This window comes from Scyliorhinus canicula, chromosome 2 (assembly GCF_902713615.1).
Source record: "Scyliorhinus canicula chromosome 2, sScyCan1.1, whole genome shotgun sequence".
NCBI lineage: Eukaryota > Metazoa > Chordata > Chondrichthyes > Carcharhiniformes > Scyliorhinidae > Scyliorhinus > Scyliorhinus canicula.
This window is the reverse complement of record NC_052147.1, coordinates 284,033,012-284,177,190: the sequence shown is the minus strand read 5'-3', so window position 1 is coordinate 284,177,190 and position 144,179 is coordinate 284,033,012. Positions and strand designations below refer to the sequence as shown.

At 50.3% G+C, this 144,179-nt stretch overlaps 2 protein-coding genes across 2 annotated transcripts; one reads left to right on the top strand and one right to left on the bottom strand.

Annotated features, from left to right (window-relative positions):
* The first annotated feature begins 27,258 nt into the window (after window positions 1–27,258).
* Window positions 27,259–89,158, top strand: ercc3 (excision repair cross-complementation group 3). The gene is made up of 15 exons (XM_038790187.1): window positions 27,259–27,292; window positions 28,918–29,126; window positions 42,959–43,195; window positions 44,932–44,981; window positions 51,505–51,646; window positions 52,958–53,125; window positions 58,199–58,403; window positions 60,235–60,549; window positions 61,487–61,671; window positions 68,963–69,165; window positions 70,233–70,329; window positions 70,530–70,647; window positions 84,698–84,816; window positions 87,159–87,311; window positions 88,837–89,158. Exons 1-15 carry the CDS (start codon window positions 27,274–27,276, stop codon window positions 88,960–88,962), a joined length of 2,346 nt encoding a protein of 781 aa, XP_038646115.1. The 5' UTR covers window positions 27,259–27,273; the 3' UTR covers window positions 88,963–89,158.
* Window positions 89,159–104,844: 15,686 nt separating this feature from the next.
* Window positions 104,845–143,268, bottom strand: pecr (peroxisomal trans-2-enoyl-CoA reductase). The gene is made up of 8 exons (XM_038790186.1): window positions 143,131–143,268; window positions 138,965–139,098; window positions 135,393–135,558; window positions 129,472–129,553; window positions 119,145–119,241; window positions 117,930–118,040; window positions 116,585–116,696; window positions 104,845–105,087 (listed from the first exon to the last, which is right to left on the bottom strand). The coding sequence occupies exons 1-8, from the start codon at window positions 143,240–143,242 to the stop codon at window positions 104,999–105,001; spliced, it is 903 nt and encodes a 300-aa protein (XP_038646114.1). The 5' UTR covers window positions 143,243–143,268; the 3' UTR covers window positions 104,845–104,998.
* Window positions 143,269–144,179: the final 911 nt, after the last annotated feature.

Below are 144,179 nucleotides of genomic sequence, written 5' to 3'. Positions count from 1 at the left end.
GAGTGAAGAGGTAGGTTACACAAACACGGTATATGTAGACAAAGCCAATGAATCATAGAATTTACAGTGCAGAAGGAGGCCATTCAGCCCATAGAGTCTGCACCGGCCCTTGGAAAGAGCATCCTACCCAACCCCCACACCTCCAGCCTATCCCACTTTATCTCCGTAACCCAGTAACACCACCAAATCTTTTTGGACACTAAGGGCAATTTAGAACAGCCAATCCACCTAACCTGCACATCTTTGGACTGTGGGAGGAAACCGGAGCACCCGGAGGAAACCCACGCAGACACGGGGAGAATGTGCAGACTCCGCACAGGCAGTGACCCAGCCCAGAATCGAACCTGGGACCCTGGAGCTGTGAAGCAACTGTGCTAACCACTATGATGCTGTGCTGCCCAAACCAAGATGATACTTTGAATGCGAGTTTTTGCAGGTAATATAGTTGTATGGAACCTTGGTAAGGCCGCACGTGGAATGTTGCACACAATCCTGGTCGCCACACTACCAGAAGGATGTGGAAGCTTTGGAGAGGGTGCAGAGGAGGTTTACCAGGATGTTGCCTGGCCTGGAGGGTGTTAGCTATTTGGAGAGGCTGAATAGACTCGGACTGTTTCATTAGAACAACAGTGGTTGAGGGGTGAGAGGTCTGCATGGATAGAGTGAGGGGCGTGGATAGAGTGGATGGGCAGGAACTCTCCCATGGGTGAGGGGTCAGTCAGCAGGGGGCATAGGTTTAAGATCTGTGGGGCAAAGCTTAGGGGAGATGTGCGAGGCAGGTATTTTACACAAAGGATGGTGAGTGCCAGGAACGCGTTGCCAGGGGAGGAAACCCACGCAGACACGGGGAGAACGTGCAGACTCCGCACAGACAGTGACCCAAGCCGGGAATCGAACCTGGGACCCTGGAGCTGTGAAGCGATTGTGCTATCCACAATGCTACCATGCTGCCCCACCCTCTTATGGGAATTGAACCGTGCTGCTGGCCTGCCTTGGTCTGCTTTCAAAGCCAGCAATTTAGCCCTGTGCTAAACAGCCCCTGTTAGTGCAACTTGCACTGAATGCGCACCCCCCCCCCCCCCCCCCCCCGCCCAAACTGACGGTGACTAAGTAGGCAATGAATGGCTGCCATCTCCGGCACAACCCCTCCACCATCCCCCTCACGGTGTATTTGACTTCCGCCAGGTACAAGAATTCCAGTCGGGCACCAACCATACTGGGGTGCTGGATTGAGTCGGCAGCGTCCACCGCAGCAGAACTCACTTCCGGGCAATCAACGAGGGCCAGGGTCCCAGGTTCGATTCCCGGCTTGGGTCACTGTCTGTGCGGAGTCTGCACGTTCTCCCCGTGTCTGCGTGGGTTTCCTCCGGGCGCTCCGGTTTCCTCCCACGTCCCGAAAGACGTGCTGTTAGGTGAATTGGACATTCTGAATTCTCCCTCTGTGTACCCAAACAGGCGCCGGAGTGTGGCGACTAGGGGCTTTTCACAGTAACTTCATTGCAGTGTTAATGTAAGCCCACTGGTGACAATAAAAATTATTACTATTAAAAGCTTCTTTAGGCGTGTGAAAATAAAAAGATGAGTAAGGACAAATGTGGGGTCATTCTGGGCGGACACAGGAGAATTTGTCCTGGAGGACAGGGAAATGGAGAAACAAACAATTACTTTGTGTCTGTCTTCACAGCGGAAGACACGGAAAATCTTACAGAAATACGAGGAAACCAAGAGGCTGTGAAAATGAGGAACTGAAACAAATTAGTATTAATAAAGAGGAAGTGCTCAAAATATTAATTGGACCTGTGGCCGATGAATCTCGTGGAGCAGATAATCTACATTCCAGAGTGCTGAAGAAGGTGGCTCTGGACATAATGTATATATTGGTACCCTCCAATATTCCGCAGATTCTGCAAAGGTTCCTGCAGACTGGAGAGCAGCAAATATAGATACATATATACATAGAAGATCGGAGCAGGAGGAGGCCTTTTGGCCTTTCGAGCCTGCTCCACCATTTATCATAATCATGGCTGATCGTCCAACTCAATAGCCTAATCCTGCTTTCTCCCCATAGCCTTTGATCCCATTCTCTGAGTGTTATATCCAGCCGCCTCTTAAATACATTCCAAGTTTTAGCATCAACTACTTCCTGTGGTAATGAATTCGACAGGCTCACCACTCTTTGTGTGAAGAAATGTCTCCTTATCTCTGTCGGAAATGGTTTACCCTGAATCTTCAGCCTGTGACCCCTGGTTCTGGACACACCGACCATTGGGAACACCTTCCCTTCATCTACCCTGTCTAGTCCTGTTAGAATTTTATAAGTCTCTGAGATTCCCCATCATTCTTCTGAACTCCAGCGAGAACAATCCCAACCGAGTCAATCACTCCGCATATGACAGTCCCGCCATCCCTAGAATCAGTCTGGTAAACCTTCGCTGCACTCCCTCGAGAGCAAGAACATCCTTCCTCAGAGAAGGAGACCAAAACTGCACACAGTACTCCAGGTGTGGCCTCACCAAGGCCCTGTACAATTGCAGCAACACATCCCTGCTTCTATACTCGAAACCTCTCGCAATGAAGGCCAACATACCATCAGCCTTCTTACCGCCTGCTGCACCTGCACGCTTACCTTCAGCGAATGGGGCACAAGGACACCAGGGTCCTGCTGCACACTCCCCTCTCCCAATTTACAATCATTCAGGTAGTAAACTGCCTTCCTGTTTTTGCTTTCAAAATTAATAACCTCACACTTATCCAAATTATACTGCATCTGCCATTGGCTTGCCCACTCGCACAACCTGTCCAGATCTTGCTGTAGGATCCCTGCACCCTCGTCACAATTCACCCTCCCACCTAATTTGGTATCATCTGCAAACTTTGAGATGTGACATTTTTTCCCCTCATCCAAATCAATAATATATATTGTGAATAGCTGGGGTCCCAGCACCGATCCCTGTGGTACCCCACTGGTTACTGCCTGCCAATTTGAAAAGGACCCATTAATCCCTACTCTCTGTTTCCTCTCTGCCAACCAGTTTTCTATCCACCTCAATACATTTACCCCAATCGCATGCGCTTTAATTTTGTACAATAATATCTTACGCGGGACTTTGTCAAACGCCTTCTGAAAGTCTAAATATACCACATCGACTGCCCCCCCCCCCCCCCCCCCCCCCCCCTTGTCAACTGTACTGGTTACATCTTCAAAGATTTCCAACAGATTTGTCTAGCATGATTTTTCCTTCATAAATCCATGCTGACTCTGACTGATCCTACCACTGCTTTCTAAATGTTCCATTATACAGTCCTTGATAATGGATTCAAGCATTTTACCCACTACTGATGGAACATAAAAAAATACAGCACAGAACAGGCCCTTCAGCCCATGATGTTGTGCCGAACTTTTGTCCTAGTTTAAGAACAAATTAATCTACACCCCATCATTCTACCGTAATCCATGTACCTATCCAATAGCCGCTTGAAGGTCCCTAACGTTTCTGACTCAACTACTTCCACAGGCAGTGCATTCCATGCCCCCACTACTCTGGGTAAAGAACCTATCTCTGACATCCCCCCTATATCTTCCGCCATTCACCTTAAATTTATGTTCCCTTGTTATGGTTTGTTCCACCCAGGGGAAAAAGTCTCTGACTGCCTACTCTATCTATTCCCCTAATCATCTTATAAACCTCTATCAAGTTGCCCCTCATCCTTCTCCGTTCTAATGAGAAAAGGCCTAGCACCCTCAATCTTTCCTCGTAAGACCTACTCTCCATTCCAGGCAACATCCTGGTAAATCTCCTTTGCACCTTTTCCAAAGCTTCCACATCCTTCCTAAAATGAGGCGACCAGACTGCACACACTACTCCAAATGTGGCCTTACCAAGGTTTTGTACAGCTGCATCATCACCTCACGGCTCTTAAATTCAATCCCTCTGTTAATGAACGCTAGCACACCATAGGCCTTCTGCACAACTCTATCCACTTGAGTGGCAACTTTCAAAAATCTATGAACATAGACCCCAAGATCTCTCTGCTCCTCTACATTGCCAAGAACCCTACCGTTAACCCTGTATTCCACATTCATATTTGTCCTTCCAAAATGGACAACCTCACACTTGTCAGGGTTAAACTCCATCTGCCACTTCTAAGCCCAGCTCTGCATTCTATCTATGTCTCTTTGCAGCCGACCACAGCCCTCCTCACTATCCACAACTCCACCAATCTTCATATCATCTGCAAATTTACTGACCCACCCTTCAACTCCCTCATCCAAGTCATTAATGAAAATCACAAACAGCAGAGGACCCAGAACTGATCCCTGCGGTACGCCACTGATAACTGGGCTCCAGGCTGAATATTTGCCATCCACCACCACTCTCTGACTTCTATTGGTTAGCCAGTTCGTTACCCAACTGACCAAATTTCCCACTGTCCCATGCCTCCTTACTTTCTGCATAAGCCTACATTGGGAACCTTATCAAATGCCTTACTAAAATCCATGTAAACTACATCCACTGCTTTACCTTCATCCATGTGCTTGGTTACCTCCTCAAAGAATTCAATAAGACTTGTGAGGCAAGATTTACCCCTCACAAATCCGTGCTGACTATCCCTAATCAAGCTGTGTCTTTCCAGATGCTCAGAAATCCTATCCCTCAGGACCCCTTCCATTACTTTGCCTACAACCGAAGTAAGACTAACTGGCCTGTAATTCCCAGGGTTATCCCTATTCCCTTTTTTGAACAGGGGCACGACATTCGCCACTCTCCAATCCCCTGGTACCACAGCAAGGACGAACAGATCATTGCCAACGGCTCTGCAATTTAATCTCTTGCTTCCCATAGAATCCTTGGATATATCCCGTCAGGCCCGGGGGACTTGTCTATCCTCAAGTTTTTCAAAATGCCCAACACATCTTCCTTCCTAAGAAGTATCTCCTCGAGCTTATCAGTCTGTTTCACACTGTCCTCTCCAACAATATGGCCCCTCTCATTCATAAATACTGAAGAACAGAACTCGTTCAAGACCTCTCCTATCTCTTCAGACTCAATACACATTCTCCCGCTACTGTCCTTGATCGGACCTACCCTCGCTCTAGTCATTCTCATATTTCTCACATATGTGTAAAAGGCCTTGGGGTTTTCCTTGATCCTACCCGCCAAAGATTTTTCATGCCCTCTCTTAGCTCTCCTAATCCCTTTCTTCAGTTCCCTCCTGGCTATCTTGTATCCCTCCAGCGCCCTGTCTGAACCTTGTTTCCTCAGCCTTAAATAAGTCTCCTTCTTCCTCTTAACAAGACATTCAACCTCTCTTGTCAACCATGGTTCCCTCACTTGACCATCTCTTCCCTGCCTGACAGGGACATACATATCAAGGACACGTAGTATCTGTTCCTTGAACAAGTTCCACATTTCAAGTGTGTCCTTCCCTGACAGCCTATGTTCCCAACTTATGCACTTCAGTTCTTGTCTGACAGCATCGTATTTACCCTTCCCCCAATTGTAAACCTTGCCCTGTTGCACGCACCTATCCCTCTCCATAACTAAAGTGAAAGTCACAGAATTGTGGTCACTATCTCCAAAATGCTCCCCCACTAACAAATCTATTAGTTGCCCTGGTTCATTACCAAGTACCAAATCCAATATGGCCTCCCCTCTGGTCGGACAATCTACATACTGTGTTAGAAAAGCTTCCTGGACACACTGCACAAACACTACCCCATCCAAACTATTTGATCTAAAGAGTTTCGACTCAATGTTTGGGAAGTTGAAGTCACCCACTACTAGTCACTACTACCCTGTGACTTCTGCACCTTTCCAAAATCTGTTTCCCAATCTGTTCCTCCACATCTCTGCTGCTATTGGAGGCTTGTAGAAAACTCCCAACAAGGTGACTGCTCCTTTCCTATTTCTGACTTCAACCCATACTATCTCAGTCGGCAGATCCCCCTCGAACTGCCTTTCTGCAGCTGTTATACTATCTCTAATTAACAATGCCCCCCCCCCCCCCCCCACCCACCTCTTTTACCATCCTCCCAAATCTTGTTGAAACATCTATAACCAGGAACCTCCAACAACCATTTCTGCCCCTCTTCTATCCAAGTTTCCGTGATGGCCACCACATCGTAGTCCCAAGTACCGATCCATGACTTAATTTCACCCACCTTATTCCTGATGCTTCTTGCATTAAAGTATACACACTTCAACCCATCTCCTTGCCTGCAACTACTCTCTGTCAGTGTTACCTTCCCCACTGCCTCACTACGTGCTTTGGCGTCCTGAATATCGGCTTCCTTAGTTGCTGGACTACAAATCCAGTTCCCATTCCCCTGCCAAATTAGTTTAAACCCTCCCGAAGAGTACTAGAAAACCTTCCCCCCAGGATATTGGTGCCCCTCTGGTTCGGATGCAACCCGTCCTGCTTGTACAGGTCCCACCTTCCGCAGAATGCGCTCCAATTATCCAAATACCTGAAGCCCTCCCTCCTACACCATTCCTGCAGCCACGTGTTCAACTGCACTCTCTCCCTATTCTTTTATTTTTTAAATAATTTTTATTGGAATTTTTTACAGAAAATATAACAACAAACAATGAAATGCAACAAAATAACCCCATAATAACTAACACCCCCCTAAACCGTATCAACGCATGTATCACATCCCCCCCACCCCCAACCCCAATGAACAACATAAAAAAACTTTAAAATAAATTAAAATTAAATAAACAAACATAGCCATCATACCCCCCTCACCCCCCTTTCCCTCTCCCCCCCCCCCCCCCCCCCCCCGGGTTGCTGCTGCTGCTGACCCAGTACCCTATCGCTGAGCCAGAAAGTCGAGGGAAGGCTGCCACCGCCTAAAGAACCCTTCTACCGATCCTCTCAGGGCGAATTTGACCTTCTCTAGCTTAATGAAACCCGCCATGTCGTTGATCCAGGTCTCCACGCTTCGGGGCCTCGCATCCTTCCATTGTAGCAAGATCCTTCGCCGGGCTACTAGGGACGCAAAGGCCAGCATACCGGCCTCTTTCGCCTCCTGCACTCCCGGCTCCACCCCAACCCCAAAAATCGCGAGTCCCCATCCTGGCTTGACCCTGGATCCCACCACCCTCGACACCTTCCTCGCCACCCCCTTCCAGAACTCCTCCAGTGCCGGGCATGCCCAGAACATATGGGCATGGTTCGCTGGACTCCCCAAACACCTGACACACCTGTCTTCACCCCAAAAGAACCTACTCATCCTACACCCGGACATGTGGGCCCGGTGCAGCACCTTGAATTGGATGAGGCTAAGCCGCGCACATGAGGAGGAAGAATTAACCCTCTCCAGGGCATCAGCCCATGTCCCGTCTTCGATCTGTTCCCCCAGTTCCCCCTCCCACTTAGCTTTCAGCTCCTCTACTGACGCCTCCTCCACCTCCTGCATAACCTTGTAGATATCAGATATCTTCCCCTCTCCAACCCAGACCCCCGAAAGCACCCTGTCACTCACCCCCCTCGCGGGAAGCGAAGGGAATCCCTCCACCTGCCGTCTAGCAAACGCCTTTACCTGCAGATACCTGAACATGTTCCCCGGGAGGAGCCCAAATTTCTCCTTCAACTCCCCCAGGCTCGCAAACCTCCCATCAATAAACAGGTCCCTCAGCTGTCTGATGCCCGCTCTGTGCCAACCCTGGAACCTCCCATCAATGTTCCCCGGGACGAACCAATGGTTCCCCCTTAGCGGAGCCTCCATCGAGCCTCCCACTTCCCCCCTATGTCGCCTCCACTGCCCACAAATCTTGAGGGTGGCCGCCACCACCGGACTCGTGGTATACCTCGTGGGAGGGAGCGGCCACGGCGCCGTTACCAGGGCCCCCAGGCTTGTATCTCCACAGGACGCCCTCTCCATCCGTTTCCATGCTGCCCCTCCCCCTCCATCACCCACTTGCGCACCATCGACACATTGGTCGCCCAATAATACCCCGAGAGATTGGGTAACGCCAGCTCCCCCCCCCCCATCTCTACCCCGCTCCAAGAAGACCTCTTCACCCTCGGGGTCCCATGCACCCAAACAAAGCTCATGATGCTGCTAGTCACCCTTCTAAAAAAGGCCCTAGGGATAAAGATGGACAGACACTGGAAGAGGAACAAGAACCTCGGGAGAACCGTCATTTTGACGGACTGCACTCTACCCGCCAGCGATAGCGGCACCATGTCCCACCTTTTAAATTCCTCCTCCATCTGCTCCACCAGCCTGGTAAAATTAAGCTTATGGACAGTCCCCCAACTCCTGGCCACCTGCACCCCCAGGTATCTCCCTTCTCATCCTCTAAAGGACCAATATTTACCTTAGACATTCTTTTGTGTTTTATATATTTGCAGAAACTTTTACTATCTGTTTTTATATTCTGAGCAAGTTTACTCTCATAATCTATCTTGCTCTTCTTTATAGCTTTTTTAGTAGCTTTCAGTTGCCCACTAAAGATTTCCCAGTCCTCTAGTCTCCCACTAATCTTTGCCACTTTGTATGCTTTTTCCTTCAATTTGATACTCTCCCTTATTTCCTTAGATATCCACGGTCGATTTTCCCTCTTTCTACCGTCCTTTCTTTTTGTTGGTATAAACCTTTGCTGAGCACTGTGAAAAATTGCTTGGAAGGTTCTCCACTGTTCCTCAACTGTTTCACCATAAAGTCTTTGCTCCCAGTCTACCTTAGCGAGCTCTTCTCTCATCCCATTGTAATCTCCTTTGTTTCAGCACAAAACACTAGTGTTTTATTTTACCTTCTCACCCTCCATCTGTATTTTGAATTCCACCATATTGTGATCGCTCCTTCCGAGAGGATCCCTAACTATGAGATCATTAATCAATCCTGCCTCATTACACAGGACCAGATCTAGGACCGCTTGTTCCCTCGTAGGTCCCATTACATATTGTTCTAGGAAACTATCGCGGATACATTCTATAAACTCCTCCTCAAGGCTGCCTTGACCGTCCTGGTTAAACAAATTGACATGTAGATTAAAATCCCCCATGATAACTGCTGTACTATTTCTACATGCATCAGTTATTTCTTTGTTTATTGCCTGCCCCACCATAAAGTTACTATTTTGTGGCCTATAGACTACTCCTATCAGTGACTTTTTCGCCTTACTATTCCTGATTTCTACCCAAAAGGATTCAACCTTATCCCCCATAGCACCGATGTCATCCTTTACTATTGCCCGGATGTCATCCTTAAATAACAGAGCAACACCACCTCCCTTACCATCCACTCTGTCCTTCCGAATAGTTTGATACCCTCGGATATTTAACTCCCAGTCATGACCATCCTTTAACCATGTTTCAGTAATGGCCGCTAAATCATAGTCATTCACGATGATTTTCGCCATCAACTCATTTACCTTATTCCGAATACTACGAGCATTCAGGTAAAGTACACTTATGTTGGCTTTTATACTTCTGTTTTGAATCTTAACACATCGATCAGTAACCTCTCCTAAGTTATATTTTCTCTTAACTTTTCTCCTAATTTTCCTTGTCGTTGAACCCATATCTTCATGTAACAACCTGCCACGTCGCTTACCATTTATGTTTTTACTTCCTGTTTTATTCCTTTTAGTATTACTGGGCCTATTCACTGAGCTCCCCTCAGTCACTGTACCTTATACTGTCGCACTTTTTGATTTTTGACGGTGGCTCCTCTGCCTTACACTTTCCCCCTTACTGCCTTTTGTTTCTGTCCCTGTTTTACTACCTTCCGACTTCCTGCATTGGTTCCCAACCCCCTGCCACATTAGTATAAACCCTTCCTAACAGCTCTAGCAAACACCCCTCCTTGGACATCGGTTCCAGTCCTGCCCAGGTGCAGGCCGTTCGGTTTGTACTGATCCCACCTCCCCCAGAACCGGTTCCAATGCCCCAGGAATTTGAATCCCTCCCTCTTGCACCATCTCTCGAGCCACGCATTCATCCTATCTGTCCTGACATTACTACTTTGACTAGCTCGTGGCATTGGTATCAATCCTGAGATTACTACCTTTGAGGTCCTACTTTTTAGTTTAAGTCCTAACTCCCTGAGTTCAGCTTGTAGGACATCGTCCCGTTATTTTTACCTATATCGTTGGTGCCTATGTGCACCACGACAGCTGGCTGTTAACCCTCCCCCCCCCCCCCCCCCCCACCCCCCAGAATGTCCTGCAGCCGCTCCGAGACATCCTTGACACTTGCACCAGGGAGGCAACATACCATCCTGGAGTCTCGATTGCGTCCACAGAACCGCCTGTCTATTCCCCTTACGATCGAGTCCCCTATCACTATAGCCCTGCCATTCTTCTTCCTGCCCTGCTGTGCAGCAGAGCCAGCCACGGTGCCATGAACCTGGCTGCTGCTGCCTTCCCCTGGTGAGCCATCTCCCTCAACAGTATCCAAAGTGGTATATCTGTTTTGCAGGGAGATGACCGCAGGGGACACCTGCACTGCCTTCCTACTCTTGCTCTTTCTTTTGGTCACCCATTTTCTATCTCCCTCAGTAACTTTCACATGCGGTGTGACCAACTTGCTAAACGTCCTATCCACGACGTCCTCAGCATCGCGGATGCTCCAAAGTGAGTCCATCCGCAGCTCCAGAGCCGTCAAGCGGTCTAACAGGAGCTGCAACTGGGCACACTTGTTGCACGTGAAGGAGCCAGGGACAGTGTTCGAGCTTCCATATCGCACACGAGGAGCTTGACACGGGTCTGAGATCTCCTGCCATGTCTTAAACCTTAGGTTAACTTATACAACTACAATTCCAAAAAAACCAAAGAAAAAATAAATAAATATACCAAAGAAAAGAAAAAAGAAAAACTACTTACCAGTCATTTACCAGGGATAAAAAGCACCTCCTCCCCACAAGCTTCGAATTCCCAAACCCACTCTTTGCTGTGTCTCACTCTGGCTGTTACTCACTCTGGCTGTGTCTCACTCTGGCTGTGTCTCACTCTGGCTGTTACTCACTCTGGCTGTGTCTCACTCTGGCTGTGCATCACTCTGGCTGTGACTCACTCTGGCTGTGTCTCACTCTGGCTGTGTCTCACTCTGGCTGTGTCTCACTCTGGCTGTGTCTCACTCTGGCTGTGTCTCACTCTTTGCTGTGCCTCACTCTGGCTGTGACTCACTCTGGCTGTGACTCACTCTGGCTGTGTATCACTCTGGCTGTGTCTCACTCTGGCTGTGTCTCACTCTGGCTGTGTCTCCCTCTGGCTGTGTCTCCCTCTGGCTGTGTCTCCCTCTGGCTGTGTCTCCCTCTGGCTGTGTCTCACTCTGGCTGTGTCTCACTCTGGCTGTGACTCACTCTGGCTGTGTCTCACTCTGGCTGTGTCTCACTCTGGCTGTGTCTCACTCTGGCTGTGTCTCACTCTGGCTGTGTCTCACTCTGGCTGTGTCTCACTCTGGCTGTGTCTCACTCTGGCTGTGTCTCACTCTGGCTGTGTCTCACTCTGGCTGTGTCTCCCTCTGGCTGTGTCTCCCTCTGGCTGTGTCTCCCTCTGGCTGTGTCTCCCTCTGGCTGTGTCTCACTCTGGCTGTGACTCACTCTGACTGTTTCTCACTCTGGCTGTTTCTCACTCTGGCTGTGTCTCACTCTGGCTGTGTCTCACTCTGGCTGTGTCTCACTCTGGCTGTGTCTCACTCTGGCTGTCTCACTCTGGCTGTGTCTCACTCTGGCTGTGTCTCACTCTGGCTGTGTCTCACTCTGGCTGTGTCTCACTCTGGCTGTGACTCACTCTGGCTGTGTCTTCTCTGGCTGTGTCTCACTCTGGCTGTGACTCACTGGCTGTGTCACACTCTGGCTGTGTCTTCTCTGGCTGTGTCTCACTCTGGCTGTGTCTCACTCTGGCTGTGTCTCACTCTGGCTGTGTCTCACTCTGGCTGTGTCTCACTCTGGCTGTGTCTCACTCTGGCTGTGACTCACTCTGACTCACTGGGAGAACTGATATTCGAATTCCACATTCCCCTCTACCCCGATAACCTTTCATTCCCTTCCCTAACCAGATCTATCTACCTCTGCCTTTAAAAAAAATAGTCAATGATCCTGTTTTCAACCTTATCCTCCATAACACCGATGTCATCCTTTACTATTGCCCGGATGTCATCCTTAAATAACACAGCTACACCACCTCCCTTACCATCCACTCTGTCCTTCCGAATAGTTTGATACCCTCGGATATTTAACTCCCAGTCGTGACCATCCTTTAACCATGTTTCAGTAATGGCCGCTAAATCATAGTCATTCACGATGAGTTTCGCCATCAACTCATTTACCTTATTCCGAATACTACGAGCATTCAGGTAAAGTACACTTATGTTGGCTTTTATACTTCTGTTTTGAATCTTAACACATCGATCGGTAACCTCTCCTAAGTTATATTTTCTCTTAACTTTTCTCCTAATTTTCCTTGTTGTTGAACCCATATCTTCATGTAACAACCTGCCACGTCGCTTACCATTTATGTTTTTACTTCCTGTTTTATTCCTTTTAGTATTACTGGGCCTATTCACTGAGCTCCCCTCAGTCACTGTACCTTATACTGTCGCACTTTTTGATTTTTGACTATGGCTTCTCTGCCTGACACATTCCCCCTTACTGCCTTTTGTTTCTGTCCCTGTTTTACTACCTTCCGACTTCCTGCATTGGTTCCCACCCCCCCTGCCACGAAGGAGCAATGCTCTGCAAGTTAGTGATTTGAAACAAACCTGTTGGACTTTAACCTGGTGTTGTAAGACTTCTTACTTGGCAGACAGGATTAAGAAGAATCCCAAGGCATTTTATACGTATATTAGGAACAAGAGGGTAGCTAGAGAAAGAGTTGGTCCACTCAGGAACAAAGGAGGGAAATTGTGTGTAGAACCAGAGGAAGTAGGTGAGGTCCTTAATGAGTGTTTTGCATTGGTAGTCACAAAGGAGAGGGACACGTTGATTGGTGGTGTCTCAGAGGGATATGTAAACACTTTAAAACAGGGCGTTATTCCGAGGGAGGAAGGGTAAGGTGTGTTAAAAAGCATTAAGGTCGACAAATCTCCAGAGCCAGATGGCATCTATCCCATATTACTGAGGGAGACAAGAGATGAAATCACTGGGCCTCTGACAGAAATCTTTGTGTCCTCATTGGCCACAGGTGAGATCCCAGAGGATTGGAGGATAGCCAATGTTGTCCCGTTATTTAAGAAGGGTAGCAAGGATAATCCAGGTAATTATAGGCCAGTGAGCTTGACGTCAGTGATAGTGAAATTGCTGGAAAAGATTCTCAGAGATAGGATCTATGCACATTTGGAAGTGAATTGTCTTATTAGCGACAGACAGCATGGTTTTGTACAAGGGAGGTCATCTCTCACTAATTTAATTGAATTTTTTGAGGAGGTGACAAAAATGATTGATGAGGGAAGGGCTGAGGATGTTGTCCACATGGACTTTAGTGAAGCATTCGATAAAGTCCCTTTGGCAGGCTGGTGCAAAAGATTCAATCACATAGGGTCAGGGGTGAACTGTCTGGATGGATCCAGAACTGGCTTGGCCATGGAGACAGAGGGTAGCAGTGGAAGGATGTTTTTCCGAATGGAGGTCTGTAACTAGCGGTGTTCCGCAGGGATCAGTACTGGGAACTCTGCTCGTTGTAATATATCTAAATGACTTGGAAGAAAACGTAGCGGGTCTGATTAGCAAGTTTGCGGATAGTGCTTAGACTGCAGGAGTTGCGGATAGTGATGAAGATTGCCAGAGAATACAGCAGGATATAGATAGGCTGCAAAATTGGGCAGAGAAATGGCAGATGGAATTTAACCCGGACAAATGCGAGGTGATGCATTTTAGTAGGTCCAATTCAGGTGGGAGCTATAAAATAAATGGCAGAACCATCAGGAGCAGAGAGACACAGAGAGATCTGGGCATGCAGGTCCACAGATCCTTAACAGTGGCAGCACAGATGGAAATGGTGGTAAAGAAAGCATACGGCATGCTTGCCTTCATCGGATGGGGTAATAATAATAATCACTTAGGCTTCAATGAAGTTACTGTGAAAAGTCCCTAGTCGCCACATTCCAGCGCCTGTTTGGGGAGGCTGGTACAGGGTATTGAGTATCAAAGCTCGAAAATTATGTTACAGTCACATAGAACGTTGGTTAGGCCACATTTGGAATACTGTGTCCAATTCTGGTCATCGCACTCACAGAAGGACGTGGAGGCTTTGGAGAGAGTACAGAAAAGGTTTACCAGGATGTTGCCTGGTGTGGAGGGTATTAGCTATGAGGAGAGATTGAATAAACTGGGATTGTTCTCCCGAGAGAGACGGAGGCTGAGGGGCGACCTGATAGAAGTTTATAAAATTATGAGGGGTATATATCGGGTGAACAGTTGGAGGCTTTTTCCCAGGGTGGAAATGACAATTACAGGGGGGCACAGGTTCAAGGTGATGGGGGGAAAGGTTCAGTGGAGATGTGTGGGGAAGTTTTTTACACAGAGGGTGGTGGTGGCCTGGAATGCACTGCCAAGGGAGGTGGTTGAGGCAGATATGTTAGCGACCTTTCAGACTTATCTGGATAGGCACATGAACAGACGGGGTATAGAAGGATACAGGTGGTTGGTTTAGATAGGGCACGTGATCGGCACAGGCTTGGAGGGCCGAAGGGCCTGTTCCTGGGTGTTTTGTTCTTGGTTCTAAACTGCCTTCTTGGCATTAACCCCCTTGTAGATCTTTAATCATAAAAATCCATTAATATTACGAAGTCAAGGAATTGGTGTCACTTTAACAAAGGTACACTTTACGACTTCTCAAACACTTCCACTCTGATGTGGAATTACAAACGGAGGTTCAGAAACAAATGAGATGCTCTTCAGAGCTTCCCCCACAGCCACATCCCTCCTTAAAATCCTTTCCCCTTCCATCTCAGCTTCCAATGTCCTCAAATCCCTCGTTGAACTCAAGGTCTCCAAATATAAAAATCTTTTGTCCCCTTTTGGGCCAGTAAAGTAAAATTCTGCATATTGATATTGTCATGTGAGTATCCCTTTAAGAATGATTTGGTCTTACCACATGGCTTGAAGCATGGTTTCAGTGATGTCATTTGTGGGTGGGGCTGGGCTGTGGCTGTCAGGTGAGAAGGGGTTTAGTGTTTTGGGTTTCAGTTTCGGTTTGTTTGTTTGGACTGCAGAAGAGAAGCAGCGTTTCCCTGTTTTCATTTTAAAGCTATTCCAGGGAACTGAAACCACACTGTGCGTGGCAAACTGCCTTGGCAACTTTAAAGATAGAATTGCTTTCTGGAAGGAGTTTTGAATCTGCTGGTTGGAACTGGATCAGAATCTCCGGGAAAGGACCAGTCCCATTGGAGTGAGATTACAGTGTGCTGGGCCACGCCCTTGAAAGGGGTTTTGGTTTATTGGTTTTGTAATTGAATTGGAACAGTTACTAAGGGGGGTTCATTAAAAGTTAATATACATAGATTGCTGCAGCTGTTGTGTTTTCTTTATGTTTGTAATTGACAACAAATTTTTGCTGTGTTTTATATATGTTAATTACATTCTTATAATAAACTTTGTTTTGATAAAAGTGTCCAGGGAAGTCTGATGAGTCATACCTGAAGTGAAGGCTCTTATGGTCATCATCGCCAAATTCAACATAAAAGGTCAGGTGAGCTTGATAATACACAGTGGAGTTTCTAAGGCCTGGTCCATAACAATATGCACCCAATGTAAATTGTGCTGGTCAGCAGACAGGGAACGATGAGTAGGAATGAATGGGTCTTTTTTCCAAATGGCAGGTAGACACTAGTGGGGTACCGTAGGGACCGGTGCTGGGGCCCCAGCTGCCAGGTGAGAATATCAAATCAAATTGTTCCTTGGCCGGGTGCCAGTGTAGGTTAGTGAGCAAAGGTGTAAAATGGGAACAGGACTCGTTGCAAGTTATGACCCAGGCAGCAGAATTTTGGATAACTTGCAAGTTCATAGAGTGTAGAATCTTGGAGGCCAGCCAGGAGTGCATTGGAAGTTAATGAAGCAACAAATGGAAGGTTCAGCAGCAGATGCACCAAGACAAGGGTCAAGTCAGGCACTGTTATAGAGGCGGAAACAAGTGGTCTTAGTGATCGCAAGAAATAGTCCAGAAGATCATTTTGGGGTTGAATGTGACAAGGTTGTGAATGGACTGGCTTAATCAGAGGCTGTTGTCAGCGAGGCGTGCAGTCGGTAGTTAGATTTTCAGGTTAGGTTCTGGGGATTGGCCGTGTTAAATTGCCGCTTAGTGTCCAGGGATGTGCAGGTTAGGTTATGGGGATAGGGTGGGGTGGATGGCGGAAGTGAATCTAGATAGAGTGGGCCTGGGTAGAGTACTCTCAGAGGGCTGGTGAAGACCCAATGGGCCGACTGCCCTCCTTCTGCACTGTGGGATTTCTCTATATATTCATAATGTATATTTATGATTTAGATCAGGGAATAAATCTCCAAATTTGCAGATGACACAACACACTGAGTGGGAGGGTGAGCTGTGAGGAGGATGCAGAGATGCTTCAGTGTGATTTGGACAGGCTGAGTGAGTGGGAAAATGCATGACAGATACAGTATAATGTGGATAAATCTGAGGTTATCCACTTCTGTAGCAAAAACATGAAGGCAGATTATTATTTGAATAGCATTCGATTGAGTGATGGGAATGTGCAACAAGACCTATGTGTTCTTGTACACTGATGTGACCATCAATTCACAAGACACATGGTTGGAAGTGAACAGTGGTTTTAATAGTCTTACACCAGAGCCTGCCTGCGAGGAGATGAACTGGCAGCAGGCTCACGACTGCAAATCTTTATACTTCTGGTTAGTGGGAGGAGCCATGGGCAGAACCATGGGCGGAGCCAAGGGTGGAGCCCAGTACAAACTCCTCATCTCCCCCTATGGGCAGAGCCGTGCAACTGCTCGTATACCGAGTTTACAAGAACACAACACATACAATATAACACAGTGTGAATTGCTAGATTGTGATTCACCACATTCACCCCCAGTAAAAAATCAAGTCCAGCGGGGGTGATGGGTCTACAAATTTTTTTTTAAAAATAAATTTAGCGTACCCAATTATTTTTTCTAATTAAGGGGCAATTTAGTGTGGCCAATCCACCTACCCTGCACATCTTTTGGGTTGTGGGGGCAAAACCCACGCAGACACGGGGAGAATGTGCAAACTCCACACGGACAGTGACCCAGGGCCGGGATTCGAACCCGGGTCCTCAGCGCCGTAGGCAACAATGCTAACCACTGTGCCACCGTGCTGCCCATGGGTCTACAAATTGAGTCGGTCCGGCGGTTGAGTCGTCCTCAGAGATCTGCGAAGCACCGGGGTTGCAGCCTCTCCTGGTGGCTGGGTGGTGGCGGTCGGCGAGGGGATGATGGCGGACTCCGGGGGTGATTCGGTCCGAGCTTCGTACCCGACTGGTTCGACTGGTGACGGGGAGTGCCGGAAACCCAAGGGCGCGGAGGCGCGGAGCACGGGCAGTGAACCTGCAGGCGTGGGGCGCCAGACGCGGGGGGTTGGGAGGGGTATAGTGTGAGGGGTACCTCGGCGGTAGTAGTATTGGAGCTGGATCCTGCAGGCGCCAGGTCCCGGAGGGAAACAGTGTCCTGACGGCCGTCAGGGTATTCGATGAACGCGTATTGGGGGTTCGAGTGGAGTAGGAGCTCTCTCCACGAGTGGGTCAGTTTTGTGGGTCCAGATGTGCTTCCGGAGGAGAACCGGGCCCGGTGTCTTCAACCATGCTGGGAGCGAAACCCCCGTGGTAGTGCCCCTGGAAAAAAAAATATCCGCTCGTGAGGGGTCTGGTTGGTGGCTGTACATAGGAGGGACCTAATAGCATGGAGCGCGTCGGGGAGGACTTCCTGCCAATGGGAGGTCGGGAGATTCCTGGACCGGAGGGTCAGTGGGACGGTCTTCCAGACCGTCGCTTTCTCCCTCTCCACCTGCCCGTTCCCCCTGGGGTTGTAGTTGGTAGTCCTGCTCGAGGAAATGCCCTTGTCGAGCAGGTACTGATGCAGCTCGTCACTCATAAAGGATGAACCCCGGTCGCTGTGTACGTAGTTGGGAAACCAAACAGTGTGAAGATACTGTGCAGGGCCCTAATGACTGTGTGGGAGGTCATATCGGGGCACGGGATAGCAAAGGGGAAGCGGGAGAACTCGTCTATTACATTTAGAAAGTACACATTCCAATCGGTCGAGGGGAGTGGCCCTTTGAAATGGATGCTCTGGCGTTCAAAGGGCCGGGAGGCCTTTACCAGGTGGGCCCTGTCTGGTCTATAGAAGTGCGGTTTGCACTCCGCACAGATCGGGCAATCCCTGGTGATGGCTTTTACCTCCTCGGTGGAGAAAGGCATATTTTGGGCCTTGACGTAGTGGGCGAGCCGGGTGACCCCCGGGTGGCAGAGGTCATTGTGGATAGCTTTCAGGCGGTCGTCTTGCACGCTGGCGCACGTGCCGTGGGACAGGGCATCTGGGGGCTCGTTGAGCTTCCCCGGTCGGTACATAATATCGTACTTGTAGGTGGAGAGTTCGATCCTCCACCGTAGGATCTTAGCGTTTTTAATTTTGCCCCTTTGTGAGTTGTCAAACATAAAGGCAACCGACCTTTGGTCGGTGATGAGGGTGAACCTCCTACCTGCGAGGTAGTGTCTCCAGTGACGTGTAGCTTCCACGATGGCTTGTGCTTCCTTTTCGACCGAGGAGTGTCGAAGTTCCGAAGCGGAGAGGGTTCGGGAGAAGAAGGCGACTGGTCTCCCTGCCTGATTTAGTGTGGGTGCAAGAGCGACCTCTGAGGCATCGATCTCTACCTGAAAAGCGATGGATTCATCCACCGCCCGCATGGCCGCTTTGGCGATGTCCTCCGTGATGCAGGTGAAGGCGTGGCGAGCCTCATCTGATAGAGGGAAGAGTGTGGCCTTAAATAGTGGCAGGCTTTGTCCGCATACTGTGGGACCCACTGGGCATAATATGAGAAAAACCCCAGGCACCTTTTGAGGGCCCTGGGACAATGAGGGAGAGGGAGTTGCAAGAGGTCCGGGAGTTGCAGGTGGTCCGGGAAATTGATGGAGGTTAGCGTCGTGGTCCTGCTGGTCATAGCCGCAGATGGTGACGTTATCCAAGTACGGAAATGTGGCCCGCAGCCCGTACTGGTCCACCATTCGGTCCATTGCTCGTTGGAACACCGAGACCCCATTCTTGACGCCAAAGGGAAACAGGAGGAAGAGGAAGAGGCGGCCGTCGGCCTCGAACGCCGTGTAGTGGCGGTCCTCCGGGCGGATTGGGAGCTGGCGGTATGCAGACTTCAGATCCACCGTGGAGAAGACTTTATAATGGGCGATCTGATTCACCATGTCTACAATCCTGGGGAGGGGATACGCGTCAAGGAGCGTGAACCGATTAATGGTTTGGCTACTGTGTTGTTCCTCGTGTCTTAATAAAGCTCGCAGTCTCAAGTGTGGAGAAGATGCTTTATTGTGGGTTCGTTCAGTTTCCAGAGCTCGACCTAGAACTACCTTCCAGTGCTAACTACCAGCTTTGCCTGCTGTGTCCTGCTTATCAGCCCGCCTGCTGTGAAGAGTGTGTCCTCACTTCCTGTCCTGATCTATTTATATGGCTCTCCCGTGCTCCCTCTAGTGGTCGCTCAGTTGTGTTGCATCTGGTTAACTTGTGATCACCACATCCCCCTTTTTCTCTTAACATATTTTCTGAACATCGTTAAAGAAAATTGTACATCCTGTCCCAGTGTATTTATAGCTCTCCCGCTCGTGTTTGCTCTGTTGTTTTTTTTTTTTTTGATCTGGTCAATCTACGATCACCACATCCCCCTTTTTCTCATTACATAGTTTCTGTACATCATTAAAGAAATTTTATACAAAACAGTAACTTATGATATGCGTATCTATACAAGTGATGATGCTATTGCCTTAGTTAACAAAGCCAATGTATTTATATGTCCAATCTTAATAAAAACATTTATGAGTCCAAACTTGATGAATTTGTTCAGAGCTTTTTTTTTCTTTTTGTTGTTGATGACGTGGTGATATTGATATTGCAAGTCCGCTGTGAATGTTGTTGGTGTTCCTTGTTATCTTAAGTACCCAATGCGTCATCCCGAGGTGTCTGCATGGTCACATCACTGATGTTGACTGGCATGGACTTTTTTCTGTGCTTGTGGTGTTGATTTATTGTCTCATCCGCCTTGGATGCTGGTGTGCTTTGCCATTGTGTACAAGTCGTTGTTTCATTGCTGTTGTTTCTGTCGTTCCTGTTTTTGTTGTTTCCGTTGCCGTACTTGTCGCTGTTTTTGTCGTTTCCGTCTTTGTTGTTGTCGCTATCTTTGTTCCTGACTTTGTTGTGTTTGTTGCCATTCTTGTTGTTTCTGCCTCTGTCGTTGTCGCTATCTTTGTGCCTGACGTTGTTGTTTGTCTTGTTGCGCTTCATGTTGCTTTTATTCTTGCTGTTGTCGTTCTCGTTTCTGCTGTGCTTCTTGCTATTGTTGTTGGTCTTGTCGCGCTTCATGTTGTTTTTGTTCTTGCTGTGTTTCTTTTGACTTTTGTTTTTCTTGTTATACTCTATGAGTGTCCCGAGTGGATAATTTGAGTCATTGAGCATTCCGTCTCGCGAGTGGTGCGAATGATCTGATGTTGCATCGGTGCAGGTGACATCAATCAGTTGTGGAGAATTGGATTCCGCATCTTTGCTTTCTTGGTGCTCGTCTTCCGGAGTCAAAGTCTTCTCGATTACATTGGACGCGGTGTCTGTGGACTCTCGGCGCTCCTCTTCTGGAGTCCAAATCTGCATGATTTCAGTTGACGTGGTCTCTCTAGACTCTTGGTGCTCCGCTTCTGGAGTTAAAATCTTCATGATTTCTGTTGATGTTATCTCACTGGACTCCAGGTGCTCCTGTTCTGGGGTCAAAATCTGCATGGTTTCTTTTTGTTTGATGTCTCTGGACTCCAGGTGCTCCTCTTCTGGAGTCAGAATCTGCATGGTTTCTTTCGGCATTGTCTCTGTGGACTCCAGGTGCTCCTCTTCTGGAGTCAAAATCTGCATGTTTTCTTTTGGCGTTGTCTCTCTGGGCTCCAGGTGCTCCTCTTCTGGAGTCAAAATCTGCATGTTTTCTTTCGGCATCGTCTCTCTGGACTGTTGGGTGGCCCGACTCTGTGCTTCTGTACAGACAAGCTGAGAACTGTCAGTCTCACTGTGATCCTGTACGTCGAGTGCGAGCACCTTGTCACTGTTTTCGCTCTGTGCTTCGGTACAGACAAGCTGAGAACTGTCAGTCTCACTGTGATCCTGTACGTCGAGTGCGAGCACCTTGTCACTGTTTTCGCTCTGTGCTTCGGTACAGACAAGCTGAGAACTGTCAGTCTCACTGTGATCCTGTACGTCGAGTGCGAGCACCTTGTCACTGTTTTCGCTCTGTGCTTCGGTACAGACAAGCTGAGAACTGTCAGTCTCACTGTGATCCTGTACGTCGAGTGCGAGCACCTTGTCACTGTTTTCGCTCTGTGCTTCGGTACAGACAAGCTGAGAACTGTCAGTCTCACTGTGATCCTGTACGTTGAGTGTGATCACCTTGTCACTGTCTTCGCATGCAGTGGGCAGAGGTGCATTGTCTTCTTCTTGTTCCTGTGAGCGTGTTGGACTTTCATAGTCTGCTTTTTCTTCTTGTTCCTGTGAGCGTGTTGGACTTTCATAGTCCGCTCTTTCTTCTTGTTCCTGTGAGCTTGGTAGACTTTCATAGTCTGCTTGCGGTTGCTCAGGTACAGCGGGTTTACCTTCATGGTCTTGTTCATGCTTGGTGTCCGCCCGGGAGTGTTTGCTTGCATCCCTGTTGGCGTCTTTCATCACTCGCACTGTGGAGCCTGTCATCGCTCGCTCCGTGGAGTCTTCCTGTGCTCTCTGTGTGGCGTCGTCTTCGCCTTGGGTATTGCTGTCATCCAATGTATCGACGAGCTGCCATGGCACCATGGTGTTGGATTCATCCACCATGAGTAGAGTCGTGTTGAGCTTTGCAACGGTGTCGCTGATGCTGTGATCAGCATGTCCAAATAACTCCTCCATGGCTGAGTAGTATTCTTTGAAACCCATTTCATCTTCGTTGGCTTCTTCTACCACGAGTTGATTCGTGTTGAACTTTGCGACCGTGTCGCTGATGCTGTGATAAGCATATCCGACTGACTCAGCTGTGTCTGAGTAGTATTCTCCGAAAACCAAATTATCCTGGTTGGATTCTTCTACCACGAGTTGATTCGTGTTGAACTTTGCGACCGTGTCGCTGATGCTGTGATAAGCATGTCCGACTGACTCAGCCATGTCTGAGTAGTATTCTTTGAAAACCAAATCATCTTGGTTGGATTCATCTACCACGAGTTGGTTCGTGTTGTGCTTTGCGACCGTGTCGCTGATGCTGTGATAAGCATATCCGACTGACCCAGTCAGGTCTGAGAGGTAATCGTCGAAAAACAAATCATCTTTTGTTGTTTCGGAATTCTTTTTGTTCGCTTCACTGTGTGTGGTGAAGGCAGCTTTTTCCAAGGTTTTGTGCAAGTTGTTTTTCACTGTTGGTTTAAGTTCAGGCGTTTTTCTGTGTTCTGAGGCAAGAAAATTTGGTTTTACCACTTTAAGTGTCTTGTTTTCAATTTTCGGGCATTTCCCTTTTAAGTGGGCGTGGTCAGGATTCTCAGACGTCATGACGTCACGCGTAGGAACGACTTGCACATGCGCAAATCGGCTTTCTTTCCTTGTGCGGTTCGGTGTCCATTGCGCATGCACGGCTTGCGCATGCGCATGACGGTCCGCGACGAAGACTTTTTTTGACTGCGCATGCGCGGCTTGCGCATGCGCATAACGATCGGCGCCGCGATCTTTTGTAAACTGCGCATGCGCGACTTCCGGTTCCGGCGCACGCGCGACTTCCGGTTCCGGCGCACGCGCAACTTCCGGTTCCGGCGCATGCGCAGACGCGATTTGTAGTTCTTTGCTTACCAGAGACTGCAAAATGTGCTCCGACGCCATTTTATCACGGATTTCAGCGTTTTTTCTTTCTAAAAGTTGTAAGTTACCTTTTCTTTCCGATCTGGACTGGATTTCAGCGTTTTGGCTTTGTGAAAATTCATGTTATTTCTTCTTTTTGATCTGTACTGTGCATTCGCGATTTCCTGATCTTTTTGTGATTTTTTAAGTCTTGCATCACTCAGTCTCTGTGCAGGTTGGACTGTGAGCATGCCTTGCTGTTCAAATTTCTCACAGTACTCTTCAAATTTGTTTAGTAACGTTTGTAAGCTGTTCCTGTCTTCACCTTTTGAGTGTTTAAATCCATTATACACTTTCTTATTGACAGGCCCTTCGATGAGAATTGCTATTTTAATTTTGTCTGAGGCTTCTGCAACATCATTAGCTATGAGATAAAAATCGAACATTTGTTTGAACCTTTTCCAGACATTTATTACATTACCAGTCGTGTCCAGCTGAGGTGGGTATCCATGCCACATCCTCGAATTAGCGATGTCTTCCCCAGTCAAATGTCCAGTAGGAGATTTCCATGCCATTTTGTGCTTTCTGTATCTGCAGCTGAGTTGTCCTGTCGTAAGCGTCTGAAGCCACTCCTGGGTACCATGTGTTGTTCCTCGTGTCTTAATAAAGCTCGCAGTCTCAAGTGTGGAGAAGATGCTTTATTGTGGGTTCGTTCAGTTTCCAGAGCTCGACCTAGAACTACCTTCCAGTGCTAACTACCAGCTTTGCCTGCTGTGTCCTGCTTATCAGCCCGCCTGCTGTGAAGAGTGTGTCCTCACTTCCTGTCCTGATCTATTTATATGGCTCTCCCGTGCTCCCTCTAGTGGTCGCTCAGTTGTGTTGCATCTGGTTAACTTGTGATCACCACAGCTACCACTACCATTTCCACTACCATTCGGAATTTTTCCCCGGTCTTGACGACCACCACCTGAGCTCTCCAGGGGCTATTACTGGCCTCAATGATCCCCTCACGTGGAAGCCTATGGACCTCGGTTCTGATAAACACCCTGTCCTGCAGGCTGTATCGCCTGCTGCGAGTGGCTACGGGTTTGCAGTCCAGCGTGAGATTGGCAAAGAGTGGAGGTGTCCTGTACCTGTTGATTTTAACGGTCATCATTGAGTTGCGGAGGTGGTTTGGACGTGACTGGTCCAACGTGACCGAGCTGAGTTGCGGGTCGTCGGCGGCTCGATCAGCTGTGCTGGAGTGGCCCTGTGATGACTGCCCTCTGAGTTCGTAGTCGTCTGAGGTGAGTTTCAGAGTTTGAAGAGGGTGGATCCCAAGATGGCTGCCCCAGTGGATCGCACATGGCGGGCGGTGAGGAAGATGGCGCCCCCCATGAATCGCACGTGGCCGGCCGCGTGGAGGGGGGTTGCCAAGGTGGCGGCCCCCATGAGTCGCACGTGTCGGTGGGGGCGGAGCTGCTGCAGGTCGCGTTGCGGGCCGGGCAGTGCAGCCGTGGGTGCTGGGGCTGTCCGCAAAAACGGCACACAGGGGCTGCGTAGTGGGTGGGTGGCCGCGCGGCGCAGGCCTGGGGCAGTCGCTGGTCGGGGGCCCAGGATGGGGTCGCTTGGTCCGCGGGGAACGAGGTGAGGCTGCGGAACAAGACCTCCATGGTAGTCGCCAATTCTACAGTGTCCTCCAAATTCTGGGCCCCTTTTTCAAGCAACCGCTGGCGCACATAGTTTGACCTGAGCCCTGCCACGTATAAATCTCTGACGGCGAGCTCCATATGCTGTTCGGCTGATACAGCTTGGTAATTACAGTCCCGAGCTAAAATCTTTAATTCCCGCAGGAATTCATCCAACGACTCCGCGGGGCGCTGGCGGCAGGTCGTAAAAATATGGAGCACGTAGACCTCGTTGATGGGCCTCACGTACATTCGATCTAGCATGGCTAGGGACTCCATATATGAGGTAGTACAGTTAAGTTGAGTAGAGATACGGTGGCTCACCCTTGCGTGCAGTAGGCTGAGTTTCTGCTCCTCTGTAGTTTCTGATGTGCTTGATTCAGCCAGGTAGGCCTTAAAACATCGGAGCCAGTGTTGAAAAATTTATTTCGCCTCTGCAGCCTGCGGGTCGAGTTCTAGTCGATCAGGTTTGAGGGCTGATTCCATAGTCGTTTTCTTCAAGTTTCCTAAGATTATTAAATTGATGTGACCATCAGTTCACAGGACACGTGGTTGGAACTGAACAGTGGTTTTAATAGTCTTACAACAGAGCCTGCCTGCGACGAGATGAACTGGCAGCAGGCTCACGACTGCCAAGCTTTATACTTCCGGTTAGTGGGAGGAGCCATGGGCGGAGCCAAGGGTGGAGCCCAGTACAAACTCCTCATCTCCCCCTATGGGCAGAGCCGCGCAACTGCTCGTATACCGAGCTTACAAGAACACAACACATACAATATAACACAGTGTGAATTGCTAGATTGTGATTCACCACATACACCATTTGCTGAAGGTAGGCATGCAGGTGCAGCAGGCGCCAAATAGTATGTTGGCCTTCATAGCGAGAGGATGCTTTACTGCAGTTATACAGGTACTTGGTGAGACTACACCTGGGATATATTGAGGTTTACCAGACTGATTCCTGGGATGGCGGAACTGGTGAACGAGGAGAGATTGAGTCCCTTAGGATTATATTCACTGGAGTTCAGAAGAATGAGGGGGAATCTCATAGAAACCTATAAAATTCTAACAGGACTGGACAGGGTAGATGCAGGAAGGATGTTCCCAATGGTGGGTGTGTCCAGATGAGGGGCCACAGTCTGAGGGTACGGGGTTGACCATTGAGGACTGAGATGAGGAGAAATTTCTTCCCCCGTGAATGGTGAGCCTGTGGAATTTGCTACCACACAAAGCAATTGAGGCCAAAACATTATATGTCATCCAGAAGGACGGAATAAGTAATGTTATTATTGCCACAAGTAGGCTTACATTAACACTGCAATGAAGTTACTGTGAAAAGCCCCAAGTCGCAACACTCTGGCGCCTGTTTGGGTACACAGAGGGAGAATTCAGAATGTCCAATTCACCTAACAACACGTCTTTCGGGACATGTGGGAGGAAACCGGAGCACCCGGAGGAAATAGAACATAGAACATACAGTGCAGAAGGAGGCCATTCGGCATTTCGAGTCTGCACCTCCCCACATGGGCAGCACGGCAGCATTGTGGATAGCACAATCGCTTCACAGCTCCAGGGTCCCAGGTTCGATTCCAGCTTGGGTCACTGTCTGTGCGGAGTCTGCACATCCTCCCCGTGTGTGCGTGTGTTTCCTCCGGGTGCTCCAGTTTCCTCCCACAGTCCAAAGATGTGCGGGTTAGGTGGATTGGCCATGATAAATTGCCCTTAGTGTTGGGTGGGGTTACTGAGTTATGGGGTTAGGGTGGAGTTGTTGACCTTGGGTAGGGTGCTCTTTCCAGTGCAGACTCGATGGGCTGAATGGCCTCCTTCTGCACTGTAAATTCTATGATTACCATTAAGCCCTCACTTCCACCCTATCCCCATAACCCAATAATCCCTCCTAACCTTTTTGGTCAGTAAGGGCAATTTAGCATGGCCAATCCACCTAACCTGCACATCTTTGGACTGTGTGAGGAAAGCGGAGCACCCGGAGGAAACCCACGCAGACACGGGGAGAACGTGCAGACTCCTCACAGACAGAACCAGCGGGGAATTGAACCTGGGACCCTGGCACTGTGAAACCACAGTGCTACCCACTGAGCTACCGTGCTGCCCAATGCTTCACCGATGCCGGTGTTTATGTAGTTACATTGTGTACCTTGTGTTGCCCTATTATGTATTTTCTTTTTATTCCCTTTTCTTGCCATGTACTTAATGATCTGTTTGAGCTGCTCGCAGAAAAATACTTTTCACTGTACCTCGGTACATGTGACAATAAACAAATCCAATCCAATCCAATCTAACTCTTGAAGTTTAAGGAGTCAAAGGTTACGGGGAAGGTGGGGACAGGTTATTGAGCTGGATGATCAGCCCTGATCATAATGAATGGTGGAGCAGGCTGGATGGGCTGAATGGCCTCCCCCTGCTCTTTGTTGCTGTGTTTGAAATTCTGCAACTTTCTCAGTGGGTTGCGCCGTGTGAGCGCATGCTCGGTGAGTTGCGCCGTGTGAGCGCATGCTCGGTGAGTTGCGCCGTGTGCGCGCATGCTCGGTGAGTTGCGCCGTGTGCGCGCATGCTCGGTGAGTTGCGCCGTGTGCGCGCATGCTCATTCGCTCCGTGACCATGGGCAAGAAGGAGCGCGGTGAGGCCTTGAGCTGCTCGCGGCCCGGGAACCCCCCCCCCCCCCCCCAACCCGCCCCTCCCCCGGAACCCCCTCCGTCCACTTCCCCCCCAGGACCCACTCCCCCACAGGACCCACTCCCCCCCAGCCATCCACAGGACCCTAACCCCCCACCCCCAGAACACTCCCCCCTCCCACCCCCAGAACCCTCTTTCACACCCCCCCCCCAAATGACCCTCATCGCCCCCCCCCCCCCCAGGACAACCCCCCCCCCCCCCCCAGGACACCCCCCCCCCCAGGACACCCCCCCCCCCAGGACAACCCCCCCCCCCCCCCAGGACACCCCCCCCCCAGGACCCCCCCCCCCCAGGACCCCCCCCCCCCCCCAGGACACCCCCCCCCCCAGGACCCTCCCCCACCCCCCACCAGAACCCTCCCCCACCCCCCGCCAGAACCCTCCCCCCACCCCCAGAACCCTCTTTCACACCCCCCCTGGGACCCTCCCTCCCAACCACAGGACCCCCACCCCCCCAACCCCAGGACCTCCCCCCCCCCCCAACCCCAGGACCTCCCCCCCCCCCCCCAGGACCTTGCCGCCCCCCCCCCTCCCCCCGCCTCCAACCCCAGGACCCCCCCCCCCCCCCCCCATATGTCCGGTCTATGTTGTATGTATTACTGGGCAGAGGGATCTGGCTGTCCTCGTGTACGATTCACACAAAGTTGTACAGGGCATTTGTGACATCTGGATACTGTCGTAAGGTTTTAGGGTATAATCCTCTTTGAATCAGTTCAGAGACGCCTCACGTGAGTCAGGCCTGAGATTAAGGGGTTTATGAAGAAAGACTGAACAGAGTTGGGACAGTTCCCATTGGAGTTCAGAAGAATGAGAGGTGATCATATTGATCCTGAGAGGATTTGACAGAGTGGATAGAGAGAAGACGTTTTCTCTTGTGGGGGAGACTTGAACTCGGGGACACGAGTGCACAGCAGAACCTGATCAGCCATGACCTTACACAATGGTGGAACAGGCTCCTAAGTCCTGTGTTCCTATTTGAACGGAGTGACGCCCTTGGCCACTTAAGAGAGCAGCTCGGAGACATGCAGACTGATGCGGTACTGGAGTCACGTATAAGACAGAAGTGGTAGGAAAACAAGTTTCCTTCCTAAAAGGAATTAACAAATTGGTTATTTACAATATTGACCTTTTACATTAAACTGAACTCAAATTCTCAGACAGACACTGTGTAATTTGAATTGTGTTCTTTGTATTAATAGTGCTGGATTACTGGCCCGGGAATATACATTTTCTAATTTGTGTACCTGGACATCCAGTTCCCTCTGCACCTCCAGCAGTCTCTCCATTTAAATAATACTCTGTCTCTTCCCACCAGAATGGATAACATCAGTTTCTCACATCAAACTCCAGCCATCAGATTTTTACCCGCTCACTTCACCATGTTATAATCCCTTTGCCAACACTTTGTTACTTCCTCACAGTTTGCTTTCCTACTTAGCTATGTGTCAGCAAATCCGGCTGCAATATAGTTGGTCCCTTCACCCAAGCCGTTAATGTAGATTGTAAACAGTAAAGAGATTAAGGCTCTTTATTAAATGCCTTAATCCTTCTCACGTTTTTTTTCCATCAGGTAAGAAAAAGTTCAAGAGGCGTCGTTGTGACGATGACGAAGATGATGAGGATGAGTTTTCTGTCGATGCGGAGTCTCAGGAGGCAGTTCCGTCTGCTGCTGGGAAACAGGTGGAGCAGGCTGTGGTTAAGGAAGATGAGTATGGAGCCAAGGATTACAGGACGCTGATGAATCTAAAGGAGGATCATTCCTCCAGGCCGCTGTGGGTGGTAGGTCAACAGCAACTACTTCCATTAGGACTTGTTAACCAACAGGATAAATGGGATGTTTCCAGGACGGCAAACTAACTTGTGGAGTGCAGCAGGCTGGGGCCTCAACCATTTGTGATCTATATTAATAAGTTTTGTGGTGTAGCCAGATTCGCTGATGGGTCAGAAAGCAAGTTGTGAGGAGGATACAAAGCGTCAGTAAGGGGATACAGACAGGTTCGGTGAGGGAGGAAAGAATTGGCAGGAATAACAGCAAAGCAGAATATTATTCAAATGGAGATATACTGCACAGTGCTGCCATACCCGGTGTCCTTGTACATCAGTCACAAAAAGTCAACTTGCAGGTACAGCGAGTGATTAGGAAGGTTAATGGAATGTTGTCCTTTATTGCAAAATGGGGTGGACTATAAAATAGGGAAGTGTTTCTACAACTGTCCAGGGCATTGGTGAGTCCACACCTAGAGTACTCTGAATAGTTCTCGTCTCCTGACCGAGGGAGGGACATACTTGTTCAGAGAGTTCAGAGCGGGTACACTGGGCTGATTGCTGGGATGCTGTGTTTGTCTACTGAAGCCCCCCCCCCAGAAATCTCGAACCGGGGGCACAGTTTCAGAATAAGGGGGCTCCCGTTGAAGGTAGGGATGAGGAAGAATTTGTTCTGGTGGGCAGTTAGTCTGTGACATTACCTCTCCCAGATATGAGTGGCAGCTGGGTCACTGAGTATATACAAGATTGAGTTAACACTGACCCTCTCAAGGCGAACGTGATTTTCTCCAAACAGAGAAAGCTAGCCATGTCCGATAGCCAGGTCTCCGACTTCGGGGGCTTTGAGTCCCTCCAAGCTAATAGTATCCGTCTCCGGGCTACCAGGGAAGCAAAGGCCAGAACGGCTGCCTCTTTCTCCTCCTGGATTCCCGGGTCTTCCGACACCCCGAAAATCACCAAATTAAAATAGATTTTTAATCTACAAAGAGTCAAGGGTTATAGAATCCCTACAGTGCAGAATGAGTCCATTAACCTAACCTGTCCATCCCTGGATAAGGGACAATTTATCATGGCCAGCAGAGAGGAACGTGGACTTAATCAGACAAGACATGATCTTACTGATTGGTGGAGGAAACTCGAGGGGCCGATTGCTGTGAATTTGTATGTTGATTTCAATAGCCCCTTTATGAAAAAATGAAATGAAAATCGCTTATTGTCACGAGTAGGCTTCAATGAAGTTACTGCGAAAAGCCCCTAGTCGCCACATTCCGGCGCCTGTCCGGGGAGGCTGGTACGGGAATTGAGCCGTGCTGCTGGCCTGTTTGGTCTGCTTTAAAAGCCCAGTGAGCTAAACCAGCACACATGACTGAGAGTAACCCTGCTGTACAGTGACTGAGAGTATTCCTGTCACACAGTGACTGAGAGTATTCCTGTCACACAGTGACTGAGAGTATTCCTGTCACACAGTGACTGAGAGTATTCCTGTCACACAGTGACTGAGAGTATTCCTGTCACACAGTGACTGAGAGTATTCCTGTCACACAGTGACTGAGAGTATTCCTGCTGTACAGTGACTGAGAGTATTCCTGTCACACAGTGACTGAGAGTATTCCTGTCACACAGTGACTGAGAGTATTCCTGTCACACAGTGACTGAGAGTATTCCTGTCACACAGTGACTGAGAGTATTCCTTCCGTACAGTGACTGAGAGTATTCCTGTCACACAGTGACTGAGAGTATTCCTGTCACACAGTGACTGAGAGTATTCCTGTCACAGTGACTGAGAGTATTCCTGTCTCACAGTGACTGAGAGTATTCCTGTCACACAGTGACTGAGAGTATTCCTGTCACACAGTGACTGAGAGTATTCCTGTCACACAGTGACTGAGAGTATTCCTGTCACACAGTGACTGAGAGTATTCCTGTCACACAGTGACTGAGAGTATTCCTGTCACACAGTGACTGAGAGTATTCCTGTCACACAGTGACTGAGAGTATTCCTGCCGTACAGTGACTGAGAGTATTCCTGTCACAGTGACTGAGAGTATTCCTGTCACACAGTGACTGAGAGTATTCCTGCCGTACAGTGACTGAGAGTATTCCTGCTGTACAGTGACTGAGTATTCCTGTCACACAGTGACTGAGAGTATTCCTGCCGTACAGTGACTGAGAGTATTCCTGCCGTACAGTGACTGAGAGTATTCCTGTCACAGTGACTGAGAGTATTCCTGTCTCACAGTGACCGAGAGTATTCCTGTCACAGTGACTGAGAGTATTCCTGCCGTACTGTGACTGAGAGTATTCCTGTCACACAGTGACTGAGAGTATTCCTGCCGTACAGTGACTGAGAGTATTCCTGCCGTACAGTGACTGAGAGTATTCCTGTCACAGTGACTGAGAGTATTCCTGTCACAGTGACTGAGAGTATTCCTGTCACACAGTGACTGAGAGTATTCCTGTCACACAGTGACTGAGAGTATTCCTGCCGTACAGTGACTGAGAGTATTCCTGCCGTACAGTGACTGAGAGTATTCCTGCCGTACAGTGACTGAGAGTATTCCTGTCACACAGTGACTGAGAGTATTCCTGTCGCACAGTGACTGAGAGTATTCCTGTCACACAGTGACTGAGAGTATTCCTGCCGTACAGTGACTGAGAGTATTCCTGCCGTACAGTGACTGAGAGTATTCCTGTCACACAGTGACTGAGAGTATTCCTGTCACACAGTGACTGAGAGTATTCCTGCCGTACAGTGACTGAGTATTCCTGCCGTACAGTGACTGAGAGTATTCCTGTCACAGTGACTGAGAGTATTCCTGTCACACAGTGACTGAGAGTATTCCTGTCACACAGTGACTGAGAGTATTCCTGTCACACAGTGACTGAGAGTATTCCTGTCACACAGTGACTGAGAGTATTCCTGTCACACAGTGACTGAGAGTATTCCTGTCACATAGTGACTGAGAGTATTCCTGTCACACAGTGACTGAGAGTATTCCTGTCACACAGTGACTGAGAGTATTCCTGCCACACAGTGACTGAGAGTATTCCTGTCACACAGTGACTGAGAGTATTCCTGTCACAGTGACTGAGAGTATTCCTGCTGTACAGTGACTGAGAGTATTCCTGTCACACAGTGACTGAGAGTATTCCTGTCACACAGTGACTGAGAGTATTCCTGTCACAGTGACTGAGAGTATTCCTGTCACACAGTGACTGAGAGTATTCCTGTCACACAGTGACTGAGAGTATTCCTGTCACACAGTGACTGAGAGTATTCCTGTCACAGTGACTGAGAGTATTCCTGTCACACAGTGACTGAGAGTATTCCTGTCACACAGTGACTGAGAGTATTCCTGTCACACAGTGACTGAGAGTATTCCTGTCACACAGTGACTGAGAGTATTCCTGTCACACAGTGACTGAGAGTATTCCTGTCACAGTGACTGAGAGTATTCCTGTCACACAGTGACTGAGAGTATTCCTGTCACACAGTGACTGAGAGTATTCCTGTCACACAGTGACTGAGAGTATTCCTGCCGTACAGTGACTGAGAGTATTCCTGCCGTACAGTGACTGAGAGTATTCCTGTCACACAGTGACTGAGAGTATTCCTGTCACACAGTGACTGAGAGTATTCCTGTCACACAGTGACTGAGAGTATTCCTGTCACACAGTGACTGAGAGTATTCCTGTCACACAGTGACTGAGAGTATTCCTGTCACACAGTGACTGAGAGTATTCCTGTCACAGTGACTGAGAGTATTCCTGTCACAGTGACTGAGAGTATTCCTGTCACACAGTGACTGAGAGTATTCCTGCAGTACAGTGACTGAGAGTATTCCTGTCACACAGTGACTGAGAGTATTCCTGTCACACAGTGACTGAGAGTATTCCTGCCGTACAGTGACTGAGAGTATTCCTGTCACACAGTGACTGAGAGTATTCCTGTCACACAGTGACTGAGAGTATTCCTGCCACACAGTGACTGAGTGTATTCCTGTCACACAGTGACTGAGTGTATTCCTGTCACACAGTGACTGAGAGTATTCCTGTCACACAGTGACTGAGAGTATTCCTGTCACACAGTGACTGAGAGTATTCCTGTCACACAGTGACTGAGAGTATTCCTGTCACACAGTGACTGAGAGTATTCCTGTCACACAGTGACTGAGAGTATTCCTGTCACACAGTGACTGAGAGTATTCCTGTCACACAGTGTCTGAGAGTATTCCTGTCACACAGTGACTGAGAGTATTCCTGTCACACAGTGACTGAGAGTATTCCTGTCACACAGTGACTGAGAGTATTCCTGTCACACAGTGACTGAGAGTATTCCTGTCACACAGTGACTGAGAGTATTCCTGCTGTACAGTGACTGAGAGTATTCCTGCCGTACAGTGACTGAGAGTATTCCTGCCGGACAGTGACTGAGAGTATTCCTGTCACACAGTGACTGAGAGTATTCCTGTCACAGTGACTGAGAGTATTCCTGCCGTACAGTGACTGAGAGTATTCCTGCCGTACAGTGACTGAGTGTATTCCTGTCACACAGTGACTGAGAGTATTCCTGTCACACAGTGACTGAGAGTATTCCTGTCACACAGTGACTGAGAGTATTCCTGTCACAGTGACTGAGAGTATTCCTGTCACACAGTGACTGAGAGTATTCCTGCCGTACAGTGACTGAGAGTATTCCTGTCACACAGTGACTGAGAGTATTCCTGTCACACAGTGACTGAGAGTATTCCTGCCGTACAGTGACTGAGAGTATTCCTGTCACACAGTGACTGAGAGTATTCCTGTCACACAGTGACTGAGAGTATTCCTGCCACACAGTGACTGAGTGTATTCCTGTCACACAGTGACTGAGTGTATTCCTGTCACACAGTGACTGAGATGTATTCCTGTCACACAGTGACTGAGTAGTATTCCTGTCACACAGTGACTGAGAGTATTCCTGTCACACAGTGACTGAGAGTATTCCTGTCACACAGTGACTGAGAGTATTCCTGTCACACAGTGACTGAGAGTATTCCTGTCACACAGTGACTGAGAGTATTCCTGTCACACAGTGACTGAGAGTATTCCTGTCACACAGTGACTGAGAGTATTCCTGCTGTACAGTGACTGAGAGTATTCCTGTCGCACAGTGACTGAGAGTATTCCTGTCACAGTGACTGAGAGTATTCCTGTCACACAGTGACTGAGAGTATTCCTGTCACACAGTGACTGAGAGTATTCCTGTCACACAGTGACTGAGAGTATTCCTGTCACACAGTGGAACTAGTGAGAGTATTCCTGTCACACAGTGACTGAGAGTATTCCTGTCACACAGTGACTGAGAGTATTCCTGTCACACAGTGACTGAGAGTATTCCTGCCGTACAGTGACTGAGAGTATTCCTGTCACAGTGACTGAGAGTATTCCTGTCACACAGTGACTGAGAGTATTCCTGTCACAGTGACTGAGAGTATTCCTGTCACAGTGACTGAGAGTATTCCTGTCACACAGTGACTGAGAGTATTCCTGTCACACAGTGACTGAGAGTATTCCTGTCACACAGTGACTGAGAGTATTCCTGCCGTACAGTGACTGAGAGTATTCCTGTCACAGTGACTGAGAGTATTCCTGTCACACAGTGACTGAGAGTATTCCTGCCACACAGTGACTGAGTGTATTCCTGTCACACAGTGACTGAGAGTATTCCTGTCACACAGTGACTGAGAGTATTCCTGTCACACAGTGACTGAGAGTATTCCTGTCACACAGTGACTGAGAGTATTCCTGCTGTACAGTGACTGAGAGTATTCCTGCCGTACAGTGACTGAGAGTATTCCTGTCACACAGTGACTGAGAGTATTCCTGCCGGACAGTGACTGAGAGTATTCCTGTCACACAGTGACTGAGAGTATTCCTGTCACACAGTGACTGAGAGTATTCCTGTCACACAGTGACTGAGAGTATTCCTGTCACACAGTGACTGAGAGTATTCCTGTCACAGTGACTGAGAGTATTCCTGTCACAGTGACTGAGAGTATTCCTGTCACACAGTGACTGAGAGTATTCCTGCCGTACAGTGACTGAGAGTATTCCTGTCACAGTGACTGAGAGTATTCCTGTCACACAGTGACTGAGAGTATTCCTGTCACACAGTGACTGAGAGTATTCCTGCCACACAGTGACTGAGAGTATTCCTGTCACACAGTGACTGAGAGTATTCCTGTCACACAGTGACTGAGAGTATTCCCGTCTCACAGTGACTGAGAGTATTCCTGTCACACAGTGACTGAGAGTATTCCTGTCACACAGTGACTGAGAGTATTCCTGTCACACAGTGACTGAGAGTATTCCTGTCACAGTGACTGAGAGTATTCCTGCCGTACAGTGACTGAGAGTATTCCTGCCGTACAGTGACTGAGTGTATTCCTGTCACACAGTGACTGAGAGTATTCCTGCCGTACAGTGACTGAGTGTATTCCTGCCGTACAGTGACTGAGAGTATTCCTGCCGTACAGTCTGAGCTGAATTAACTGTCCTTGACTGGATTGTATCACGTGTTGGCCTCCGTGCCCTGGGTGATTTATGGAGAGACAGCTTGTGGGAGGGGAGCATTGGGAGGGATTTCGAACCTGATTGCACTTTACTCTAAAATGTTTCTGGTGTTTGTTAGGCAAGGTTGGCAATGGACTGGAACTTGATGCCTCCAGCAGTTCAGTCGTCTGCTGAAACCGTCTGTTGGTTTATTGATTGATTTATTGTCACATGTACCAAAGTACAGTGAAAAGTATTTTTCTGCGGCCGAGGGAACAACACAGTACGCACATTGTAGACAAAAAGTATAATCGACAGAGTACAAATGGCAATGGTACATCGACAAACAGTGATTGGTTACAGTGCGGAATAAGGGGCCAAACAAAGCAAATACATGAGCAAGAGCAGCATAGGGTCCGTGAATAGTGTTCTTACAGGGAACAGATCTGTCTGAGGGGGAGTCGTTGAGGAGTCTTGTAGCTGTGGGGAAGAAGCTGTTCCTATATCTGGATGTGCGGGTCTTCAGACTTCTGTACCTTCTGCCTGATGGAAGGGTCTGGAAGAAGGCAATGCCTGGGTGGGAGGGGTCTCTGATAATGCTGTCTGCCTTCCTGAGGCAGCGGGAGGTGTAGATAGAATCAATGTGAGGGTGGCAAGCTTGTGTGATGTGTTGGGCTGAGTTCACCACACTCTGCAGTTTCTTGCGACCTTGGAGCGAGCAGTTGCCATACCAGGCTGTGATGCAGCCGGATAGGATGCTCTCTATCGCACATCTGTAGAAGTTTGTGAGAGTCGATGCAGACATGCTGAATTTCTTTAGCTTCCGCAGGAAGTAGAGACGTTGTTGGGCTTTCTTGACTATTGCATCAACGTGAGTGGACCAGGACAGACTGTTGGTGATGGTGACCCCCAGGAACTTAAAGCGATCAACCATCTCCACTTCGGAGCCGTAGATGTTGATGGGAGTGTGTGTCGTGCTGCGCTTCCCGAAGTCGATGATCAGTTCCTTGGTCTTTCCAGCATTTAGAGAGAGGTTGTTTTCGGTACACCATGCAACCAAATGATCTATCTCCCTCCTGTAGTCTGATTCATCGTTGTTTGAGATACGGCCCACCACAGTCATATCATCTGCAAACTTATAGATTGAGTTGGAGTTAAATCTTGCCACACAGTTGTGTGTATAGGGGATACAGTAGAGGACTGAGCACACATCCTTGCGGGGCCCCGGTGTTGAGGACTATTGTGGAGGAGGTGCTGTTGCTGATCCTGACAGATTGCGGTCTGTTGGTGAGGAAGGATCCAGCTGCACAGGGAGGGGTTAAGTCCAAGGTTGCAGAGTTTGGTTATTAGTCTTGTTGGGATAATGAACAGCAGTCTATGAATCAGTGCATCAGTCTATGAACAGCAGTCTGATGTAGGTGTCCTTGTTGAGATGTTCGAGAGTTGATTTTAGGGCCAGAGAGATAGCATCTGGATCGGTTGCAGCGGTAGACGAACTGCAATGGATTGAGACCGTCTGGGAGGCTGGCATTGATCTGTCTCATGACTAGCCGCTCGAAGCATTTCATGATAACAGACGTTAGGGCCACTGGTCGGTAGTCGTTGAGACAGGCTACCTTGTTCTTCTTTGGTACTGGTATTATGGTGGTCTTCTTGAAGGAGGCAGGGATCTTGGATGCAGAGAAGTGAAGTGCTGAAGATATCTGTGAATCCACTCACCAGCTGGTCTGTGCCGGCTCTGAGTGCTCGCCCAGGGACTCCGTCGGGGCCCGTCGCTTTCCGCGGATTCACTTTCAAGAAGGCAGCTCTTACCTCTGAGGCTGTAATAGTGGGTATGGCAGCTCTTCCCTCTGAGGCTGTAATAGTGGGTATGGCAGCTCTTCCCTCTGAGGCTGTAATAGTGGGTATGGCAGCTCTTCCCCTCTGAGGCTGTAATAGTGGGTATGGCAGCTCTTCCCTCTGAGGCTGTAATAGTGGGTATGGCAGCTCTTCCCCCTGAGGCTGTAATAGTGGGTATGGCAGCTCTTCCCCCTGAGGCTGTAATAGTGGGTATGGCAGCTCTTCCCTCTGAGGCTGTAATAGTGGGTATGGCAGCTCTTCCCTCTGAGGCTGTAATAGTGGGTATGGGTGTGTCCAGGGCTGTTGGGGAGGGTGGCACTGATACATTGGCTGACTGCTCAAAGCCGGCATAGAACTTGTTCAGACCATCAGGTAGGGATGCTCCAGCCCCAGAAACTCTGCCTGGCCTTGTTTTGTAGCTGTGATCTCATGTAAGCCTTGCCATAGACGTCTTGGGTTTGTGTCGTTGGCCTGGGACTCTAGTTTGGTCCGGTATTGTCTTTTTGCATCCCTGATGGCTTTCCATACGTCGTACATGGATTTCTTATATAGGTCAGGGTCGTCAGACTTGAACGCCTCTGTCCGGAACCTTAGCAAGGAGTGGACCTTTTGGTTGAGCACCGACACACTTACTGATGAAGTCTGTGATGGTGGTTGCGAACTCGTCCAGGTTAGCTGCTGCGGCCTTGAATATGGACCAGTCCACAGTCTCCAAGCAGTCGCGGAGGATGCTCTCAGATTTCTCGGACCAGCACTGCAGGGTTTCCTTGTCTGGCTCAGCACGCTTGAGTTGCTGTTTGTAAGCTGGAAGTAGGAATACCGACGTGTGGTCGGATTGGCCAAAGTGAGGTTGGGGAATGGAGCGGTAGGCACCAATGATGCTCATGTAGCAGTGGTCCAGGGTGTTTGCACCTCTGGTGGGGCAGGAGGTATGTTGATAGAGTTTGGGTAGGACCTTCCCCAGATTGGCCTGGTTGAAGTCTCCAGCCACGCTTGCCAGGCTTCAGGGTGATTTGTTTCTTGGTTGTTGATAGTGGAGTGTAGTTCGTCAAGTGCTTTCTTCACTTCCGCCTGGGGTGGGATGTAGGCTGCTGAGATGAGAACACAGGTGAATTCACGTGGGAGGTAGAAGGGGCGTCACTTCACGGTCAGGTATTCTAGGTCTGGGGAGCAGTGGCACGCGAGGGACACCACATCCGAGCATCAGGAGGTGTTGATGAGGAGGCAAACACCCCGGCCCTTCGACTTGCCTGAGGCCATCGGGCGGTCCATCCGGTGGATCGAGAAGCCTTCGGGTTGGATGGCACAGTCTGGTGTGGCCGGAGTGAGCCATGTCTCGGTGAAGCAGAGCATGCAGCAGTTCCTCATTCCCTCTGGGAGGTAAGTCTAGCGTTGAGGCCATCCAGCTTGTTCTCAATTGCTTGAACATTTGCCAAGAGTACGCTGGGGAGTGTCTCCAATGCAACGTGGTAGCATTGTGGACAGCACAATTGCTTCTGTGCGGAGTCTGCACATCCTCCCCGTGTGTGCGTGGGTTTCCTCTGGGTGCTTCGGTTTCCTCCCACAGTCCAAAGATGTGCAGGTTAGGTGGATTGGCCAGGCTAAATTGCCCTTAGTGTCCAAAACTGCCCTTAGTGTTGGGTGGGGTTACTGGATTATGGGGATAGGGTGGAGGTGTGGACCTTGGGTAGGGTGCTCTTTCCAAGAGCCGGTGCAGACTCGATGGGCCGAATGGCCTCCTTCTGCACTGTGAATTCTAAGTGAGTGCCTTTAGGAGGGGAAGGGGAAGAATGGTACTTATGCTGCCTTCTTTTCTGTTTTGGTCACAGCTTTGATAATCAGTAACTTGGTGAGTTCATCAGGATTAATCCAAGTTGTTTGCTGCGCTGTTATTATGCCGGATTGGGTGAACGTGTGCAGATTAAGAGGGAGCTACTTTTCAGTAGATCAGTGTCCAGCAGTAAATTACAAGGAGAGCAAAGATGGCTCGTCTGGCAAAGAAACAAATTCCGGGTAAAAGATATATAGTCTCCCGCATCTTCCTCACGGTGCCAGGGGCCTGGGTTTGATTCCTGGTTTGGGTCACTGTCTGTGCGGAGTCTCCCCGTGTCTGCGTGGGTTTCCTCCGGGTGCTCCGGTTTCCTCCCACAGTCCAAAGATGTGCAGGTTGGGTGGATTGGCCGTGCTAAATTGCCCCTTAGTGCCCAAAAGGTTAGATGGGGTTATGGGGATAGGGTGGGGTGGATTGTGGGCCTATGTAGGATGCTGTTTCAGAGGGTCGGTGCAGACTCGATGGGCAGAATGGCCTCCTCCTGCATTGTAAGGATTCTATGATTCCCGATCCTTTCATACATTCCCAGATGACAGGCAGTGCCCACCGCTACATGTTCGAGTGAGGGTCTGCAAGCTTTCCTGATGAACTTCAGGGAAAGAAAGATCATCTCAAAAGCGCCTTTTACAACCAGAGGACATCCCAAAATGCAGTGAGACACTTGCGCACATCCACTGTTGTAATGTGGAAAAATGCCGCACCTGATTGCTCAGCTTAATCCCACACCCAGTAGACTGGTAATCGGCAGATTATCTGTGCCTCGGTGCCGCGCTCCCTCGGTGCCGCGTTCCCTCGGTGCCGCGCTCCCTCGGTGCCGCGCTCCCTCGGTGCCGCGCTCCCTCGGTGCCGCGCTGCCTCGGTGCCGCGCTCCCTCGGGGCCGCGCTCCCTCGGTGCCGCGGTCCCTCGGGGCCGCGCTGCCTCGGTGCCGCGCTGCCTCGGTGCCGCGCTCCCTCGGTGCCGCGCTGCCTCGGTGCCGCGCTCCCTCGGTGCCGCGCTCCCTCGGTGCCGCGCTCCCTCGGTGCCGCGCTCCCTCGGTGCCGCGCTGCCTCGGTGCCGCGCTGCCTCGGTGCCGCGCTCCCTCGGTGCCGCGCTCCCTCGGTGCCGCGCGCCTCGGTTGCCGCGCTCCCTCGGTGCCGCGCTGCCTCGGTGCCGCGCTCCCTCGGGGCCGCGCTCCCTCGGTGCCGCGGTCCCTCGGGGCCGCGCTGCCTCGGTGCCGCGCTGCCTCGGTGCCGCGCTCCCTCGGTGCCGCGCTGCCTCGGTGCCGCGCTCCCTCGGTGCCGCGCTCCCTCGGTGCCGCGCTCCCTCGGTGCCGCGCTGCCTCGGGGCCGCGCTGCCTCGGTGCCGCGCTGCCTCGGTGCCGCGCTGCCTCGGTGCCGCGCTGCCTCGGGCCGCGCTCCCTCGGTGCTCCAGTGAGTGTCGGCTCGGGTTGTGGCTCAAATCTTTGGAGTTGGACTTGAAACCACAGCAATCTGACTCGGAGTGTGCTTGTACCATGAGTGGGGCAGGCTTGGAGGGCCGAATGGCGTGTTCCTGCGCTGTATTCTTTATTCTATCACTGAGTCAAGGCTGAGACCAGGTAAATTCATCACCTTAAGTAAAGAGGATATATCCATTTCGAAGAGGAGTGAAGAGGGTGGGATTGGAGCGACTCACAAGTGGAATTTCACAGGATTAGCTCTACATGACTCGCTGCCAGCCCTTTGGTGCTGGGGTCCAGACTTGTCTTTCCTCTTCATCCTTCCAGAACATCAGTGATGTTCGCTGGACCCAGTACCCGGGATGGGGTCTGACCTGGAGTGTTTGAGCAGAGCGTCCTCCAGCTTTACCTCCAGGGGAAAGCAAGGGGAGAGTGGTGGGAATGGACGGCAAGGGGAGAGTGGTGGGAATGGACGGCAAGGGGAGAGTGGTGGGAATGGACGGCAAGGGGAGAGTGGTGGGAATGGACGGCAAGGGGAGAGTGGTGGGAATGGACGGCAAGGGGAGAGTGGTGGGAATGGACGGCAAGGGGAGAGTGGTGGGAATGGACGGCAAGGGGAGAGTGGTGGGAATGGACGGCAAGGGGAGAGTGGTGGGAATGGACGGCAAGGGGAGAGTGGTGGGAATGGACGGCAAGGGGAGAGTGGTGGGAATGGACGGCAAGGGGAGAGTGGTGGGAATGGACGGCAAGGGGAGAGTGGTGGGAATGGACGGCAAGGGGAGAGTGGTGGGAATGGACGGCAAGGGGAGAGTGGTGGGAATGGGCGGCATGGGGAGAGTGGTGGGAATGGACGGCAAGGGGAGAGTGGTGGGAATGGACGGCATGGGGAGAGTGGTGGGAATGGACGGCATGGGGAGAGTGGTGGGAATGGACGGCAAGGGGAGAATGGTGGGAATGGACGGCAAGGGGAGAGTGGTGGGAATGGACGGCAAGGGGAGAGTGGTGGGAATGGACGGCAAGGGGAGAGTGGTGGGAATGGACGGCATGGGGAGAGTGGTGGGAATGGACGGCATGGGGAGAGTGGTAGGAATGGACGGCATGGGGAGAGTGGTGGGAATGGAACGGCATGGGGAGAGGCCGGTGTGGGGAGAGGCTGGGAAGTTGCCAGTCAATGATCAGCTCTGAAGGCAGCATTGAGCTGTGAGTGTGCCCACACTGGGAAAGTGCCGAAACGAATCCAAGTGCAGTTAGCGTTGATGCAGGAAACCGCCCGGCACTTTGCTGACTTCATGGGCTGTGACACAACACTGCTTATGAGCAGGAATTGCTCCCCTCAATGTTGCAGTCCAGATAAATGCAGCCTTTTGTTTCCCGCTTCTCCGGTTTGGTTGAATACGTTGAGCAGCAAATCTGCTAACAGACAGATCCTTTTAACATTACCATCTGTTATTTCAGCATCGTGTGTGGGCATTTATGTCACTAATTCTTTTCTCGTGCGTCAGATTTCCAGCGATGTGGAACTTTGGTTAATGCGGAGAGACTGGAGAAGCTGAGATTGTTGTCCTTGGAGCAGAGAGGGTTCGAGGGAGGTTCAATCGAGGCATTTTGATCGAGTTAATAAAGAGAACCCTCTTTCCAGTGACAGGCGGGTCGATAAGCAGAGGGACGAGAATCGAAGATAGCTGATAAAGAACAGGAGGAGAAAAGAAGAGTGATGGTTTAACACAGCGAGTTGCTGTGATCTGGAAGGTGCTGCCTGAAAGGGTGGTGGAAGCAGGTTCAACAGAAACTTTCACAAAAGGAATTGAATAAATGGTTGAAAGGGAAAATTTGCAGGGGAACGAGGTGTGTGTGTGTGTGTGTCTGTGTGTCTGTGTGTCTGTGTGTTGGGAGGTTGAAATGGGACTAATTGGACAGCTCCTTCAAAGAGCTAGCAGAAGTATGCGGAGAGCCAGATGACCTCTCCCTGTGTGTCACTAGCCACAGCTTCACTCAGTTACACATTTATTGTAACTGTGGTTCAGCACAGTGGGCTAAACAGCTGGCTTGTAAAGCAGAACAAGGTCAGCAATGTGGGTTCAATTCCTGTACCAGCCTCCCCGAACAGGCGCCGGAATGTGGCGACTAGGGGCTTTTCACAGTAACTTTATTTGAAGCCGACTCGTGACAATAAGCGATTATTATTAGGTGTTTTTAATTGTTGGGTTTTTATTTCATGTCTGCAGGCTCCTGATGGACACATTTTCCTTGAAGCTTTTTCCCCAGTTTATAAGTATGCGCAGGACTTCCTGGTCGCCGTGTCTGAGCCTGTGTGCAGGCCCACACACACGCACGAGTATAAACTGACAGCGTACTCGCTGTATGCGGCTGTCAGTGTCGGGCTACAAACCAGTGACATTATCGAGTATCTGCAGAAACTGAGCAAGACTTCAATTCCTGACGGGATCGTACAGTTTATTAAGGTGAGCGTTCTTTAATACTTGTTGTCGAGTTGCCCACAATACTGGCTATCCTTGGCATTGGCCATGCAGCGCGAGTTGCTCAGAGAGCATCGAACCAACACGAGGTGTGGAACTGCAACCAGGTGTGGGTTAGAAGGGGTGATGACAAAACATTGGTGAACTGTTTTGGTTTATATGACTTTGGGGCAGTTTCATCGGATCGAAAGTAGACCGTTCAGCTCTGCCATTCAACTCGATCATGGGTGATCGTCTGTCTCATCGACATTTTCCCCGACGAGCTCCATGAAGTTTATCTGTCACCTGTCTACCGAACACCAGTGTGCTCCCAAATCACCGTGCCTGTTTGTCACGGTGAGGTCTGAACACTCATCTCTGGAATGTGAACCTGGCACTGGAACCACGAGGCTGCCATGTCCTTACCTTGTGCCCAATGTATAAACTACGTATACAGGAGCTAATACATGGCGGCACGGTAGCACAGTGGTTAGCATTGTTGCTTCACAGCGCCAGGGTCCCAGGTTCGATTCCCGGCTTGGGTCACTGTCTGTGCGGAGTCTGCACGTTCTCCCCGTGTCTGCGTGGGTTTCCTCCGGGTGCTCCGGTTTCCTCCTACAAGTCCCGAAAGACGTGCTGTTAGGTAATTTGGACATTCTGAATTCTCCCTCAGTGTACCCGAACAGGCGCCGGAATGTGGCGACTAGGGGCTTTTCACAGTAACTTCATTGCAGTGATAATGTCAGCCTACTTGTGACAGTAAAGAGATTATTATTATTTTGAATATGAAATGAAAATCGTTTATTGTCACAAGTAGGCTTCAAATGAAGTTACTGCAAAAAGCCCCTAGTCGCCACATTCCGGCGCCTGTTCGGGGAGGCTGGTACGGGAATTGAACCGTGCTGCTGGCCTGCCTTGGTCTGCTTTCAAAGCCAGCGATTTAGCCCTGTGCTAAACCAGCCCCTATTATACGGGGATCCCTGTAAGCAACAATCGTCCTCCATCTGAAATTTGTTTCCAACAACAACAACTTGTATTTATATACCCCAAACACCCCATGGCGGGCACGGTGGAAAAGTGGCTAGCACAGTTCCTTCATAGCTCCTGGGTCCCAGGTTCGATTCTCGGCTTGGGTCACTGTCTGTGCGGTGTCTGCACGTTCTCCCCGTATCTGCGTGGGTTTCCTCCGGATGCTCCAGTTTCCTCTCACAGCCCAAAGATGTGCAGGTTAGGTGGAATGGTCATGCTAAATTGTCCTTGGTGTCCAAAAAGGTTGGGTGGGGTTACGGGGATAGGGTGGAGGTGTGGGCTTGGGGAAGGTGCGCTTTCCCGGGGCCGGTGCAGACTCACCAAACAAACAAGATCTGTCACCAAACCACACATTAGGGCTGGTGACCAAAATCTTGGTCAAAGAGGTCGGTTCTGGGAAAGGCGGAGAGAGAGCAAAGATTGAGGGAGAGAATTTCAGAGGTTAGGGACCACCCAGCTGGAGGCACGGTGCCTGATGGTGGAGTGATTAGAAACACCAGTTAGTCTACCGCAGACCACACCACTAACTGTGTTCCATGTAGACAGGGACACAGTGGAGGGTAAATCTTCTATCGGGAGGGACGGTTACAGGTGCCCCTTTCGCTCTCTCTGGACCAGAGTTGCTGTATCCCCTGGGAGAAGAGGAAAGGAATATGGTGAAACTTGTGGAAAGGTGAATGTGCTGAGTGCTAATGCTGTGTTTGTTCCCACAGCTCTGCACTGTTAGTTACGGCAAGGTGAAATTGGTCCTCAAACACAACAGGTAACGACACGCATATCCGTGTGCTATTTCTCAGCTTGTTCAATGTATCTTCAGTTTCAGAATACTCAACTGTTAGAGGGTCAGAGTTTTTTCTTTTAAATATGTTTATGTGCCAGCTTTTATTGCCCATCCTTAATTGCCCTTGAGGGGGCAGTTAAGAGTCGATGAGATTGCTGATGGTCTGGAGTCACGTGAAGGCCAGATTGGGTAAGGGCGGCAGATTTCCTTCGCAAAAGGAATTAACATTTTGTGACAATCAACAATGGCCTCATGGTCATCATTGGACATTTTACTTCCACATTTTTATTGAATTCAAATTTCACCATATGCAGTGACGGGATTTGAACGTTAGGTGGAGTTACTGGGTTACGGGGATAGGGTGGAGACACGGGCTTCAGTGGGGTGTTCTTTCCGAGGGCCGGTGCAGACTCGATGGGCCAAATGGCCTCCTTCTGCACCGTAAATTCTATGATCCCCAGAGCATTACTCTGGGTCTCTGGTTTACTAGTCCAGTCACAATACCACTACGCCATCGCCTCCCGCAGGACAGAAAGAGACCTTTCAGCCCATGGTGTCCACTCTGGCCATCAAGCACCTAGCTACTCTAATCCCATTTTCTAGCACGAGGTCCATAGCCTTGTATGCTGTGGTGTTTCAAGCACTTGTCTAAACGCTTCTTGAACGTTGAGGGTTCCTGCCGCCACCAACTTTTCAGGCAGTGAGTTCCAGATTCCCACCACCCTCTGTGTTTTCCCTCGCATCCCCTCTAAACCTCCTGCCCCCTTACCTTAAATCTAGGTCCGCTGGTCATTGACCCCTCCCTGCTGAGGGCAAAGGTTCCTGCCTATCCACCCTATCTATGCTGCTCAATTTTATACACCTCAATTAGATCTCCTCATCCTTTCTGCTCCAAAGCCCCAGCCTGTCCACCCTTTCTTGTGTCCAGATCATTAATGGACACGACAAACAGTAAGGGACCCAGCACCGATCCCTGTGGCACACATCTGGGCAAAGGCTCCCAGTCACAAAAAAACCTTTTGACCGTCGCCCTCTGCCTCCTACCACTAACCCAATTATGGATCCAAATTGCCCAGGCTCCCATGGACTCTTAGCAACTTGACAGGTCTCCCATGTCAACTATTTTGGCAGCATTTTAAGTTAGGAGTGGCGTCGAAGATGGTGCCGATCTGTCCAGATCACCTGGAATCAGAGAATCATAGAATTTACAGTGCAGAAGGATGCCATTCGGCCCATCGAGTCTGCATCAGCCCTAGGAAAGAGCACCCTTCCTATCCCCGTAACCCAATATCCCCATCTAACATTTTGGACATTAAGGGGCAATTTAGCATGGCCATTCCACCTAACCTGAACATCTTTGGACTGTGGGAGGAAACCGGAGCACCTGGAGGAAACCCACGCCACACAGTCAGTGACCCGAGGCCAGAATTGATCTCAGGTCCCTGGAGCTGTGAGGCAGCAGTGTTTAACTACCGTGCCGCTCCTTGTTTGTTTGAAGCGGCTGGATTAGATGCTAAATTCCCGGGCTGGGAGGACAAGTGGGTGGTAGGAATGAAGGATTTGTTTTTGGAGCAGCGGTTCGTGAGGTTGGAGGAGTTGACGGAGAAGTTTGGGATCCCGCGGACTGAGGTTTCTGGTGTATGCAGGTGCGAGATTTTGCGAGGAAGATCTTTCCGACGTTCCCGGTGAGACCGCCCTCCTCGCTGTTAGAGAGAGCGCTGTCGGTGGCGGGTATGAAGGAGGGGGTTACCCCGGGGATTTATGAATGAAAAATGAAAATAGCTTATTGTCACGAGTAGGCTTCAATGAAGTTACTGTGAAAAGCCCCAAGTCACCACATTCCGGCGCCTGTCCGGGGAGGCTGTTACGGGAATCGAACCGTGCTGCTGGCCTGCTTGGTCTGCTTTAAAAGCCAGCGATTTAGCCTGGTGAGCTAAACCAGCCCATAGGAGGATTACAGGAGGATTCTGGAGGAAGATATGGTGCCGTTGGAGGAGGAGTTGTTGATGGCGTTGGAGGAGGGGGTGAGGTGGGAAGTGTTGCTCGGTGAATGTCACGGCTTCGTGTGTGAGATTAGGGTGGATTCAATTCAACATTTAAAATTATGAAGGGAATAGATAGGATAGATGCGGGCAGGTTGTTTCCACTGGCGGGTGAAAGCAGAACTAGGGGACATAGCCTCAAAATAAGTGGAAGTAGATTTAGGACTGAGTTTAGGAGGAACTTCTTCACCCAAAGGGTTGTGAATCTATGGAATTCCTTGCCCAGTGAAGCAGTTGAGGCTTCTTCATTACATGTTTTTAAGGTAAAGATAGATAGTTTTTTGAAGAATAGGGCAGCACGGTAGCATGGTGGTTAGCATAAATGCTTCACAGCTCCAGGGTCCCAGGTTCGATTCCCGGCTGGGTCACTGTCTGTGCGGAGTCTGCACGTCCTCCCCGTGTGTGCGTGGGTTTCCTCCGGGTGCTCCGGTTTCCTCCCACAGTCCAAAGATGTGCGGGTTAGGTGGATTGGCCATGCTAAATTGCCCGTAGTGTCCTAAAAAGTAAGGTTAGGGGGGGGGGGGGGGGGTTGTTGGGTTACGGGTATAGGGTGGATACGTGGGTTTGGGTAGGGTGATCATTGCTCGGCACAACATCGAGGGCCGAAGGGCCTGTTCTGTGCTGTACTGTTCTATGTTCTAAAGGGATTAAGGGTTATGGTGTTCGGGCCGGAAAGTGGAGCAGAGTCCACAAAAGATCAGCCATGATCTCATTGAATGGCGGAGCAGGCTCGAGGGGCCAGATGGCCGACTCCTGCTCCTAGTTCTTATGTTCTTATGTTTAAGGTGGTGCATAGGGCACATTTAACCAGGTCCAGGATGAGCCGGCTGTTTGAGTGAGTGGAGGACAAGTGTGAGCAGTGTCGTATGAGGAACAGTTGAGGACTCTGGGTCTGTACTTATTGGAGTTTAGAAGGATGAGGGGGGAATCTTATTGAAACTTACAGGATACTGCGAGGCCTGGATAGAGTGGACGTGGAGAGGGTATTTCGACTTGTGGGAAAAACTAGAAACAGAGGACACAATCTCAGACTAAAGGGACGATCCTTTAAAACCAAAATGAGGAGGAATTTCTTCAGCCAGAGGGTGGTGAATCTGTGGAACTCTTTGCTGCAGAAGGCTGTGGAGGCCAAATCACTGAGTGTCTTTAAGGCAGAGATTGATAGGTTCTTGATTAATAAGGGGATCAGGGGTTATGGGGAGAAAGCAGGAAAATGGGGATGAGAAAATATCAGTCATGATTGAATGGTGGAGCAGACTCGATGGGCCGAGTGGCCTAAATCTGCTCCTATGTCTTATGGTCCTATAGAGGGACCCGGCCAATCATAGAACATAGAACAGTACAGCACAGAACAGGCCCTTCGGCCCTCGATGTTGTGCCGAGCAATGATCACCCTACTTAAACCCACGTATCCACCCTATACCTGTAACCCAACAACCCCCCCATTAACCTTACACTACGGGCAATTTAGCATGGCCAATCCACCTAACCCGCACATCTTTGGACTGTGGGAGGAAACCGGAGCACCCGGAGGAAACCCACGCACACACGGGGAGGACGTGCAGACTCCACACAGACAGTGACCCAGCCGGGAATCGAACCTGGGATCCTGGAGCTGTGAAGCATTGATGCTAACCACCATGCTACCATGCTGCCCTAATTTTCTTTATTGTCACAAGTAGGCTTACATTAACACTGCAATGAAGTTACTGTGAAAAGCCCCGAGTCGCCACATTCTGGCGCCTGTTCGGGTACACAGAGGGAGAATTCAGAATGTCCAATTCACCCAACAGCACGTCTTCACATGTTCACATGTTCTGGTCCTCCCCTGAGCTGGAGAGGCTTGGGGGCTCGTTCCTCAGCACCATGTTGGCAACCCTGCAAATGGATTGGAGCCCAGACCCCTCGGGGTTATATTTGGGGTGTCGGAGCTGGGGGTGGGGGAGGATGTTTTAGCCTTTGCCTCGCAGATCACTCGCAGGCGGGTCCTGTTGAGTTGGAGGACAGCCTCCCCGTCCTGTACTTCAGCGTGGCTGGGGGACTTAATGGAATTCCGATAGTTCACCTTGAGAGGGGCGATTGGGGGGTTCTATAAAAGATGGCGCCTGTTCATTCTGTATTTCAAGAGGTTGGGCACCATCAGGTGCTTGGTTGAGGAGCAGAGCTTTGGGGGGAGGGGGGGTAGGGGAATGTTGTGGGTGTTTCTTTTTGTTTTTCCTCTGTTTGGACTGGGGTGCGTTTTCTTTGTTTTGTATAACATGTTAAAAATTTTACTAAAATATTGCAAAAAAGAAGACTCCCATGCATGACCTTGCCAAAAGCCTTCCTGAAGACCATGTAGACTACATCAGCGACACTGCCCTCATCGACACGCCGAATCACCTTAAAATTGAATCAAATTTGGAAGACATGATCTTCCTTTTACAAAGCCATACTGACTAGATTAATCCTCACCTCCCCAAGTGGAGATTGATTCTAGCCCTCAGACCTTTTCCAAGTTTCCTTACCATTGATGTTAGATTCCCTGGCCTCTAATTTCTTGGTTTATATTTATCGCCCTTCTTGAATGATGTCACCACATTGGTTGTCCCTAAGTCCTGTGGCACCTCTCCTGTGGCCAGAGAGGATTTGAAAATTATTGTCAGAGCCTCTGCAATCTCCTGCCTTGCCCCCCACAGCAGCCTGGGGTACATCCCATCTGGGCCTGGGGATTTATCCACTTTTAAATCCACTAAACTGGGTAATACCTCTTCCTTCTCAACATTAATTTGTTCAAGTACATTACAATCCCGCTCCCTGATTTCTATACCGACATTGTCCTTCTCCGTAGACAACACAGATGCAAAATATTCATTTAAAATCTTGTCTACGTGTTCCGTCTCCACACACACTGCAACACCAGTCCATAATGGACCCTTCTCATTCCCTGGTCAACTTCGTCCTTTATATACTTATAAAACACCTTGGTATTTTCCTTTATTTTACCTGCCAGTATTTTTTCATGACCCCTCTTCGCTCTCCTAATTTATTTTCAAAGTAACCCCCCTCCCGTCCTACTTGTGCTCCTCGAGGCCTTCTGCATTGTCAGGGTCAGTACTGAGGGAGTGCTGCTCTGTCAGAGGGTCAGTACTGAAGGAGCGCTGTACTGTCAGAGGGTCAGTACTGAGGGAGTGCTGCACTGTCAGAGCGTCAGTACTGAGGGAGTGCTGCACTGTCAGAGGGTCGGTACTGAGGGAGTGCTGCACTGTCAGAGGGTCAGTACTGAGGGAGAGCCGCACTGTCAGAGGGTCAGTACTGAGGGAGTGCTGCACTGTCAGAGGGTCGGTACTGAGGGAGTGCTGCACTGTCAGAGGGTCAGTACTGAGGGAGAGCCGCACTGTCAGAGGGTCAGTACTGAGGGAGTGCTGCAGAGGGTCAGTACTGAGGGAGTGCCGCACTGTCAGAGGGTCAGTACTGAGGGAGTGCTGCACTGTCAGAGGGTCAGTACTGAGGGAGTGCTGCACTGTTACAGGGTCAGTACTGAGGGAGTGCTGCACTGTCAGAGGGTCAGTACTGAGGGAGTGCTACAGAGGGTCAATACTGAGGGAGTGCCGCACTGTCAGAGGGTCAGTACTGAGGGAGTGCTGCACTGTCAGAGGGTCAGTACTGAGGGAGCGCTGCACTGTCAGAGGGTCAGTATTGAGGGAGTGCCGCACTGTCAGAGGGTCAGTACTGAGGGAGTGCCGCACTGTCAGAGGGTCAGTACTGAGGGAGTGCTGCACTGTCAGAGGGTCAGTACTGAGGGACTGCTGCACTGTCAGAGGGTCAGTACTGAGGGAGTGCTACAGAGGGTCAGTACTGAGGGAGTGCTGCACTGTCAGAGGGTCAGTACTGAGGGAGTGCTGCACTGTCAGAGGGTCAGTACTGAGGGAGTGCTACAGAGGGTCAGTACTGAGGGAGTGCTGCACTGTCAGAGGGTCAGTACTGAGGGAGTGCTACAGAGGGTCAGTATTGAGGGAATGCTGCACTGTCAGAGGGTCAGTACTGAGGGAGTGCTGCACTGTCAGAGCGTCAGTACTGAGGGAATGCTACAGAGGGTCAGTACTGAGGGAGTGCTGCACTGTCAGAGGGACAGTACTGAGGGAGTGCTGCACTGTCAGAGGGTCAGTACTGAGGGGGTGCTGCACTGTCAGAGGGTCAGTACTGAGGGAGTGCCGCACTGTCAGAGGGTCAGTACTGAGGGAGTGCTGCACTGTCAGAGGGTCAGTACTGAGGGAGTGCTGCACTGTCAGAGGGTCAGTACTGAGGGAGCGCTGCACTGTCAGAGGGTCAGTACTGAGGGAGTGCTACAGAGGGTCAGTATTGAGGGAGTGCTAATGCTGCATCCAATGATCCTGGTTGAGGATGTCAGTGGCAGGAGAGGTGTTTTGGCTTCAGTCATGGATGTGGTCTTTGGTTTGACAGAGAATCTCTTTCCGGGGCAGGTACTTTGTGGAGAGCACCCATCCCGATGTGATCCAGAAGCTGTTGCAGGACAAGATCATAAAGGAATGTCGCCTCAGATCAGAAGAAGGTGATGAAACTGAACTCATCATGGGGACAGTCTCCAGTAAATCTGCCATGTTGGTAAGTGAATGTGACGGCGAGCATGGAATCCAGAATCACAAAATCACAGGGACAGGAAACAATCACATGACCCAATAAACCCAGTGGGAAACAGGCTCAGTGTATCACTCAAATCCTGGTTAGATACAGAGTAAAGCTCCCTCTACACTGTCCCCATCAAACACTCCCAGGACAGGTGCAGCACGGGGTTAGATACAGAGTAAAGCTCCCTCTACACTGTCCCCATCAAACACTCCCAGGACAGGTACAGCACGGGTTAGATACAGAGTAAAGCTCCCTCTACACTGTCGCCATCAAACACTCCCAGGACAGGTACAGCACGGTGTTAGATACAGAGTAAAGCTCCTTCTACACTGTCCCCATCATACACTCCCAGGACAGGTGCAGCACGGGGTTAGATACAGAGTAAAGCTCCTTCTACACTGTCCCCATCATACACTCCCAGGACAGGTACAGCACGGGGTTAGATACAGAGTAAATCTCCCTCTACGCTGTCGCCATCAAACACTCCCAGGACAGGTACAGCACGGGGTTAGATACAGAGTAAAGCTCCCTCTACACTGTCCCCATCAAACACTCCCAGGACAGGTACAGCACGGGGTTAGATACAGAGTAAAGCTCCCTCTACACTGTCCCCATCAAACACTCCCAGGACAGGTACAGCACGGGGTTAGATACAGAGTAAAGCTCCCTCTGCACTGTCTCCATCCAACACTCCCAGGACAGGTACAACACAGAGGTAGATACAGAGTAAAGCTCCCTCTACACTGTCCTCATCAGACACACCCAGGCCAGGTACAGCACGGGGTTAGATACAGAGTAAAGCTCCCTCTACACTGTCCCCAGCAAACACTCCCAGGACAGATACAGCACGGGGTTAGATACAGAGTAAAGCTCCCTCTACACTGTCCCCATCAAACACTCCCAGGACAGGTACAGCACGGGGTTAGATACAGAGTAAAGCTCCCTCTACACTGCCCCCATCAAACACTCCCAGGACAGGTACAGCACGGGGTTAGATACAGAGTAAAGCTCCCTCTACACTGTCCCAGAGATCACTATGTTCGAATAAGGACTGATGCATGAGTGATATTTTTCCAGTCCTGCTCTTAGCCTGGGGGTGGGTTGGGTTGTCTGAATGGGATTGCCAGTGTTGGGTTGGGTTATCTGAATGGGATTGCCGCTGTTGTATATCTACAGTTTGACAAATTGGGGATTGAATTGGCAGCTTTTGGTATTTCTGAGGTTGTGCAGTAGTTTGAATTTTGGGATATTGCTCAGCACAATCACAAACAATGTTGTTCGACACAGATGTCCAAACCCGTGCAAAATAACGGAGCCGCTTCGACGTCACGGAGCACGGAGCCCACCCCCAATAAACCCGATGTTCCTGCCGACCTGTTCGATTTCTATGAACAAATGGACAAGGAGGAGGAAGAGGAGGAGGAGTTGCAGACGGTGTCATTTGAAGTCAAACAGGTGATGATCTGTCCCCTTTCTCAGTGAATAAATCTGTACGGGATTCTGGAGAAACACCTGTACCCAGAGAGGGATGAGTGTGTGGAACTCCCTTCCCTGCCGCAGGTGAGCAGTATCCACACTGTTCAGAAAATATTGGGGGGTAAACCCCAGCACGGACCAGCTGGGCAGAATTATCTCTTTCTATGCTTTACAATTCTACATAACTGATGGCACTTGAACTGAACGAATGGTTACTGCAGGATTTATTTATTTATCAGAAGTTTTATTGTTACAAGTAGGCTTACATTAACACGACAATGAAGTTACTGTGAAAATCCCCTGGTCGCCCATTCCGGCGCCTGTTCGGGTACAAAGAACAATAGAGCACAGGAACAGGCCCTTGGCCCTCCATGCCTGCACCGATCACATGTCCTATCTAGACCAATCGCCTGTATCCTTTTATACCCCATCTGTTCATGTGCCTGCCATGAGGGACCTTATCAAATGCTCGATTTCATCTCTTGTCTCCCTCAGTGATCTGCTTTTCACAGTAACCTCATTTGAAGCCCACTTGTGACAAGCAATTTTCATTTCATTTCATTTCATCTGGCCCTGGGGATTTGTATCCTTAATGCTTTTTAACAACACCTTAATGCTTTTTAAGCTTAATACTTTTTAGGGGCTGGTTTAGCACAGTGGACTAAATAGCGGGCTTGTAATGCAAAACAAGGCCAGCAGCGCGGGTTCAATTCCCGTACCAGCCTCCCCGAACAGGCGCCGGAATGTGGCGACTCGGGGCTTTTCACAGTAACTTCATTGAAGCCTACTCGTGACATTTTTCCCTCAGACACTTGTACCCTCTTAATAATGATCTGTTCGAAAGTGTTTACTCATCGCTCGGAGACACCACCAATCAACGTGTCCCTCTCCTTTGTGAATATCAATGCAAAAACTCATTAAGGACCTCACCTACTTCCTCTGGTTCTACACACAATTTCCCTCCTTTATCCGCGAGTGGACCAACTCTTTCTCTAGCTACCCTCTTGTTCCTAATATACGTATAAATGCCTTGGGATTCTCCTTAATCCTGTCTGCCAAGGTCATTTCATGACCCCTTTTTGCCCTCCTAACTCTCTTCTTGAGCTCTTTTCTACTTTCCTTGTATTCCCCAGGTGCTTTTTCTGTTTCTAGTTGCCTGTACCTCATATATGCATCTTTTTTCTTTTTGACAATATTCTCAATTTCCCTGGTCATCCACGGTTCCTGAATCCAGCCTTTCCTGTCCTTCCTTTTAACCGGCATATGCATGCCCTCCACGCCCATAAACTGCTCCTTAAAAGACTCCCACATGTCAAATGTGGATTTACCCTCAAACAGCCTCTCCCAAACAATAGCCTCCAAATCCTGCCTAATCTGGTTGTAGTTAGCCTTCCCCCAATTTAGCAACTTAACCCGAGAACAACACTCATCCTTTTCCATGAATATCCGAAAACTTAAGGAATTGTGGCCACTGTTGGCCACATGTTCTCCCACTACAACTTTGATGACCTAGCCGGGCTCGTTCCCTAGTACTAGGTCCAGTATAGCCCCCTCTCTAGTCGGACTTTCCACATATTGTCACAAAAAACCTTCCTGGACACACTTAACAAATTCCTCACCACCCTAGCCCTTGTTAATATGTACTAGATGCTGTGGTATGAAGAGGCAAGAGTTCAGCTCCTTTTTCACCAACACACCTTTAATGGTTCAAACTCACTCTGCACAGAACTCTACAGATCATCACAAGCTCCAGAGTCCACCTGAAGCCCCTTTACATATCAGTGTCAATCATTGAACACTTAACATAAATGAGACTACTAATTGCAATGTCTCTTAACCCATTACTTAACAGCCCTAAGGGATTTCCAGTCAATATGAGGAACATTGAAGTCTCCCAGTACAATTTCTACATCATAGACATCATAGAATTTACAGTGCAGGAGGCCATTCGGCCCATCGAGTCTGCACCGGCTCCTGGAAAGAGCACCCTACCCAAGCCCACACCTCCACCCTATCCCCATAACCCAGTAACCCCACCCAACACTGAGGGCAATTTTGGATACTAAGGACAATTTAGCATGGCCAATCCACCTAACCTGCACATCTTTGGACTGTGGGAGGAAACCGGAGCACCCGGAGGAAACCCACGCACACACGGGGAGGATGTGCAGACTCTGCACAGACAGTGACCCAAGCCGGAATCGAACCTGGGACCCTGGAGCTGTGAAGCGATTATGCTATCCACAATGCTACCGTGCTGCCCATAATCCGCTGACATATCTGTTCCTCAACTTCCCGAGGGCTGTTGGGAGGCCTGTAGTACACCCCCATCATAGTGACTGCCCCCTTCCTGTTCTGAGCTCTACCCACAGTGCCTCGTTACTTGAAACCAAAGAGAAAATGCTGGAAAATCTCAGCAGGTCTGGCAGCATCTGTAGGGTGAGAAAAGAGCTAAAGTTTCGAGTCCAGACTTGATTCTTCCATGGTGTCCTCCCTCTGTACAGCTGTAATATGTTTCCTAACCAGTATTGCAACTCCCCCCATCTCTTTTACCTTCCTCCCTGTCTCGCCAAAAACACCTATATCCTGCAATATTTAGCTGCCAGTCCTGTCCCTTTTATAACCAAGACTCCTTTACAGCAGCCACATCCAAATTCCGCGTGTGAAGCAAGACTTTAAGTTCATCTGTCTTACCTGTTACACTCCGTGCATTGAAGCAGATACACTCCAGACCTCCAGTCCCTCTCAGTTTGACCTCCCCCAGCCTACCCTTCCTCTTTTCCAGCCTGACCCTGGTACCAGGCTCATCCCCAGTCTCTCCACTTGCTGGCTTACTGTTCTGATTCCTACCCCCCTGCCAAATTAGTTTAAACCCACCAGAGGGAGAATTTAGAATGTCCAATTCACCTAACAGGCACATCTTTCGGGATTTAAAAAAAAAAAATGTTTTTATTCTCCATTTTCACATTTTCTTTCAAAATTTACACCCACCCACAGACAGTAAACGGTAACAAATACAAAATCAATCCCCTGAACAATAACAACGATCCCGTCCTCCCACCATCTCAAACAACGGGCCACCTGTCAATATATGCATCAACGCCATTCAACCTCTGAAAGAGTATCGTACATGATACCCAAGAGTTGTAAACAGCCCCCCCCCCCCCCCCCCCCCCCCCCCCTCTCCAACTCCTCCCGTCCACTCCCTCTTGCAAAACTCCTCCCCCCAACCTCGGTTCCTTCCTCCCAACTTTCCACCCCGGCTAGACCACTCGGACCCTGTTCTGCCAGGCTCCGATGGCCGCAGCCCCTCCCCCCCCACTCACTCCCGTTCACTGGCCGGTTTAAACAGGCCAGCGTGGAGGCCCCGGCCCTCGGAAAGCCCAGAAATCCCCCTTTAACACACAAACCCCGCATATCCACCTACACCCAAAAGAGCCCTCACTTCGAGTGAAAGTCCCATCACTTCCCTTGTCCAAATATATACAACATTGGCTTCTTTATCCCATACACCCACACGCAGTGAAACAAAAAAGAAAATACAGTCATGAGGTTACATGTCCATTTCTCAATTTCTCAGTTCTGCCACAGTCCTTCTGCCTTCGCAAACTCCTCCGCTGCCTCTGCCGTTCCAAAATAAAAGTCCTTGAGCTTGTAAGTCACCCTCAGCTTCGCTGGATATACAATGCCGCACTGCACCTTGCTAATGTACAGTGCCCTCTTCACCCGGTTGAAAGCAGCCCGCCTCCTCGCCAGCTCCACCGTAAAGTCCTGGTATACACGTATACCAGCTTCAGCCCACTGCACCACCCGCTTCTGCTTGGCCCAGCACAGGACCTTCTCCTTCACACAGTACCTACGGAAGCACAGAGTCACTACACTTGGCCGCTCACTCTCCTTTGGTACAGGCCTCCACGACCGATGAGCCCGATCCAGTTCATATCAGGAGGGATCCTCCCCTCCCCCAATAGTTTCGCCAGCATCGCGGCAAAATACTCAGTCGGCCTCGGCCCTTCAACTCCTTCGGGCAGACCCACAATCCTCAAATCCTGTCGCCTGGATCTGTTTTCCAGGTCTTCCATTTTTCCTCGCAGATCCTTGTTAATCTCCATCACCTTCCGCATCTCCTTCCCCATCGAGGTAAGTTGATCACCGTGCTGCAATAATGTCTCCTCCACTTCCTTCAGCGCCTCCCCTTGCTCCCGCACCTCCGCCACTGCGCTCACCACCGCCGTCGTCACCGGGGAAATCGCCTCCTCCACCCGCACACTCAAACCTCCCTCATCTCCTTCCTCATTGTCTCCATGCATTTTGTAAACTGCCTTTCGAATTCTGTAGCCATCACCTTAGTTATTTCTTCAGCCGTAAGTGATGCGGCCTCCCCTGGGGCTCCAGCCTCCATTTTCCTTGGTGACCCCGTGGTGACCTTTCCACTCCCCGACGGACCTTCAGCTGTTTTTTTTTACGGCCGTTTTTTTGCTCACCCTCGACATTTTCCTTCACTGTGCCTCCTCTGTGCCTTCTCCCTGCTTTTGCCGCCTCCGTGGACCCTGGGACCGGGCTTAAAGCCCCGGAAATGCCATTCCCGAACGGGGGAGCCCTCCATTGTGCGCCTGCCTTCCGCCCGCCGTCACCGCAAGTCCCCACGTCTTTCGGGACGTGTGGGAGGAAACCGGAGCACCCGGAGGAAACCCACGCAGACACGGGGAGAACGTGCAGACTCCGCGCAGACAGTGACCCAGCGGGGATTCGAACCCGGGACCCTGGAGCTGTGAAGCAACAGTGCTAACCACTGTCCTACCTTGCCCTATTCAGGGCTCGAGAACTGCCATAATGTAAAGATCAGGCTGTTGCCAACACTCCCTGCCGTGATCAAACATTCCTCTGACCGTATTTGTAAAACAAAACGTCTGTTTGAACGTGCCAGTCTGTGGTGACATCCTCCTGGCCTGAGTTGACCTGATGGGCCAGGTTGAACTCCTCCTGGTTTTATTTGTATTTCACTGTGTTCCGGTCTGGAGGGATCCGTTTCTAAACAGTGACTTCTGACAGGAAATGATTGAGGAGCTGCAGAAACGCTGCATTCACATGGAGTACCCGTTACTGGCAGAATACGATTTCAGGAATGATACCGTCAATCCAGATGTTAACATCGATCTGAAGCCCACGGCTGTGCTCCGACCCTATCAGGAAAAGAGCCTGCGGAAGATGTTTGGGAATGGCCGTGCTCGGTCAGGAGTTATTGTCCTCCCCTGCGGTGAGTATTGGAGACTCTGTTCAGACTTAAAAGATTCTGCACAGCCTCACAGGCTGTCTAGAATACATGTTTTAACCAGGAGCCCTGCTCGAGAATTTAGATAGCACCCTTTCTCACAAGATGGATCTGTTTGATTTCTGCCTCCAGAATACAAATTTGGTTATCTCCCAACTGCAGTTTAGAACAGACAGATAGTGCCTCAGTTCCATGTTTCCAACTGTGCAGCACTCCCTCCGTTCTGACCCACTGACAGTGCAGCACTCCCTCAGTACTAACCCTCTGACAGTGCAGCACTCCCTCAGTACTGACCCTCTGACAGTGCGGCACTCCCTCCGTACTGACCCACTGGCAGTGCAGCGCTCCCTCCGTACTGACCCTCTGACAGTGCTGCACTCCCTCAGTACTGACCCTCTGACAGTGCAGCACTCCCTCAGTACTGACCCTCTGACAGTGCGGCACTCCTTCCGTACTGACCCACTGGCAGTGCAGCGCTCCCTCAGTACTGTCCCTCTGACAGTGCTGCACTCCCTCAGTACTGACCCTCTGACAGTGCGGCACACCCTCAGTACTGACCCTCTGACAGTGAGGCACTCCCTCAGTACTGACACTCTGACAGTGCAGAACTCCCTCAGTACTGACCCTCTGACAGTGCAGCACTCCCTTAGTACTGACCCTCTGACAGTGCGGCACTCCCTCAGTACTGACCCTCTGACAGTGTAGCACTCCCTCAGTACTGACCCTCTGACAGTGCGGCACTCCCTCAGTACTGACCCTCTGACAGTGCGGCACTCCCTCAGTACTGACCCTCTGACAGTGCATCACTCCCTCAGTACTGACACTGACAGTGCAGCACTCTCTCAGTACTGACCCTCTGACAGTGTAGCACTCCCTCAGTACTGACCCTCTGACAGTGCAGCACTCCCTCAGTACTGACCCTCTGACAGTGCGGCACTCCCTCAGTACTGACCCTCTGACAGTGCGGCACTCCCTCAGTACTGACCCTCTGACAGTGAGGCACTCCCTCAGCACTGACCCTCTGACAGTGCAGCACTCCCTCAGTACTGACACTGACAGTGCAGCACTCCCTCAGTACTGACCCTCTGACAGTGCAGCACTCGCTCAGTACTGACCCTCTGACAGTGCAGCACTCCCTCAGTACTGACCCTCTGACAGTGCAGCACTCCCTCAGTACTGACCCTCTGACAGTGCCGCACTCCCTCGGTACTGACCCTCTGACAGTGCGGCACTCCCTCAGTACTGATCCTCTGACAGTGCAGCACTCCCTCAGTACTGACCCTCTGACAGTGCATAACTCCCTCAGTACTGACCCTCTGACAGTGCAGCACTCCCTCAGTACTGACCCTCTGACAGTGCAGCACTCGCTCAGTACTGACCCTCTGACAGTGCAGCACTTCCTCAGTACTGACACTCTGACAGTGCAGAACTCCCTCAGTACTGACCCTCTGACAGTGCAGCACTCCCTTAGTACTGACCCTCTGACAGTGCCGCACTCCCTCGGTACTGACCCTCTGACAGTGCGGCACTCCCTCAGTACTGACCCTCTGACAGTGCGGCTCTCCCTCAGTACTGACCCTCTGACAGTGCATAACTCCCTCAGTACTGACCCTCTGACAGTGCATCACTCCCTCAGTACTGACCCTCTGACAGTATGGCCCATTCCTACAATTACAGCAGTGGCTACATTTGTGTAATATATCATTGTCTGGAAGCGCTTTGAGATTTCCTACAGTGATGAACAGTGCTGGATAAAGTTGTTTAATAATTATTCAATTGGGTTGAAAGATGTGATTGTTTCCTATTTCCTTGCTAGGTGCTGGGAAGTCCCTGGTGGGTGTTACAGCAGCATGCACAGTGCGGAAGCGCTGCCTGGTACTCTGTACGTCAGCTGTGTCTGTGGAGCAGTGGAAGTCACAGTTCAAAATGTGGTCAACCATTGATGATAGCCAGATCTGCCGCTTCACGTCGGACGCCAAGGACAAACCGATTGGCTGCTCAATCGCCATCAGCACTTACTCGATGTTGGGACACACAACTAAACGTTCCTGGGAAGCTGAGCGGGTGATGGAATGGATGAAGAGCCAGGAATGGGGTTTGATGCTGCTCGATGAGGTGCACACAATTCCAGGTAATGGCCGCAGCCCATCAACACCTGAGTGCAGTCGATCAAAATGAATTCGGAGCACCGTAACGGAGTGCACCAGATTTCTAACCTTTCTTTGGGAATACTCCATGCAAATTTGAGAATGAGACAATAAGACATTGAATCTGCTCCACCACTCAATCATGGCTGATATGTTTCTCATCCCCATGACACCCTGGGAGTGTTTGATGGGGACAGTGTAGAGGGAGCGTTACTCTGTATCTAACCCCGTGCTGTACCTGTCCTGGGAGTGTTTGATGGAGACAGTGAGAGGGAGCTTTACTCTGTATCTAACCCTGTGCTGTACCTGTCCTGGGAGTGTTTGATGGAGACAGTGAGAGGGAGCTTTACTCTGTATCTAACCCTGTGCTGTACCTGTCCTGGGAGTGTTTGATGGGGACAGTGTAGAGGGAGCTTTACTCTGTATCTAACCCCGCCCTGTACCTGTCCTGGGAGTGTTTGATGGGGACAGTGTAGAGGGAGCTTTACTCTGTATCTAACCCCGTGCTGTACCTGTCCTGGGAGTGTTTGATGGGGACAGTGTAGAGGGAGCTTTACTCTGTATCTAACCCCGTGCTGTTCCTGTCCTGGGAGTATTTGATGGGGACAGTGTAGAGGGAGCTTTACTCTGTATCTAACCCCGTGCTGTACCTGTCCTGGGATTGTTTGATGGGGACAGTGTAGAGGGAGCTTTACTCTGTATCTAACCCCCTGCTGTACCTGTCCTGGGAGTATTTGATGGGGACAGTGTCGAGGGAGCTTCACTTTGTGTCAAACCACTGCAGTGCTCAATTGGCACAATGCTACTTTCTAACACTGTGTACGTCTGAAAGTGGAGCTTAACTTGCAATCTATTTGTTGATTGTGTCTGTACTCAGTTGTTGTGTTAATGCTGATGGCCCCAGTCCTTCGTCCCTTCCAGCAAGAATGTTCCGGCGTGTCCTGACCATTGTACAAGCTCACTGCAAGCTGGGGCTGACGGCCACGCTGGTCCGGGAAGATGACAAAATTGTCGACCTGAATTTCCTCATTGGGCCAAAGCTCTTCGAAGCCAATTGGATGGAGCTTCAGAACAACGGTTACATTGCCAAGGTGCAGTGCGCGGAGGTGAGTCACTCGGAAAGAACGAGGAATTATCAGTAAAGTTAGAATGGAAAACTGCTGTATGCTGCTTGGAGCTGGCCCGTCACATGGCGAGAGCTGGGGATCTGTATAGTTACCTTTCAATGAAATATTATTGGTAATCTCCGACCAAGCTGTGAACAGACTGATGTTGTGATGTTTCTTCAGCCGTGGCTCAGAATAAGTATGTTAGTGGAAGTATAATGCTCCTGGGCTGATAACCCAGAGAGCAGGTGTTTGTATTCCACTGCTCTGTATCCGAGCTACCCAGCTACTGAGCTGTTTATACTCATTCGCTGGAGGTAGACATCACTGTCAAGGCCATCATTTGTTTTTTAAATTTAGAGTATAGAATTTTTTTTTCCAATTAAGGGGCAATTTTGGTTTAGCACACTGGGCTAAATCACTGGCTTTTAAAGCAGACCAAGGCAGGCCAGCAGCATGGTTCAATTCCCATTCCAGCCTTCCCGAACAGGCGCCAGAATGTGGCGACTAGGGGCTTTTCACAGTAACTTCATTACTCGTGACAATAAGCGATTTTCATTTAATTTCATTTCATTTTAGCATGGCCAATCCACCTACTCTGCACATCTTTGGGTTGATTGGGGTGAAACCCATGCAGACACGGGGTGAATATGCAAACTCCATACGGACAGTGACCCGGAGCCGGGAACGGAACCGGGTCCTCAGCCCAGTGAGGCAGCAGTGCTAACCACTGCGCCACCGTGACACCCCAAGGCCACCATTTATTACCCACCCTGAAGTTGACCTGAGATCATGGTGCTGGCCAGTGTCCCTTTGTACTGCTGCAGAAGGCAACATGGTAGCACAGTGGTTAGCACTGTGGCTTCACAGCTCCAGGGTCGCAAGTTCGATTCCCGGCTTGGGTCACTGTCTGTGCGCAGTCTGCACGTTCTCTCCGTGTCTGCGTGGGTTCCCTCCGGGCGCTCCGGTTTCCTCCCACAAGTCCCGAAAGACGTGCTGTTGGGTGAATTGGACATTCTGAATTCTCCCTCAGTGTACCCGAACAGGCGCCGGAGTGAGGCGACTAGGGGATTTTCACAGCAACTTCATTCCAGTGTTAATGTAAGCCTACTTGTGACAATGAAGATTATTAAAATTATTGAAGGTGGTTTGATCATGTGTCATGCTGTGGGAATTAAACGTCAGCCATGTTGGTGTGGACTGGAGTCACGCAGAGGCCCATTAGATCAGGGTGAGGACAGTATGCCCCAGTGATCCTGCCGCTGGTTCAACACACAAGTGATTCTTTGGTCAGTGTGATAATGAAGTGCTTCAGATATGTGGGCTGTGCTCTATCCAGAGTCGAGGCCATCAGGATATGGGACTGAGAGAAGCGTTACGGAGAGTTGGTGGGAAATGGATGCCGGCAGAGACACCCATTGACTGAGATGGTGAATGTGTTCTGGAGGTGGGACTCTGTGAGATCTCAGAATCACAGAATAACAGTCCAGAAAACGCCCTTCGGCCCATCGAGTCTGCACTGCCGCATGTAAAACCCCGGAACTGCCAATCCTAATCCCATTTGCCAGCACTTGGCCCATTGCCTTGAATGTTAAGACGTGCCAAGTGTTCATCCAGGTACCTTTTAACGAACCCATAGTCGTGCCCTCCCCTCTTATGCTCCGCCAGGAAATCAAGAAAAGGCTGCCACCGCCGGAAGAACCCTTGCACCGACCCCCTCAGGGCAAACTTGACCCTCTCCAGTTTGATGAACCCGGCCATGTCGTTAATCCAGGATTCCGGGCTCGGGGGCTTCACGTCCCTCCACTGTAGAAGGATCCTGCACCGGGCTACTAGGGACGCAAAGGCCAGAATACCGGCCTCTCTCGCCTCCTGCACTCCCGGCTCCGATGCTACCCCAAAAATAGCGAGCCCCCAGCCCGGCTCCACCCTGGAGCCAACCACCCTGGACAAGGTCCCTGCCACCCCCTTCCAGAAACCCTCCAACGCCGGACACGCCCAGAACATGTGGGTGTGATTCGCTGGGCTCCCCTAACACCTGCCATTCCTGTCCTCACCCCCAAAGAACCGGCTCAGCCTGGCCCCAGTCATATGCGCCCTGTGCAGCACCTTTAGCTGGATTAGACTCAGCCATGCGCAAGAAGAGGAAGAATTCAACCTCCCCAGGGCGACCGCCCACGTCCCCTCCTCAATCTCCTCCCCCAACTCCTCCTCCCCCAACTCCTCCTCCCCCAACTCCTCCTCCCCAACTCCTCCTCCCACTTTGCTTTCAGCTCCTCCACCGAGGCCTCCTCCCCCTCCTGCATCACCTGATAAATTGCAGAGATCCTACCCTCACCGACCCACGTCCCCGAGAGCACCCTGTCCTGAACCCCCCATGGCGGCAATAGCAGAAACTCCGTTACCTGCCGCCTAACAAACGCCCTAATCTGCTTGTACCTAAAGGAATTCCCTGGGGGTAGACCCCACTTCCCCTCCACCTCCTCTAAGGTTGCAAATTTCCCGTCTAGGAAGAGGTCGACCATCCGCCTGATACCTGCCCTGTGCCAACTCAAAAACCCTCCATCTATCCTCCCTGGTACACACCGGTGGTTCCTCCGTATCGGGGACCAAACCGAGGCCTTCACTTCCCCCCTATGCCTCCTCCACTGCCCCCAGATTTTGAGGGTAGCCACTACCACCGGACTCGAAGAGTACCTTGCCGGGGGGAGAGGCAACGGGGCCGTCATCAGCGCCTCTAAACTCCTGCCCACACAGGCGCTGCCTCCATCCTCTTCCATGCGGCTCCCTCCCCCTCCATCACCCACCTACAAATCATTGCCACGTTCGCAGCCCAGTAATACCCACACAGGTTGGGCAGCGCCAGTCCACCCACATAACAGTGCCCCATACCCCTATCCCAGTGCCCAATATGCTCAGCCTTAATGTGAAATTGGACCCCCCCCCCCCCCCCCCCCCCCCCCCCCCCCCCGGCTCACTCCTCACCCTCGGGGTCTTCTGCGCCCACACAAACCCCGTAATACTCCTGTTAACCCTCCTAAAGAAAGCCTTCAGGATGATAATGGGTAAACACTGGAAGAGGAACAGAAACCTCGGGAGCACCGTCATCTTAACCGACTGGACCCTGCCCGCTAGGGAGAGGGGCAACACATCCCACCTCCTGAACTCCTCCTCCATCTCCTCCACCAGCCTCATGAAGTTTAACCTATGCAGGGCCCCCCCAGCTCCTGGCTATCTGGACTCCCAGGTACCTGAAGCTCCTCTCTGCCCTTTTCAGCGGGAGCTCCCCTATCTCTTTCTCCTGGTCCCCCATATGCACCACAAACAGCTCACTCTTCCCCACATTGAGCTTATAGCCAGAGAAGTCTCCAAACTCCCCCAGGATCTTCATCACCTCTGGCATCCCCCCCCGCCAGATCCGCAATGTACAGCAGTAAATCGTCCGCGTACAGCGACAGCCAGTGCCCCCCCCTGCACAATCCCCCTCCAGTTCCTCGATTCCCTCAGAGCCATGGCCAGGGGTTCGATCGCCAGCGCGAAGAGCAGGGGAGACAAGGGGCACCCCTGCCTCATCCCCCGGGACAACCGAAAGTCCTCCGACCTCCTCCCATTCGTCACCACGCTCGCCACCGGGGCATTATACAACAGCCTCGCCCAACTAATGAATCCCTCACCAAACCCAAATCTCCTCAACACCTCCCACAGGTAGCTCCACTCCACCCTATCAAAAGTTTTCTCTGCATCCATCGATGCCACTATCTCTGCCTCCCCGTCCACCGCCGACATCATTATGACGTTGAGAAGCCGCCGCACATTGACATTCAGCTGCCTCCCCTTCACAAAACCCCTTTGTTCCTCGTGAATGACCTGCGGGACCACATCCTCCACCCTCCTGGCCAGGATCTTGGCCAGCAGCTTCGCATCCACATTGAGGAGCGAGATCGGCCTGTAAGATCCACACTGGAGGGGGTCCTTATCCCTCTTCAAGATCAAATAAATTAATGCCCTGGATATCGTCGGGGGCAAGGCCCCCCCCCCCCCTCCTCCCCTCCTCCCTTGCCTCATTCAGGGTCCTCACTAACAGCGGGCCCAACAGGTCTGAAAACTTCTTGTAAAATTCCACCGGGAACCCGTCAGGCCCCAGTGCCTTCCCTGACTGCATACTCCCCATCGCCTTGATCAGCTCCTCCAACTCGATTGGGGCCCCCAGACCCTCCACCCGCTCCTCCCCCACTCTCGGGAACTCCAGCTTGTCCAAGAAGCGGTCCATCCCACCCTCCTCCCCAGGGGGCACTGACCGGTACAATTCCTCATAAAAGGACCTGAGCACCCCGTTAATGCCCCTTGCACTCCGCACCAGACTCCCTCCTACATCTCTAACTCTCTAACTCCCCCTATCTCCCTCGCCGCCTCCCGCTTCCGGAGTTGGTGGGCCAGCATCCGACTTGCCTTCTCCCTGTACTCATATACCCCCCCCTGCGCCCTCCTCCACTGCGCCTCCGCCTTCCGGGTGGTCAGTATATCGAACTCCGCTTGGAGACTACGACACTTCCTCAAAAGCCCTTCTTCCAGGACCTCCGCGTACCTCCTCTCCACCCTTACCATTTCTTCCACCAACCTCTCCCTCTCATTTTTCTCCCCCTCTCCCTGTGTGCTCTAATGGAAATCAGCTCCCCTCTAACCACCGCCTTCAACGCCTCCCAGACCACCCCCACCTGCACCTCTCCATTATCATTAGCTTCAAAATACCCCTCTATACACCTACAGACCCACCCACATACCTCCTCATCCGACAGAAGCCCCATATCTAACCTCCACAGCGGGCGTTGATCCTTCCCCTCCCCCAGCTCCAGGTCCACCCAATGCGGAGCGTGGTCTGATATGGCTATTGCCGAGTACTCCGCCCCTACCACCGTCGGAATCAGCGCCCTGCTGAAGACAAAAAAGTCGATCCGGGAGTAAGCCTTATGGACGTGGGAGAAAAACGAGAACTCCCTACCTCCCGGCCTCATAAACCTCCAAGGGTCCACCCCTCCCATCTGGTCCATAAACCCCCTCAACACTGTGGCCGCCGCCGGCCTCTTACCGGTCCTGGACCTCGAACGATCCAGGGCCAGGTCCAGCACTGTATTAAAATCTCCTCCCAATATCAAACCCCCCCGTCTCCAGGTCTGGATTCCGGCTCAGCATACGCCGCATGAAGCCTGCATCGTCCCAAAGTTTTTTTCTCAATCGCCCCCAAACCTGCCACCCCTCACTTTGAACTTGTGTCCCTCTCGCAACTGACCCTTCAACTAAGGGGACAGCTACACCCTGTCCATGCCCCTCATAATCTTGTGCACCTCAATCAGGTCACCCCTCAGTCTTCTCTGCTCCAGAGAAAACAACACAAGCCATGGGCGGCAGGGTGGCGCAGTGGTTAGCACTGCTGTCTCACGGCGCTGAGGTCCCAGGTTCGATCCCGGCCCTGGGTCACTGTCCGTGTTCGCACGTTCTCCCCTTGTTTGCGTGGGTCTCACCCCCACAACCCAAAGATGTGCAGGGTAGGTGGATTGGCCACGCTAAATTGCCCCTTAATTGTGAAAAAAAAACAATTGGGTACTCTAAATTTATCTAAACAAAGAAAGCAACCCACGCCTACCCAACCTCTCTTAATAACTTAAATGTTCCATCCCAGGCAGCATCCTGGTGAATCTCCTCTGCACCCCCTCCAGTGCAATCACATCCTTCCTATAATGTGACGACCAGAACTGCACACAGTACCCCAGCTGTGGCCTCACCAAAGTTCTACACAACTCCAACATGACCTCCTTGACCTCAGCATTAATAAAGAGAAGTGAGTTCTGCCTGTGTTCTGGGCCAACATTTTCTTCTTGACCAAAATTAGCTGAACATCACCCAGGGTCTTTGCGTAATTGGCTGTTGCGTTTGCCTGAATTACACTTTGTTGGTTCTGAAGCACCCTGGGGCTACGACTGCGTTGCCAGCACGGTTCAGCAAGTGGCACAATTGCTTCAGTTGTGAGTTCGAGTCCCACTCCAGGGACCTTGACATAAAACCCAGGCTGACGTTCCAGTACCACACTGAGGGAGTGCTGCACCGCCTTTCAGATGTGGCATTAAAGCCTGATTGCCCCCTTGGATAGATACAAAAGGTCCCTTGGCTGCTGTTTGAAAAAGGGCCGGGAAATTCTCTCTGGTGCTCTGGCAAATGTTTATCTCTCAAAGATTATCACTCAAACAGATAAACTGGTTATTATCGCGGCTGTTAGTGGGCTGCTGCTGTGTACATATTGGGGCTGGCTACGTTTTTCTCACTTTTTCAGCAGTGACTCAAAAAGTATTTAATTGTCCATAGTGTTTTTGTGATGTCCTGAGATTGTGCCCGGGGCTATAGAAATGGAGGTTTTCCTGTTTTAGGAACTGGTTATTAACCTGCGGCAGATCCTGACCCAGGCTGCACCATCTGATCAGTAGAGACAACACGCTCTTCACTCTGCCCCTCCCTACCCCCACCACCTTTTTTGCACCTGCCAGTTTGCGGAGTCTTGGCTGTGTATGCCGTAACTGACTGTAGGTGAGGATGTTTGGAAAAGGCGAGCAGGCGCCGTCTTATTGCCCCCCCCTTGATGAGATGTTAAACTGAGACCCTCATCTGCCCTCTCGGGTGGATGTAAACCATCCCATGGCCACTGGTTCGAAAAGTGTTGGAAGTACCCAGCATGTCAGGCAGCCTCTGTGGAGCGAGACAGAATGAGCTTTTCAGGTCGATGATCAGGGGTTCTGATGCTCATTATGATCTGAAACGTTAACTCTGGCTTTTCTCTCCCCAGATGCTGCCTGGCCTGCTGAGTGTTTCCAGAAATTTTTGTTCTTTCTTTGCTTTGGGTTCTCCACAGTTTCCTGGCCGATATTTATCAACAGCACGAGAAAACAGATGACCTTGTCATTATCCCACTGCTGTTTGTGGGACCTTACTGTGCGCAGATTGGTTGCTGCGTTTCCTACATTACAAATGAAATGAAAATCGCTTATTGTCACGAGTAGGCTTCAAACGAAGTTACTGTGAAAAGCCCCTAGTCGCCACATTCCGGCGCCTGTCCGGGGAGGCTGGTACGGGAATTGAACCCGCGCTGCTGGCCTGCTTTAAAAGCCAGCGATTTAGCCTAGTGAGCTAAACCAGCCCAACAGTGACCACATTTCACAAATGATGATTGGCTGTAAAACACTTTGATGGTGATTTCTGGAGAGTGCTAGATAATTGATTCCCTCCCACTGGGTGTGTTTTGTAGGTCTGGTGCCCAATGTCACCCGAGTTTTACAGAGAGTACGTTGCGATTAAGACGAGGAAGAGAATGCTGTTTTACGTGATGAACCCCAACAAGTTCAGAGCTTGTCAGTTCTTGATTCGCTTCCATGAGAGGAGAAACGACAAGATCATAGTGTTTGCGGACAATGTGTTTGCACTCAAGGAGTACGCGATCAAACTAAACAAGTAAGTCATGGCCGAGAGAACCTCTGGCACCGCCTTCCGAGATCGGGGTCAGGGTGAAACCTATCTGGCGAAGATGCAGAGAGCAGGAAAGTCAGTGGCTATTTACAGGGCCGGCCTGTGGGTGGAGTGTGGGTGTGGCAGGATGGAGGCACGGTGGTAGGACATGGATGACCTCTGGTTTGTCAGTGTGGATGGTGACACGGGCAGGCATTGACTGTGAGTGTGCCCTGCAGATTGTGCCCGCTGCAGTATCAGGCTGTTCAGACTGCTCTTGCCTGCCGACCAGCTGTAAACATGGTGTTTCCCATTGCTCTTTTCTCCGGTTTGATTACTCTCACTTTGGATTGCAGAGAAGCTTCCTGGAAATGTTATTTTGCAATTGCCAGGAGCTGAGGCTGACTGGTGCTTCACTGCAAGCCGATCGCTGCCTCAGGGTGCTCGCTAATTCCCGGATTGAGTGCCGTTTCCTCACTCCATTGATGAGATTAATCCCTGTATTACCTTTTAAAGCTCCCAAGCCACGTCTTGCTGTATTACTGGGTAGCTGAATAGTTGTAAATACCCAGACTCTCCCTCACTATCTGCTTCCCTTCCACATGATGGTGTTCAGTGAGGCTCGGTTACAAAATGCTCCCGGTATCAGAGAGCCCGGGAAAAACAGCCAACATCCTGCCAAAACTACTGAACCCAGCTTGCCCCCGGTGTGTAGAAATGGAGGGTTTATTGGTGAGAAATAGTGATCAATAGTTCAAAATGAAAGCCCTCCAATTCCTGAAGGTCGATTAACATTAGTAATAATAAGCTTTGGTTAAAAATATGAAAATATCTTTACAGAACTGTACAGAATTTGAGGTGGGGCGCCTGTCATTATTCACTATTACCAATTTGAATAACAAATTAGTAAATATTAGCCAGGTTGGTAACAGTTTACAGATTCTGGGCTGGCATTGTAGAGTTCAGTTCCCACTGGCAAGTAGCGATATGGAATTGCCTTGATTACTATGGGCTGGCAGTAGGTGGGGTTGAGATTTTCGAATACCTCATGTCTCTCATTTCTTGAATTTCAGGCCTTACATTTATGGACCAACGTCACAAGGTGAAAGGATGCAGATTCTGCAGAACTTCACTCACAACCCAAAAATAAACACCATCTTTATTTCAAAGGTAAATGGGAAGGCAGCTGGATTTTAGTGCTCAAGTTATTTTGGTTGTCTGTAATAATTCCTGTGAGTGGGTAATGTCTGTGTGTGGTGCCAACAGTTTCTGCGTCGGTGCATCACTGGACCTGTTTCTATCCCTGTACTATGCTCTGTATTGGCAATACGATGATTGTGATGTGGCACTTACACTCTGATCTCTGCTAGGTGGGCGACACATCATTTGATCTGCCTGAAGCCAATGTACTGATACAGATATCATCACACGGGGGGTCCAGGCGTCAAGAGGCTCAAAGATTGGGCAGAGTACTACGGGCCAAGAAAGGTGAGAGCGCTTCCCTGCTGTTGTTGCGAGCGTTCTGGGGTGGATGTCTTTTAAAATTTGTTTATGGGTGTGGGCGTCGCTGGTTAGATTGGCATTTATTGTCCCTCCCTAATTGTCCTTGAGGTGGTGAGCTGTCTTCACAACCGCTGCAGTCAATGTGGTGTAGGTACACCCACAGTGCTGTTAGGGAGGGAGTTGCGGTATTTTTATCCAACAATGTGTCATGTGAGAGTATCTTTAAGAAATGGGTGTTTATCAGCGATGTCAGAGTGTGGGTGGAGCTGGGCTGTCTGTCTGCTTTTTAGTTTCGCTTTGAGGAAAAGCTTGGGTCTGTCTGTTTTTTTGCTTTTGTTTTAGTGTTGGAGCTGCAGCCAGCCAAGATGTAATGTTCTCTCTGCCATCTAAAGACTATCTCTTGATCATTTAGTGAATTCAGAGTGATAACTGTTCTCAGTGGTGAATTTAAACCTGATGTGCTTCTGTAAAAAGGGTTTTTTGTCTTATGGATGTTAAAAGGAAAGTTTAAGGATTACTGAGAGTGTTGTATTCTTTGGAGGGTGTATTTGAATTGATGTTTGCTAAGATGTTGACAGCCAGGGGCTGTTTAGCACAGGGCTAAATCGCTGGCTTTGAAAGCAGACCAAAGCAGGCCAGCAACACGGTTCCAATCCCGTACCAGCCTCCCCGAACAGGTGCCGGAATGTGGCGACTAGGGGCTTTTCACAGTAACTTCATTTGAAGCCTACTTGTGACAATGAGCGATTTTTATTTCATTTCGTTTCATTTTTCACTTCCCTCTCTTTGATGTGGTCAGTGTTTGTGAACATTGTTTGACCGCTGAGAATCACTGATCCATGAAAGGCAGGTGAGTGAATGAGGGCCACCGATGTTTGTGGGAGCTGTCAATCACTGCCCAATACTGAGAGTTATGAATGAATTGCAGCTGCTGGATCTGCGCAGTTGAAACACGGATCACAGCTGTTCAACTTTGGGGAACGAACGCCTGCAGCTTCCGTGTTATCGCCATAATTTCTTTCACTGTCCCTGTCTGGGCTGCTAACGTCGGGGGGTCCCTCTGGTTAGGGAATCCCTGTGGGGGGGGGTCCCTCTGGTTAGGGAATCCCTGTGGAGGGAGTCCCTTTAGTTATGGGGGTATCTGTGGGAGGTATCTCCTGTCAGGGGGTCCCTGTGGAGGGGGTCCCTATAGTTAGGGCATCTTTGTGGGGGGGTCCCTTTAGTTATGGGGGTATCTGTGGAAGATATCTCCAGTCAGGGGGTCCCTGAAGGGGTTTCCTTCAGTTACAGACTCCCAGGAGGTCTGAAGAGACAAATAAGGAAGGAGAGGATCAAATATGAAGGCAGGCTAGCCAGTAATATAAGAAATGATAGTAAAAGTTTCTTTCAATACATAAGAAACAAACGACAGGCCAAAGTAGACATTGGGCCAATTCAAACTGATTCCGGAAGGCTAGTGATGGGAGACGAGGAAATGGCTGGAGAACTTAATAAGTACTTTGCGTCTGTCTTCACAGTGGAAGACATGAGTAATATCCCAAAAATTATAGAGGGTCAGGGGGCTGAGTTGAGTATGGTTGCCATTACAAAAGAGATGGTGCTAAAAAAGCTAAAAGGTCTTAAAATTGACAAATCTCCCGGCCCCGATGGGCTACACCCTAGAGTTCTGAGAGAGGTGGCTGAAGAAATAGCGGAAGCGTTGGTTGAGATCTTTCAAAAATCACTGGAGTCAGGGAAAGTCCCGGACGATTGGAAGATCGCTGTTGTAACCCCCTTGTTCAAGAAAGGATCAAGACAAAAGATGGAAAATTATAGGCCAATTAGCCTAACCTCGGTTGTTGGTAAAATTCTAGAATCGATCGTTAAGGATGAGATTTCTAAATTCTTGGAAGAGCAGGGTCGGATTAGAACAAGTCAACATGGATTTAGTAAGGGGAGGTCGTGCCTGACGAACCTGTTAGAATTCTTTGAGGAGGTGACAAGTAGGTTAGACCAGGGAAACCCAGTGGATGTGGTCTATCTGGATTTCCAAAAGGCCTTTGATAAGGTGCCACACAGGAGGCTGCTGAGTAAGGTGAGGGCCCATGGTGTTCGAGGTGAGCTACTGGCATGGGTTGAGGATTGGCTGTCTGACAGAAGGCAGAGAGTTGGGATAAAAGGTTCTTTTTCGGAATGGCAGCCGGTGACCAGCGGTGTCCCACAGGGTTCAGTGTTGGGGCCACAGCTGTTCACCATATATATTAATGATCTGGATGAAGGGACTGGGGGCATTCTAGCGAAGTTTGCCGATGATACGAAGTTAGGTGGTCAGGCAGGTAGTGCTGAGGAAGTGGGGAGGCTGCAGAAGGATCTAGACAGTTTGGGAGAGTGGTGCAGGAAATGGCTGATGCAATTCAACGTGAGAAAATGTGAGGTCTTGCACTTTGGAAAAAAGAATCCAAGCATAGACTACTTTCTAAACGGTGAGAAAATTCATAATGCCAAAGTACAAAGGGATCTGGGAGTGCTAGTCGAGGATTCCCTAAAGGTAAACATGCAGGTTGAATCTGTGATTAAGAAAGCGAATGCAATGTTGTCATTTATCTCAAGAGGGTTGGAATATAAAAGCAGCGATGTGCTACTGAGCCTTTATAAGGCTCTGGTTAGGCCCCATTTGGAGTACTGTGTCCAGTTTTGGGCCCCACATCTCAGGAAGGACATACTGGCACTGGAGCGTGTCCAGCGGAGATTCACACGGATGATCCCTGGAATGGCGGGTCTAACATATGATGAACGGCTGAGGATCCTGGGATTGTATTCATTGGAGTTTAGAAGGTTAAGGGGAGATCTTTTTTTTTTATAAATGTTTTTATTCAGTTTTCATATTTTATATTGAACAAATTACAAATTGTTAGGAGAGAAAAAGAACAAAAAAAAAACAAACAAACACGCAAAAATTAACATACATATTTACAGGTAAGCATCTTCGTAGTGGTAACTGCGCCCGCCCCCCCCCCCCCCCCCCCCCCCTCCCTCAACATGTTTATTTAGTTTGGTTTTGGGCCTTAGCTAGCCATCGAACCCCCGTACCGAACCTGTAGCCCCCCCCCCCCTCCCGCTACCTTCCCCCGACTATTCTTCCTCTTGTACATTGGCCACAAATAGGTCCCGGAACAGTTGCATGAATGGCTCCCACGTTCTGTGGAAGCCGTCGTCCGACCCTCGGATGGCAAATTTGATTTTCTCCATTTGGAGAGATTCCGAGAGGTCGGACAGCCAGTCCGCAGCTCTGGGCGGTGCTGCTGACCGCCAGCCAAACAGGATTCTACGGCGGGCGATCAGGGAGGCAAAGGCAAGGGCGTCCGCCCTCCTCCCCAGGAATAGATCTGGCTGTTCTGAAACCCCGAAGACCGCCACTATCGGGCATGGCTCCACCCTCACTCCCACCACTTTGGACATAACCTCGAAGAAGGCTGTCCAGTACTCCACGAGTCTGGGGCAAGACCAGAACATGTGGGCGTGGTTGGCCGGGCCTCTTTGGCACCGTTCACATCTGTCTTCCACCTCCGGGAAGAACCTACTCATACGGGTTCTTGTTAAGTGGGCTCTATGTACCACTTTTAGTTGCGTCAGGCTGAGCCTTGCGCACGTGGAGGTGGAGTTGACCCTATGCAGTGCTTCGCTCCAGAGTCCCCACCCTATCTCCATCCCCAGGTCGTCCTCCCATTTCCTCCTTGTTGCGTCCAGTACGGTGTCGTCCCTATCTACCAGTCGGTCATACATGTCACTACAGTTCCCTTTCTCTAGGATACTTGCGTCCAGTAGGTCTTCCAGTAGTGTCTGTCGTGGCGGTTGTGGGTACGTCCTTGTCTCCTTTCGTAGGAAGTTTTTGAGCTGCAGGTACCGTAGCTCGTTCCCCCCAGCTAGCTGAAATTTCTCTGTCAGTTCGTCCAGTGTTGCGATCCTGTCGTCCGTGTATAGGTCCCTGACTGTCAGTGTCCCCCCGTCCTGCCTCCACCTTTTGAAGGTGGCGTCAGTCAGTGCTGGTGTGAACCTATGGTTGTTGCAGATGGGAGCCCTGTTCGACATTTTGGTCAGGCCAAGTTGCTGCCGCAGTTGGTTCCAGGATTGGAGGGTGGCTGTCACCACTGGGCTGCTGGAGTGTTTTTTGGGTGGGGATGGGAGTGCTGCCGTGGCGAGGGCCCGGAGGGAGGTTCCCATGCAGGAGGCCTCCTCCGCACGCACCCACTCAGCCTCTGGCTCCTGGATCCATCCCCTTACTCGCTCGGCTGTTGCTGCCCAGTGGTAGAATTGTAGATTCGGGAGGGCTAGCCCTCCCCTGGTTTTTGTTTTTTGTAAGACCTTCTTTGGGATCCTAGCATTTTTACCCCCCCATACGAACGCCATGATGAGTTTGTCCAGCGCTTTGAAAAAGGCCTTGGGGATGTAGATCGGAATGGATCTAAACAGGAAGAGGAACCTGGGCAGTACGTTCATTTTGATCGTCTGAACTCTCCCCGCGAGGGAGAGCGGGAGTGTGTTCCATCTTTGCAGGTCCTTTTTAACTTCCTCCGTCAGGCTGGTGAGGTTCCATTTGTGGATCCCTTTCCAGTCATGGGCTATTTGGATCCCCAGGTAGCGGAATTTATGTCGGGCTTGATTGAACGGCAGCCCCTTTAGTGCTGCCCCCCCCCCCCCCCCCCCCCCCCCCCCCCCCCTTGCGGGTGTACTGGGAAGATCTCACTTTTGCTCATGTTGAGTTTGTAGCCCGAGAAGGCTCCAAACTCTTTCAGGAGCGCGATGATTCCGTCCATGCTGCTTTGTGGGTCCGAGATATAGAGGAGCAGATCATCCGCATAGAGTGAGACCCTGTGCTCTCTACCTCCCCTTCGGATCCCCCTCCAATTTTTTGCTGCCCTGAGCGCGATTGCTAGCGGTTCAATTGCTAGTGCGAACAGCAGCGGGGACAGTGGGCATCCTTGTCTGGTGCCCCTGTGCAGCTGGAAGTATTGGGAGTTGGTATTGTTGGTCTGTACACTCGCCATGGGAGCGTTGTACAGGAGCTTTACCCAAGCGGTGAACCCTGTTCCAAGCCCGAACCGCTCCAGTACCTCTATGAGGTATTTCCACTCGACTCTGTCGAAGGCCTTTTCTGCGTCCAGGGAGACGATCACCTCTTGTGTTCTCTCCCCGGAGGGGGTCATTATCACGTTCAGCAGGCGCCTGATGTTCGCGGTAAGCTGTCTACCTTTGACAAAGCCCGTCTGGTCCTCTGTGACCACCTCAGGTACACAGTCTTCTAGCCTCTTGGCTAGGATTTTGGCCAGTATTTTGGCGTCTGCATTCAGCAGAGATATGGGTCTGTATGACCCACATTCCGTTGGGTCTTTGTCTTTCTTAGGTATCAGCGAGATTGAGGCCTGTGCTAACGTGGGTGGCAATGTGCCCCTAGCTAGCGAGTCTGTGAACATCTCCCGCAGGTGCGGGGCCAGCGCTGTCGCAAATTTTTTGTAGAAGTCCGCCGGGAATCCGTCCGGTCCCGGCGCCTTCCCCGCCTGCATGGAGCTAATGCTGTCCATGATCTCTCCCAGTGCTAGTGGTGCTTCCAGATCCCGTTTTCTGCCCTCTCCCACAACTGGTATGTCCAGTCCGTCAAGAAACCGGTTCATCCCAGCCTTCCCCGTTGGGGGCTCTGAGGTGTACAGCTCTTGGTAGAAGGCCTTGAAGGTTTTGTTAATCCTCTCTGGTTCTGTTTCCAACGTGCCTCTGGTATCTCTGATTTGCGCAATTTCTCTGCTGGCTGCCTGCTTTCTCAGCTGGTGGGCCAACAGGCGGCTGGCTTTGTCTCCGTGTTCGTATAGGGCCCCGCGTGCCTGGCGGAGTTGGTGTACTGCTTTCCTGGTGGAGAGCAGGTCAAAGTTCCTTTGTAATTCTTTCCTCTCCGCCAGGAGTTCTACGGTCGGGGCCTCGGAGTATTTATGGTCTACCTCCAGTATGGAGTCGACCAGCTTCTGCCTAGCCACCCTTTCCTCCCTATCTCTTTGCGCTTTGTAGGCTATGATTTCCCCTCTTAGTACGGCCTTAAGCGCTTCCCAGAACGTGGAGGGTGAGACCTCCCCGTTTTGGTTGATCTCAGTGTACTCCGCTATGGCCCGCGCTATCCTTTCGCTGAAGGCCTTGTCAGCTAGTAAGGCACCGTCCAACCTCCATTTGGGGCGCTGGGCCCTTCCCGTCTCTAGCCGCACATCCATGTAGTGTGGAGCGTGGTCTGATATCACAATTGCGGAGTATTCCACCTTGTCTATCTCTGGAAGCACCGTTTTCCCCACCACAAAGAAGTCAATTCTGGTGTACACGTTGTGTACTGGGGAGAAGAAAGAGAATTCTTTCTCCCCCGGGTGGGCGAATCTCCAGGGGTCTACTGCTCCCATCTGCTCCATATAGTGACTGAGTTCCCTTGCCATGTTTGAGGTTTTCCCCATTCTGGGGTTTGATCTGTCCGTCGTTGGGTCCTGTACACAGTTGAAGTCCCCCCCCATGATTAGTCGGTGCGTCGCTATGTCCGGGATTTCTGCCATGGTCTTTTGGATGAAGCTCGTGTCGTCCCAGTTGGGCGCATACACGTTAACTAGGACTACCGGCGCCCCATCCAGGGCCCCGCTGACCATGACATACCGTCCCCCTGGGTCCGTAACCGTCTTTGTCGCCCTAAACATTGTCCTCTTGCCAATCAGGATCGCCACCCCCCTGGCCCTTGCCCCATAACAGGAATGATAGGTTTGTCCCACCCAGCCCTTTCTTACCCGCAGTTGGTTAAGGGGAGATCTAATAGAAACTTACAAGATAATACATGGCTTAGAAAGGGTGGACGCAAAGAAACTGTTTCCGTTAGGCGAGGAGACGAGGACCCGTGGGCACAGCCTTAGAATTAGAGGGGGTAAATTCAGAACAGAAATGCGGAGACATTTCTTCAGCCAGAGAGTGGTGGGCCTGTGGAATTCATTGCCGCGGAGTGCAGTGGAGGCCGGGACGCTAAATAGCTTCAAGGCAGAGATAGATAAATTCTTGATGTCGCGAGGAATTAAGGGCTACGGGGAGAATGCTGGTAGGTGGAGTTGAAATGCCCATCAGCCATGATTGAATGGCAGAGTGGACTCGATGGGCCGAATGGCCTTACTTCCACTCCTATGTCTTATGGTCTTATGGTCTTATTATTCTATATATGGGCTGGTTTAGCTCAGTGGGCTAGACAGCTGGGTCGTGATGCAGAACAAGTCCAGCAGCGTGGGTTCAATTCCCGTACCAGCTGAGAATTCTGAATTCTCCCTCTGTGTACCTGAACAGGCGCCGGAATGTGGCGACTAGGGGCTTTTCACAGTAACTTCATTTGAAGCCTACTTGTGACAATAAGCGATTTTCATTTCATTTCATTTCATTTCATGTTCACTGTATGTTTTAAAAAGGTTAACTGAGTTCATAGAATAAACATTGTTTTGCTTTAAAAATTAATTTTAAATTTCTGCTGTACCACACCTGTAGAGTGGGCCGTGTGCTCCCCATACCACAATCTAGTAAAAGTTGTGGGTCAGGTGAACTCCATGATACACTGTGGGGCTCTCTAAACCCTGGCCCATTACAAATGACTGAAGGATTGATGCTATACTTCCAAGTCAGGATGGTGAGTGGTTTGGCGGTGGGGAATTTGCAGCTGACGGTTTTCCCAGGTATCTGCCCTTGTCCTTCTAGTTAGTCACAGGTTTAGCAGCTGCTGTCAAAGGGAGCCGTGGCAATTTGCCACTATTAATCTTGTAGATGATGCACACTGTCATTGTGAGAGGGAGTCAATGTTTAAGATGGTGAAAAAGATGCTGATCAAATGGGCTGATTTGTCCTGGATGGTGTTGAGCTTCTTGAGTGTTGCTGGAGCTGCGCTCATCCAGGCAAGTGGAGAGTATTCCATTACACTCCTGACTTGTGCCTTATTGATGATGGACAGGCTTTGGGGAGTCAGGAAGTGGGTTACTCGTTCAGAATTCCTAGCCTCTGACCTCCTCTTGTAGCCATGGTATTTATATGGCGAGTGCAGCTTAGTCAATGGTAACCCCCAGGATGTTGTCAGTGGGGGATTCAGCGATGGTAATGCTATAAAATATCAAGGGCACAAGGATAGATTCTCTCGTTAGAGATGGTCTGTGTTTTTGTGGTGTGAATGTTACTTTCCACTTGCCAACCCAGGTCAGGATATTGTTGAGCTCTGATGGGAACTCTGCAATCAGCGCTGGGAAGCAGGTCTTGACTTCTTCCATTTCACATTTATTGTTTAGCAATCCCTTCAACAACAAAACAGTGCCTCCTGTATCCCCTTTATATATTGGTGCAATCTATTACTCAATTAACACTCCAGTTCCAACTTAACTGTTAGGGAACATTAACTCTTGCCGAACAGATATTGTCCCTACAGATGTATGAGCTAGGAGCAGCGGGGAGGCCCCTTCGTGCCTCCGCCATTCAACAAGACCGCGGCTAATCTGATTGTGAACGGAACTCCACATTCCTGCTCACTCCCAATAACCCCCAGGTCGTGCTGCATTGGACACGGACTGCTTCAGGTGCCACGCATGGTGCTGAACATTCAGCTATCGTCAGCAAACATCCCCCTTCTGACCTTATGATGGAGGTAATGTCATTGATGAAACAGCTGAAGATGGTTGGGTTGAGGACACTACCCTGAGGAACTCCTGTCGTGATGTCCCAGGACTGAGATGTGTTTCGACCACTGCTGATGCTATTGCTGAGTAAGGCAACCCCCTGACCAAAGTCTGTCTCACTGATCATAAACCTTTTTTTATTGAGAAAACGCAGAGGATCTCAAAAGCATAGAACTCCAGTATCACCGTTGAATTTAAAAAAATTATTATTAAAAAATAGCTTAAGCACACAACTTAAGCAATAACTTAAACTGCCTTTATGGGCAGCACGGTAGTATACTGGCTAGCACTATAGCACTGTGGCTTCACAGCGCCAGGGTCCCAGGTTCGATTCCCGGCTTGGGTCACTGTCTGTGCGGAGTCTGCACGTTCTCCCCGTGTCTGCGTGGGTTTCCTCCGGGTGGCTCCAGTTTCCTCCCACAAGTCCTGAAAGACATGCTATTAGGTAATTTGAACATTCTGAATTCTCCCTCCGTGTACCTGAACAGGTGCCGGAATGTGGAGACTAGGGGATTTTCACAGTAACTTCATTGCAGTGTTAATGCAAGCCTACTTGTGACAATAAAGATTATTTTAAAAAATATTTAAAGACAAAAGCTACACAGTTAAATCAGCCACATCGAACAAAAAACATGCTTGGTCAAAAGTATGCAATTAAACTACCTTTTTGGTAACAACGCCGTATAAATCCTTAACCGTAGAAATCCAATAAACATTACCTAAGTCAAGGAATTGCTGTCAAATGAATAAAGGCGTACCTCATGAATTCCCGGGCAGGTCCACTCTAACGCCAAGAACCAAAACCATTGACCCCATCCAGTTTCTCTGTTGCAAAGTCTACAAATGTCTGATTGTCTCTTTCTTCTCCTAAGTGTTTGATATTGCCTTTTTGACTACTTTGCAGATTGTTCTTATCAGCTTGCATACACTCTCGTGGTCATATCTGACAGAACACTCTCTAACATTTTGGTCCAGGTACCTTTTGCCCTACTCAACGCCACAGCTATCCTTTCAAATGAGGTGAAATATTTTTCAACCCCACCCTCTGTAAACTTTGGCACTTAAACAAAGAATTTCCGTCTAAATCAAAGTCAGAGGAATCAAACCCACCATCTGACTCCCTCCTTTCCTCCTCTATTCTAAGCTTTGCCACAGGCAGTTTGTATGGTTTCCCTTCTTTCTCTCCCTGAAGCAGCTCTCCTTCTCTCTTGATAACTTCTCTCTTTTGAAATTCAAGCTCAAGTTTACAGATTTCTTTTTCTTCCTCCTCTTTTTCACATGCAAGTTTTCTTTTATTTCTGTTTCGTTACATCTGTCATTTTCTTATTTCTTCTCTCTTTCTAACTCGAGTCTCTTCATTTCTCGCTTTTTCTTTTTCTTCCAGTTCGCGTTTTCTTGGTTGCATTTATCTCTCAAGCTCAAGCTTTCTGCCTTTTGCCTCATCCTATATCAAACTGCTTCATCTGCAATGGAATTCTTCCTACCTCAAACTGTGTGGCGCTGTTTCAGGTACCTCCTCATTTTCAATGCTGGTTAAGTGCTTTAACCATATCATTAGCCCAATGAAATTCTGCTTTTGTTTTCACCTTCGCTTTCCCTGCTAACTCATTCACCTGACCCTTAGCCCAGGATTTCAAATACTCCACAGTCACACCTTCCACCCCAGAAAAGTCTTGGTAACTGCTGCAGTCATTCTGTAATCCAACCATTTTAATATCCTTCAACACAAAACCCCTGAGTTCAGTATCCTCCTCATAAACTCCAATTCATTTTGATCCACCAAATGTTATTAAGTCAGACCCCAAACAAAATCTGCTTTTAAAATTTTTTTTAGAGTACCCAATTAATTTTCTCCAATTTTGGGGCAATTTAGCGTGGCCAATCCACGTAGCTTGCACATTTTTGGGTTGTGGGGGCGAAACCCACACAAACACGGGGAGAATGTGCAAACTCCACACGGAGAGTGACCCAGAGCCGGGATCGAACCTAGAACCTCGGCGCCGTGAGGCCGCAGTGCTAACCACTGCACCACCGTGCTGCCCTCACAAAGCCTGCTTTAAGACCATAAATCATGGGAGCAGAATTGGGCTAATCGGCCCATCGAGTCTGCTCCTCCATTCAATCATGGCTGATATGTTTCTCATCCCCATTCTCCTGCCTTCTCCCCATAATCCCTGATCCCCTTATTAATCAAGAACCTATCTATCTCTGTCTTAAAGACACTCAGTGATTTGGCCTCCACAGCCTTCTGCGGCAAAGAGTTCCACAGATTCACCACCCTCTGGCTGAAGAAATTCCTCCTCGTCTCTGTTTTAAAGGATTGTCCCTTTAGTCTGAGATGGTGCCCTCTGATTATAGTTTTACAAGTGGAAACATCCTCTCCACGTCCACTCTATCCAGGCCTCGCAGTATCCTGTAAGTTTCAATAAGATTCCCCCCTCATCCTTCTAAACTCCAACGTGTACAGATCCCAGAGTCCTCAAACGTTCCTCATCCGACAAGTTCTTCATTCCAGGGATCATTGTTGTGAACCTCCTCTGCACCCTTTCCAAGGCCAGCACATCCTTCCTTAGATATGGGCCCCAAAACTGCTCACAATACTCCAAATGGGGTCTGACCAGAGCCTTATACAGCCTCAGAAGTACATCCCTGTTCTTGTATTCTAGCCCTCTTACATGAATGCTAACATTGCATTCGCCTTCTTAACTGCCAACTGAACCTGCACATTAATCTTAAGAGAATCGTGAACAAGGACTCCCAAGTCCCTTTGTGCTTCTGATTTCCTAAGCATTTCCCCATTTAGAAAATAGTCTATGCATAAATTCCTTCTTCCAAAGTGCATAACCACACACTTTTCCACATTGTATTTAATTTGCCACTTCTTTGCCCACTCTCCTAGCCTGTCCAGAGCCTTCTGCAGCCCCCTTGCTTCCTCAATACTACCTGTCCCTCTACAGATCTTTGTATCATCTGCAAACTTAGCAACAATGCCTTCAGTTCCTTCTTCCAGATCATTAATGCTTTGCTGGTCAGAAACCTTTTTTATCACCATGAAAACAAGGAAGAAGAGCAACTGACCCCAAAAGCATAGGACTCCAGTAGCACCTTTAGAATGTTACAAATTAAAAGATTTGTAACAAAAAATTAAGCACCCAAGATTAAAGTAACCGAGTTGAAGTGTAAAGTTACAGAACAAGTCCTAAAAAAGTTTTGACAGAACTTTGACAAAAGCTTTGACAAAGGGCCATCTGGACTCGAAACGTTAGCTATTTTCTCTCCCTACAGATGCTACCAGACCTGCTGAGATTTACCAGCATTTTCTCTTTGGTCCCAAAAAAGTCTGCTTGGCCAAAAGTACAAAATTATACTACCATTTTGGTAGCAATCTCCTTAAATCCAGTAATATTACCCAGGTCAAGAAGTTGTCATGACTTTAATAAAGGTACACCTCACGATTTCTCCCACACTCCCACTTTTTCAAACCTTTTTTCAATTAAGAGGCAATTAAGCGTGGCCAATCCACCTACCCTGCACATCTTTGTGTTGTGGGGGATGAGACCCACGCAGATATGGACAGTGACCCGGGGCCGGGATCGAACCTGGGACCTCAGCGCCTTGAGGTATAGCCACACTACAGTTAAACATCCTTCCTCAAATATCTTTTCCCCCTTTAATCTCAGCTTCCACTGTTCTCAAAACCTTCTTTGAACTCAGCTTCTCCAAATATGCAGATCTATCTTGTTTTCTATTTTGTCTCTATTTTTGGGTCAATCAAATTGAACATATTTAATCCCGGTTTTCTCACGGAACCCATGAGAGCTCCAAATGTTCCTTGTCACCTCTGACCTCCCTTTTTGAAATTCAGTAGCTGAAAATGCAGTTTCCCCACTTTTGCGAGGGCCACAAACCCAGCACGAGTTTGTAGAATCGAAAGAACTAACTTTATTTACAATTACATATATACAACAGCAGCAGTACTCCAGCACTGCTCTCTCCTCTCTGGCTGGTTCCACACTGGCCAGCTCTATTAATGCAGGTGACTCTGCTAATGATTTCTCCAATCCCTCATTGGGGAAACTCATACTCACCAAGGATTGTGGGATTGCCATTAGTCCCCAGCCAGTAGTAATTAGGCAGGTTATAACACCCACTTATCTCACAATGCAAATTTCACATCCGACCTATAACCCACCTAAACTAAAACTCACCATTATCTCTCGTTTCAAATGCACAAATGTAAAACCTTTTTAACCTCAAAGGCAAGCTGTCTCGAGTAACCTTCCCCACGTCCAATTTACCGAGGTCTCGCCCACACAATTTTCTTAATCTGCACAAAACATAATCATAAAAATATGCACCTTTCATCACAGATGATTGATTTCCAACAACCATCTATCTTTGTGTTGGGTTGTGGAGAGTTTCCCCGCTGATTCCCATTGCCTTCAGTTTTGCGCAGGGCTCCCTGTTGACGAACTCAATCAAACGTCAAGGGCATTGTTTCTCAGCTCACCGCTGGAATTCAGCTCTTTCGCCAGTATTTAGAGCATGGTTCTGCTACATATTGTCAGGGCCCAAAGCCTTTGTAGTATCCAGCTACTTTAAAAAAAAATAAAATTTAGATTATCCAATTATTTTTTCCAGTTAAGGGGCAATTTAGCATGGCCAATCCACCTGCTCTGCACATTTTTGGGTTGTGGGGGCGAAACCCACGCAGACACGGGGAGAATGTGCAAACTCCACACGGACAGTGACCCAGAGCCGGGATCGAACCTGGGGCCTCAGCGCCGTGAGGCAGCTGTGCTAACCACTAGGCCACCGTGCTGCCCTTCTTCAGCTGCTTCTTGATGTCACATGGAATGAATCGAATTGGTTGAAGATTACCATCTGTGGTGTTGGGTACCTCAGGAGGAGCCCGAGGTTGATTGTGCACTCAGCACTTTTGCCTTGTCTGAATGTGATTACAAACATTACTTGTTTTTCTCACTGATGTGCAGGCCTGCCTATTATTGGAGGTGGGGATATCTGTGGCGCTTCCTCCTGTTAGCTATTTGATTATCTATAACCATTCATGACTGCATGTGGCATGTCTGTCGGTGGGTGTGTGTGTCCGTCTGCCTGTTGTGTGGCCTCCCAAGGGTGTATGGTTGCTCTCTCATTCTATAAAGATCACTCTCAAATTATCTGTGGTACTTGTATTTAACTTTGGCAAGTAAACATGAGATGGAATTGATTTGAACTCCCCGCACCCATTTAGAAAATACTGGGGCCATGAAACACGTTTGTCCTTTTGCTATGTGCTGACTTTAATTCTCATGGAGTTCTGTCCTGGGTCTTGTGCTATCTCATAGGGATGGTTGCTGAGGAGTACAACGCATTCTTCTATTCCTTGGTGTCTCAGGATACACAGGAGATGGCTTACTCTGCGAAGAGACAGAGGTTCCTGGTGGATCAGGGCTACAGCTTTAAGGTGAGTGGAGAATGGAGCGGAGATTCCCTCGGGGTTGAGGGTAGGGTTAAGGTCGCATGTCATACAGGTCACTGCTGTGAAGGGTTGTCTCTGTTCTCTGAAGCCTCTGGTCAGCGATCCATCAGATTGTTGGCCAAAACAAAGGAACGTATGCAGACACGAAGGCGCTAGGTGGTAATGGGAAACATTAAAAAAAAATTAAAATATGGGTTACAACACATACATTCCTTTAGGGCGCAAAAACCGAGGAGGAAAAGTGACTAACGGGAAGTTGATGATTGTTATTAAATAGAGGAAGAGGCTGACAAAGCTGCTACCTGAGGATTGGGAGAATTTTAGAATTCAGTAAAAGAGGACCAAGAAACTGTTCGAGAGAATAGATTGAGAATAAACCAGCAGGAAGCACAAAAACAGACAGTAAAAGCTTCTATATTTATGTGAAAAAAGGAAAAGATTGGTTAAAAACAAATGTGGGTCCATTACAGGAAAGGACAGGAGGATTTCTAACAGGGAATAGGGAAATGACAGAGAAGCAAAAATACTTTGCCTGCTTCACTGAGGAAAATACAAGAAGTCTCTCCGAAATACGAGAGATTCAAAGGACTTGGGGTGACTGAGGAACAGAAAGAGTTCAATGTTAGTTTTTTAAAAATAAAGTCGTACAAAATGAATGAGACTGGAAGTTGATAAATCCCTGGGACCTACATCTCAGAGTGTTGAAAGATCCGGCTGGAGAGATAGTGGGTGTCTTGGTGATCATTTGGCAAAGTTTAGATTCTGGAATGGTTCCTGCAGATTGTAAGGTAGCAAATGTCACCTCACTATTTGCGAAGTGAGCGAAAGTGATCGGGAACATGCTGGAATCTGTTATAAAGGATGTGGTAACTGGACATTTGGAAAACAATGTTTTGATTGGGTAAAGACAACACAGATTTATGAGGGGGAAAATCAAGTTTCACAAAACTGTTTGGGAGTTTTTGAGGATGTAAATAGCAGAAGAGGTAAAAGAGAAGAAGTGGTTGTCGTGAATTTAGATTTTCCGAAGAGTTTCAGTGAGGTCCCACTCGAGGAAAATGAGAGAACATATGATTGGGGGGCATGGATTGTGAATCGGTTAATGGAGTAGACATAAAGGGATAATTGTAAGGATAGAACCTGTAACCAGTGGGGCACTGCAAGGTTTAATGATCAAACCCTGGCTGTTCACAATATTTTAACAGTGATTTGGATGTGGGAACCAAATGTAATATTTCCAAATTTGCAGATGACACAAAGCTAGTGAGTTTGGAGGAGGATGCAGGCAGGCTGAGTGAGTGTGCAGACTGAGGTCTCTGAACAGTTTTGACGTAGGGAGTGAGGAGATACTGGAAGTTTTGGCGGATGTAAAAGTGGACAAGTCCCCAGGTCCAGATGAGTTGTATCGCAGGCGACTGTGGGAGGCAAGAGAGGAAACTACAGGGGCTCCGACTCAAATTTTCAGTTCCTCTTTGGCCACAGGGCAGGCACCAGAAGACTGGAGGGGGTGATTAATGATCCACTTTTCAAGAAGGGTGGGGGAGATAAACCAGGGAGTTATACACCTGCGAGTCTCACCTCAGAGGAGGGAAACTATTGCAGGAAATTCTGAAGGAGAGAATTAATCTCCACGTGGAGAGGCAACATTTGATGAGGGATAGTCAGCATGGCTTTGGCAGAGGGAGGTCGTGCCCAACAAATTAGTTTTAATTTTTTGAGGAGGTGTTTGGGTGTGTAGATGAGGGTAGTGCAGACGATGTTGTTTACATGGTGCCACATGGAGATTGATAAAGAAGACAAAATAATCATAATCTTTATTAGTGTCAGAAGTAGGGTTACTAACTGCAATGAAGTTACTGTGAAATTCCCAGCACGAGATCCAGGTTAATTTGGATGCAAAACTGGCTTCGTTGTTGGAGATGGAAGGTGGTGGTAGAAGGTTGTTTGTGTGACTGGAGGCCAGTGTCCAGTGACGTACCACAAGGATCAGTGCTGGGTCCCTTAATGTTCGTGATATATATATATATATAAACAAAATGTCTTGAACCAGCGGTCAGAGTCTCAGAGTAAGGGACAGGTCATTGAGGACTGAGATAAGGACGAATCTCTTCACTCCCTCTGCCCCGTCTTGCCTCAGAGGGCTCTGTCCATGTGACCAGGCCCGAGACCCAAAACCAGCCGCCAAGGATCCAATGCTTGCTCCCAGGGCTTGGCAGCTCTTTCACCGGTGATTAATTCAGACACTTGGAGTTACTGACTTCCGAATTCCAGCTCTATAATCTGTGCCTAGGAGCCGTGTGAGTTACATTTCCTCTCTCCCTCGGCAGGTAATTACAAAGCTGGCAGGAATGGACGAGGAGGACTTGGCCTTTGCTACAAAAGATGACCAGCAGCAGCTTCTGCAGAAGGTTCTCGCAGCCTCGGATCTGGATGCGGAGGAGGAGGTTGTGCTCGGGGAATTTGGGTCAAAGTCAGGGCAGGTAAGAAGTTGCAGTGTGATTATTAAACTGAAGAATGGGTGCGGGGACTGCGAGGGAGGACATGTGAATCTGCTGGAACCGTGTTTGTTGGAGGTTAGTGCCCAAATGATGATCTTCTAAAATGGACCCTAGTGTTGAGATGCTGAGAGGGCATTGAAATTAAATGAAGCGTTACAGAAATCTTCGACAGCCAAATCCTGATTCACTCGGCCAGCACGTGTTGAAACTCGGGGCAGAACAGATTTGGAGCAAATTCGGACAGTGCAGCACTCCCTCAGTACTGACCCTCTGACAGTGCGGAGCTCCCTCGGTACTGACCCTCTGACAGTGCGGCACTCCCTCAGTACTGACCCTCTGACAGTGCAGCAGTCCCTCAGTACTGACCCTCTGACAGTGCGGCACTCTCAGTACTGACCCTCTGACAGCGCGGCACTCCCTCAGTACTGACCCTCTGACAGTGCAGCACTACCTCAGTACTGACCCTCTGACAGTGCGGCACTCCCTCAGTACTGACCCTCTGACAGTGCGGCACTCCCTCAGTACTGACCCTCTGACAGTGCAGCACTCCCTCAGTACTGACCCTCTGACAGTGCAGCACTCCCTCAGTACTGACCCTCTGACAGTGCAGCACTCCCTCAGTACTGAGCCTCTGACAGTGCGGTGCTCCCTCAGTACTGACCCTCTGACAGTGCAGCACTCCCTCAGTACTGACCCTCTGACAGTGCGGCGCTCCCTCAGTACTGACCCTCTGACAGTGCGGCACTCCCTCAGTACTGATCCTCTGACAGTGTGGCACTCTCTCAGTACTGACCCTCTGACTGTGGAGCACTCCCTCAGTACTGACCCGCTGACAGTACAGCGCTCCCTCAGTACTGACCCTCTGACAGTGCGGCACTCCCTCAGTACTGACCCTCTGACAGTGCAGCACTCCCTCAGTACTGACCCTCTGACTGTGCAGCACTCCCTCAGTACTGACCCTCTGACAGTGCAGCACTCCCTCAGTACTGACCCTCTGACAGTGCAGCGCTCCCTCAGTACTGACCCTCTGACAGTGCAGCACTCCCTCAGTACTGACCCTCTGACAGTGCAGCACTCCCTCAGTACTGACCCTCTGACAGTGCGGCACTCCCTCAGTACTGACCCTCTGACAGTGCAGCACTCCCTCAGTACTGACCCTCTGACAGTGCAGCACTCCCTCAGTACTGACCCTCTGACAGTGCGGGGCTCCCTCAGTACTGACCCTCTGACAGTGCGGCACTCCCTCAGTACTGACCCTCTGACAGTGCAGCGCTCCCTCAGTACTGACCCTCTGACAGTGCAGCACTCCCTCAGTACTGACCCTCTGACAGTGCGGCACTCCCTCAGTACTGACCCTCTGACAGTGCAGCACTCCCTCAGTACTGACCCTCTGACAGTGCAGCACTCCCTCAGTACTGACCCTCTGACAGTGCAGCGTTCCTTCTCACCCACAGTCTCCGCTGTGTTTTCCGGTCTGACTGCCTGTTTTTAAATTCCTGTCCATCAGGTTTCACGCCGTTTTGGAACGATGAGTTCAATGTCGGGGGCTGATGACACCGTTTACCTGGAGTATCATCGGAGCAAGAGCTTTGGCAAAAACATCCACCCTCTGTTCAAACGCTTCAGGAAATGAGTGGGTGACAACCTTGGGCACTGCAGAGTAATGGAAGATTCTGGATAACCTGGGTTTCCACTGACAACAACCAGACCACCAGTGTTTCTGATTGACAAGCCAAATATGCGGAGTGTTTTTTTTGGGGGAGGGTTATTTATTACGACGGATCTGAGTTGCATTGTTGTTGAAATAATTAAACATTCCTTTTTCTAAATGTCAGTTTTCTTTATTGCCCCCTGTCTCCTATTCCCTTCCGGAGAAGTTAGCCACGCGGCTGATTCATCTTGGGAGCCGGCATCTCCCAGCTCACCGGCATCTAGTTGTTGCTGCACTTCGATTGGGCAGCAGCTGAGGTCGTGCAGATTGAGTTTCCCGTTGATGCAGAGACAGAAAACGTAGATCAGGCGACACTACTCTCACTCGAAAAAGGGGCGATAGGGAGAGGGCTCCAACTTAAAGTGATTTGCAAAAGAAGCAGATGTGATGTGAGAAAAAAGAATATTTCACACAGTGAGTGTTTTGGTTCTGGAATGCACGGCCTGGAGGTGAGGTGGAGGCAGCTTCAATCGAGGCAGTCAAGTTTCACTCTGGAAGCAAAAACAGGAAGGCAGATTACTACCTGAATGGTTATAAATTGGGAGAGGGGAGTGTGCAGCAGGACCTGGGTGTCCTTGTGCACCAGTCGCTGAAGGTAAGCATGCAGGTGCCACAGGCGGTAAAGAAGGCTAATGGTATGTTGGCCTTCATTGCGAGAGGTTTCAAGTACAGGAGCAGCCACACCTGGAGTATTGTGTGCAGTTTTGGTCTCCTTCTCTGAGGAAATATGTTCTTGCTCTCGAGGGAGTGCAGCGAATGTTTACCACTGTTAGCCTCAGGCGGCTGTTGAGTAAAGAGTCGAGAGATCTGCTCCTTTTCCCAAACACCTTTAGTTTTCTTTGAACACTCTGCACCAAACTCTATCATTAAATCACCTGCTCCAAAGGCCACCTGTAGCCTCTTTACATATCATAGAACAGTACAGCACAGAACAGGCCCTTCGGCCCTCGATGTTGTTCCGAGCAATGATCACCCTACTCAAATCCACGTATCCACCCTATACCCGTAACCCAACAACCCCCCCCCACCTTAATTTTTAGGACACTATGGGCAATTTATCATGGCCAATCCACCTAACCCGCACATCTTTGGACTGTGGGAGGAAACCGGAGCACCCGGAGGAAACCCATGCACACACGGGGAGGACGTGCAGACTCCGCACAGACAGTGACCCAGCCGGGAATCGAACCTGGGACCCTGGAGCTGTGAAGCATTTATGCCAGGGGTGGGCAAACTTTTCCGTGCAAGGGCCACATTCAGAAATTCACAATTTTAAAGGGCCGCATAGTATATTAAGTAAAATAATTAATATTTAAAATAGCCAAAATAAAAGGTTTTTAAAGAAAAAAAGCAATTAATTTTTATTAATTAATATTTTAAAGTAGAAACTTCACATGAAACACATGTTGTGCCGAGCAATGATCACCCTACTCAAGTCAACATATCCACCCTATACCAGTAACCCATCAGCCCCCCCCCCCCCCCCCCCCCATTAACCTTAAAATTAAAAAAAAAAATTCTTCTTTTTTTAATGACTTGATCTTGGTGGGCCGTATAAAGACCTTTGGCGGGCCGCAGTTTGCCCACCCCTGATTTATGCTAACCACCATGCTACCGTGCTGCCCTATATCAGTGCCAATTATTGGATCAATGAGACATCTAATTGGAATTTTTCTTAACCCATTCCTTAACAGTCTCCCCTTCCTTGGAGAAAAAAAATAATTTGGTGAAAACAAAATTACAAGAAACTCAAAAACACGCAATTTCCCCCCTCTTTTCATTTTTTTTGGAAGGAAAAAAAAAGAGTCACAGAAACAGGCGCCTTTCATGAATAATATCCAAAAGTTTCTGTAAACTAGACCCTCTTCGTAAAACAGTCGGGCAATTGATAGCTACTGTCGACCCATTTAATTTTTGCTATCTCCCCTCTGTCCAACATCTGCTTCAAACGGGAAAGTAGGACAAATCTCAAACGCGCAATATAGAGGGCTAAAAGGGGTCATGAAATATCTTTGGCTCACAGGGGGTTAAGGAAAATCCCAAAGCCTTTCGTATATAAGGAGCAAGAGGGTAACTCGAGAAAGGATTGGCCCACTCAAAGACAAAAGAGGGAATTTATGCGTGGAGTCAGAGGAAATGAGTGAGATTCTTAATGAGTACTTTGCATCGGTATTCACCAAGGAGAGGGACATGATGATAAATTTGCATAGGACGCATCACTATAAACTATGAGTTTCAAATGCCTAGGATCACCTAAAACAGGGAACTTCAAAACACACTCCTGCATTTTTAGTTTGGCCAACACTTTATTTGCCCTCATTATGTCTTCCACTTTGGGATCATTCATTTTTGTACTCAACTCTAAGACATCAAAACTCACGTCCGGTCTAGTCTGTCTACCTAACCAATTCAGTTGCCCAATTAAACTTCGCAGTTGCTCTTTTTCCATCTTTGAAACCACTGCGGGTTTTTGTGAAACCCGGCCACGACTAATTGCTATTGGGCTGATGCTTTCCAAATAAGATTGCTGATGTAAAGTTGCCCCTAACTCAGTCTGTCCGATTTCCAGTCCAATATATTTAAATGCACCGGAAGCCTGACTTCCAACCCTGAATTCTTTCCTCAAACCAGAGATTACAATAGCTTCGAAATCACTAGTCCCACCCCACAAAAAATCATCGACATACATCATAAAGATGCCAGCAAGATTTCCTTTATAGTGCCAGTAAAACATTGCCGGATCTGCTTTCAACTGGCAACAGCCTAACTTTAACAAAACTGACCTTACCGAAAAATACCAGACCCTGGACGCATCATTTTATCCATAAACATGTTTGTTCAACTTCCAGAGTACCCCTTCTATGTTAGCTGCCTCTTTAGGAGGACAGAGAAAAATGTCCAAAAGGCAGCTTTTATATCTATAGATTTGCAGTCCCATGCCTTTGTGGCTAATAGAGCCAAGAAGATCTTTAAAATAACCTTTCCTGCCATAGGTGAATCTACCCTTGAATCCTGATTTTCTAAGTTTTCTTCAAATCCCATTGCCACAAGCCTGGCCATTGCCTTATAAGTTCCATCTGGAAAAACCTTTTCCGTACAAATCCATCTGTGGGATAGAGCTCTTCGTCCCACCCTGTCCATACCTCTCATAATTTTGTAGACCTCAATCAGGTCTCCCCTCAACCTCCGTGTATACCCCAAATTCACTCCAACTATGCAGTTCTTGCTGTTTAGCATCTTTGATAACTCTTTCATCCAATTTGTTGGAGGACACCAAAATCTCAGGTGCATGTGGGATTCTACGTCGAGTAGCATTCATAGTCTTACCCATGTTCCGAGACCTTGACAAACTACGTCCCCTCTCCCGCCTGGTATCTCGTTCTGTACTGCTACTGCTTGATCGTTCCCTTCTGCTGTGGGGTGTCCTTTCAATAGTTCTCAACCTTTTCCTGTGAACCTGTTCATATCCAATGTACTATCTGAACTGGCACTGCATTTCTGTGCCCTCCATTTTTGAACTTTGTGTTCCTAATCCATTGTCTTAACTTCCTCCCCTGAATGCTGTGCATTCAACCAGTGTTTATACTTTCCAGTGGCCTTCCCTGCTCTACTAAAAACAGTTGCATCCTTCCATTGACTAGGCACTTCAGGCAAGTATGTTACTTTTGTACCAACTTTTGGCAGTTGTCCTTTAGGAAAAATAGCCTGTTCTACTTTAACATTAGAGTGTTGTGTTCCTCTACAGAAACCCTGTCCATATCAGTTAACTGGTCTTCATAGTTCTGTAACACATGCGTATCAGATGACCCTGGTTCCTCATCATGTCTGTCTGCTCTGTCTAAACTGAAAATTTGTAATCGGTACCCATTATCCTTGATGAATGTACCCTAACAGTTTGATTGCCATGTTGCAAAATAATTGTTTTGCCATCTATGCCTATGATCTTCCCTGGGCCTTTCCATTCATTAAAATTGTCTCTCTTATAGTACACTATGTCTTCTTGCTGAAAAACAGTATTTGATGGCCGTACATTATGCCTTAAAGTTCTGCGAATTCGTTCAGAGACTTCTGCTTCCAAAAAAGCTTTTCTACTGCTGTGTAATGCAAATGCTCAGCAAAACCAGAGCTAATTGTAGTCCCCTCCCAAGCTGGAGGCTGGTCATCCAAAATGGATGGAATTTTAGGATTTCTACCAAACACTAATTGATAGGGACTACAACCCCCAACCATCTGCAACAAATTCTTTCTTGAACGCCCATGCTAAGGCTGAATTTAACTTGCAGTTTGGTCTATCTTCCAAAATTTTCCAGAGCATGTCATCTATTACTGCATGGTTTCTTTCACACATACCATTACTAAATGGGTTTCTGCAGCCATATTTATAACTGTGATATTTAGGTTTTCACACATATCCCTAAACTCATCATTAGCAAATTCTCCCCCGTTGTCTGTAAGGAATTTTGCCGGTGGGCCCATTCCTGTCCCGATCCATTTTCCATGATCTGATCCAGGATCACTCTTTTCTTTACGTCATACAATGGTTGATTGATTAAATCTGGTTGCTAAATCTACAAAACGCAAAATAAATATATTGTTAGCTTTATCCCAGATCTTAAGATCCATGGTCACAATGTCGTTAAAATCCCTGGGCAAAGGTAGGGTTACTATCGGTTGTGATGGTGTCCTTCTGTACTTCCTACAAACCTCACAGTGATCACTAACCTGTTCTATCAGCTTTGTATAGTCTTCATCCCTTACCCCTGCATCCTTTAATACATTTTTCAGCCTCCGAGGAGACAGATGTGCAAATTGCCGACGCAGTTTTAATACAACATGCTTTTTATCAGCTAAAGTCCCATTTCCAGCTGCCAATAACACATCCTTAACAATTGCACCTGAAATATTAGTCAGTAATGGAATACAATAATGTCCCGACTGTGTAAATTGTAAGTCCACCATCTTTCCAAAAACTGTTGCCTTGTCCTGTTCTATATCCAGTTTCATGTGTGCTTTCTTCATCGACGGTCTGCTCAGAAGTAAAGGTATCTCACTTGATACAACATCCGTGCTAATGAAATGATTCACTCCAGCAATATTGCAAGGCATCACCACTCTTTTCAGTGACTTCAGAGTATTATCATCCCCAAACCTGAAACTTGTGGAACTTTCAAATTCCTTAACTTTGTTACGATTTTCAGCATTCAAAGAGTCCAGGTAACATTTTAACCAGTCAATACACACAGTAGATGTGCAGCCACTGTCCAATACAGCACAATTGAAGGATTCTGCAACCAACACCCTTATTACAGGTGTAAAACTGCTTGTTAATAGGAAAATGCCTTCTTTCTGGTCACTATCTTTTTCCACTTCCATGTCATGTGTAGCTTCAAACACTATTATAACGTGTTGAACTGTTGAAAGCATAATGGTATTGAGAGTCACACTGAAAGCATTGATTCATCATACCCTGGGAATTTCTGGGGTTCAAAGAAGAATAAAGAAAAGTACAGCACAGGAACAGGCCCTTCGTCCTTGCCTGCGCTGACCATGCTGCACGTCTAAACTAAAACCGTCTACACCATACTGAAATGGGAGGACCTGGGGATTGAAATAGGGTGGGGACTCTGGAGCAAAGCACTGCACAGGGTCAACTCCACGTACGCAAAGCTCAACCTGACGCAGCTAAAAGTGGTACCTAGAACCCACTTAACAAGAACCCGTATGAGCAGGTTCTTCCCGGGGGTGGAGGATAGATGTGAACAGTGCCAAGGAGGCCCGGCCAACCATGCCCACGTGTTCTGGTCTTACCATGGACTTGCGAGGTGCTGGACAGCCTTCTTCGAGGCAATGTCAAAAGTGGTGGGAATGAGGGTGGAGCCATGCCCGAAAGTGGTGAGGAAGTACCTGAGGAAGGAGCAGTGCTCCGAAAGCTAGTGTTTGAAACAGACATGTTGGACTTTAACCTGGTGTTGTAAGACTTACTGTGCTCACCCCAGTCCAACGCCGGCATCTCCACTTCTATGACCTAGCCAGTTCTGTATCCATCTTGCCAGCTCACCTCTGATCCCATGTGACTTCACCTTTTGTACCAGTCTACCATGAGGGACCTTGTCAAAGGCCTTACTGAAGTCCATTTAGACAACACCCACTGTCCTATCTGCATCAATCATCTTTGTGACCTCTTAAAAAACTCTTATCAAGTTAGTGAGATACGATCTCCCCTTCACAAAACATGCCGCCTCTCGCTAATACGTCCACTTGCTTCCAAATAGGAGTAGATCCTGTCTCGAAGAATTCTCTCCGGTAAATTCCCTACCACTGACGTAAGGCTGACTGGCCTGTAGTTCCCTGGATTATCCTTGCTACCCTTCTTAAACAAAGGAACAACATTGGCTATTCTCCAGTCCTCCGGCACATCACCTGAAGACAGTGAGAATCCAAAGATTTCTGTCAAGGCCTCAGCAATTTCCTCTCTTGCCTCCTTTAGTATTCTGGGGTAGATCCCATCAGGCCCTGGGGACTTATCCACCGTCATATTTTTCAAAGACGAATATAGGACTGTAAAAGACAGCACAGGTGTTATTCTGATAGTGAGGCACACATTGACTGAACGGTGTAGGGGGAGCTTTACTCTGCATCTAACCCTGTGCTACGCCTGTCCTGGGAGTGTTTGATGGGGACAGTGCAGAGGGAGCTTTGCTCTGTATCTAACCCCGTGCTGTACCTGTCCTGGGAGTGTTTGATGGGGACAGTGTAGAGGGAGCTTTACTCTGTACCTAACCCCGTGCTGTACCTGTCCTGGGAGTGTTTGATGGGGACAGTGCAGAGGGAGCTTTACTCTGTATCTAACCCCGTGCTGTCTCTGTCCTGGGAGTGTTTCTTGGGGACAGTGCAGAGGGAGCTTTACTCTGTATCTAACCCCGTGCTGTACCTGTCCTGGGAGTGTTTGATGGGGACAGTGTAGAGGAAGCTTTACTCTGTATCTAACCCCATGCTGTACCTGCCCTGGGAGTGTTTGAAATGAAATGAAAATCGCTTATTGTCATGAGTAGGCTTCAATGAAGTTACTGTGAAAAGCCCCTAGTCGCCACATTCCGGCGCCTGTCCGGGGAGGCTGGTACGGGAATCGAACCGTGCTGCTGGCCTGCTTGGTCTGCTTTAAAAAGCCAGCGATTTAGCTCAGTGAGCTAAACCAGGCAGGAACAATTTAAGCCATTTTGTGGAGCAGGTTGAGTGGGAAGGGTCTTGATGAACAAGGGCTTCCAGCACCTCTAACCTGCTCTATCATTCGATGGGTTGTGACTCAGAATTAATTTTTTCCGCCCATCTCCAGATATCTTACTGTAATCTCCTGATCTCTGATTTAAAATAATGAATTGAGTTTCCATCTACTCCTTTTCGATGAGAGCCCCACATTTAAACACTGTCTTGCTGAAAGGATATTTCCAACTTCTGTCCTGGATCAGATTTAAAGGCTGTGACACTGGCCTGGACATCACACCCCACCACTGGACACCGGATCTGACCATCCTCCCACCACTGGACACCAGTCTGACCGTCCTGTCACCAGCGGACACCGGTTCTGATCCTCCGACCAGCAGACACCGGTTCTGACCGTCCTCCGACCAGCAGACACCGGTTCTGACTGTCCTCCGACCAGCAGACACCGGTTCTGACCGTCCTCCGACCAGCGGACACCGGTTCTGACCGTCCTGTCACCAGCAGACACCGGTTCTGACCGTCCTGTCACCAGCAGACACCGGTTCTGATCCTCCGACCAGCAGACACCGGTTCTGACCGTCCTCCGACCAGCAGACACCGGTTCTGACTGTCCTCCGACCAGCGGACACCGGTTCTGACCATCCTGTCACCAGTGGACACCGGTTCTGACCGTCCTCCGACCAGCAGACACCGGTTCTGACCGTCCTCCGACCAGCAGACACCGGTTCTGACCGTCCTCCGACCAGCAGACACCGGTTCTGACCGTCCTCCCACCAGTGGACACCGGTTCTGACCGTCCTCCCCACCAGTGGACACTGGTTTTGACCATCCTCCGACCAGCAGACATTGGTTCTGACCATCCTCTGACCAGTGGACACTAGTTCTGACTGCTCGCTCACCAGTTCTGACCATGCTGCGACCAACGGACACCGATGTGGTGATTGTATATCTGTGTCGATGCAATACAACTGAGCAAGCACTAGAGGGAGCACGGGAGAGGTATAAATACACACGAACAGGAAGTCAGGACACACTTCACAGGAACGGGAGCTGGTAGCAAGACACAGACTAGCAGCACAGATGTAACATGGTTTAAGCACCGAAGAGAGAACAAACTCACAATAAAGCATCTACTTCAACTTTAAGACCACGAGCTTTATTTAAAAAAAAAAATAATTTCCATTCAAATTTTCACAAAAAAGAAAACAATAACAGAAAATTCTCAGAACCAAAAAAAACCCAGAACCCCCCCCCCCCCCCCCCCCGCCGTAAATACGAGAAACAATAAATTAACGCCCGTCATTGGCAAAAAACAGATATTCAACCCAAAACAAAAACAAAGAGACAGCCCACCCCCGGGTTGCTGCTGCTGCTGACCTTTTGTTTTTACCGTTCTGCCAGGAGATCGAGGAATGGTTGCCATCTCCTGAAAAACCCCTGCACTGACCCCCTCAGGGCAAATTTCACCCTCTCCAATTTAATAAACCCCGCCATATCATTGACCCAGGCCTCCACGCTTGGGGGCCTTGCATCCTTCCACTGAAGAAGAATCCTCCGCTGGGCTACTCGGGACGCAAAGGCCAGAACACCGGCCTCTTTCGCCTCCTGCACTCCCGGCTCCACTGCAACCCCAAATATTGCAAGTCCCCAGCCTGGATTGACCCTGGATCCTACCACTCTCGATACCGTCCTTGCTACACCCTTCCAAAATTCCCCCAGCGCTGGGCATGCCTAGAACATGTGGACATGGTTTGCTGGGCTCCCTGAGCACCTAATACACCTGTCCTCGGTCCCAAAAAACCGGCTCATCCTTGTCCCGGTCAGATGAGCCCTATGCAGTACCTTAAACTGTTTGAGGCTAAGAACATAAGAACTAGGAGCAGGAGTAGGCCATCTGGCCCCTCGAGCCTGCTCCGCCATTCAATTAGATCATGGCTGATCTTTTGTGGACTCAGCTCCACTTTCCGGCCTGAACACCATAACCCTTAATCCCTTTATTCTTCAAAAAACTATCTATCTTTACCTTAAAAACATGTAATGAAGGAGCCTCAACTGCTTCACTGGGCAAGGAATTCCATAGATTCACAACCCTTTGGGTGAAGAAGTTCCTCCTAAACTCAGTCCTAAATCTACTTCCCCTTATTTTGAGGCTATGTCCCCTAGTTCTGCTGTCACCCGCCAGTGGAAACAACCTGCCCGCATCTATCCTATCTATTCCCTTCATAATTTTAAATGTTTCTATAAGATCCCCCCTCATCCTTCTAAATTCCAACGAGTACAGTCCCAGTCTACTCAACCTCTCCTCATAATCCAACCCCTTCAGCTCTGGGATTAACCTAGTGAATCTCCTCTGCACACCCTCCAGCGCCAGTACGTCCTTTCTCAAGTAAGGAGACCAAAACTGAACACAATACTCCAGGTGTGGCCGCACTAACACCTTGTACAATTGCAACATAACCTCCCTAGTCTTAAACTCCATCCCTCTAGCAATGAAGGACAAAATTCCATTTGCCTTCTTAATCACCTGTTGCACTTGTAAACCAACCTTCTGTGACTCATGCACTAGCACACCCAAGTCTCTCTGAACAGCGGCATGCTTTAATATTTTATCGTTTAAATAATAATCCCGTTTGCTGTTATTCCTACCAAAATGGATAACCTCACATTTGTCAACATTGTATTCCATCTGCCAGACCCTAGCCCATTCACTTAACCTATCCAAATCCCTCTGCAGACTTCTAGTATCCTCTGCACTTTTCGCTTTACCACTCATCTTAGTGTCATCCGCAAACTTGCCCTTGGTCCCCAACTCCAAATCATCTATGTAAATTGTGAACAATTGTGGGCCCAACACGGATCCCTGAGGGACACCACTAGCTACTGATTGCCAACCAGAGAAACACCCATTTATCCCAACTCTTTGCTTTCTATTAATTAACCAATCCTCTATCCATGCTACTACTTTACCCTTAATGCCATGCATCTTTATCTTATCCAGCAACCTTTTGTGTGGCACCTTGTCAAAGGCTTTCTGGAAATCCAGATATACCACATGCATCGGCTCACCGTTATCTACTGCACTGGTAATGTCCTCAAAAAATTCCACTAAATTAGTTAGGCATGGCCTGCCCCTTACAAACCCATGCTGCGTCTGCCCAATGGGACAATTTCCATCCAGATGCCTCGCAATTTCTTCCTTGATGATAGATTCCAGCATCTTCCCTACTACCGAAGTTAAGCTCACTGGCCTATAATTTCCTGCTTTCTGCCTACCTCCTTTTTTAAACAGTGGCGTCACGTTTGCTAATTTCCAATCCACCGGGACCACCCCAGAGTCTAGTGAATTTCGGTAAATTATCACTAGTGCATCTGCAATTTCCCTAGCCATCTCTTTTAGCACTCTGGGATGCATTCCATCAGGGCCAGGAGACTTGTCTACCTTTAGCCCCATTAGCTTGCCCATCACTCCCTCCTTAGTGATAACAATCCTCTCAAGGTCCTCACCTGTCATAGCCTCATTTCTATTAGTCGCTGGCATGTTATTTGTGTCTTCCACTGTGAAGACCGACCCAAAAAACCTGTTCAGTTCCTCAGCCATTTCCTCATTTCCCATTATTAAAACTCCCTTCTCATCCTCTAAAGGACCAATATTTACCTTAGCCACTCTTTTTTTGTCTTATATATTTGTAAAAACTTTTACTGTCTGTTTTTATATTCTGAGCAAGTTTACTCTCATACTCTATCTTACTCTTCTTTATAGCTTTTTTAGTAGCTTTCTGTTGCCCCCTAAAGATTTCCCAGTCCTCTAATCTCCCAGCAATCTTTGCCACTTTATATGCTTTTTCCTTCAATTTGATACTCTCCCTTATTTCCTTAGATATCCACGGTTGATTTTCCCTCTTTCTTCCGTCCTTCCTTTTTGTTGGTATAAACCTTTGCTGAGCACTGTGAAAAATCGCTTGGAAGGTTCTCCACTGTTCCTCAACTGTTCCACCATAAAGTCTTAGCTCCCAGTCTACCTTAGCTAGTTCTTCTCTCATCCCCTTGTAATCTCCTTTGTTTAAACACAAAACACTAGTATTTGATTTTACTTTCTCACCCTCCATCTGTATTTTAAATTCCACCATATTGTGATCGCTCCTTCCGAGAGGATCCCTAACTATGAGATCATGAATCAATCCTGTCTCATTACACAGGACAAGATCTAGGACCGCTTGTTCCCTCGTAGGTTCCATTACATACTGTTCTAGGAAACTATCGCGGATACATTCTATAAACTCCTCCTCAAGGTTGCCTTGACCGACCTGGTTAAACCAATCGACATGTAGATTAAAATCCCCCATGATAACTGCTGTACCATTTCTACATGCATCAGTTATTTCTTTGTTTATTGCCTGCCCCACCATATCGTTACTATTTGGTGGCCGATAGACTACTCCTATCAATGACTTTTTCGCCTTACTATTCCTGATTTCCACCCAAATGGATTCAACCTTATCCTCCATAGCACCGACGTCATCCCTTACTATTGCCCGGATGTCATCCTTAAATAATAGAGCAACACCACCTCCCTTACCATCCACTCTGTCCTTCCGAATAGTTTGATACCCTCGGATATTTAACTCCCAGTCGTGACCATCCTTTAACCATGTTTCAGTAATGGCCACTAAATCATAGTCATTTACGATGATTTGTGCCATCAACTCATTTACTTTATTCCGAATACTACGAGCATTCAGGTAAAGTACACTTATGTTGGTATTTTTACCTCTGTTTTGAATCTTAACATCTCCAGTTTTATTCCTTTTGTTATTACTGGGCCTATTCACTGAGCTCCCCTCAGTCACTGTAACTTGTACTGTCGCCCTTTTAGATTTTTGACTATGTCTTCTCTGCCTTGCACTTTTCCTCTTACTTCCTTTTGCTTCTGTCCATGTTTTACTACCTTCCAACTTCCTGCATCGGTTCCTATCCCCCTGCCACATTAGTTTAAACCCTCCCCAACAGCTCTAGAAAATACCCCCCCTAGGACATCGGTTCCAGTCCTGCCCAGGTGCAGACCGTCCGGTTTGTACTGGTCCCACCTCCCCCAGAACCGGTCCCAATGCCCCAGGAATTTGAATCCCTCCCTCTTGCACCATCTCTCGAGCCACGCATTCATCCTATCTATCCTGACATTCCTACTCTGACTAGCTCGTGGCACTGGTAGCAATCCTGAGATTACTACCTTTGAGGTCCTACTTTTTAGTTTAACTCCTAACTCCCTGAATTCCGCTTGTAGGACCTCATCCCGTTTTTTACCTATATCGTTGGTGCCTATGTGCACCACGACAGCTGGCTGTTCACCCTCCCCCCACCCCCCCCCCCCCCAGAATGCCCTGCAGCCGCTCCGAAACATCACCAGGGAGGCAACATACCATCCTGGAGTCTCGATTGCGTCCACAGAACCGCCTGTCTATTCCCCTTACGATCGAGTCCCCTATCACTATAGCCCTGCCATTTTTCTTCCTGCCCTGCTGTGCAGCAGAGCCAGCCACGGTGCCATGAACCTGGCTGCTGCTGCCTTCCCCTGGTGAGCCATCTCCCTCAACAGTACCCAAAGCGGTATATCTGTTTTGCAGGGAGATGACCGCAGGGGACACCTGCACTGCCTTCCTACTCTTGCTCTGTCTTTTGGTCACCCATTTTCTATCTTCCTCAGTAACGTTCACCTGCGGTGTGACCAACTCGCTAAACGTGCTATCCACGACCTCCTCAGCATCGCGGATGCTCCAAAGTGAGTCCATCCGCAGCTCCAGAGCCGTCAAGCGGTCGAACAAGAGCTGCAACTGAACACACTTCTTGCACGTGAAGGAGCCAGGGACAGTGGACGTGTCCCTGAGCTCCCACATCGCACACGAGGAGCATGACACAGGTCTGGGATCTCCTGCCATGTCTTAAACCCGTGGTAAACTTAAACAACTAGAATTTATAAATAAAAATAAATAAATTAGACAATGAAAAGAAAAAGAGAGACTACTTACCAGTCACTTACCAGGGTTAAAAAGCACCTCCTCACACTCTGCACTGATTTACCTCACTGCACCAAATTACCAAGTTTCAATCCCCACTCTGGATGAGTCTCACTCCGGATGTGTCTCCTGGAAAAGTGCTAGCTTACTGTGTGCGCTGTCTGTCTGTCTTTTATACAGACCTCAGCTAACCGATGACTCAAAAAATACCTTAACTTCAAAGAGAAGAATACAATGTGCCCCTAAACAGGCCTCAGGTGATTGACAGATAACTAAGCCTCGCACATGAAGAGGAGGAGTTCACCCTTTCTAGGACATCCGCCCACGTCCCCTCCTCAATCTCCTCACCCAGCTCCTCCTCCCATTTATCTTTCAGCTCTTCCACCGAGGCCTCGTCTACCTCCTGCATCACCTGGTACACTTCTGAGATCCTCCCCTCTCCAACCCATACTCCTGAGAGCACCCTGTCCTGGACCCCACGCGGCGGCAGCAGAGGGAACCCCGCCACCTGCCGCCTGACAAACGCCCTTACCTGCATGTACCTAAAGGTGTTCCCCGGGGGGAGCCTGAACTTTCCTTCCAGCTCACCCAGGCTCACAAACTTCCCGTCTATGAACAGGTCCCCCAGCCTCCTGACACCTGCCCTGTGCCAACTCAGGAACCCGCCATCAATTCTCCCCAGAACAAACCAGTGGTTCCCCCATATCGGGGACCCCATCGAGGCCCCCACCTCCCCCCTGTGCTGCCTCCATTGCCCCCAAATTTTAAGGGTAGCTGCCACCACCGGGCTCGTGGTATACCTCATTGGGGGGAGCGGCAGCGGTGCCGTTACCAGCGCTTCCAGGCTCGTACCCACACAGGATGCCATCTCCAGCCTCTTCCATGCCGCCCCTTCCCCGTCCAATACCCACTTACGCACCATCGCTGCGTTGGCAGCCCAATAATACCCACAGAGGTTAGGCAACGCCAGCCCCCCCCCACCCCCCCAATCCCTGCCCCGCTCCAAGAACATCCGTCACACCCTTGGAGTCCCATGTGCCCACACAAACCCCGTAATGCTCCTGTTAACCCGCCTGAAAAAGGCCTTCGAGATAAGGATGGGGAGGCACTGGAACAGGAACAGAAACCTCGGGAGCACCGTCATCTTGACTGACTGCACCTTACCCGCCAGAGACAGCGGCAGCATGTCCCTCTTAAACTCCTCATCCATTTGCTCCACCAGCCTTGTGAGGTTTAGCTTATGCAAGGCCCCCCAGCTCCTGGCCACCTGAACCCCCAAGTACCTGAAGCTCCTCTCCGCCCTTTTCAGTGGGAGCCTCCCAATCTGAACCCCATTTGAGACTACGAGCTTTATTAAGGCACAAGGAACAACACATGGTACCAGGAGTTACTTCAGAACGCTTACTATAAGATTACACAGGCTGCAGACACAGAAAGACCAAAATAGCAAGAAAGACGTTAGACGACTTCGCTGATTTACTGCAATTTGGACCACCACCACAGCTGGAAACAAACGGTAATTTAAGGAATACCTGGAAAAGCTTTAAACAAATGTTTGAGATATGTATCGTGGCAAATGATATGAAAGCAGTCTCTGACACAACAAAAATAGCGCGGGAGCACGGGAGAGGTATAAATACACACGAACAGGAAGTCAGGACACTTCACAGGAACGGGAGCTGGTAGCAAGACACAGACTAGCAGCACAGATGTAACATGGTTTAAGCACTGAAGAGAGAACAAACTCACAATAAAGCATCTACTTCAACTTTAAGACTACTAGCCTCATTAAGACACAAGGAACAACACAACCGGTTCTGACTGCCCTCCCCACTAGTGGGCACCGGTTCTGACCATCCTCCGACCGTTTCTGACTGCTCTTGTCAAATGCCCTTTTATAATCCAAAATAACGTCAATCATTTGAACACTTCACGTTTGGGATTCCAGGGAAATGAAGCCAATTTTCTCTCATTATGAACAAAATACTCGGGTCTTCGTTGTGTCCGGGTGAATGAGTTAACGCTTCGAGGTGACTGTGACTTCTTCAGAACACAGTTTGTTTGGTCTCATCGTCTCACGCTTGGGACCCTGGTAACGGTCTGGTGAATGAGCGACATACTCCAGTGATGGCCAGAATGGTAGACGGGACTTGAACAAATCTTGCAGAACATCACTCTTATATTCTCGCCCACTCTTTTTATTGACCAAAATTGCCCAATGTGGTTTGAGTGAATGTGACTAAAATTCAGAATTTAAGGCTGCTTTTACCCTGTGTCTCTGTTAATATGTCACAAAAGTCTGAGAACGCCACGAACAGACACAAAAATAGCTTCTTCCCCACTGTTACCAGACCCTCTTATGGACTGACCTGATTAACACTACACCCTGTATGCTTCACCCAATGCCAGTGTTTATGTAGTTACATTCTGTACCTTGTGTTGCCCTATTATGTATTTTCTATTTATTTTATTTTATTTTCTTGTACTTAATGATCTGTTTGAGCTGCTCACAGAAAAATACTTTTCACTGCACCTCAGTACACGTGACAATAAACAAATCCAAATCTCGAGGCAAGGTTATCTTTTGTTTTATTTCTTTGACATTTATTGGGTTACTATTTCTTTAAAAATCTGTCACAGCAAATCAGTATAAATTGTACAAATTTGAAGTTGGTTTGACGATGCTGAGCGATCGCGCCGGGTCCCATAGCTGATCCCGGGACTGCTCATAATTTCGAAGGGAATTTTCGGGAGAGGAAAGTTTCCAGAACGGACGAGCTCCTGCCTTCGGGAGGAGGCAGCCAGCGGTCGTGATCTGAGGAGGGTTTAAAACAACAGCAGGAGGTGAGAGGATCTTTCTCTGTGGCCACGAGCAGACAGTGATCAAGAACGACTCGCTGCAATTCTAATACTGAGCCCAGTGTCGGGGGGGGGGGGGGGGGGGGGGGGGGTGATGGCCCCGTTTACTGCTGACGTTTGAAGGTGAAATATCTATTTCAGAAGTAACTTATTTCGACAGCACCTCTTGCTACTTCAGGACGTCACAGAATGTTTTCTAGTGACTGAAATACTTGCGAAATACAGCAATAATATAAAAGGTTAGATAATCTGAGGACCCTGCTTTTCTCTGAATATTGACAGTGGAATTTTTTTGGCCACTTGGGGGAACAGGCTGAGCATCTGTGTATTCTCATCTGCACCTCCATCAGCGCAGCGCCTCCAACAGTGCAGCGCCTCCAACAGTGCAGCGCCTCCAACAGTGCAGCGCCCTCCAACAGTGCAGCACCCTCCATCAGCGCAGCGCCTCCAGCAGTGCAGCGCCTCCAACAGTGCAGCACCCTCCAACAGTGCAGCGCCCTCCATCAGCGCAGCGCCTCCAACAGTGCAGCGCCCTCAACAGTGCAGCGCCCTCCAACAGTGCAGCACCTCCAACAGTGCAGCCCCTCCAACAGTGCAGCGCCCCCAACAGTGCAGCACCCTCAACAGTGCAGCACCTCCAACAGTGCAGCGCCCCAACAGTGCAGCACCCTCAACAGTGCAGCACCTCCAACAGTGCAGCACCTCCAACAGTGCAGCACCCCCAACAGTGCAGCGCCCTCCAACAGTGCAGCGCCCTCCAACAGTGCAGCACCTCCAACAGTGCAGCATCCCCAACAGTGCAGCGCCCCCAACAGTGCAGCGCCCTCCAACAGTGCAGCGCCCCCAACAGTGCAGCGCCCCCAACAGTGCAGCACCCTCAACAGTGCAGCACCTCCAACAGTGCAGCGCCCCAACAGTGCAGCACCCTCAACAGTGCAGCACCTCCAACAGTGCAGCACCCCCAAAAGTGCAGCGCCCTCCAACAGTGCAGCGCCCTCCAACAGTGCAGCACCTCCAACAGTGCAGCATCCCCAACAGTGCAGCGCCCCCAACAGTGCAGCGCCCCCAACAGTGCAGCGCCCTCCAACAGTGCAGCACCTCCAACAGTGCAGCGCCACCAACAGTGCAGCATCCCCAACAGCGCAGTGCCTCCAACAGTGCAGCGCCCTCCAACAGTGCAGCACCTCCAACAGTGCAGCGCCTCCAACAGTGCAGCATCCCCAACAGTGCAGCGCCCCCAACAGTGCAGCGCCCCCAACAGTGCAGCGCCTCCAACAGTGCAGCATCCCCAACAGTGCAGCATCCCCAACAGTGCAGCATCCCCAACAGTGCAGCATCCCCAACAGTGCAGTGCCCTCAACAGTGCAGCGCCCCAACAGTGCAGCATCCCCAACAGTGTGGCGCCTCCAACAGTGCAGCGCCCCAACAATGCAGCGCCCACAACAGTGCAGCACCTCCAACAGTGCAGCGCCTCCAACAGTGCAGCGTCCCCAACAATGCAGCGCCCACAACAGTGCAGCACCTCCAACAGTGCAGCGCCTCCAACAGTGCAGCACCCCCAACAATGCAGCGCCTACAACAGTGCAGCACCCTCAACAGTGCAGCACCTCCAACAGTGCAGCGCCCCAACAGTGCAGCACCCTCAACAGTGCAGCACCTCCAACAGTGCAGCACCCCCAACAGTGCAGCGCCCTCCAACAGTGCAGCGCCCTCCAACAGTGCAGCAACTCCAACAGTGCAGCATCCCCAACAGTGCAGCGCCCCCAACAGTGCAGCGCCCTCCAACAGTGCAGCGCCCCCAACAGTGCAGCGCCCCCAACAGTGCAGCACCCTCAACAGTGCAGCACCTCCAACAGTGCAGCGCCCCAACAGTGCAGCACCCTCAACAGTGCAGCACCTCCAACAGTGCAGCACCCCCAACAGTGCAGCGCCCTCCAACAGTGCAGCGCCCTCCAACAGTGCAGCACCTCCAACAGTGCAGCATCCCCAACAGTGCAGCGCCCCCAACAGTGCAGCGCCCTCCAACAGTGCAGCACCTCCAACAGTGCAGCGCCACCAACAGTGCAGCATCCCCAACAGCGCAGTGCCTCCAACAGTGCAGCGCCCTCCAACAGTGCAGCACCTCCAACAGTGCAGCATCCCCAACAGTGCAGCGCCCCCAACAGTGCAGCGCCCCCAACAGTGCAGCGCCTCCAACAGTGCAGCATCCCCAACAGTGCAGCATCCCCAACAGTGCAGCATCCCCAACAGTGCAGCATCCCCAACAGTGCAGCATCCCCAACAGTGCAGTGCCCTCAACAGTGCAGCGCCCCAACAGTGCAGCATCCCCAACAGTGCGGCGCCTCCAACAGTGCAGCGCCCCAACAATGCAGCGCCCACAACAGTGCAGCACCTCCAACAGTGCAGCGCCTCCAACAGTGCAGCGCCTCCAACAATGCAGCGCCCACAACAGTGCAGCACCTCCAACAGTGCAGCGCCTCCAACAGTGCAGCGCCCCCAACAATGCAGCGCCCACAACAGTGCAGCGCCCCAACAGTGCTGCGCCTCTAACAGTGCAGTGCCTCCAACAGTGCAGCACCTCCAACAGTGCGGCGCCCGCAACAATGCAGCGCCTTCAACAATGCAGCGCCTCCAACAGTGCAGCATCCCCAAAAGTGCAGCATTCCCGACAGTGCAGAGCATCCAACAGTGCAGCGCCTTCAACAATGCAGCGCCTCCAACAATGCAGCGCCTCCAACAGTGCAAAGCCCCAACAGTGTGGCGCCTCCAACAGTGGAGCACCTCCAACAGTGCAGCACCTCTCACAGTGCAGCATCCCCAACAGTGCAGCGTCCCCAACAGTGCAGCCTCGCCAACAGTGCTGCGCCTCCAACAGTGCAGTGCCTCCAAAAATGCAGCGCCCCCAACAATGCTGCGCCTCCAACAGTGCGGCACCCCCAACAGTGCAGCACCTCCAACAGTGCAGCATCCCCAACAGTGCAGCGCCCCCAACAGTGCAGCGCCCTCCAACAGTGCAGCGCCCCAACAGCGCAGCGCCCTCCAACAGTGCAGCACCTCCAACAGTGCAGCGCCACCAACAGTGCAGCATCCCCAACAGCGCAGTGCCTCCAACAGTGCAGCGCCCTCCAACAGTGCAGCACCTCCAAAGTGCAGCGCCTCCAACAGTGCAGCATCCCCAACAGTGCAGCGCCCCCAACAGTGCAGCGCCCCCAACAGTGCAGCGCCTCCAACAGTGCAGCATCCCCAACAGTGCAGCATCCCCAACAGTGCAGCAACCCCAACAGTGCAGCATCCCCAACAGTGCAGCATCCCCAACAGTGCAGCATCCCCAACAGTGCAGTGCCCTCAACAGTGCAGCGCCCCAACAGTACAGCATCCCCAACAGTGCGGCGCCTCCAACAGTGCAGCGCCCCAACAATGCAGCGCCCACAACAGTGCAGCACCTCCAACAGTGCAGCGCCTCCAACAGTGCAGCGCCCCCAACAATGCAGCGCCCACAACAGTGCAGCACCTCCAACAGTGCAGCGCCTCCAACAGTGCAGCGCCTCCAACAGTGCAGCGCCCACAACAGTGCAGCGCCCCAACAGTGCTGCGCCTCTAACAGTGCAGTACCTCCAACAGTGCAGCACCTCCAACAGTGCGGCGCCCGCAACAATGCAGCGCCTTCAACAATGCAGCGCCTCCAACAGTGCAGCATCCCCAAAAGTGCAGCATCCTCGACAATGCAGCGCATCCAATATTGCAGCGCCCCCAACAGTGCAGCACCTCCAACAGTGCAGCGCCTTCAACAATGCAGCACCTCCAACAATGCAGCGCCTCCAACAGTGCAAAGCCCCAACAGTGTGGCGCCTCCAACAGTGCAGCATCCCCAACAGTGCAGCATCCCCAACAGTGCAGCACCTCCAACAGTGCAGCACCCCCAAAAGTGCAGCGCCCTCCAACAGTGCAGCGCCCTCCAACAGTGCAGCACCTCCAACAGTGCAGCATCCCCAACAGTGCAGCGCCCCCAACAGTGCAGCGCCCCCAACAGTGCAGCGCCCTCCAACAGTGCAGCACCTCCAACAGTGCAGCGCCACCAACAGTGCAGCATCCCCAACAGCGCAGTGCCTCCAACAGTGCAGCGCCCTCCAACAGTGCAGCACCTCCAACAGTGCAGCGCCTCCAACAGTGCAGCATCCCCAACAGTGCAGCGCCCCCAACAGTGCAGCGCCCCCAACAGTGCAGCGCCTCCAACAGTGCAGCACCTCGAAAAAGGCAGCGCCCCAACAGTGCAGCGCCTCCAACAGTGCGGCGCCTCCAACAGTGCAGCACCTCCAAAAATGCTGCGCCTCCAACAGTGCAGCGCCCCAACAATGCAGCGCCCTCAACAGTGCGGCGCCCCCAACAGTGCAGCACCTTCAACAATGCAGCACCTCCAACAGTGCAGCACCTCCAAAAATGCAGCGCCTCCAACAGTGCAGCGCCTCCAACAGTGCAGCACTTCCAACGGTGCAGCGCATCCAACAGTGCAGCATCCCCAACATTGCAGCGCCCCCAACAGTGCAGCACCTCGAAAAATGCAGCGCCCCAACAGTGCAGCGCCTCCAACAGTGCGGCGCCTCCAACAGTGCAGCACCTCCAAAAATGCTGCGCCTCCAACAGTGCAGCGCCTCCAACAGTGCAGTATCCCCAACATTGCAGCACCTCCAACAGTGCAGCATCCCCAACAGTGCAGCATCCCCAACAGTGCAGCATCCCCAACAGTGCAGCATTCCCAACATTGCAGCACCCCCAACATTGCAGCACCTCCAACATTGCAGCGCCCCCAACAGTGCAGCACCCCCAACAGTGCAGCGCCCCAACAGTGCAACATCCCCAACAGTGCAGCACCTCCAACAGTGCAGCACCCCAACAGTGCAGCACCCCCAACAGTGCAGCGCCCTCCAACAGTGCAGCGCCCTCCAACAGTGCAGCACCTCCAACAGTGCAGCATCCCCAACAGTGCAGCGCCCCCAACAGTGCAGCGCCCTCCAACAGTGCAGCGCCCCCAACAGTGCAGCGCCCTCCAACAGTGCAGCACCTCCAACAGTGCAGCGCCACCAACAGTGCAGCATCCCCAACAGCGCAGTGCCTCCAACAGTGCAGCGCCCTCCAACAGTGCAGCACCTCCAACAGTGCAGCGCCTCCAACAGTGCAGCGCCTCCAACAGTGCAGCGCCTCCAACAGTGCAGCACCTCCAACAGTGCAGCGCCTCCAACAGTGCAGCGCCTCCAACAGTGCAGCACTTCCAACGGTGCAGCGCATCCAACAGTGCAGCATCCCCAACATTGCAGCGCCCCCAACAGTGCAGCACCTCGAAAAATGCAGCGCCCCAACAGTGCAGCGCCTCCAACAGTGCGGCGCCTCCAACAGTGCAGCACTTCCAAAAATGCTGCGCCTCCAACAGTGCAGCGCCTCCAACAGTGCAGTATCCCCAACATTGCAGCACCTCCAACAGTGCAGCATCCCCAACAGTGTGGCGCCCCCAACAGTGCAGCACCTCCAACAGTGCAGCACCGCCAACAGTGCAGCATCCCCAACAGTGTGGCGCCCCAACAGTGCAAAACCCCAACAGTGCAACGCCCCCAACAGTGCAGCATCCCCAACAATGCTGCGCCTCCAACAGTGCAGCTCCCCCAACAGTGCAGCATCCCAACAGTGCAGCATCCCCAACATTACAGCATCCCCAACAATGCTGCGCCTCCAACAGTGCAGCTCCCCCAACAGTGCAGCTCCCCCAACAGTGCAGCGCCCTCAACAGTGCAGCGCTCCCAACAGTGCAGCGCCCTCAACAGTGCAGCGCTCCCAACAGTGCGGCGACTCCAACAGTGCAGCATCCCCAACAGTGCAGCATCATCAACATTGCAGCATCCCCAACAGTGCAGCGCTCCCAACAGTGCAGCGCCCTCAACAGTGCAGCGCCTCCAACAGTGCAGCATCCCCAACAGTGCAGCATCCTCAACATTACAGCACCTCCAACAGTGCGGCGCCTCCAACAGTGCAGCATTCCCAACAGTGCAACGCCCCCAACAGTGCAGCATCCCCAACAATGCTGCGCCTCCAACAGTGCAGCGCCCTCAACAGTGCAGCGCTCTCAACAGTGCAGCGCCTCCAACAGTGCAGCGCTCCCAACAGTGCAGTGCCCTCAACAGTGCAGCGCCTCCAACAGTGCAGCATCCCCAACAGTGCAGCATCCCCAACAGTGCAGCATCCCCAACAGTGCAGCCTCGCCAACAGTGCAGCCTCGCCAACAGTGCAGCATCCCCAACAGTGCAGCCTCGCCAACAGTGCTGCGCCTCCAACAGTGCAGTGCCTCCAAAAATGCAGCGCCCCAACAGTGCAGCATCCCCAACAGTGCAGCGCCTCCAACAGTGCAGCGCCCCCAACAATGCAGCGCCCTCAACAGTGCGGCGCCCCCAACAGTGCAGCACCTTCAACAATGCAGCACCTCCAACAGTGCAGCACCTCCAACAGTGCAGCACCTCCAAAAATGCAGCGCCTCCAACAGTGCAGCGCCTCCAACAGTGCAGCACTTCCAACGGTGCAGCGCATCCAACAGTGCAGCACCTCCAACAGTGCAGCATCCCCAACAGTGTGGCGCCCCCAACAGTGCAAAACCCCAACAGTGCAGCGCCTCCAACAGTGCAACGCCCCCAACAGTGCAGCATCCCCAACAATGCTGCGCCTCCAACAGTGCAGCTCCCCCAACAGTGCAGCATCCCCAACAGTGCAGCATCCCCAACATTACAGCATCCCCAACAATGCTGCGCCTCCAACAGTGCAGCTCCCCCAACAGTGCAGCGCCCCCAACAGTGCAGCGCCCTCAACAGTGCAGCGCCTCCAACAGTGCAGCGCTCCCAACAGTGCAGCGCCCTCAACAGTGCAGCGCTCCCAACAGTGCGGCGACTCCAACAGTGCAGCATCATCAACAGTGCAGCATCCCCAATAGTTCGGCGCATCCAACAGTGCAGCATCCACAACAGTGCAGCGCTCCCAACAGTGCAGCGCCCTCAACAGTGCAGCGCCCCCAACAGTGCAGCATCCCCAACATTACAGCACCTCCAACAGTGCGGCGCCTCCAACAGTGCAGCATTCCCAACAGTGCAACGCCCCCAACAGTGCAGCATCCCCAACAATGCTGCGCCTCCAACAGTGCAGCGCCCTCAACAGTGCAGCGCCTCCAACAGTGCAGCGCTCCCAACAGTGCAGCGCCCCCAACAGTGCAGCGCCTCCAACAGTGCAGCATCCCCAACAGTGCAGCATCCCCAACATTGCAGCACCTCCAACAGTGCAGCGCCCTCAACAGTGCAGCGCCTCCAACAGTGCAGCATCCCCAACAGTGCAGCATCCCCAACAGTGTAGCATCCCCAACAGTGCAGCCTCGCCAACAGTGCAGCATCCCCAACAGTGCAGCCTCGCCAACAGTGCAGCATCCCCAACAGTGCAGTGCCCCCAACAGTGCAGCGCCCCAACAGTGCAGCACCCCCAACAGTGCAGCATCCCCAACAGTGCACATCCCCAACAGTGCAGCATCCCCAACAGTGCAGCATCCCCAACAGTGCAGCATCCCCAACAGTGCAGCCTCGCCAACAGTGCAGCATCCCCAACAGTGCAACGCCCCCAACAGTGCAGCATCCCCAACAGTGCAGCATCCCCAACAATGCTGCGCCTCCAACAGTGCAGCTCCCCCAAAAGTGCAGCGCCCTCAACAGTGCAGCGCCCTCAACAGTGCAGCGCCTCCAACAGTGCAGCGCTCCCAACAGTGCAGCATCCCCAACAGTGCAGCACCTCCAACAGTGCAGCGCCTCCAACAGTGCAGCATCCCCAACAGTGCAGCATCCCCAACAGTGCAGCATCCCCAACAGTGCAGCCTCGCCAACAGTGCAGCCTCGCCAACAGTGCCTCCTCCCCAACAGTGCAGCCTCGCCAACAGTGCAGCATCCCCAACAGTGCAGTGCCCCCAACAGTGCAGCGCCCCCAACAGTGCAGCACCCCCAACAGTGCAGCACCCCCAACAGTGCAGCATCCCCAACAGTGCAGCGCTCCCAACAGTGCAGCGCCCCCAACAGTGCAGCGCCTCCAACAGTGCAGCATCCCCAACAGTGCAGCATCCCCAACAGTGCAGCATCCCCAACAGTGCAGCCTCGCCAACAGTGCAGCCTCGCCAACAGTGCCTCCTCCCCAACAGTGCAGCCTCGCCAACAGTGCAGCATCCCCAACAGTGCAGTGCCCCCAACAGTGCAGCGCCCCCAACAGTGCAGCACCCCCAACAGTGCAGCACCCCCAACAGTGCAGCATCCCCAACAGTGCAGCGCTCCCAACAGTGCAGCGCCCCCAACAGTGCAGCGCCTCCAACAGTGCAGCATCCCCAACAGTGCAGCATCCCCAACAGTGCAGTGCCTCCAACAGTGCAGCACCCCCAACAGTGCAGCATCCCCAACAATGTGGCGCCCCCAACAGTGCCGCATCCCCAACAGTGCAGCGCCCCCAACAGTGCAACATCCCCAACAGTGCGGCGCCCCCAACAGTGCAGCATCCCCAACAGTGCAGCGCCCCCAACAGTGCAGCGCCCCCAACAGTGCAGCATCCCCAACAGTGCAGCATCCCCAATAGTGCAGCACCCCCAAGTGTGCAGCATCCCCACAAGTCCAACGCCCCCAACAGTGCAGCGCCCCCAACAGTGCAGCGCCCCCAACAGTGCAGCGCCCCCAACAGTGCAGCGCCCCCAACAGTGCAGCGCCCCCAACAATGCAGCGCCCCCAACAATGCAGCGCCCCCAACAATGCAGCACCCCCAACAGTGCAGCGCCTCCAACAGTGCAGCGCCCCCAACAATGCAGCGCCCTCAACAGTGCGGCGCCCCCAACAGTGCAGCACCTTCAACAATGCAGCACCTCCAACAGTGCAGCACCTCCAACAGTGCAGCACCTCCAAAAATGCAGCGCCTCCAACAGTGCAGCGCCTCCAACAGTGCAGCACTTCCAACGGTGCAGCGCATCCAACAGTGCAGCACCTCCAACAGTGCAGCATCCCCAACAGTGTGGCGCCCCCAACAGTGCAAAACCCCAACAGTGCAGCGCCTCCAACAGTGCAACGCCCCCAACAGTGCAGCATCCCCAACAATGCTGCGCCTCCAACAGTGCAGCTCCCCCAACAGTGCAGCATCCCCAACAGTGCAGCATCCCCAACATTACAGCATCCCCAACAATGCTGCGCCTCCAACAGTGCAGCTCCCCCAACAGTGCAGCGCCCTCAACAGTGCAGCGCCCTCAACAGTGCAGCGCCTCCAACAGTGCAGCGCTCCCAACAGTGCAGCGCCCTCAACAGTGCAGCGCTCCCAACAGTGCGGCGACTCCAACAGTGCAGCATCATCAACAGTGCAGCATCCCCAATAGTTCGGCGCATCCAACAGTGCAGCATCCACAACAGTGCAGCGCTCCCAACAGTGCAGCGCCCTCAACAGTGCAGCGCCCCCAACAGTGCAGCATCCCCAACATTACAGCACCTCCAACAGTGCGGCGCCTCCAACAGTGCAGCATTCCCAACAGTGCAACGCCCCCAACAGTGCAGCATCCCCAACAATGCTGCGCCTCCAACAGTGCAGCGCCCCCAACAGTGCAGCGCCTCCAACAGTGCAGCGCTCCCAACAGTGCAGCGCCCCCAACAGTGCAGCGCCTCCAACAGTGCAGCATCCCCAACAGTGCAGCATCCCCAACATTGCAGCACCTCCAACAGTGCAGCGCCCTCAACAGTGCAGCGCCTCCAACAGTGCAGCATCCCCAACAGTGCAGCATCCCCAACAGTGTAGCATCCCCAACAGTGCAGCCTCGCCAACAGTGCAGCATCCCCAACAGTGCAGCCTCGCCAACAGTGCAGCATCCCCAACAGTGCAGTGCCCCCAACAGTGCAGCGCCCCAACAGTGCAGCACCCCCAACAGTGCAGCATCCCCAACAGTGCAGCATCCCCAACAGTGCAGCATCCCCAACAGTGCAGCATCCCCAACAGTGCAGCATCCCCAACAGTGCAGCCTCGCCAACAGTGCAGCATCCCCAACAGTGCAACGCCCCCAACAGTGCAGCATCCCCAACAGTGCAGCATCCCCAACAATGCTGCGCCTCCAACAGTGCAGCTCCCCCAAAAGTGCAGCGCCCTCAACAGTGCAGCGCCCTCAACAGTGCAGCGCCTCCAACAGTGCAGCGCTCCCAACAGTGCAGCATCCCCAACAGTGCAGCACCTCCAACAGTGCAGCGCCTCCAACAGTGCAGCATCCCCAACAGTGCAGCATCCCCAACAGTGCAGCATCCCCAACAGTGCAGCCTCGCCAACAGTGCAGCCTCGCCAACAGTGCCTCCTCCCCAACAGTGCAGCCTCGCCAACAGTGCAGCACCCCCAACAGTGCAGCGCCCCCAACAGTGCAGCGCCCCCAACAGTGCAGCACCCCCAACAGTGCAGCACCCCCAACAGTGCAGCATCCCCAACAGTGCAGCGCTCCCAACAGTGCAGCGCCCCCAACAGTGCAGCGCCTCCAACAGTGCAGCATCCCCAACAGTGCAGCATCCCCAACAGTGCAGTGCCTCCAACAGTGCAGCACCCCCAACAGTGCAGCATCCCCAACAATGTGGCGCCCCCAACAGTGCCGCATCCCCAACAGTGCAGCGCCCCCAACAGTGCAACATCCCCAACAGTGCGGCGCCCCCAACAGTGCAGCATCCCCAACAGTGCAGCGCCCCCAACAGTGCAGCGCCCCCAACAGTGCAGCATCCCCAACAGTGCAGCATCCCCAATAGTGCAGCACCCCCAACAGTGCAGCATCCCCACAAGTCCAACACCCCCAACAGTGCAGCGCCCCCAACAGTGCAGCGCCCCCAATAGTGCAGCGCCCCCAACAGTGCAGCGCCCCCAACAGTGCAGCGCCCCCAACAGTGCAGCGCCCCCAACAATGCAGCGCCCCCAACAATGCAGCGCCCCCAACAATGCAGCGCCCCCAACAATGCAGCGCCCCCAACAGTGCGGCACTGGGAGGGTCAGGTTGGATAATGGGCTCGAATCTCTGGAGTGGGACCCACAATCTTCTTGCTCTGCAAGGCAAGCCTGGCACTTGCATCTTAAATATCATTCATCACCAATATCCCCCCCACCCCAACTGACTCCGCCCTTGAAATACTGACCCGTTGAGACAGTCACAAGCTGGTCTCTGTGTAGCAGCAGAGCGGATTGACGATTGCAGGAAAGTGCGTCACGCCAGGAGCAGGCTGGGCTGCAATGCCCGCCATTGTTGAATAGCCTGTCATTCACTGCACAATGTGAAGGGATGGCAGCTTGCTTACAGATGGAGGCTGCAGATTCTTGTCCTTGTGATTCTGGGGGCAGGGAGGGAGGGGGAGAATCTGCTGGGTGAGTAAATGATTAGAACATTGAAATGGTGCTGCCATTACCTGGTATCTCCCACGGGCTGTGATACAGGCTCTGGGCAGCATCGACCTTCACCGTCTCCCCACTGATGAACGAAGCGGCAGGCGAAAGCAAGAAGCAAACAACAGAAGCCACCTGGAGGGGGTTTGGCGAGAGAAAACATCGAGAGGATAGCTGGGTAAAATCCTGCACACCGATGTGATAACGTGTTTAAAATGGTGAAAGGGGTAACTGGGTAGGTAGAAACAAACGTTTTATTCTTTTGTGGACCGTGGCTTCGCTGGATGAGCCATCCCTAATTGCCCATCTCTAATAGCCCCTTGAGAAGGTGGTTATGAGATGTGAGCTGCCACCTTGGAACCCCTGCAGGCCAAAAGTCAGGGACAACAGATACATGTCACCCCTTAACATTCAATGGCATTACCATCGCTGAATCCCCCACTATCAACATCCTGGGAGTTACCATTGACCAGGAACTGAACTGGACTAACAACATTAATACTGTGGCTACCAGGGCAGGTCAGATGCTGGGAATCCTACAGAGAGTAACTCACCTCCTGACCCCCCCAAAGCCTGTCCACCATCTACAAGGCACAAGTCAGGAGTGTGATGGAATACTCTCCACTTGCCTGGATGAGTGCAGCTCCAACAACACTCAAGAAGTTCAACACCATCCAGGACAAAGCAGTCCCGCTTGATTGCTCCCCTTCCACAAACATTCAAACCCTCCACCACCGACAAACAGTATCAGCCGTGTGCCCCATCTACAAGATGCACTGCAGTAACTCACCAAGGCTCCTTAGGCAGCACCTTCCAAACCCACAATCACCACCATCTGGAAGGACAAGGGCAGCAGATACCTGGGAACCCCACCACCTGGAGGTTCCCCTCCAAGTCACTCACCACCCTGACTGGGAAATATATCGGCCGTTCCTTCACTGTGGCTGGGGCAACATCCTGAAACTCCCTTGCTAACAGCACAGTGGGTGTACCTACACCACAGGGACTGCAGCAGCTCAAGAAGGCAGCTCACCACCACCTTCTGATGGGCAACTAGGGATGGGCAATAAATGCCGGCCTAACCAGCGACGCCCACATCCCGTAAATGAATTTTTAGAAACTTTCAGAGTTTCGAGTCTGAGAGATTCACATCCAAGCTTTACGGTGGAGGCAGAAAGTGTCAACATTCACTGGAGGCAAAAGGAGGAAATGTTGAGTTCCAGCAACGGAGTGGATAAATGCAACTGGAGCTGCTAGTGTGGCTGGTTAGGGCCAGTATGGACAGGCTGGCCAGAATGGTCTTGTGGTCTATGTATCTCTATGTATCACTGCATCAAGACAGTCCAGTCCAAAGAGTTGTGGTCTCACCTCTTCTGGGATTCCGGGTCTCTTGGCTGGGATTTTCGGAATGCTACGTTTGAACAGTTCGGGTCCCAGCTCCTTGTAATTGGCAACAGCCGTTTCTGAGAAAATTAGGCCCTGATAAAGAGAAGCAAATGGGAGTTAAGGAGTTAAGGAAACGGTGGAGGAAAAGTCCCTTTAACCGAGCCGGTTACAGCAGAACCTCAGTGAATGAACGAGAGCACAGCATCGGTGAAAAGTAGACAGGATAACAATGTCCAGAGGCCATCTCAGAGAATGTGTCACAGAGCGAGAGAGCCGACCAGAGAACCAATCCCAGTATTTAAAAACCTATTATTGAATGGAATCTGGGCATTGCTGGGCTGGGCCAGCATTTATTCCCCATCCCTATTTGCCTTTGAACTGAGTGTGTCGCTCGGCCATTTCCGAGGGCAGCTCAGAGTCAACCACGTTGCTGTGGGTCTGGAGTCACATGTAGGCCAGACCGGGTAAGGATGGCAAATTTCCCCTTCCCTAAAGGACATTAGTGAACCTGATGGGTTTTTAACAACAATCGACAATGGTTTCATGGTCTGAGATGAGCTTTCCATTGCAGATATATTGATCTAAATTACACCATTTGCCAAGGTGAGATTAGAGTATTAGCCTGGGCCTCTGGACCAGGGGTGGGCAAACTATGGCCCGCGGGGCGCATGCGGCCCGCCAAAGGTATTTCTGCGGCCCACCAAGTCATTAAAAAAAAAAAAAAAAATTTTTTTTTAAATTTTTAATTTTTTTTTAAGGTTAATGGGGGGGGGGGGCTGTTGGGTTACTTACTGGTATAGGGTGGATACGTTGACTTGAGTAGGGTGATCATTGCTCGGCACAACGTCGAGGGCCGAAGGGCCTGTTCTGTGCTGTACTGTTCTATGTTCTATATGAGGCGCCCAGAATCATAACCGGGTGAAGTAATTATTTTACTTAATATACTATGCGGCCCTTTGTGAATTGTGAATTTCTGAATGTGGCCCTTGCACGGAAAAGTTTGCCCACCCCTGCTCTGGACAATACCACTGACTGAGACCCAAACAGATATAGACATGGTGCTGTGCACTGTAGGACGAGACTCAGATACCCAGACGCACACGGAGACAGAGCTCGGCACCCACAAACATACATATTCGCAGAGGCGCGCTCAGACGTAACACACATGTCCCAAAGGGCGCACACTGGGGTACTTACAGGAGCCACAGCATTGATTCGCACGCCACTGGAAGCCCACTCGATGGCCAGGCTCTTGGTCAGATTATCCACAGCTGCCCGAGCTGCTCCCGTGTGTCTTTCAGGTAACATGAGAAAAATAACAGCAATAACTGAGATTCAGTCTGCGATGCAATTCACTGAAAGGTATCTCAGTCCACTCGCAATTCTCACACTGTCTCCTGGAACAGCAGCGCCAAGAGGGCACAACCCACCAATGTGCTCACACCGCACTGAGAAACACAGTCCCAAACACACCACACTGAGATACACCGTCCCAAACACACCACACTGAGATACACAGTCCCAAACACACCGCACTGAGATACACAGTCCCAAAAACACCACACTGAGATACACAGTCCCAAACACACCACACTGAGATACCCAGTCCCAAACACACCGCACTGAGATACACCGTCCCAAACACACCGTACTGAGATACACAGTCCCAAACACACCACACTGAGATACACCGTCCCAAACACACCGCACTGAGATACACAGTCCCAAACACACCACACTGAGATACACAGTCCCAAACACACCGCACTGAGATACACCATCCCAAACACACCGCACTGAGATACACCGTCCCAAACACACCACACTGAGATACACAGTCCCAAACACACCGCACTGAGATACACCGTCCCAAACACACCACACTGAGATACACAGTCCCAAACACACCGCACTGAGATACACCATCCTAAACACACCACACTGAGATACACAGTCCCAAACACACCACACTGAGATACACAGTCCCAAACACACCGCACTGAGATACACCACCCCAAACACACGGCACTGAGATACACTGTCCCAAACACACGGCACTGAGATACACTGTCCCAAACACACCGCACTGAGATACACCGTCCCAAACACACCGCACTGAGATACACCGTCCCAAACACACGGCACTGAGATACACCGTCCCAAACACACCGCACTGAGATACACCGTCCCAAACACACCGCACTGAGATACACCGTCCCTAACACACCGCACTGAGATACACTGTCCCAAACATACTGCACTGAGATACACCGTCCCAAACACACCACGCTGAGATACACTGTCCCAAAAACACGGCACTGAGATACACCGTCCCAAACACACCGCACTGAGATACACTGTCCCAAACACCCGGCACTGAGTAACACCGTCCCTAACACACCGCGCTGAGATACACTGTCCCTAACACACCGCACTGAGATACACCGTCCCAAACACACGGCACTGAGATACACCGTCCCAAACACACCGCACTGAGATACACCACCCCAAACACACCGCACTGAGATACACTGTCCCAAACACACCGCACTGAGATACACCGTCCCAAACACACCGCACTGAGATACACCGTCCCAAACACACCGCACTGAGATACACCGTCCCAAACACACCGCACTGAGATACACAGTCACAAACACACCTCACTGAGATACACTGTTCCAAACACACCGCACTGAGATACACCGTCCCAAACACACCGCACTGAGATACACTGTCCCAAACACACCGCTCTGAGATACACCGTCCCAAACACACCGCACTGAGATACACCGTCCCAAACACACCGCACTGAGATACACCGTCCCAAACACACCACACTGAGATACACCGTCCCAAACAGACTGCACTGAGATACACCGTCCCAAACACACGGCACTGAGGTACACTGTCCCAAACACACGGCACTGAGATACACCGTCCCAAACACACTGATTGTGATACACAGTCCCAAACACACCGCACTGAGATACACCGTCCCAAACACACCGCACTGAGATACACTGTCCCAAACACACTGACTGAAATACACCGTCCCAAACACACCGCACTGAGATACACTGTCCCAAACACACTGACTGAAATACACCGTCCCAAACACACCGCACTGAGATACACCATCCCAAACACACCGCACAGAGATACACCGTCCCAAACACACTGCACTGAGATACACCATCCCAAACACACCGCACTGAGATACACCATCCCAAACACACCGCACTGAGATACACCGTCCCAAACACACGGCACTGAGATACACCATCCCAAACACACCGCACTGAGATACACCGTCCCAAACACACCGCACTGAGATACACTGTCCCAAACACACCGCACTGAGATACACCGTCCCAAACACACCGCACTGAGATACACCGTCCCAAACACACCGCACTGAGATACACCGTCCCAAACACACCGCACTGAGATACACCGTCCCAAACACACCGCACTGAGATACACCGTCCCAAACACACCACACTGAGATACACTGTCCCTAACACACTGACTGAAATACACCGTCCCAAACACACCGCACTGAGATACACTGTCCCAAACACACCGCACTGAGATACACAGTCCCAAACACACCGCACTGAGATACACCGTCCCAAACACACCGCACTGAGATACACCGTCCCAAACACACCGCACTGAGATACACCGTCCCAAACACACCGCACTGAGATACACCGTCCCAAACACACCGCACTAAGATACACCGTCCCAAACACACCGCACTGAGATACACAGTCCCAAACACACCGCACTGAGATACACCGTCCCAAACACACCGCACTGAGATACACCATCCCAAACACACCGCACTGAGATACACTGTCCCTAACACAGCGCACTCAGGTACACCATCCCAAACACACCGCACTGAGATACACCGTCCCAAACACACCGCACTGAGATACACCATCCCAAACACACCGCACTGAGATACACCGTCCCAAACACACGGCACTGAGATACACCGTCCCAAACACACGGCACTGAGATACACCGTCCCAAACACACCGCACTGAGATACACTGTCCCTAACACACCGCACTGAGATACACCGTCCCAAACACACCGCACTCAGATACACTGTCCCTAACACACCGCACTGAGATACACTGTCCCTAACACACCGCACTCAGATACACCGTCCCAAACACACCGCACTGAGATACACCGTCCCAAACACACCGCACTGAGATACACCTGTCCCAAACACACCGCACTGAGATACACAGTCCCAAACACACCGCACTGAGATACACCACCCCAAACACACCGCACTGAGATACACTGTCCCTAACACACCGTACTGAGATACACCGTCCCAAACACACCGCACTGAGATACACTGTCCCAAACACACCGCACTGAGATACACAGTCCCAAACACACCGCACTGAGATACACCGTCCCAAACACACGGCACTGAGATACACTGTCCCTAACACACCGCACTGAGATACACTGTCCCTAACACACCGCACTGAGATACACCGTCCCAAACACACCACACTGAGATACACTGTCCCTAACACACCGCACTGAGATACACCGTCCCAAACACACCGCACTGAGATACACCGTCCCAAACACACCGCACTGAGATACACCGTCCCAAACACACCGCACTGAGATACACCGTCCCAAACACACCGCACTGAGATACACCATCCCAAACACACCGCACTGAGATACACCGTCCCAAACACACGGCACTGAGATACACCGTCCCAAACACACGGCACTGAGATACACCGTCCCAAACACACCGCACTGAGATACACTGTCCCTAACACACCGCACTGAGATACACCGTCCCAAACACACCGCACTCAGATACACTGTCCCTAACACACCGCACTGAGATACACTGTCCCTAACACACCGCACTCAGATACACCGTCCCAAACACACCGCACTGAGATACACCGTCCCAAACACACCGCACTGAGATACACCTGTCCCAAACACACCGCACTGAGATACACAGTCCCAAACACACCGCACTGAGATACACCACCCCAAACACACCGCACTGAGATACACTGTCCCTAACACACCGTACTGAGATACACCGTCCCAAACACACCGCACTGAGATACACTGTCCCAAACACACCGCACTGAGATACACAGTCCCAAACACACCGCACTGAGATACACCGTCCCAAACACACGGCACTGAGATACACTGTCCCTAACACACCGCACTGAGATACACTGTCCCTAACACACCGCACTGAGATACACCGTCCCAAACACACCACACTGAGATACACTGTCCCTAACACACCGCACTGAGATACACCGTCCCAAACACACCGCACTGAGATACACCGTCCCAAACACACCGCACTGAGATACACCGTCCCAAACACACCGCACTGAGATACACCGTCCCAAACACACCGCACTGAGATACACCTGTCCCAAACACACCGCACTGAGATACACAGTCCCAAACACACCGCACTGAGATACACCGTCCCAAACACACCGCACTGAGATACACCACCCCAAACACACGGCACTGAGATACACTGTCCCTAACACACCGCACTGAGATACACTGTCCCTAACACACCGCACTGAGAAACACCGTCCCAAACACACCACACTGAGATACACTGTCCCTAACACACCGCACTGAGATACACCGTCCCAAACACACCGCACTGAGATACACCGTCCCAAACACACCGCACTGAGATACACGGTCCCAAACATACTGCACTGAGATACACCGTCCCAAACACACTGCACTGAGATACACCATCCCAAACACACCGCACTGAGATACACCATCCCAAACACACCGCACTGAGATACACCGTCCCAAACACACGGCACTGAGATACACCATCCCAAACACACCGCACTGAGATACACCGTCCCAAACACACCGCACTGAGATACACTGTCCCAAACACACCGCACTGAGATACACCGTCCCAAACACACCGCACTGAGATACACCGTCCCAAACACACCGCACTGAGATACACCGTCCCAAACACACCGCACTGAGATACACCGTCCCAAACACACCGCACTGAGATACACCGTCCCAAACACACCACACTGAGATACACTGTCCCTAACACACTGACTGAAATACACCGTCCCAAACACACCGCACTGAGATACACCGTCCCAAACACACCGCACTGAGATACACCGTCCCAAACACACCGCACTGAGATACACCGTCCCAAACACACCGCACTGAGATACACCGTCCCAAACACACCGCACTGAGATACACCGTCCCAAACACACCGCACTGAGATACACCGTCCCAAACACACCGCACTGAGATACACCGTCCCAAACACACCGCACTGAGATACACAGTCCCAAACACACCGCACTGAGATACACCGTCCCAAACACACCGCACTGAGATACACCATCCCAAACACACCGCACTGAGATACACTGTCCCTAACACAGCGCACTCAGATACACCATCCCAAACACACCGCACTGAGATACACCGTCCCAAACACACCGCACTGAGATACACCATCCCAAACACACCGCACTGAGATACACCGTCCCAAACACACCGCACTGAGATACACCGTCCCAAACACACGGCACTGAGATACACCGTCCCAAACACACCGCACTGAGATACACTGTCCCTAACACACCGCACTGAGATACACCGTCCCAAACACACCGCACTCAGATACACTGTCCCTAACACACCGCACTGAGATACACTGTCCCTAACACACCGCACTCAGATACACCGTCCCAAACACACCGCACTGAGATACACCGTCCCAAACACACCGCACTGAGATACACCTGTCCCAAACACACCGCACTGAGATACACAGTCCCAAACACACCGCACTGAGATACACCACCCCAAACACACCGCACTGAGATACACTGTCCCTAACACACCGTACTGAGATACACCGTCCCAAACACACCGCACTGAGATACACTGTCCCAAACACACCGCACTGAGATACACAGTCCCAAACACACCGCACTGAGATACACCGTCCCAAACACACCGCACTGAGATACACCACCCCAAACACACGGCACTGAGATACACTGTCCCTAACACACCGCACTGAGATACACTGTCCCTAACACACCGCACTGAGATACACCGTCCCAAACACACCACACTGAGATACACTGTCCCTAACACACCGCACTGAGATACACCGTCCCAAACACACCGCACTGAGATACACCGTCCCAAACACACCCGCACTGAGATACACCGTCCCAAACACACCGCACTGAGATACACCGTCCCAAACACACCGCACTGAGATACACCTGTCCCAAACACACCGCACTGAGATACACAGTCCCAAACACACCGCACTGAGATACACCGTCCCAAACACAGCGCACTGAGATACACCGTCCCAAACAGAGCGCACTGAGATACACTGTCCCAAACACAGCGCACTGAGATACACCGTCCCAAACACAGCGCACTGAGATACACTGTCCCAAACACACTGACTGAAATACACCGTCCCAAACACACCGCACTGAGATACACCTGTCCCAAACACACCGCACTGAGATACACAGTCCCAAACACACCGCACTGAGATACACCGTCCCAAACACAGCGCACTGAGATACACCGTCCCAAACACAGCGCACTGAGATACACTGTCCCAAACACACTGACTGAAATACACCGTCCCAAACACACCGCACTGAGATACACCGTCCCAAACACACCGCACTGAGATACACCATCCCAAACACACCGCACTGAGATACACTGTCCCTAACACACCGCACTGAGATACAGCGTCCCAAACACACCGCACTGAGATACACTGTCCCTAACACACCGCACTCAGATACACTGTCCCTAACACACCGCACTGAGATACACCGTCCCAAACACACCGCACTGAGATACACCTGCCCCAAACACACCGCACTGAGATACACAGTCCCAAACACACCGCACTGAGATACACCATCCCAAACACACCGCACTGAGATACACTGTCCCTAACACACCGTACTGAGATACACCGTCACAAACACACCGCACTGAGATACACTGTCCCAAACACACCGCACTGAGATACACAGTCCCAAACACCCCGCACTGAGATACACCGTCCCAAACACACCGCACTGAGATACACCACCCCAAACACACGGCACTGAGATACACTGTCCCTAACACACCGCACTGAGATACACTGTCCCTAACACACCGCACTGAGAAACACCGTCCCAAACACACCACACTGAGATACACTGTCCCTAACACACCGCACTGAGATACACCGTCCCAAACACACCGCACTGAGATACACCATCCCAAACACACCGCACTGAGATACACCGTCCCAAACACACCGCACTGAGATACACCGTCCCAAACACACCGCACTGAGATACACCTGTCCCAAACACACCGCACTGAGATACACAGTCCCAAACACACCGCACTGAGATACACCGTCCCAAACACAGCGCACTGAGATACACCGTCCCAAACACAGCGCACTGAGATACACTGTCCCAAACACACTGACTGAAATACACCGTCCCAAACACACCGCACTGAGATACACTGTCCCAAACACACTGACTGAAATACACCGTCCCAAACACACCGCACTAAGATACACCGTCCCAAACACACCGCACTGAGATACACCGTCCCAAACACACCGCACTGAGATACACCGTCCCAAACACACCGCACTGAGATACACCGTCCCAAACACACCGCACTGAGATACACCGTCCCAAACACACCGCTCTGAGATACACCGTCCCAAACACACTGCACTGAGATACACTGTCCCAAACACACCGCACTGAGATACACCGTCCCAAACACACCGCACTGAGATGCACCGTCCCTAACACACCACACTGAGATACACCGTCCCAAACACACGGCACTGAGATACACCGTCCCAAACACACCGCACTGAGATACACTGTCCCTAACACACTGACTGAAATACACCGTCCCAAACACACCGCACTGAGATACACCGTCCCAAACACACCGCACTGAGATACACCGTCCCAAACACACCGCACTGAGATACACCGTCCCAAACACACCGCACTGAGATACACCGTCCCAAACACCCGCACTGAGATACACCGTCCCAAACACACCGCACTGAGATACACCGTCCCAAACACAGCGCACTGAGATACCCAGTCCCAAACACACCGCACTGAGATACACCGTCCCAAACACACCGCACTGAGATACACCGTCCCAATCACACCGCACTGAGATACACCGTCCCAAACACACCGCACTGAGATACACCATCCCAAACACACCGCACTGAGATACACCATCCCAAACACACCGCACTGAGATACACCGTCCCAAACACACCGCACTGAGATACACGGTCCCAAACACACCGCACTGAGATACACCGTCCCAAACACACCGCACTGAGATACACAGTCCCAAACACACCGCACTGAGATACACCGTCCCAAACACACCGCACTGAGATACACAGTCCCAAACACACCGCACTGAGATACACTGTCCCAAACACACGGCACTGAGATACACAGTCCCAAACACACTGACTGAGATACACCGTCCCAAACACACCGCACTGAGATACACCGTCCCAAACACACCGCACTGAGATACACCGTCCCAAACACACCGCACTGAGATACACCGTCCCAAACACACGGCACTGAGATACACCGTCCCAAACACACCGCACTGAGATACACCGTCCCAAACACACCGCACTGAGATACACTGTCCCAAACACACCGGACTGAAATACACCGTCCCAAACACACCGCACTGAGATACACCATCCCAAACACACCGCACTGAGATACACCGTCCCAAACACACCGCACTGAGATACACCGTCCCAAACACACCGCACTGAGATACACTGTCCCAAACACACTGACTGTGATACACCGTCCCAAACACACCGCACTGAGATACACCATCCCAAACACACCACACTGAGATACACCGTCCCAAACGCACCGCACTGAGATACACCGTCCCAAACACACCGCACTGAGATACACCGTCCCAAACACACCGCACTGAGATACACCGTCCCAAACACACCGCACTGAGATACACTGTCCCAAACACACCGCACTGAGATACACCGTTCCAAACACACCGCACTGAGATACACTGTCCCAAACACACCGCACTGAGATACACCGTCCCAAACACACCGCACTGAGATACACCGTCCCAAACACACTGACTGAGATACACCATCCCAAACACACCGCACTGAGATACACCGTCCCAAACACACCGCACTGAGATACACCGTCCCAAACACACCACACTGAGATACACCGTCCCAAACACACCGCACTGAGATACACAGTCCCAAAACACACCGCACTGAGATACACCGTCCCAAACACACCGCACTGAGATACACCGTCCCAAACACCCGCACTGAGATATACCGTCCCAAACACACCGCACTGAGATACACCGTCCCAAACACACCGCACTGAGATACACTGTCCCTAACACACCGCACTGAGATACACCATCCCAAACACACCGCACTGAGATACACAGTCCCAAACACACCGCACTGAGATACACCGCCCCAAACACCCGCACTGAGATACACCGTCCCAAACACACCGCACTGAGATACACCGTCCCAAACACACCGCACTGAGATACACCGTCCCAAACACACCGCACTGAGATACACCGTCCCAAACACCCGCACTGAGATACACCGTCCCAAACACACCGCACTGAGATACACCGTCCCAACACACCGCACTGAGCTACACCGTCCCAAACACACCGCACTGAGATACACCAGTCCCAAACAACCGCACTGAGATACACCGTCCCAAACACACGGCACTGAGATACACCGTCCCAAACACACCGCACTGAGATACACCGTCCCAAACACACCGCACTGAGATACACCGTCCCAACACACCGCACTGAGATACACCGTCCCAAACACACCGCACTGAGATACACCGTCCCAAACACAATACCGCAAGCTGAGATACACAGTCCAAACACCCCGCACTGAGATACACCGTCCCAAACACACCGCACTGAGATACACCGTCCCAACACACCGCACTGAGATACACCGTCCCAAACACACCGCACTGAGATACACCGTCCCAAACACACCGCACTGAGATACACCATCCCAAACACACCGCACTGAGATACACCGTCCCAAACACACCGCACTGAGATACACCGTCCCTAAACACACCGCACTGAGATACACCATCCCCAAACACACCGCACTGAGATACACCATCCCAAACACACCGCACTGAGATACACCGTCCCAAACACACCGCACTGAGATACACCGTCCCAAACACACCACACTGAGATACACAGTCCCAAACACATCGCTCTGAGATGTATCCAGTTTCTCCGTCACCCCATTATGTTGTGTTCCACATCCCTGGATCTGATCACAGACACTTACGACATTCCCGGGAATCCTTTCCACATATCAGCCACAATGTTGACAATGGCCCCACCGTTCTCCTTCATCCAGGTGGAATAGACTGAAATACAGATAGATATATCTCAGAGGTCAAAGCAGATTCGCCAATCCTGCTCATTCCAACTCCCTTACCAGGTCAATACCCAACACAACAAACCCATCAAACAATCGTATTTCACCCATGACATCATTGGGAGTTGTGTCCAGGAGCCTACGTCCCTCTTCCCCTCCCCCCCCCTCAACTCCCCTTGTACCTCCTCACCTCACCCTCACCTCCTACCACCTGGCATACACCATCCCTGCAAGTTCTCGCCACACCCCAACTCCCCCCTCCATGTTTCCGATTCCTCCCACAGCCGACTCCCCCTGATCCTCTCTGGCTCCTGCTCCAGCACCCCGCATCCCCTCTCTCGCACCCCGCATCCCCTCTCTCCCACCCCGCATCCCCTCTCTCGCACCCCGCATCCCCTCTCTCCCACCCCGCATCCCCTCTCTCCCACCCCGCATCCCCTCTCTCCCACCCCGCATCCCCTCTCTCCCACCCCGCATCCCCTCTCTCCCACCCCGCATCCCCTCTCTCCCACCCCGCCTCACTCCTACCTCTATAATCCCCTCACCTACCGGCCAACCTTTCCTGCACCCTCACCTAAACCCTCCACTGCATTCCCTCTCCCACCCACTCCAACGTCTACTCCCTCATCAACAACCGCCTGTCCCATACTATGACAGTGATTTAGTGTCTGATGTGTTGGGTGAGCTGGGTCTGTGAGGACTGCGTTTACTGCAGCAGTGAGAGAGACAGGCTTCCAACACTTGAAGAAATGCAACTCGATTTTATTGAACTCTTAACTATCATAGATACTTTAACTGTGGGTTGACACTATGCTGACTTGACTGGAGACCTGAGGCTAACCTGACCAGACTATCTTACTGCCACATGGTGGATGTTCTAGTTGCTGCTCACGGGCTCTGACTGTCTCAGAGGCTGCATCCCGAGAGAGCGGGGAAAACTAGTGCCCTCTGGCTTTATAGTAGCCGTGTCCTGTCTGGTGATTGGCTGCTGTGTTCTGTGTGTTCATTGGTCATCCTGTCTGTCAATCAATGCCTATCTGTGCACCATCATATACCTGTGTGGAAATTATCTCCCCCCCTTTATTTTTTTTACTTTTAAAAAAATGTGTATAGATCAATAAATAGTAAGTGTGTGTGTGTATAGGAGCCTGACTATATACAAAGTATGTGAACGTATTTACATGGAAAGGTGTCCAGTGCAGATAGAGGGCAGATAACAAATGAGGAAGAAACAATATGGACAGATGTGTAAACGAAGCACAAGGCAATGCAACATTCAGTCTATAAATTCAGTCTCTGTGGCGGGCGACAAATTCTGGCTGACCGAACGAGCATTTGGCTCTGTTGAGTCGGAGGCCATGCTCGTGGATCCTATGGAACACTCGTTTGTGGCGATTGATGTGCTCCTGCGGAGTTGTGGACCAGACAATGATGTCATCGACGTACACTCCACCCCCTCGATGCCCTCCATCATTTGCTCCATTATTCGGTGGAACACCTCCGAGGCGGAGATGATGCCGGTTGTAACAATAACGACCGACCCGGGTGTTAAATGTTCACAGCTTGCGACTGGACGTGTCCAGCTGTATTTGCCAAAACCCCTTGGAGGCATCCAGCTTCGTGAAAAACTAGGCGTGAGCCATTTCGCTGGTGAGCTCTTCTCGTTTAGGGATAGGGTAGTGTTCCCTCATGATGTTACGGTTCAAATCTCTGGGGTCGATACAGATTCGAAGTTCCCCTGACGGTTTTTTGGCACAAACCATGGAGCTAACCCAGTCCGTGGGTTCTGTGACCTTAGAAATGACGCCCTGGTCCTGGAGGTCTGGCAGCTGCTGCTTGAGGCGTCCTTAAGGGGCGCCGGCACCCGACGTGGTTCATGGACCACAGGTGTTGCATTCGGTTTCAGAAGAATCCTGTATGTGTAGGGCAGTGTGCCCATACCATCGAAGACGCTGTTGTCATTTAATTGGGTTTGGAAGTTGGCATCTGGCGAGGCCGGTGCCTCAGCGGGCGACATGGAGTGAACCCGCTGCACAAGATTCAGGAGTTTGCAGGCCTGAGCACCGAGCAGGGAAGCTCTGTCAGGCCCGAGCAGGGAAGCTCTGTCAGGCCCGAGCAGGGAAGCTCTGTCAGGCCCGAGCACCGAGCAGGGAAGCTCTGTCAGACCTGAGCACCGAGCAGGGAAGCTCTGTCAGGCCTGAGCACCGAGCAGGGAAGCTCTGTCAGGCCCGAGCAGGGAAGCTCTGTCAGGCCTGAGCACCGAGCAAGGAAGCTTTGTTGGACCCGACAATTTCGAAACGCAAGGTGGCTCTTGAAGAACGATGGGATACCACAAGCTGGCATGAGCCACTGGCAGCAGTGGCATTGCCATTGTAGTTGAGAAGCTGGAAGGCCGGGGAAGGATGTTCGGCTTGACGTGGATGGTATCAAGGTCAGACTGTGAAATGAGGTTGGCTGAAGTGCCGGTGTCCAGCCTGAAGCGTATGGGAGATTTGTTGACCGTAAGGGTGACACACCACTCGTCGTCCGGATTAATGCTCATCACTGGGAGTTGTTTCACCTTCTTGGCTGAAAGCATCGTATGCTTTGTGATGATGCCCACCCGGAATGGGGATGTGAGATCCTCGGTGTCGGGATGTGGAACCATGTCGGAGTCGAGTCTACAACTGTCTCAGAGGCTGGATCCCGAGAGAGTGGGAAAACTGGTGCCCTCTGGCTTTATAGTGGCCGTGTCCTGTCTGGTGATTGGCTGCTGTGTTTTGTGTGTTCATTGGTCATCCTGTGTGTCAATCAATGTCTCTCTGTGCACCATCACATACTTGTGTGTATATTATGACAGTGGCCATTACTGAAACATGGTTAAAGGATGGTCACGACTGGGAGTTAAATATCCGAGGGTATCAAACTATTCGGAAGGACAGAATGGATGGTAAGGGAGGTGGTGTTGCTCTGTTATTTAAGGATGACATCCGGACAATAGTAAGGGATGACACCGGTGCTATGGAGGATAAGGTTGAATCCTTTTGGGTGGAAATCAGGAATAGTAAGACAAAAAAGTCACTGATAGGAGTAGTCTATATGCCACCAAATAGTAACGTTATGGTGGGGCAGGCAATAAACAAAGAAATAACTGATGCATGTAGAAATGGTACAGCAGTTATCATGGGGATTCTAATCTACATGTCGATTGGTTTAATCGAGGCAACCTTGGGGAGGAGTTTATAGAATGTATCCACGATAGTTTCCTCGACTGTATGTAATGGAACCTACGAGGGAACAAGCGGTCCTAGATCTGGTCCTGTGTAGTAAGACAGGATTGATTAATGATCTCATAGTTAGGGATCCTCTCAGAAGGAGTGATCACAATATGGTGGAATTTAAAATACAGATGGAGGGTGAGAAGGTAAAATCAAACACTAGTGTTTTGTGCTTAAACAAAGGAGATTACAATGGAATCAGAGAAGAACTAGCTAAGGTAGACTGGGAGCAAAGATTTTATGGTGAAACAGTTGAGGAGCAGTGGAGAACCTTCCAAGCAATTTTTCACAGTGCTCAGCAAAGGTTTATAACAACAAAAAGGAAAAACTGTAGAAAGAGGGAAAATCAACCGTGGATATCTAAGGAAATAAGGAAGAGTATCAAATTGAAGGAAAAAGCATACAAAATGGCGATGATAAGTGGAAGACTAGAGGACTGTGAAATCTTTAGGGGGCAACAGAAAGCTACTAAAAAAGCTATAAAGGAGAGTAAGATAGATTATGACAGTAAACTTGTTAAGAATATAAAAACAGATAGTAAAATTTTCTACAAATATATAAATCAAAAAAGAGTGGTAAAGGTAAATAGTGGTCCTTTAGAGGATGAGAAGGGAGATTTAATAATGGGAGATGAGGAAATGGCTGAGGAACTGAACAGGTTTTTTGGGTCGGTCTAGGGAAATTGCAAATGCGCTGGTGATAATTTACAAAATTCACTAGACTCTGGGGTGGTCCCGGCAGATTGGAAATTAGCAAATGTGACACCACTGTTTAAAAAAGGAGGTAGGCAGAAAGCGGGTAATTATAGGCCAGTGAGCTTAACTTCGGTAGTAGGGAAGATGCTGGAATCTATCATCAAGGAAGAAATAGCGAGGCATCTGGATAGAAATTGTCCCATTGGGCAGACGCAGCATGGGTTCATAAAGAGCAGGTCATGCCTAACTAATTTAGTGGAATTTTTTGAGGACATTACCAGTGCGGTAGATAATGGGGAGCCAATGGATGCGGTATATCTGGATTTCCAGAAAGCCTTTGACCAGGTGCCACACAAAAGGTTGCTGCATAAGATAAAGATGCATGGCATTAAGGGTAAAGTAGTAGCATGGATAGAGGATTGGTTAATTAATAGAAAGCAAAGAGTGGGGATTAATGAGTGTTTCTCTGGTTGGCAATCAGTAGCTAGTGGTGTCCCTCAGGGATCAGTGTTGGGCCCACAACTGTTCACAATTTACATAGATGATTTGGAGTTGGGGAACAAGGGTAATGTGTCCAAGTTTGTAGACGACACTAAGATGAGTGGTAAAGCAAAAAGTGCAGAGGATACTGGAAGACTGCAGAGGGATTTGGATAGGTTAAGTGAATGGGCTAGGGTCTGGCAGATGGAATACAATGTTGACAAATGTGAGGTTATCCATTTTGGTAGGAATAACAGCAAAAGGGATTATTATTTAAATGATAAAATATTAAAGCATGCTGCTGTGCAGAGAGACCTGGGTGTGCTAGTGTATGAGTCGCAAAAAGTTGGTTTACAGGTGCAACAGGTGATTAAAAAGACAAATGGAATTTTGTCCTTCATTGCTAGAGGGACGGAGTTTAAGACAAGGGAGGTTATGCTGCAATTGTATACGGTGTTAGTGAGGCCACACCTGGAGTATTGTGTTCAGTTTTGGTCTCCTTACCTGAGAAAGGACGTACTGGCACTGGAGGGTGTGCAGAGGAGATTCACTAGGTTAATCCCAGAGCTGAAGGGGTTGGATTACGAGGAGAGGTTGAGTAGACTGGGACTGTACTTGTTGGAATTTAGAAGGATGCGGGGGGATCTTATAGAAACATATAAAATTATGAAGGGAATAGATAGGATAGATGCGGGCAGGTTGTTTCCACTGGCGGGTGAAAGCAGAACTAGGGGACATAGCCTCAAAATAAGGGGAAGTAGATTTAGGACTGAGTTTAGGAGGAACTTCTTCACCCAAAGGGTTGTGAATCTATGGAATTCCTTGCCCAGTGAAGCAGTTGAGGCTCCTTCATTAAATGTTTTTAAGGTAAAGATAGATAGTTTTTTGAAGAATAAAGGGATTAAGGGTTATGGTGTTCGGGCGGGAAAGTGGAGCTGAGTCCACAAAAGATCAGCCATGATCTCATTGAATGGCGGAGCAGGCTCGAGGGGCCAGATGGCCGACTCCTGCTCCTAGTTCTTATGTTCACACACACACTCCTATCTCCCCTTCTCCCACGTGCTCCTAAAGACCCCCCCCCCCCATAAAGGTAAATTTCCTTTGCCTCCCCCACCCCATACTCCCCTCCCCCAATTGCCCCCTGCCCTCAGGCACGCACGCACACACAGACACACGCACACACACACACACAGACACACACATACACACACACACACACACAGACACACACACACACACAGACACACACACAGACACACACAGACACACACAGACACACACACACAGACACACACACACACACAGACACACACACACACATGGACAAACACCCCTGAGCTTCCCTCCACACTCCCTCTGTGCCACAAACCCGCTCCTGGGTCCCTGATGCCTTTACCTTCTCTGCAACAGTAGAATGTTCCGGTCAGGTTGGTCTCGATGACAGCTTTCCAACCTTTGGCTGTGATGTGTTCGGCTGGGCTGAAAAACTGACCTCCGCCGTTATTCACCAGATAGTCAATCCTGCCGTGTAACTGCAGAGTAGCTTTCATCAAATTCTTCACCTGGACAGAGGGCACAGGGAGGTCCAGAATTATCACGGAATAACAGGGACCGGAGCAACACGGATACAAAACTGGCTGAATTATAGGAAGCAGAGAGCGACGGTCAATGGATATTTTTCTGGCTGGTGGCAGGTTTGTCGTGGATCTTCCCCAGAGTTCAGTATTGGGATCCTTGTTTTTCCTGATATCTCTGAATGATCGAGATCGTTGCGTGCAGGGAACAATGTCAAAGTTTGCGGATGATACAAAACTTGGAAACTTTATAAGCTGGGAAGAGGACAGTGTAAAACTTCGAAAGGACACAGACATGTTGGTGGGGTGGGCAGACAGGAGATTCAGTGCAGGCAAAGTTAGAGGTGATGCATTTTCGTAGGAAGAACTTGGAGAGACAATAGAAAATAAGGGGTAAATTATCAAGAGGGTGGCGGAGCAGAGGGACCTGGGTGTCTAACTGTACAGATCATTGAAGGTGACAGGACAGGTGGAGAGGCATGGTGGCACAGTGGTTAGCGCTGTTGCTTCACAGCGCCAGGGTCCCAGGTTCGATTCCCGGCTTGGGTCGCTGTCTGTGCGGAGTCTGCACGTTCTCCCCGTGTCGGCGTGGATTTCCTCCGGGTGCTCCGGTTTCCTCCCACAAGTCCCGAAAGACGTTCTGTTAGGTGAATTGGACATTCTGAATTCTCCCTCTGTGTACCCGAACAGGCGCCGGAATGTGGCGACTAAGGGGCTTTTTATAGTAACTTCATTGCAGTGTTAATGTGAAAATGAAATGAAAATCGCTTATTGTCACGAGTAGGCTTCAAATTAAGTTACTGTGAAAAGCCCCTAGTCGCCACATTCCGGCACCTGTTCGGGGAAGCTGGGATGGGAATGTAAGCTAACTTGTGACAATAATAAAGATTATTATTATAATAAAGCAGAGAGTATTGTGGGCTTTATTAATAGGGGCAGCGAGTACAAGAGTAAGCAGGCTCTGCTGAAATTATACAAGACACTAGTTAGTCCTCAGCTGGAACATTGTGTCCAGTTCTGGGCTCCACACTGTAGGAAGGATGTGAGCACATTGGAGAGAGTGCGGGAGAGATTGACGAGGATGCTTCCCGGGATGAGATACTTCAGCGATGTGGAGAGGTTGGGACTGTTCTCCTGGGAAAGAAGGCAGCTAAGAGGAGATTTGATAGAGATGTCCAAAATCATGAGGGGGTTGGACAGAGTAGACGGGGAGAAACTGTTCCCGCTCGGAAAACGATCAAGAACGAGAGGGACACAGATTTAAAATGATTTGCAAGAGAAGCAAAATGTGATGTGAGAGAAAAACTTTTCACACAGCGAGTGGTTGTGGGAAACAATGTGCTGGGGTGCAGGGAAAAGGCAGGGGAATAGCACTGAATCGTGATGCTTGCTTGGAGAGCTGGTGCTGACACGATGGGCCAAATGGCCTCCTGCTCCCTAACAATTCTGTGATGCAGTATGCTGTATTGTTGAAATAGATTCTGTAGACTGATGGAGTGTATTGTGCTGTTGAAATAGATTCTGTAGACTGATTCAGTGCATTGTGCTATTTAAATCAATTCTGTAGACTGTTTAATGCAGTGCATTGTGCTGTTTAAACAGACTTTGTCGACCAATGCAGTGCATTGTGCTATTTAAACAGATTCTGTAGACTGATGCAGTATGCTGCGCTGTTTAAATAGACTCTGTAGACTGTTTGCAGTATGCTGTGCTGTTTCAACAGACTCTGTGGACTACAGTGTGCTGCGCTGTTTAAATAGACTCTGTAGACTGTTTGATGCAGTGTGCTGTTTAAATAGACTGTTTACCATTAAAGTGGCTGTTGACTGAGTCCTGCTATAAGTTCAGGCACAACGCGAACTCATTGATGTGTGAAACAGTGGGGCTTGCCTAATCTTCCTCTGAACACTACAGGTTCTGGCAAACAAGGTTTCAAAATTCATTAGGCCTTCTGTAATTACACTGACCTGTAGATCCTCACTTTAGCTCCTATTGCTAGATTGGGTTGGCAGCTCTCAGTCGAGCAGCGCAGGAACCTCGGTCAGGGTTTCTACACTTAACCATTATGCGGAGACCTCTCTCCACAGACCTGCTGGACTTTTCCAGCATTTCCTGTTTTTATTTCAGATTTCCAGCATCCTCAGTATTTTGCTCTTAGTATATGAAGTGACCTATGCCAGTTAGTGTGTGAAAAATTACCCAGAACCCTGATCTTCCATCGGACTAAACAGCCCATTGACATGAATGTTCAGCCAGTGCGTTAACTGGGAATATTCTGAAATGGGAAGAAGGGGGGGGCGGTAGCTAGTGGGCTGGTGGAAGATTGATGAGGTGGGGAGGGGAGGGATGGGGTGTGGTGGCAGGGGCTGATGGTGAGGGGAGTGGATGGTGTGGGAGCTAAATGCTGTTGGCAGTGAGAGGCTGTGGGTTGGGAGGGGCCATGACTCCCTCTTGATGGGGTGGTTGGGGGGGTGGAATGTTCTGAATTACCTGCAGGGTCAATGCTGGGCGAATGAAGATTAGCTCAGATTGTATCTGGCAGGGAAGAATTCAGTTTGAAGATTGGACTCAATGTTAAGTCAGTCTCTCTCGCTGTCTGTCTCCCTCTGTCTGTCTATCCATCTCTCTCTCTCCCTGTCTCTCTCTCTCTCTGTCTCTCTCTCACTGTCTCTCCCTCTGTCTCTCTCCCTCTGTCTCTCTCTCTCTATGTCTCTCTTTCTCTATGTCTCTCTCTCTCTCTCTCTGTCTCTCTCTCTCTGTCTCTCTCTCACTGTCTCTCCCTCTGTCTCTCTCCCCCTGTCTCTCTCCCTCTGTCTCTCTCTCTACGTCTCTCTTTCTCTATGTCTCTCTCTCTCTCTCTATGTCTCTCTCTCTCAATGTCTCTTTCTGTCTCTCTCTCCATGTTTCATGTCTGCGTGGGTTTCCTCCGGGTGCTCTGGTTTCCTCCCACAAGTCATGAAGACGTGTTGTTAGGTGAATTGGACATTCTGAATTCTCCCTCCGTGTACCCGAACAGGCACCGGGGTGTGGCGACTAGGGGCTTTTCACAGTAACTTCATTGCGGTGTTAATGTAAGCCTAATTGTGACAATAATAAAGATTATATTACAGTTGTTGTGATCTGGATGGTGCTGTCTGAAAGGGCGGCAGAAGCAGATTCAACAGGAACTTGCAAAAAGGGAATTGGATATATAGTTGAAGAGGAGTTTACAGGGCGATGGAAGAAGGAAAAAGTGGGGGTGGGATGCACTGGGTAGCTCTCCCAAAGGGCTAGCACCAACACGATGGACAGAACAATTGTAGCACAGACAGATTCTGCCAGTGCCCTGTGGGAACTTCCTCAGAGAGACGGGACTGAGGAACAGAACTGGCAATACAAACAAACATCGCAGTACCTCGTCCTCCTCACGGATGTTACATCGAATCGGTGTGACCGTTGCAGAACTTGAGGAGGGTATTAAAGCTGAAAGTTGGTGTGCAGCTTCTCTCAGTCTTTCCATTTTCCGAGATGCTATCACAACATTACATTCTGAGGAGATTAAATTAGGAGTTAATTTATACAAAGAACAAAAACAGCGATGGAAACAACTAATATCAGTGATTCTTACTGGCCCATTCCAATATCAAAATTATAAATGTATATTTATCATTCCCACCCCACTCAACAGGAACCCACCCCAAAATAATAGATGTTTAAAGATTAATCGGACAGGGTCAGGAATTATTCCATATATCAAAAATCACTCACTGTGTAATTGTACATTTACTATTTACTCAGGGTAAGGATCACGCACTGTGTAACTCTACAGAGTCACTGTTTATTCAGGGTAATGATCACTCACTGTGTAACTGTCCAGAGTTACTGTTTATTCAGGGTAATGATCGCTCACTGTGTAACTCTACAGAGTCACTGTTTATTCAGGGTAATGATCACTCACTGTGTAACTGTCCAGAGTTACTGTTTATTCAGGGTAATGATCGCTCACTGTGTAACTGTACAGAGTCACTGTTTATTCAGGGTAAGGATCACTCACTGTGTAACTGTACAGTCACTGTTTATTCAGCAGGGTGAGGATCACTCACTGTGTAACTGTACAGTCACTGTTTATTCAGGGTAAGGGCCACTCACTGTGTAACTGTACAGAGTCACTGTTTATTCAGCAGGGTGAGGATCACTCACTGTGTAACTGTACAGAGTCACTGTTTATTCAGGGTAATGATCGCTCACTGTGTAACTGTACAGAGCCACTGCTTATTCAGGGTAAGGATCACTCACTGTGTAACTGTGCAGAGTCACTGTTTATTCAGGGTGAGGATCACTCACTGTGTAACTGCACAGAGTCACTGTTTATTCAGCAGGGTGAGGATCACTCACTGTGTAACTGTACAGAGCCACTGCTTATTCAGGGTGAGGGTCACTCACTGTGTAACTGTACTGAGTCACTGTTTATTCAGGGTGAGGGTCACTCACTGTGTAACTGCACAGTCACTGTTTATTCAGGGTAAGGGCCACTCACTGTGTAACTGCACAGAGTCACTGTTTATTCAGCAGGGTGAGGATCACTCACTGTGTAACTGTACAGAGTTACTGTTTATTCAGGGTGAGGATCACTCACTGTGTAACTGTACAGAGTCACTGTTTATTCAGGGTGAGGATCACTCACTGTGTAACTGTACAGAGTCACTGTTTATTCAGGGTGAGGATCACTCACTGTGTAACTGTACAGAGTCACTGTTTATTCAGGGTAATGATCGCTCACTGTGTAACTGTACAGAGCCACTGCTTATTCAGGGTAAGGATCACTCACTGTGTAACTGTGCAGAGTCACTGTTTATTCAGGGTGAGGATCACTCACTGTGTAACTGCACAGAGTCACTGTTTATTCAGCAGGGTGAGGATCACTCACTGTGTAACTGTACAGAGCCACTGCTTATTCAGGGTGAGGGTCACTCACTGTGTAACTGTACTGAGTCACTGTTTATTCAGGGTGAGGGTCACTCACTGTGTAACTGCACAGTCACTGTTTATTCAGGGTAAGGGCCACTCACTGTGTAACTGCACAGAGTCACTGTTTATTCAGCAGGGTGAGGATCACTCACTGTGTAACTGTACAGAGTTACTGTTTATTCAGGGTGAGGATCACTCACTGTGTAACTGTACAGAGTCACTGTTTATTCAGGGTGAGGATCACTCACTGTGTAACTGTACAGAGTTACTGTTTATTCAGTGAGGGTCTCTGTTTACTCAGTGAGGGTCACTGTTTATTCAGTGAGGGTCACAGTTTACTCAGAGAGGGTTACAGTTTACTCAGTGAGGGTCTCTGTTTACTCAGTGAGGGTCACTGTTTATTCAGTGAGGGTCACAGTTTATTCAGTGAGGGTCTCTGTTTACTCAGTGAGGGTCACAGTTTACTCAGAGAGGGTTACTGTTTACTCAGTGAGGGTCTCTGTTTACTCAGTTGGGGTTACAGTTTATTCAGTGAGGGTCACAGTTTATTCAGTGAGGGTCTCTGTTTACTCAGTGAGGGTCACAGTTTATTCAGTGAGGGTCACAGTTTATTCAGTGAGGGTCACAGTTTATTCAGTGAGGGTCACAGTTTACTCAGTGACGGTCACAGTTTATTCAGTGAGGGTCACAGTTTACTCAGTGAGGGTCACAGTTTACTCAGTGAGGGTCTGTGTTTACTCAGTGAGGGTCACAGTTTACTCAGTGAGGGTCTGTGTTTACTCAGTGAGGGTCACAGTTTACTCAGTGAGGGTCTGTGTTTACTCAGTGAGGGTCACAGTTTACTCAGTGAGGGTCACAGTTTATTCAGTGAGGGTCACAGTTTACTCAGTGAGGGTCACAGTTTATTCAGTGAGGGTTACAGTTTACTCAGTGAGGGTTACAGTTTATTCAGTGAGGGTCACAGTTTACTCAGTGAGGGTCACAGTTTACTCAGTGAGGGTCACAGTTTATTCAGTGAGGGTCACAGTTTATTCAGTGAGGGTTAGTTTACTCAGTGAGGGTCTGTGTTTACTCAGTGAGGGTCACTGTTTATTCAGTGAGGGTCACTGTTTACTCAGTGAGGGTCGCTGTTTATTCAGTGAGGGTCACTGTTTATTCAGAGAGGGTCACAGTTTATTCAGTGAGGGTCACTGTTTACTCAGAGAGGGTCACAGTTTACTCAGTGAGGGTTACTGTTTACTCAGTGAGGGTCTGTGTTTATTCAGTGAGGGTCACTGTTTACTCAGTGAGGGTCACAGTTTATTCAGTGAGGGTCACAGTTTATTCAGCGAGGGTCACAGTTTACTCAGTGAGGGTCACTGTTTACTCAGTGAGGGTCTGTGTTTATTCAGTGAGGGTCTGTGTTTACTCAGTGAGGGTCACAGTTTACTCAGTGAGGGTCTGTGTTTACTCAGTGAGGGTCACAGTTTATTCAGTGAGGGTCACAGTTTATTCAGCGAGGGTCACAGTTTACTCAGTGAGGGTCGCTGTTTACTCAGTGAGGGTCACAGTTTATTCAGTGAGGGTCACAGTTTATTCAGTGAGGGTCACAGTTTACTCAGTGAGGGTCACAGTTTATTCAGAGATGGTCACAGTTTATTCAGTGAGGGTCACAGTTTATTCAGTGAGGGTCACAGTTTACTCAGTGAGGGTCACAGTTTATTCAGAGAGGGTCACAGTTTATTCAGTGAGGGTCACAGTTTATTCAGTGAGGGTCACAGTTTATTCAGTGAGGGTCACAGTTTACTCACGGAGGGTCACAGTTTATTCAGTGAGTGTCACAGTTTATTCAGTGAGGGTCACAGTTTACTCAGTGAGGGTCACAGTTTACTCAGTGAGGGTCACAGTTTATTCAGTGAGGGTCACAGTTTACTCAGTGAGGGTCACAGTTTATTCAGTGAGGGTCTCTGTTTACTCAGTGCGGGTCACAGTTTATTCAGTGAGGGTCACTGTTTATTCAGTGAGGGTCTCTGTTTACTCAGTGAGGGTCACTGTTTATTCAGTGAGGGTCACAGTTTACTCAGTGAGGGTCACAGTTTATTCAGTGAGGGTCTCTGTTTACTCAGTGAGGGTCACAGTTTATTCAGTGAGGGTCTCTGTTTACTCAGTGCGGGTCACAGTTTATTCAGTGAGGGTCACTGTTTATTCAGTGAGGGTCACAGTTTACTCACGGAGGGTCACAGTTTATTCAGTGAGGGTCACAGTTTATTCAGTGAGGGTCACTGTTTATTCAGTGAGGGTCACAGTTTACTCAGTGAGGGTCACAGTTTATTCAGTGAGGGTCACAGTTTACTCAGTGAGGGTCACAGTTTACTCAGTGAGGGTCACAGTTTATTCAGTGAGTGTCACTGTTTATTCAGTGAGGGTCACAGTTTATTCAGTGAGGGTCACAGTTTATTCAGTGAGGGTCACAGTTTATTCAGTGAGGGTCACTGTTTATTCAGTGAGGGTCGCTCCCTGTGCAGAGTCACTTGTTGGGTGTTGCCACCCCTGGGGGTGTCTCTAACCGCGGGCTTTGTGGGAATTTCCCGCCCCCTGGGCTGTGAATTGCTGAGTTAATATTTAAGAGCGAACCTAGTGCCAGCAGCTCGGCAGCCACGGCAGCGCCGATCCCGGTGCCGCCGCCCGTCACCAGCGCCACCCGGTCCCGGAACAAAGCGGCGCGGAACAGACTGCGCGCAGCCATCTTGGACAGTCACATGACCGCGGCTGGATTGTTACAGCGGGGTCAAAGGGCGCTCAGCTGCTGCCCACACCTTCCCAACACTGCCTTCTCCATTCTCCAGCACGTCAACTGATGTTAGAGATTTCATCCTTTTCGGACTATAGAAATGATTCAGCACAGAGGGGGCCATTCCCCTGCCATCAGACTTTTGAAAGGCAGACCCTCGCATTATGAAAATTGCTTATTGTCACGAGTAGGCTTCAAATTAAGTTACTGTGAAAAGCCCCTAGTCGCCATATTCCTGTTCGGGGAGGCTGGTACGGGAATTGAACCCACGCTGCTGGCCTGCCTTGGTCTGCTTTAAAAGCCAGCGATTTAGCCCAGTATGTTAAACGAGCCCCTAAGTTGATCTTTTCTCTACACCTTGCTATAACTAACATTATATTCTGCAGTCTCTCCTTCCTTCCTGATGTACGGTATGCATTGTTTGTACAGCGTGCAAGAAACAATACTTTTTACTGTATACATGTGACAATAAATCAAATCAAATCGGTCCATCTTCTCCCTGCTGCCCCAAAGATACCCAGGTGCCCTGTTTGCTCCCATCTCCCTGCACACAGCCGACATCCATCCAGCTTCAACCACTTAAGGTGCAGATCCAGGTTCTTGAAGAGTTTAGGGTCCCAGCACCAACCGAGGCAGCAAATTCCAGACACTCTTTGTCCTGTTGGTAGTTTTCCCAAGAGTTCAATTTAGCCCCAAAACAGAAAATACTGGACAATCTCAGCAGGTCTGGCAGCGACTGTGGAGACAAAAGGGAGCTAACGTTTCAAGTCTGGTTAACGCTTCATCAAAGTTTGGGAGGGGTTGGGGGTTGCGTTATTTAAAAATGGCATCCCGGTTTCTTGCTGCACTGAGGCGTTCTGGCAAGTGGAGCTCCTCTGTGCACAAAACGGGG

What these genes read in the sequence shown, in the direction of transcription:
- ercc3 (XM_038790187.1), top strand. An exon ending in TGAGGTGCACACAATTCCAG is followed by an intron (nt 60,550 to 61,486) that starts GTAATGGCCGCA and finishes CGTCCCTTCCAG; the next exon opens with CAAGAATGTTCCGGCGTGTC. An exon ending in CCAAGGTGCAGTGCGCGGAG is followed by an intron (nt 61,672 to 68,962) that starts GTGAGTCACTCG and finishes TGTGTTTTGTAG; the next exon opens with GTCTGGTGCCCAATGTCACC.
- pecr (XM_038790186.1), bottom strand. Translation starts at nt 143,242, where the DNA reads ATGGCTGCGCGCAGTCTGTTCCGCGCCGCTTTGTTCCGGGACCGGGTG. An exon ending in TGCCGAGCTGCTGGCACTAG is followed by an intron (nt 139,099 to 143,130) that starts GTTCGCTCTTAA and finishes TAATCTCCTCAG; the next exon opens with AATGTAATGTTGTGATAGCA. An exon ending in GACCCGGAATCCCAGAAGAG is followed by an intron (nt 116,697 to 117,929) that starts GTGAGACCACAA and finishes AACCCCCTCCAG; the next exon opens with GTGGCTTCTGTTGTTTGCTT.